Source organism: Phoca vitulina, unplaced genomic scaffold (assembly GCF_004348235.1).
Source record: "Phoca vitulina isolate PV1807 unplaced genomic scaffold, GSC_HSeal_1.0 scaffold20, whole genome shotgun sequence".
NCBI classification, from domain to species: Eukaryota; Metazoa; Chordata; class Mammalia; order Carnivora; family Phocidae; genus Phoca; species Phoca vitulina.
This window is the reverse complement of record NW_022589723.1, coordinates 13,164,800-13,302,428: the sequence shown is the minus strand read 5'-3', so window position 1 is coordinate 13,302,428 and position 137,629 is coordinate 13,164,800. Positions and strand designations below refer to the sequence as shown.

Sequence of the window (137,629 nt, the reverse complement as noted above, 5' to 3'; positions counted from 1 at the left end):
GGGGCTGTTATCGAGAACAGTGCCCAACCAATAAGCTGAGGTCTGCTGTGGGTCTGGTTCCTCAACAAATGCTTGTTGAGCACCTACTATGTGCCAGGCACAGGGTCAGGTGCAGGAGATAAGAAACCCCCACCACCACCCCAGTCTCATGGAGCAGAGTCTAATAAGAGAGTTAGTCAAATGTGCCTCTAATGAAGACAGAATTACAAAGTGAGACAGGAAGACAAGTAATTAGTAGACATGTCTAGGCCTGGGGTGGGATGGGTGCCATGGGGAAGAGTAGTTCTAGACTTTATCTAGAACTAATGAGGTAATGGAGTGGTGAAGAAAAGCATTCCATTTGGGGCGCCTGGGTGGCTCAGTCGTTAAGCGTCTGCCTTCAGCTCAGGTCATGATCCCAGGGTCCTGGGATCGAGCCCCTCATCGGGCTCCTTGCTCCGTGGGGAGCCTACTTCTCCCTCTCCCACTCCCCCTGCTTGTGTTCCCTCTCTCGCTGTGTCTCTCTGTCAAATAAATAAAATCTTTAAAAAAAAAAAAAAGAAAAAAAAAGAAAAGCATTCCATTTAACGCTATTGCACTTATAATAGCTGTGGTCCGAGCCCCAAACAATGCAAGTTCAGGGTGCCTACAGCTCAAAGTGGCTGAACTGAGGGTGTGGGGAAGGGTGGGCATGCAATCAGATTTCCAACCTGAAGAGTCCAAGGTATTTAAACAAGAGCCACTGGCACGCTTGGTCAGCCCCAAGCAGAGCACTCTAGTGGGTTCTAGGACCCCAGCTACACTCTACCTGTATGAAGACACTCGGGCTGTCCAAACGTTGCTGCCTTCATAGTACATTGGGAAGCAGAGATTGATGGACCCAAGTAGAGGGACTGAACCCTCAAGAACCTTTGCTAGCAAGGGGCTCTCTAAGATATGTGTAAGTGATCAGGAGCAGGGAGCGAGCAGTAAAATATCTAACAACACTTCTAACTAGTGATGGGTCTAGATCAGGGTCAGCAAACTACAGCCCACAAGCCAAAACCAGCCTGAGCCTATTTCTGTGCAGCCCTTTAGCTAAGAATGGTTTCTACATTTTTAAATGGTTTAAAAAAAAGGAAAAGACAACTAATATTTTGTGACATGTGAAAAGTATGTGAAATTCACATTTCAGTGTCCCTAAATAAAGTCTTATGGGAATATAGTCATACTCATTCATTTATTATTATCTATGGCTGCTTTCACAAGAGCAGAGTTGAGCAAACGCGGCCAGCAACAAGGTACTGCAGCAAAGCTGAAATTATTTATTATCTGGCCCTTTATAGAAGAAGTTTGCCAATCCCTGGGTTAGTCAAAAGAGCCTATAAATCTGACCATGTGGTCAGACAACTGACAAATGAGCTTCAGTGGGAACAAGTGCAAAGTAATGCACTTTGGGATAAAAATATCCAAACTATAAAATGAAGACAGGGCTCTGAGCTATGAGGCCACAACTCAGAACCTAAGCACAAGTGGGAGGACTAAGGGCAGCAACAGTAATACTAAGTGAATTTCCTGCCCTAGATGATAAAAATCAACACAATGGATAGAGTTGGTTATCTGAAGACTTTAACAGATGGGGGCCTGGGGAATGATTTCAGAAAGACTAAACTAAAATTCAACTGAGAAGAAAGCTTATGTTACTTTTCACTTTCATTTAAAAATTACATATAGATATTGACAAGGGAACAGAAAGCGAGCTGAGGACAAAGCAGAAGCTGACACCCCACAACCACGCCCCCCCCCAAATGGGATATATGTGACATTCCTCAGGCACTCCTGGCTTTCCTAAAGGAAAAACAAATAGTTAACTTACAGAGATCACAATCCTGCAAGACAAGAGTCTTCCTCAGTTTACAAATGTCTTAGCAATTTACAAGAACAAAGCATTTGTATCAATAACCTAGGTTCCGGAAGGAAATGTAGATACAATTAAATGTCCTTATAACCTGCAGCCCCTTGAACAGATATTTGAAGTGGGCAGAGTGTAATGTTCCTCCAAGAAGCTCCCAACTACCTTAATGCTAATGCCTTGCTAGAAGGGAAAAACAACCTTACCTTGACAATGGCAAGACCTCCCAGTACCTCGTAGGTCCTCTTTAGCATATGAAAGTTCTTTTGAAGATCTTCCTTTTCCTCAGCTCCCCCAATCCCATAGTATATAATCAGCCACGGCTCACAACCCCAGTGCAGTAGCTCTTTCTGCCCACGGGTCCTGTCCCCGTGCTTTAATAAACCACCTTTTCACACCAAAGAGGTCTCAAGAATTCTTTCTTGGCCATCAGCTCCGGACTCGCCCCAACAAACCTTGCCTATATTCCAAAACCACATCAGATATCAACAGTCTGTATGTAATCTAGGGGAAATTAGTAATGAAATATTAAAATGTATGCTGTGTATACAGGACTAATCTGGGATGGGCTATCATCTAGACTTTATTTTATTCAACTCTATAGTTCCAGTGCCTACGGTAGTGACTGGCATATGATAAACACTCAAATCATATTTGTGGAAGGCAGGAAGGCAGGAAAGGAAGAAAGAAGGGAAGGGGAGGAGGGAGGAGGGAAAGAAGGAGGAAAATTGGACAGAGTCTACAGGGTTTGAAAGCTGAACAGCGGTTAGCCAGACAAGAATGAGGAAGAACACCCCTGTAGGGAACCAGGAACACAAAAAGCCAGGAGAGGTCATGAGGCCTGTAAATAATGTCATTAAAACCCCCCAGTCACCTTTGTTCTAGCTGTAAGGTTACTTGGATTCTCAGATTCATTTGTCTTGTGAAGAGGGCATCACCAGGGCACTAAGAGAGTTGTAACCCCAGGAGAATTAGGTAATCAACCTCACAGTAACTTCATCAGTCTCTGGGGGCATCTGGTATACCCTGATTTCCCCAGCCTCATCCTCAGGCACAGTGTCCATACCTGCAAAGCTACAGAACTGATTTGGGACCTCGGTGGCTCGAACAGGGCATGGTGTCTTGGGGCCCCTACCTGGGTGTGGCTGGCCTCCCTCTTGGACACCTATGACCTCTTCCATTTCACTGTGACAGGAATCACATCCAGAGAATTCCCGAGAACACCCAGCCCAGTGTGCTGCAGAGCCCGAAAGGAACAAGGTATCTTTCCCGGGGAAGATACTCTCCCTGCCCAGCAATATCATGGTTACAGACATCTATTCTTGCTACAAGGTAAACTCATCCCAGGACACTGAAAAGTCCCAGGTCTCGGGACTACCCTCCATCCCAAGTAAACCAGGACAGTTGGTCACCTGCCAGATGGGTTCCCCATTTACAATGGCCTTCTTATCCTGTTGTTCCCCAGACTCCACCTGGGTCGGCTCCAGAGTTTCTGCTACCATAAACCCACTGTAAAGTCCACTTTTAGGTAACAGGCTTGAGCAATGGAAACCTGAGTCAGGTAAAAGGGCCCACAGGGACCACCAGGCTGAATGCAAACAGGCCCATCAGGCAATCCACCTCCAAATAGCCATAAGCCCTAGCTGACAAAGGGGCTGCTTACAACAGGGCACAGGTACCGAAAAAGGAGAATTCTATGTTCCCATACCTCCTCACCTTCCCCCCTTAACTACAGTTCCCCACCATAGCACCCCGGGGCAGACAGTCTCTCCTTTGCTGTCCTGCCCATTTGTCTTCAATAAATTTCTATCTCCTTTGTTCTGCCACGGGTGAATTCTTTCACTGCCCTCACCCAATTGGTCGCCTCCACCCAATTGGGTCACCCCACACTCACCCAATTGGGTCGCCCCACACCCACCACTCAACATTCAGAGGGGCTCCTCTGGGTCAGGGGAGGGGACAGCATGGGCTGGGTGGGTCACTGGGAACAGGATTAAGATCAGAGACCAGGTGACAGAGCAGAAGGGGTTCCCAAGGAAACTCAGTGATGTGGGAAACAAAGGCAGGAGGAAATGTAGATAAAATTAAATGTCCTTATAACCTGCAGCCCATTGACAAATAGTTGAGGCAGGCGGAGTACAAAGTTCCTCCAGGAAGCTCCCAGTTGTCTTCCTGTTAATGCCTTGCTACAGGGGGAAACAACCTAAGTTTGACAATAGCCAGGCCTCAGGTATCCTGCGAGTCTTCTTTAGCATATGAAAGTCCTTTTGGACACCTCCCTTACTTTTACTTCCCCCAATCCCAAAGTATATAATCACAATCCCAGGGCGCCAGTCAGCAGCCGCAGCTCTTTCTGCCGCGGGTCCCGTCCCTGTGCTTTAATAAAATCACTTCTTTTGCACCAAAGACGTCTCAAGAGTTTTTTCTTGGAAAAAAAAAGAATTCTTTCTTGGCCGTCGGCTCCAGACCTTAACTTACATTCCAACACTACATCATCGGCTGCTGGAGAGTTGGTCGGTAAGACTCCTGTCTTTCATCTGTGTCTATGTGTTTCTGTACATACAAGGAAGATTAGACAGTACCTACTATCAGGAAAAACCCTCATCATTTCCAGTGTTTGGAGGTGAGGAACACCTCGAAGGCTGCCTTAAACCCTATTTGTAAGTGAGCAGAATGTGAGTTAGTAAAATGTAAATCACAAAAAGGAGGGTCAACTTTGTGGGTCAGTATAAAACAGCTGTAATAATTACAGTAATTTATATCTCATTACCATGTGGCATAGTGATTAGGAGGCATTATTGTGTCATGTAAATCATACACCAAGATCTTTGTGATTAGGGTACTAAATTCTGCTCGCTCTCGTGTGCTGCCATAGTTTAAAACCATTAGAGAGAATGCCTTAGTCGTGGGTTTTTTTGCTTCAGGGAATACAGGGAGTTAAATAGCAGGTGAATTTGCTACATTTGATTCTGGGAGGACCCATATAATGATACTTAAAAAAAGAATTAATGCCATCTTTATTTATAAAGGAATTCTGGGAAAAACTCAAAACACTTTGCAGATTTTAATCTAATTAATCCTCACAATAACCCCAGGAGGGAGTTCTTATACAATGGCCTTCATTGTTTGAAGCCACCACTTGTTAGAGGCCACAGAAGAGTCACTTTTTCTGCAGTTGCTTCTCTGTCTTGGTTTAATTCATAAACATTAGAGTGTTCTTGGAAATAAGTCTTGTATAAATATCAACTGAGTATTAGTGTATTAATCATCTCCAATCAGTATGAGACAGATTAATCTCACCACTAAGGATTTCTTGGAAACTACACACCAGCTTCAAGAAATACAAACATTTGTTTGAGGGGAATTTAATGTTATGAATGAACTCTCTATGATTAAAATATTTTTGCATATAAATCCGTGTGAATTTAATTTACAGCGCTTCTGCTCTGAGTACAATGTTAGGTGCCCTGGACGCAAAAACAACTTAGGATACAAATGAAGTAATAGTAACAGTAATGTGTGTGGTTGTGATCTAGAGATCTAATGAAGTCAGAATATGCCCTTAACAAACCAAGGACTGGAGTTCAACTCTCCTGGGAAGGGACAGATACAAGTGGAGGATTTTTAACAATCAGCATTTGTCTGTACCCATGTTTTGCATTTTGGTTCAGACGGCGTGGTCTCTAATAAAGCTGTAAAGTAGGTAAGGGAATGTTTTCACATGCAAAATCTCATTGGATTCTTACAGTGTTCCTACGAAATAGGTAGGACAAACACTATTTTCCACTTTACAGACAGAAAATGAGTTCAGCAACAGTATGCTGCTAGGGGTCATAGCGAAAGGATGGCAAAATTAGAAGCCGAACGAGCTTCTCTTGTCTGTGATGAAGGATTCTCAAAGCATGTCCAAAGTCGCCCTTCCACCCTCACCTTCAAGCTCCCCGAGCCCAGCTGCCACCTCCAGACTGCAGGGCTGGTGTGCTTATACTCTAAACCCTTCCCAGCTCCTATTCCCTCTAATTTTAGCCAGACATGGTTAGAGAAATTCATCGGTACATTTACTTTAAAAACTAAGGGAAGATAAAAACAAAGGTGTGAAAACAATGAACTTGTTTAGTGTAGGTTTTGGCTCACAGGTTGGTTTGCCTGGCAGGATACATGGACTTGGCCCAGAGACCCTCTCCTTTATCTCCTCCCTGTCCAAGAAGGAAACTTGCCTGTCCTTGGGCAATTCTCTTAACTACTCTGTGTCCTTCTCCTCCCCTGGAAGAGGGGTTAAACTGAATTTCCAGCCTCTATGTTACCAGAGCAATCCATAAAAAGAAGAAATTATTACACTCTTTAGTTGTGTATCACATCACCAACCCTTGTCCATATGTAGCTGACAGCTTTCATCCCTTCCTGAAAAAGATAAGGGGGTCACATTCCAAAAACATTTTTTGGGAATCCTACAATCACCTATTTCAATGACGAAAGGAATTCTCAGGATGGGGAATATGCAACATTTGAGCCTGTCAATTAAGTGGCACCTTTTCCCATATTTCCATTTTTAAAAAAAATTTTTAAAGATTTTATTTATTTGAGAGAGAGAGAGATAGAGAGAGCAGAGCAGGAAGGAGGGGCAGAGAGAGAAGCAGGCTCCCCGCTGAACGGGGAGCCCAAGGCAGAGCTTGATCCCGGGACCCCGGGATCAGGACCTGAGCCGAAGGCACATGCTTAACCAACTGAGCCACCCAGGTGCCCCCCCATTTCCATTTTTAAAAACTTTTAACACTTTTTCCCCTTCCTTTCCAAGAAGGATTTCACAGCATGATGCTGAAGTCTCATGAGGTACTGGCAAATCTTTGGCGTATGGAATAGGAATTTCTTCTAGCACACTCAAGGAATCTACTTTTCTGTAGATCATTCCATTTGTGTGTGGAAACTGAGAGGATAATGTAGGCTAATGGCTGAGAGCATGAGTGGGGAGGAGAGGGAGAAGCAGGCTCCCTGGGATCATGACCGGAGCCGAAGGCAGACATAACCAACTGAGCCACCCAGGTGTCCCTCTACTTAAAAAATATTAATAGTTGGCATTGATGGAGTACTTACTATGTGCTAGGAGCTATATATGCTATGTTTTACATGCTTTACATACATGATCTCATTGAATCCTTACCATAGCCCTGGGAAGTGGGTACTCTCATCAAGCCCCTTTTATAGGTAAGAAAATTGAAGCCCAAATTGGTCAAATCGTTTGCCAGAGATTATAGGACTAAATGGTGAAACCAGGACACACACACAACACAGACTTCAAGACCCATGCTTTGAATAATTAACTTCCTCATAGTGATACTATAAGGATTAAGTGAGCTGATATAAATCAGGTCCCCTGCGGAGGTGCTAGGCACATAAAAAAGCCTCAAGTAAATGTTAGCTGTGGTATTATTTTCAGCATTGTCATTTGTTCCCAGAAATGTCTGTGCCAGAAGACAGGTTTTGACATAGGATATTGTGGGGCTATTCTAGTTGACCGCCAGAGATACGTGTCTTGTAAATGTCAGACATCTACCATTACCTAAACAATTTGTGTATTATGAGTTACCTGGTTAAGAGATGGGATAAATGGTTAGCAACTTTATCTATTTGCCTATGCAGAAAAGTTCTTCATACTGGAGAAGTATGAAGTCTCATAAAAGAATGGCATGCTGAGCAATAGCTAGCTGAATTGCAGGCAGTACCAGATTATAAATGGATTATGTTTCAAAAGTTCATTTGTCTATTGTTATAAATTCTGAATACATAGAAATACGGTTGCAAATGGTGGTTACATGCCAAGACTATTCACAGAAGTCTATTCGGCCCATTTTATTTATTTATTTTTTAAAGATTTTATTTATTAATTTGACAGAGAGGGAAACAGCGAGAGAGGGAACACAAGCAGGGGGAGTGGGAGAGGGAGAAGCAGGCTTCCTGCCAGGCAGGAGCCCTATGTGGGGCTCAATCCCAGGGTCCTGGGATCAGGGCCTGAGCCGAAGGCAGACACGTAATGACTGAGCCACCTCGGTGCCCCTATTCGGACCATTTTAAAGTTCAACGATAGAAATCATGCCACTAGCCCAAGGACAGGCCTAGGAACAAGGGCCCATGTGATAAAATAAAAACTGTATTTCCTGGTACAGAGGCAAGTTGAGATTGAGTGTATTAGTTATCTATTGCTTTGTAACAAATTATCCCCAAACTTACCATATTAAAACAATAAACATCATTATCTCACAGTCTCTGTGCGTCATCTGGGAGCAGCTTAGTTGGGTGGTTCTGTTCAGGATCTCTCCTGGGATTTCAGTCAACATCTCCTGGGCTACAATCATCTGAAGATTTAACTGGGGCTGGAGCATCTGCTTCCAATATGGCTAATTCACATGGCCGTTGGCAGGAGGTGTCCATCTCTCATCACATGGGCTTTTCTTCGGGCTGCTTGAGTTCCTCGTGACATGGTAACTCTGGCTTCCGCAGCACAAGTGATCCAAGAGAGAACAAGCAGGCAGCTGCAGTGCCTTTTATGACCTAGTCTTTTAAGTCATACACTGTCACTATTGTCATATTCTATTCATTGTAGGCCATATGGTATTCACTAAGAGAAGCTCACATTCAATGGGAGGGAGATTAAGCTCTACCTCTGCATGTGATGAGTATCAGAATTTGTGGACATACATTAAAATCACTATATAGTTTTTTGTTATCCTCCTATCACTCTGTCCAGATAGCCAGCGATATAAAATAGTAAAAAATTGGGATGCAGAACTGCAGCCCTTCCCAACAAAGCGTACCGTAAGTACCCAAAATAATCCATGTTCTGCCGCAACTTTTCTTGAAAACATCTATCCCCTTTCCTTGAATGGAATCCTATTTGAAGAATTTATACCAAAGAAAGAGCAATCACATTCCTGACATATTTGCTTTGTTCATTTGTATTTCTCATTAGCAGAATTTCGGGCAATATAACAAACTGAAATGAAAAACAACAAATAATTTACTCCTGAGTTGAATGGATTAAGATATTTGGGGTTAGGAGAGCAAGGTTCAGTAAGCACTCTCCCTTCAGCTGATAATGACCTGAGTGCTCTGGTTATTGAATACTCTAGGCAAGTCTGTCCTCCTCAGTCTTGGGAACCATGGGATCTCTGATCCAGGTTTCCTAACCTGACTGCCATGGCGGCAGCTCTGTAGGAATATGGTGCACATTCAAAAGTGAGGGATTGCTGGGGAATCCAAAAGCAGTTGATGCTCTGGCACCTGAGGCGTGCAAAATTCTAAAGTGCCATCTGAATCTTCAGAGGAAAATGACGTTCCATGTGACTTTCTCTTGTATATTTTGTGACTTGAAATTTGGTAACCCATGTAGACTATCGTCAAAATACAACATCCATTAACACAGGATAACTAGGAGTTTCACTACAATTCAACTCCCAAGTGTTAGCTCCCCTGACAGTGTTGCTGTTTTAAATCTTAAAATTTGAGTCTTAAACCCTTTTGAGAATATGATAAAAGCTAAGGGGCTTAACTCAAGAAAATACATATAAGGCACAGTATTTTGCACATGAGTTTAAGGCCTCCAGAAGCCCCTAAAACCCATCCAAGGAATCTCTTCAGACTTCAAGGGAGAAGGGGACTGGGGAGGCTTATTGCCATTCCATTTTACCATTACAACTTAGATCTAAATCAGAAGCTACTATTCAGAACTTAATTATTTTAAATTTGGGTAACAGAACCAAAGGCCAAAACGGAAACCCCTACTAGATTTTGTGCTTGGGTTTAGTCCATGTTATAAATGGAGGCTACAGGATCATGGCAGCGAACACACACAGGACAACAGTAAATACAAAGCAGGACTTAGAACTGCTGACGACCATAAGCAGCCTTGCCCTCTCGAAGTTGACCTGACGGTGCATCAAATTTTGCCAACTTGCCAGAGAAGCATCAACTCAAGGAAAGCAAGCTGCTGGGTTTCTCACTTAGCAAGAAGGCGCTAAAATGGTTTTCTGCCGCGGATCTGCAACCAAGATCCTGACCCAAGATTCCTGAGGCCCTCGTTGGGTGGAGCGAGCTCGGGCAGCAACGCCCGGGGCGGGCGGGACCGTTCGAATCTACCCGCTTGGTCCGCAGGCCCCGGCTCCATCCGCTCATGCCTCTCCGCTGGGGAGGCGGCAGGGCTGCGCCGGACACGCCGGCATCCCTGTGAGTGCCCCTCGGGCAGAGACAGGCGCGCGGGGCTCCGCAGCCGGCACTGGGGCGACGGGCGGGGGATGCGGCGCGCGCCCCTGCCCCGCCCCTCCCGGGCGCCGCAGCCCTGCGCAGCGGGCCTGCGTGTGCTCGTGCCGACCCCTCCTTCGCGCTCCTGGCCTGCGGCCGCTCCGGCGCACGCGCGCGGCCTCGCGCAGGGCGGGGAGAGGCGGCGGCCCCCGGCGCCCGGCCCCGAACCTGTCAGACCCGGGGAGCCGGCCTGGAGCTGCGGGCGCGGCAGGCGCGAGGACGGCCCCGCTCCCCGCGCGGCCCCGGCCCGAGCTGTGCGAGTCGGCCCCGCCGAGCCGGCCGGGGGCGGGGAGATGAGCGGCGGCCCCGCGGCAGCGCCCCAGGTAGACTCGCAGCCCCCTCGCGGAGCCCGGGCGCCTCCGGGCCGGCCTGGCGCCCCCGCCGCCCGGGGCTTCGGAACTTGTGGGCAGTGTTGGGGCGCCTTTAATTTATAACGTGTTAACGTGTTTCGTTTTGCACAGGATGGGGAGGGACGCGCGGCGGTGCCATCGGGAACTGGCGCTCCGGTGAAGTAGGAGCCGGCGCAGCCGCCGGCCGGCCGCCTGCACCGAGCCTTTCCGTGCCGCGGCGGCTCAGCCTCTGCCATGGCCGGATCCGGCGCGTGGAAGCGCCTCAAATCTCTGCTAAGGAAGGATGATGCGCCGCTGTTTTTAAATGACACCAGCGCCTTTGACTTCTCGGACGAGGTGGGGGACGAGGGGCTTTCTCGGTTTAACAAACTTCGAGTTGTGGTGGCCGATGATGGTTCTGAAATCCCAGAAAGGCCTATTAACGGGGCGCACCCGGCCCTGCAGGCCGACGACGATTCCTTACTGGACCAGGACTTAGCTTTGACCAACAGTCAGCTGAGTTTGAAGGTGGACCCCTGTGACAACTGCAGCAGACAGCGAGAGTTACTGAAGCAGAGAAAGGTGAAAACCAGATTGACCATTGCGGCCGTTCTTTACTTGCTTTTCATGATTGGAGAACTTGTAGGTGAGTTGTGTTGCCAACTCACTTTCCATTTACCTTGTCCCGAGGGTTGTTGTCAAGCTTTAGTTACACATGATTTGAGGTTTAAACTTTCTTTTCAGGAAGTTTGTTATTTATCAAGATACTGATCTCGTGATAGGAAAAGTCCACACGGTTCCAAAGTGCAGATCAACCCAAGTACGACATAAACTTTCAGAGAAAGCTTTGACTTTTTCTTCTCGTTCTCCAAACACTGTGACACATACTGTAAAGTTAAGTACATTAGCTTCATCGTATATCATGTAACTTCCTCTTTAAAAAATTCTGATAAAACACCAGGTTAGTTTTTGCATCATTTAAAATAGAAAGTGATCTAAACGTAGAATCATAAAATTTTACAATATTATATGACTTCCTGAACACCTGCTCTTCCTTCTTTTTCACACGTAAGGAATCTGAGGGCCCAGAGAGTGAAACAAGTTGTGAGGACACTTGGCTGGTTAGTGGAAGAGGCACATCTACAGTCCCAGGCTCCTTACTTTTTTCTCTACATTTGACTTAAGCGGTCTCTTCTTTGTTAGTATTTCCTTTTGTATTTATATCCAAGAGATTTGCAAAATTAAATACGACCTTTAAAGTTTTTCATTATACTAAGGATCTGAAAGGAACCAGAGGGCTCCCCCGGGGTTTATGAACTTGGTTTTTTATAGTATTTTTTAATATATTTTTTTTAAGATTTATTTATTTATTTGCTAGAGAGAGAGAGAGAGAGAGCGTGCACAAGCAGGGGGAGGGGCAGAGGCAGAGAGAGAAGCAGGCTCCCCGCTGAGCAAGGACTCATCCCAGGACCCTGAGATCATGACCCGAACGGAAGGCAGACGTTTAACGGACTGAGCCACCCAGGTGTCCCGTTTTATCACTTTTTGATAATTCAAGTAATACATTCTCACTATAAAATATATTCTTAGAGATTAATTTCACAGTCACATTAGTGTAACTGCTAACTTCTCTTAGTGACAGTTTACAAAGTGACATTAAAGCAGGGAGATAAATCTGCCATATTGTTTCTTAATAACCATTATGAGAACAGGTGGCAGTCCAGATTAAGATGCTGGCCAGAGGTTATATATAGGAAAATTATATACATTTCCTACCTCATTTTATACCTCTCCTCCCCAGTGCACACTTCAGCCATGCTGGCCTTCTTTGTCCCTATGACTCACAAAGCTCTTTCCTGTCCATAACGCCTTCAAACTGGCTGGTTCCTCTACCTCTGGCTTTCAAACTTTCTTGACCTCACTATAGAAAAAACTACACTTAACATTGTGACCTGGGTAGGCATGCATGCATACATATGTATGTTAAGTACACATACACACATATATGTGTGAATATATGTATAACTGAAACAAAAGTCTCCTTTCTTGTGATGCGTTCTAGTATTTTGTTTTTTCAATTATGGCCCGAGCCCACTTAATTGATTTCGTGTTCCACAGATCAGGGCCTGCCGTTGAAAAACACTGCTTAACCTGGAGTGCCTTTTCCCCAATCTTCTCTTGGCTGGTTTCTTGACATTCGTATCTTACCCCAAAAGATAACTCTGAGAGACCTTTTCTGACTGACTAAAGTAGATATCTCTCCTGTTCTCTCCCCAACTTTAAAAGCCCTCAGCATCTTGAGATTATCTTGTTTGTATATTCACTTGTTTAATATCTGTCTTCTTCCACTGAAGTATAAGCTGCATTCCCAGCATCTACAACAATGACTGGTACAGAATAGACATTCAATAAACTTCTGTTGAATTAATTTTTATTGTGATAGAGAATTATAAATGCTTAAGCTGTAAAGGAAGTAAAAGTGAAGTTGTGGCCAGGTAAGAAGGCATGGCCTCTACAGACTAAGATTCAATGACTTGCCCAAATTCACACAACTAGAATATCAAGTCAGTAGGACTTAGTGATTCTTTTTTTTTTTTTTAAGATTTATTTATTTATTTGAGAGAGTGCGTGCTCATGCACACACACGAGGCGGGGAGCAGAGGGAGAGGAAGAAAAGCAAGACTCCCCACTGAGCAGGAAGCCCTGCGTTTCACTTTGCAGCTCCATCCCAGGACCCTGGGATCATGACCTAAGCTGAAGGCAGACGCTTAACTGACTGAGCTACGCAGGCGCCCCAGACTTAGGAATTCTTGAAGTTAATATTTTGTATTTGAAGTTAAAATCATATTAATCACAATTTTCCCCCTTAAAATTAGAGTTTATTTTACCTAAGTAAAAATTATTAAGATAAAATTGTCCTGACATACCATTTTTGAAATCTCTTATTTGGTAAATGTTGTTTTGTGAAAGCCACAATAAGTATTTTACTTAAAATACTGACTTTATTTTCAAAGATAAAAATCTTATGTTAAATAATACAAAAATACTAATACTTAGGATAAGCATTAACAAATATTCAGGGACGCCTGGGTGGCTCAGATGGTTAAGCGTCTGCCTTCGGCTCAGGTCATGATCCCAGGGTCCTGGGATCGAGCCCCACATCGGGCTCCCTGCTCGGTGGGAAGCCTGCTTCTCCCTCTGCCTCTCTCTCTTTCTGTCTCTTATGAATAAATAAATAAATAAAATCTTTTAAAAAAAATATTCAGAATATTACATAGAATTAAATTGTATATAGTACAGCATTTATTAAAGTGTATCAAAAGCAGTTAGAAATAAAGCGTCTTGTGTAGAAAGTATGGAGTAATTTAAAAAATGAAGTAATTTAAAGATCTGAAAGAGAATCTTGGCTTTGCCACTAACTTGCTTTGAGACTTTAGATCATTCAGCAAGTATTTTTTGAGTACTTTTACAAAGCCTACTATCTGGGGCACCTGGGTGGCTCAGTTGGTTAAGCGACTGCCTTCGGCTCAGGTCATGATCCTGGGGTGCCAGGATCGAGCCCTGCATTGGGCTCCCTGCTCGGCGAGGAGTCTCCTTCTCCCTCTGACCCTCCCCGCTCTCATGCTCTCTCTCTCTGTCTCATTCTCTCTCTCAAATAAATAAACTCTTTAAAAAAAAAAATAAGTAAATAAAACCTACTATCTGAAGCACTTAGTCTAATGGAGGGCACAGATGTTAAACAAATAAATAAATTTAAAATCCACATGGCCTTAAGTGTTATGAAGCAAAAGAACAAGGTACTATAAGACATAGTAACCAGTGGGACATAGTTTATGTATGAGCCAGGTACAGTTAAACCAAAAAAAAAAAAAAAAAAGAGTTATTCAAGCAAAAGGAGTGGAGGAGTTTTCCAAGTGAAGAGAATAGCATGTACAAAGGTCCTAAAAACCTTCAATTCTTTAAAAGGACCTAAAAAGAAGGCAAGTTTCACTGGAATATAATAAGCAAGAGAGAAAGAGGCCAGAGGACCAATCAGGCCGGTTCTGATAGACCATATTATGAGTGTAGTTTTTAATTCTAAGTACAATGAAAAGCCAGTCAAGGCTTTTAAGTGGAGAGTAATATGATGGGATTTATGTTTTTAAAAGATTATTCTGGCCCTTATGTGGAGATGGATTGGAGGGTGTAAGAATGGAAGCAAGTAAACTATTGCAGAGGTCCAGAAAAGAAACAATTATGGCTTGGACTGGTGTGGATGGAGATTGAGAAATATTCTAGAGGTAACATTAACAAAATTGACTAATGGTTTAGATGTGGGGGTTGATTCTGAAGTTTCTCACCTAAGCAACTGAGTGTATGGAATTGTATGTCTTTTATTAGGCAGGGAGAAAATACAGAACAGGATTTAGGCCTGGGCTCAAGGGTTGTTTTAGACAATGTTCATTATCACATGTATGTAAAATAGCCAGTAAAGATGTCTAGATATGAGTCTATAGTTCAGAAGAGAGGTCAAGTCAAGGGATACAGTGTGTAGTGCTATTAGAATGGAAAAAACCACCTACAGAGTCTGTTTTGAGGAACTCCAACTTTAGACGTCATGCAAAAGACAAACAGGTATTTCAGAATCTAAGAAAATAGAGTATTTCCAAGTGGAAATAAATAAGTTAAAGCTGCTGAGAGGTCTAATGAGATGAGAACTAAACTATTCTTTGGATTTAGTAATAGTCATTGATTAACAACTGCATTTTTATTGGGAGTGAAAAAGCTTGAAGAATGAATGCAAACAGACTTCCCAGTAAAGATGGCAAATGAACTCATGTATCTAAATGTACTTTCTCCTGAAGCCTCTCAAACTGAAATAAAGGGATTTTTAAATGTATATATATGTATATAGCCATATATCCATCCACATGTGGGTCTGTGTGTGTCCACATAGATGGGGAAAACTGGAGACAAGATAATAACAACATAACTTTGGGAAACTAGAAAGGAGATAGATAAAAGAAATAACTGACTTAATAGACCCAAGAAAGCCACCTCCTAAGCAGCAGTTGGGGAAAGCCAAGAATCAACTCAGTTTACACTAATTCGTCAGAAACACCTAGAGAATTTATTAAAACACAAATTGCTGGGTGAGAGCTTCTAATTAAGTAGGTCTGGGATAGGGCCTGAGAATTTGCATTTCTTACAAAGTTCACAGGGGATCCTGATACTGGGGACCATACTGAGAACTACTGCTCTTCAGAATCCTAAGTAGGCCCAGAATTGGTTGCACCTGGTACCCCTAGAAGTGTGGGTCAAGAGGAAGACTAAAATAAGGACACTAGTTAAATAGATATAATAATTACATAGATAGTATCCACAGAAATAAGAGATATGTACCTACAAGAATAGACTGCTTTAAAAAAGAAATTCAAGGTAAAGAGCTTTTGAACAATAAAAACAAAAAAATTTTGAACTCCATAAAAAAGTTATTAGATGAACTAAGGTAATCTCTCAGAGTAGAGCAAAAAGATAGAAATAGATAATAGGAGAAAAAACATAAGAAAATTAGTGTATCAATCCAAACTCCAAATAATAGGAATTTGGGGAATAGAGAAAACAGAAAAAAAGAAATTGTCAACAATATAGTTTAAGAAATTTCCCCAGAAGTGTATACCTTTCCAGATAAAAAGAGTAAACAAAAACCCAGCAAATTGGGTGAAAATAAACCCATACCAAGGTACATGATTGTGAAATTTCAGAATACAGGGAGCACATTGTTATCTATTGCTTCAGGCAGCTGCAGTATTAAACAATTCCCTTGGATTGTTTTTTGACAAACATTCCTTAGGGTTTGCCTAAGGCAGATCCTAAGTCAAGTCAAAACAGCCTTGCTAGTGTGCTTTTCCCCAGGGAACTACCAGGCAGATCAAATAATGATAGTTTTTTGGGAATGGGGCTTGTAAGTTATCTCTAACCCTATTTTATTCCTTGCAGTGGCTGCCAGGCTGGTTTTCACTATGATTGTTGCCTGTTGGTTTTCAGGGCTACCATAGAGCGGGAGAGAGGGAGATGGGTCCAAGGCTACAGAATTTTCGATGTTCTTATAAAGATTCAGTTGTTTTCCTTGAATGAATACTATCTGTATCAGCCTTTGGTTAATTTCCAGAGTTCTAAAAAAAAAAAGCTGATTTGGACCATTTTTGCCCAGGTTCTCATTACTTTCATAGAGGAGATGATTTTCAGAGGTCCTTACTCTGCTATTTTTTTGCTGATGATTATCAACACATGGCTCTTTAAGTTTAGGTTAACTAAAATTAAATAAAATAAATCCCTCAGTTGCATTATCCATATCTCAAATGCTCAAAAGCTGCATGTGACTAGTAGCTACTCTACTGGACAGCACAGATAGAACATTTCCATCATCTCCGAGACTTCCTGGACAGTACAGCTTTAAGGTATTACCCTTATTTTATAGATAAGGAAACTGAGGCTCAAAAGTATTAAGTAACTTGCTGAGGGAGTCTCAGAGAGTCCAAAATCCTCTTAGCCACCAACTTGTATTTTTCTCAGTGATTTCCAGCTCTTTAATGTCAAGGGAATATTAAAAGTGGCATTTGTATAGAGCACACTGGAGTAAATGGATATGATTACAAGATCACCAGCTCAGTGACCTGCTGCTCTTGGCTCTGCACACTCATCCCAGAAAGAGGGGAACAACGGCTTCGCACACTTATATGTCATAATACCCTGAACATGAAGTTCATTGTAACAGTGATTCTCAAAGATACCAAGACCAGAAGCATCAACATCACCTTGGGAACATGTTAAAAATGGAAATTCTCAGGCCTCATCCAGCCCTCTGGAATTAGAAATTCTGGGAGTGGAGCAAACAATCTGTAGTTTAACAAATCTTCCAGGTGATTCTGATACACATAAAGGTTTGAATATTGTATATTATAAAGAGCTTATTCAATGAATGGTGCTAAGACAATTGGTTAACCATAATAGAACAACATACATACATATACACACACACACATACACGTATACAAAATTAATTTTATATATCATATATACATATAATGCCTGGAAAAATTTTATTCTAAATACCACCTTTAATCTCTCTGAGACACTGCTGTCTATACCCAAGGGAATCAGTTATCTTTATCCTTCATTTTGAACTAATTAATGTACATTTAAAAAATTTCTTCAGTTTAATTTTGTGGTCAAACCCTCTCAAACAAGTATCTATCTTCAGCTTTCTTGTAATATTTAGATACTGTGGTTATTAATTTCACTAATAGTAGGATTAGTAGGTTGAGTAAAAGCTGCAGTACTAAAACACAAAATTTCTATGTGTTAGAGCCCAGTTTAGTGGTTCTTAATTTTTTTTTTTTTTTTTAAGATTTTATTTATTTATTCGAGAGAGAGAGCATGAGCTCAAGCAGGGGAAGCAGCAGGGAGCCCGACAGCAGGGCTGGATCCCAGGACCCTGAGATCACGACCTGAGCCGAAGGCAGACGCTTAACCAGCTGAGCCACCCAGGCGCCCCAGTTCTTAATTTTTTTAAGGTCATTGACTCCTCAGAATCTGTTCATAGAAATGGACATTTTCACCACAAAAATACACACATATTTAATGTTTTGCATAAAATTTCAGGATATCTTGATTTAATTGTAACAGGATAAAGATTTAGTTCAAAGTTGATGTTTTGTAGGATGTTACATATTTTTGGTTTGCTTATGTTTATTATTTTAATTAACTTATTCCTTCTTCCCTCTCATCCTTACTCCAAGGTGGATACATTGCAAACAGCCTAGCAATCATGACAGATGCGCTTCATATGTTAACTGACCTAAGCGCTATCATACTGACCCTGCTTGCTTTGTGGCTATCTTCAAAATCACCAACCAAAAGATTCACCTTTGGATTCCATCGCTTAGGTAGGTAATTGGTAATTTCTTTTGGTTTATAAAATTTCATAGTAAAACCACAATGAATTATAACTAACCTCTGAGTAACTGAAATCTTTCTGTTGATAACCTATTTGAATAAAGCAAATGAAAATAGATGAACAAGTTTATTCAGATACATATAGTCCAGGATACATTCAGCCTAGTCAGCGATAAACAGTTTACACATATAAAATTATATGGTAATCATTAATCTTTAAATGTTGTTCCCTATTTCCTGAAGATGTTATCAGAAAAAAGTTTACCGTCAGTTTATTCAACCAGGCAAAACCACATGAGTTTAGGCTAGGCATGAGTTTAGGCATGAGTTTAGCTTCTTTCTCACACTTCAGGTATTCCAGCCAAAGCTGCTTAGCCCAGATCTTAAGCAATACTATAATATGTTTCACATATACTGTGTGGTTGACCTTCGTTGCTGCCATTGTATCATCATAATTCTGTAAATGCTGATAAAGATTCTTTGCTTGACCAAATTTTAGTCAGTCTCCTGAGCCTTCTCCCAAGCCCATCTGTGTACTTCCTTATAAAATTCTGTTATAGCAAGAAGCCTGCTAAGCCAGTTTAACAGAACCCCACCACTCTCAGTATCTGATGGGTTATCCCCTAGGTGATGTCTCATCGCACTGGCCTGTCTCTAGCAAAAATTCTCTTAAGTCAGTTTTGCCAGAATCTCCCTCACCCCTGATGTTTCCTCTTAGTAATTTTCCATTCACTGACTCCCACACTGCTCCTTGGCTCTAAATTCCCACTTGCCCATACAGTATTCACAGCTGAACCCAATCTCTCCCCGCCCCTCCGCCCCTCCGCCCAACGCAGAGTTCTATTGCAGTGGTCCTCTACCTTTCTTGGTAGCTTCCCCCCTTGAATAAAGTCTTCTTTACCATGTGTTGACAAGTGTCATTAAGTTTTTTTCTTTAACAGTATACACATATTTTTATTTTCCTATTTTGAACAAATATTTGAGAGGTTAAAATCATACATGGTTATCCATACAACTCTCTCTGTGTTACTGTGTTTTTAGATTTTTTTACTTATTTTAAAAATATGTATAAAACAATTATTTGAACTAGTATGTGAAATGCCATATGTCCAGATGTCATTTGCTTAGAATCCAGAAGCTGACATTTAGGTAGCTTTGGCACAACCTGTCTTAAAGAACCAGAATTAACAACTTGCAGTTTAATTTTGTAGAGACACTGACCTTGGCTAATATATCAGTCAGTTCTTCCCCTTCTTGCTTACTTTTTAGCTTCATCTTAACTCAGCATCTAGGTCTTCTAAAATTTAGTCACTGGGCCTTCTATGTAAAACTCCATTGTACCTGAAAGGCTATATCCCAAGTCGCTATCCAGATCATCGGGTTGGGAAATTCTCCGGCACCCCCACCCCTCAGCCCTGTCCACTGCTTGCTGTACCAGACAGCTAATGCCCTGAGGTGTGTCTGTGATTTGTTACCCACTGCACAGTGCACCCACTGGTTATCAACATATTATACAGTCATTTGTTACCTGATTGCCTTGGGCGTTTTAAACAACTTCAAGATTATTTTCAAACTTTAATTTCTTGTGATTTAAGAACACCTTCAATTTAAGATCTAACATTCAAACACAGCATTATGGAATGGGGTTTTTTTACCTTCTACCACTGTTTGAAAGAGTGCATTTCATTTTATCCTGCGGCTCTTAACCTTTTAGATTATAGACCCCTTGGAACGCTAATGAAAATAGTGGAATTCTCCTCTCAGAAACATGTAATAACAGAACATAGAAAGTCCTACATATAGTGAGAACCCATAATCATGGAAATTCTATTAGATATCAAAGAAATACTTTATCTAGTCACTTCATTTCTTCATAGACAGCAAGCACTGTGAAAAGGTGAGAGAAAATAGAACTGAATGTTCCTATTTATCTCTGCAAGTTTCTGTAGAAAGTCAAATATTCCTTTTTCCTTAAAAGTATAAAGTTCACAATTATGGACTAGATACAGCATTTGACTCCTCTCCCCTGAGAGTTCATTCAAATAAAAACAGCAGAGAGAAGCAAGTGATTGGGTCACCAATACTTTACCACCTTACCTTATGTGTTTCTCATACATGTTCATATCCCATTCCCTGCCGCCCTGTCTATGCAAAAGGCAGCATACTGTATACCCAGTTCTAGACCTGGAAGTGTGTGTCTGTGGACGATAGATAGTAGTAGTACCATTCCTTACATTTATTTCCTTTTTGTTTGCTTCTAACAGTTTATACATGCCTAATAGCATTTGTCACATTTTTATTAGCTATTTTTATGAAATTGTATCTTGTTCTAGACCATGAATGAAGTAGGGATGGAAACAGATAATATTAAACTCTGTGTGTCTGGCAGTAATAAGTGCAGTACACAAGATTATTAGCTGAACTGTTGCTTATTCAGGCTGAGTAAATAAGGACATGAAAACTGTGAAACAGATCATTTAGTATAGCTCATGAACCTCCAATCACTTGTGTTTGGGGTAAATTAAACCAGTTTCCAAACTAGGAATAGGGATATTTTTGAAATTTGGGGACTAAAATATTTGGGACTTGAAAATATTTATCTGTAATTCTGAAACTGTGATTATATTCACAAACTACACTATAAAAAGTTATTTGATTCATAACATAACGGGGTGGTACAGCCTGACTTCTCGGTCCCTTTGACTAAGTAAGAAATTAGTCAAAAGAGAGTTTCCCCCTGATGTCAGGCAGGAGCAGTCCTATTTGTTTTGGTACTTTCCGCTTTTAGAGTTTTGTGAATAAGTTGTCTTTGGTTCAGATCAGAGATCTGCAATTTTACCAGCTATATGACCTTTTAGAGATGATTTAATCTAAGTACAAGGGTTTGTTTTTGGTTTTTTTTTGTAAAATATGAATGATAACACTTGCATTGCAGAATTGTAAAGAATACATAAGGTGGTAAGGTCTAAGTACCTGACCTGGTAGATCTGGCCCAGAGTGAATTCCCAATAAAAGCTAGTTCCAATCTTCTTTTCCTTCCCTCTTCCACCTGCCAGTATATCATCCTGCCCACACTTCTCATATCTCTCAAATGCTCCACACCCCCAAATTACCTGTCTTCCCTCCCTGCTAATCAGAATTCTCTGAGCATAACTGTCTTAGCTAGGTAGTAGGAGAAAAAAAGTAAGGTGATTCACCCTGATGATTAAGCAGCAGTTTTTAGAGCTGCACTTTTTAACTCAGGTCTTTGGTAATATATTTTTTTTAAGATTTATTTATTCATTCCAGAGAAAGAAGGGGGGAGGGGCAGAAGGAGAGGGAATCTCAAGCAGATTCCCCACTGAGTGTGGAGCCCCACATGGGGCTCGATCTCTGCACCTGAGCCAAAATCCAGAGCCTGACACTTAAGCGACTGAGCCACCCAGGTACCCCTTTGGTAACATTTTTGGCAATGTAACTAAATTTATTTTAGCAAAAATCATTTAGTGAGGGTGAGAGAAAGATGTTTTTAGATTTGAGGGGAGGACCAAATAGCTGTCCCAGGAATCTGTTCCATTCTGGTGGTACATTTCTTTCCTTCATGTGAACTCACAGATTGTGTGAAGTCATTCAGGTTTTTCTTTTCTTTTCTTTACTACTTTACAGTGAGGTACAGTGGCAGTTCTTTTGTGGGAAAAGGGGGAGCAGGCTAAGAACCATATATGAGATATTTTTAAATGCTTGGATTCATTTGACTCTGGGTATGTCCTTTTATCCTGGAAGTTAATAAAACTTAGAACTCAGTGAAACACACTGTAGCAGAAATCCCACAGATCTTTAGGAAGAACAGCATTATCTCCCAAAGGGGAATTGCTATTCTCAAGAGAACAGTGCTATCCCCTTGCTTTCTACTTTTATCCTTCTCTGTGGATTATGAGCTTAATTGACTTTTATTTATAAGGCTTTTCTTCGAGTTCTTGGGCTGAAGAAGCTGCAAGGATAAGATTAAGATGGAGATTCTATCTTGTATCTTACCATGTAAAAGGACTTAGTAAGAGTTGTTTGTATTTGAAATAAAAAAGCGGGATTTACATTTTGGCAATGCAAATCATCGGCCTAGGTTAATGGCAAAGCGACAGTGCAGGAGGCTTGTAGCAGAGTGTAGTTCCACTCGGCAAAGACCTTGGCAAATGTGGCTAGATGATGGTTCTACTACGGTAGATTTGTGATTTGTTACGCACTGCGCAGTGCTAATTCTCTGTCGTTTGCTGTTTCATTCCCTGATGCTAAAGGAGCAGAAAGTATTCAGCTAAAAAATCTCTTTCCCTATACATGCAGCCAAAAAAAGAAAATCTCTTCTCCCTGGTTAGTGATTCATTTTAACAACGTCCTCCCACCCCTGACGAGGGCTATGCCGATTAATGATTCATATCTTAGGGAGAATTCATATCACCTGAACATGTGGAAGAGATTAGGTACCTCCTAGAAATTGGAGTTTTTGCTGAGGCAGAAGGAAGACATGAGTGAGATGGTCCAAGTTGGGCCAAAAGTCAGTTTGAGAGTGCTGGGCACCTTGGGTATGGGGTAGAGGGAGTGGTGAGAAGGCAGGAAACAGATTATTTAGAATAGGAACTGAAAGGATCCAAAGACTGCTTTGCAGTTTAGCATGGTATTCCAGTGGCAACAGTAGGCCACTGAAAAATGCTATGTGATGTCTTTAGCCTGAGTGCAGTAGGGTTGTCTGTGGTTTGAGTTGAAATACAAATACAAATTTGGAAATCCTAGGCAAATCCAGCACAGCTCACTGATTTTCCTTCTCTTTCCTTCCTGTCTTTTACTGAAGAAGGTAAAAAAGAGAAATAACATAAAAGGAAGTACAGGAGAGAATACTGTCTCCACTCTCCTTCCCTGTTCATTTTTTTAAACCTCTGAAACCTGTCTTTAGATGTTTGCTATAGTTTTTTGGGGCAATAGACTAGCGTTATGGAATTTAAAGGAAATATACTCATTATTGGCAACATAGCATTAGCAAAGTTAACAGTTATGATAGGCCAGTACATTTAGGCAGCACTCATGAAATAAAAAATATGCTTGGGTTGAGTGTGGTTTACATAATTGAAGCAAATTGTTATTCATTCACTGAATAGGTGCTCAATAGTTAACCTGTTGATTGAATGAGTAATAGTATAGGTTGGAGAGATAGGCAGTAAATATGTACACAAATACAACATAATTATAAGTTATATTAAATGCTAGGAAGCAAAAGAATAAGGTACTATAATGAAGAGTAACAGGAGGACAGAGAAGGACTCAGTGTTTTTCATATAAATCTTGAAAACTTCTAGTTTTGGAAATTTATAGATGTGTTAAAATATGCAATAAACATTTTTCACATTTTATAGTACTATCAAAACTTGACAGTCATCTGTATTTTCTCCCATTTGATATTTTTTCTTACCATTTATTAGCCATTCAAACCAAAACTGCTTATACTCTGTATGTGAAATTCAGGGTATATTTTGGCCTTAATAGATCATTGACCATAAACATTTGTTTATATTTCAACTGAATGAAAAGACCTAAGTGATGTTATAATAAAAAACACATATTCACTCATCTTATTCCCTCATCCAGTGTGACAGTTCAGTCAGATGAATGATTTAATTATTTGTGCGTAAAGTAGCAAAATATGTTGGAACTACTATGATAATAGATTTTCTAGAATTTCCATAAAAATCTCTTTCCCAAGAGTTTTTCATTTATGATAAATTTCCATTTATAGTCAAGTTTACCTAAAGTTCCTGGGGTAGTAACTTTCATGGAAATCTGGGGTTTCAATTGTGAAAGTTCTGGGTCTCCTTTCAAAAATGAAAAATCCATATGTCATGTACGCCTTTGTGTTGAAAAACTTTATTGACCGGAGACTAACCCAGAGCAAGAATGAGAAGACTGGAGAAGTCATAATTTGGTTGTTGATGGAAACCTTCCCTCTCTCTTAAATGTTGGGAGGAAAAAATCTTGCCTATGTTTATCTACATTCCATCATGTTAAAATATACTATGAAAGAGGCGCCTGGGTGCTCAGTTGGTTAAGTGTCCGACTCTTGATTTCAGCTCAGGTCACAATCTCAGGGCTGTGAGATCGAGCTCCGCATCAGGCTCTGCACTGGGTGTGGGTCCTCTCTCCCTCTGTCCCTCCCCGAACCCCCCCATCCCTCCCTCTCTTTAAAAAAAAAAAAAAACTATGAAAAAATTGCAAATGCTAATTCGTCCTATTCATGACATTTCACCAGTTGAATTTATTCACAGTGAAAGAGCTTTTATCAAAATAAATGATCGTATTACTACTACTAGGATTTTTAGCTATATAGTATTATCTGTGTTTTATACTTCTCAGTTATAAATCTCAGCCCTAAAAATCTTAAATTTTTTTTCTTTTTGCATTTATCAGTATTCTGTCTACAAGACATTTTGACAGGTGATTAGAATAAAAAATAAAAGTTGAATGTCTTTGCTTTTCACCAAGGGAATGAGACATGACACATTCTTCATTAATTGCTGGAAAAGGGATATCTTTGATAGCAGCATCCTAATATGTCGTTTAGCAGTTTCTAGGAATCAGCTGAATTCCATTACTCTTAACTGTGGGCAGACGCTGGGATCCCTTTTATGCCACTCACATGGGTGAAAACTGGTGTGGAAAAGTGAGTGTTCATCTGTAGGCTGCAGGAGCCTAGTGGGCCTTCTAAGTGTGGGAATCCTCCCTGCCAAGGATCTCTGTTCATGCTTTAGTTCGACTTTCATTTAACTTTATTTTGAAGTAAAATAAATTTTATTTCATTGGTTGTGCCTTGTATAAAAGGTGATTTTAAGTGTTTAGGAAAATTATCACTGGGATATGGAGTTGGCAGCTTTAGTGTGTGGTCTGCGCATGCACACACACACTCTTGCAGGACTCCCAATATGTCTGAAATATTGCATGGGATTATACTAAAATATTATTTATCTGAAATGCAAATTTAACTAGACATCCAGTATTTTATCTGGCGTACCTACTAGTGTAACTTACCACTTATCATCCAAACCAGGACACTTTTGAGAGTGAAGTGGGGCACTTTTAATAATTATGCCAGGACAGCAGACATAAATTGGGACTATCCCAGGAAAACTGTATTGTCAACCTAATTATAGGGGGTTTTGAAAGAATTTTTAATTATTGGTTTTAGATTCTCATAAGCAATCACAACTTTGTCATTAACTTGTATAGTTATGAATTTTTATAAGTAAAGAGTATTGCTTTATAATTTTATATTAACAATTTGATTAAGTCATCTTAAAAACTATATGGCCTAATTGGTAGCTTCAACCTTGACTACATGATAAAGTTCTATTTTTCGGGTGGGGTGTGTGGGGGGGAAGAGTTTGAGAAGAATTGGTATTTTTTAAGTAAATTTTACCCCCAGCGTAGGGCTCGAACTCACAACCCCCAGATCAAGAGTTGCATACTCTACTGTCTGAGCCAGCCAGTTGCCCCAGAATTGGTATATGTTAAATACCAATTTTATTTATTTTTTTTTTTAAGATTTTATTTATTTATTTGACAGAGAGAGACACAGTGAGAGAGGGAACACAAGCAGGGGGGAGTGGGAGAGGGAGAAGCAGGCTTCCCGTGGAGCAGGGAGCCTGATGTGGGACTCGATCCCAGGACCCTGGGACCATGACCTGAGCCGAAGGCGGACGCTTAACGACTGAGCCACCCAGGCGACCTTGTTAAATACCAATTTTAAAGAGAAAGTTCTCTTACTTTGTGAGTAAAATGAAGCACTGCTAGTACATGAGATTTACAGTTTAAAAATATTTTAGTTATTTTTTTAATACGTGTGTACTTTACCATCAGCAGTTATAATTTAAGACGAGAAATTCCATGCATTTTCTGTCTTGTATTTGGCTTAATTCTTCTCTTCTAACCAATCTACTTACTGTTTTTTTGGATTTAGTAAATAACCTATTATTCACATTTAGCTTACCCTTAATTGTATAGCCTTTTATCATCTCCCCTTGCTCAACCTAACTAACCTCATTCAGCAAATCCATCCATAAATATTTGCTACATGACAACCACTCTGCTGAATGTCACAGAAAATGTGATGTGGAATGGAGCTGGTCCTATCCTCAAGTTGCTGAGAGTCTGCACTTGATGTGGTAGTCTCTCCACAGCTTTGTGTATTTCAGAGTGTCTTTCTCGGTCTTCTTCAGCCGCATGTGTCTTTTGAAGTGTGATGATTAGTATGTCAGAAATAGGCGTACCATGGTTTTTTTTTGTTTTGTTTTCGTACCATGGTTTTGAATAGTGTCTTATGTTTTGAATACAAAAACCATGGTTTTGTATGTTGTGTTATCCCAACATTTGTTCTGCTAATGCACAGGATTTTATTGGAGTTTAGCTACATTACTGAGATGTGTTCAGGAAACAGCTTATAACTGCTAGATAACTTTCCTCTGTTGTAATTTATGCATCAGAATAAAAATGTATCAAAGTTCAATATATTTGAACTGCCTGGAACCTTTGAGCAATGACTTGACTCAGATAACAGTTTCCCAGATTGTTTTACCTTTAACAAGATCAGTGTCTGGTTTCTCTAAAGGAAAAGTTTTCTTTAAAAGTATTTTCTTGCTTTTATTAATTTGAGTGTCAATAGTTGTTTTGTATTATAATGTTAGTTATTTAAAAATGTAAGTACTTCCCATTGCCCTATTGTGTTATCTTGAAAAGATACAAGATTATCTCTACTGTATACTCACATGGTAAAAGTTCACATGATATAAAAGCATATATAGTGCAGTCGTCCCTGTCTCCCAGCCACCCACTTTCTTCATAACCAGTTTTTTTATCAGTATTTTGTATGTCCTTTCAAAGATTGCATGTACAGATATTATTTATGTATTCTCTTTTTTCTTCTCACAAATAGTAACATACCATACACAGTTTGCTTTTTTCACATTACATTGTATCTTGGAGATTACTCCTTATCAGAACATAAAAAGCTATATCCTTTTTTTAACAGCTGCATAGTATTCCGTGTTATAGGGCCCTTACTAATCACTTTTTTATTGATTTCACTTGTTTGCTATTATATACAGTGAATAACTTCATAACACACCTCATTTTGCATATGTGTAGCTCAGTTAACATGAATGTGTATATCATTCCAAGAAGAAGAATTTCTGGGTCAAAGTGCATTCATGAATACTTGCATGCCTTATTATTTTTCTTTAGCCTAAAAGTAATATGTGTTTGTGGTAAAACTTAAAACATTTCAAACATTACCAAAAAGAATAAAATGAAAACTAAGTTTCCCAAGCTCCTAGTCCCACTTCCCAGATGTAACACTTTCTTGTCTTTCTTGTGATTATCAATTTGCCTGATTTTTTTTTCTTTTTTTAACATAAATGGCTTTATGATATTCCACTATATGTATATATCATACTTTATCCATTAAGTTCCTCATTGGTGGACATTTAACAAATGCTCTCTCCAGATATTTTTTGATACTAGTGAAGTTACAGTGAAAAACCTTGTAGGTATATCTTTGCATGTATATCATGTGTTCTATTGAATAGATTCCTAGAATCAAGGAATACATGCATTTAAAATTTTGCTTCATTTTACTAACTGCTCTCCAAAAAGATAGTTCCACTTGATACTTCCACCAGTATATCCTTGCTAACTGTGGCTATCATCAAACTTTTTAATATTTACCAATTTAGTAAGGGATAAAAAACAATTATATTCTTATTTGAATTTCTTGTATTATGATTGATTTTGATAAATTGGTTGTTTCTGTTAATTTTCTGTGTATTAGTATTTGTGTCCTTTATCCATTTTTGTTATGCATTCTTCACTTTGTTATTGATTTGTAAGTGTACTTTTCTACTGGGAAATTAGTCTGTGATCATGTATGTTACAAATAATTTTTTTCAGTTTTTCATTTTTTACCATGTATCTGGTCTGTTAAATATACACAGTTTGACCTTAAAGAGATGAGGGGAAAGTGGGGAGTGGTGAGAATGAATTGGTGGAGAATCCAGAGCAAACTACTAAACACTTTTTAAATAAGGAAAATAACATGACAGAAATGATACAGTGTTTTCATCTCTTCAGAGGAAAGATATAAATAAAATATTGTACAATATTTAATTTGTATGAAGTGTAATAGTCATGCTACAGATATATTTGTTGTTTATATTTTTCCCTCCAGAGGTTTTATCAGCTATGATTAGTGTGCTGTTGGTGTATATACTTATGGGATTCCTCCTATATGAAGCTGTCCAAAGAACTATCCATATGAAATACGAAATAAATGGAGATATAATGCTCATCACTGCAGCAGTTGGAGTTGCTGTTAATGTAATGTAAGCTCTATTTAAAAAAAAAATTTAATAGCTTTATTTTTTAGAATAGTTACAGGTTCACAGCAAAATTGAGCAGAAGGTGCAGAGATTTCCCATATATCCGCTGCCTTCATACATGCATAGCTTCCCCCATTAAGAACATCTTCCATCAGAGTGGTACGTTTGTTACAGCTGATGAACCAGCATTAACACATTACCACACAGCATCCCTAGTTTACATCTGTATGTAATTCTCTTGGTGTTGTATATTCTATGGGTTTGGACAATTTTATAATGGCATGTACATACCATTATGGTATCATATGCTCTATATTATTTTCACATTAATATCTTTAAGTTCTGTGAACTTAGAGACTATTATACCATGCATTCAGTAATGTGCAGTGGTATTTTTATGTATTTTAAAATTATATGGCATACTAATTTTTCTTATGTTAATAAAACATTGATGGAATTATAAATTTCTCATTTGCTCAGTTATACTGAAATTTGACAAATAATTTGGAATTTAAGTGGGACAAAGTTTTTTTTTAACTTTTATATTAACAAGATTTTTTTTAAGCTATAAACTTTTTCCCTGAAAGCTATGAAATTTTTAGGTTATATACTTATTTGGACCAGTAGTCAGAAAACTTTTCTGTAAAGGTCCAGATAATAACTATTTTAGGCTTTGAGAGCCTGACAGTTTCTGTCACAACTGCTCAACTCTGCGGTTAGACAACAAAAGCAGCCACATTTAGTATGTAAACGGATGAGTACAGCTGTGTCCCAATAAAACTTTATTTACAAAAACAGGCAGTGGGCCACATACGGTTTACAGACCATGGTTTGCCAATCCCTGCCCTACTGGCTTCTATTTCCACTTAAAATAAAATCAAAGTCCTTACCATGGCCTTTTTAATAAGATCCTGTGTGCCTCTCTAACTCATACCTTAGCATTCTTGCTCAATCTATTTATTTATTTACTTAAAGATTTTATTTATTTATTTATTTGTCAGAGAGAGAGCGAACACAAGCAGGGGGAACAGCAGGCAGAGGGAGAAGCAGGCTCCCTGATGAGCAAGGAGCCCTACGTGGGGCTCCATCCCAGGACCGTGGGATCATGACCTGAGCCGAAGGCAGACGCTTAACTGAGCCACCCAGGCGTCCCTTCTTGCTCACTTTAGTCTCGCCACAACAACTGTCCTGCTTTTTTGAAACACATAGAGCACATTTTCATCTAAGGGCCTTTGCCCTGGTATTCCTGCTACCTAGCACACCCTTTCACCACCACATGCTGCTTCCTGACTTGATCCAGGTCTCCGCCCAGAAGGACTCTCAGGCCTTCTCTGACAGACTACACTGCCCCAGCACTCTCCATCCCCTCGCGGTGCTTTACTTCTCTTCAAACCATTTGCATTGCCTGGCAGTATATTATGTATTTCTTTGTTTACTTCTCTGCCTCTGTACTAGAACATAAGCTCCATGGGGATAGGGATATGTCTGTCTTATTCACTGTTTTGACCCCAATACCTAGAACAGTACCTGATATATAATAGGTGCTCATATATATATTAAATGAATGAGTTCCATGTTGCCTCATTAATGTCTGATTTGTAACAAATATTTTTATCAACAATACTAGGAAGAATAATAATGTTTTCTTTTATTTTTGACAGAATGGGGTTTCTGTTGAACCAGTCTGGTCACCACTCCCATTCCCACTCCCTGCCTTCAAATTCTCCTGCCACAGGTTCTGGCTGTCGGCACAACCATGGGCAGGACAGCCTGGCAGTGAGAGCTGCGTTTGTACATGCCTTGGGGGACTTGGTACAGAGTGTTGGTGTACTAATAGCTGCATACATCATAAGATTCAAGGTAATAGGATTGCTGGTTTTTCTATTTTAAAATATATTTAATTTCAATATTAAAAATATTAAGGTAATTGTCTTTTATCAATATACTAGATATCAAAGCCAGCCTTACTCATTTTGCATTTAGGTAGGCTTCATTGAGCCATCAGTATAGCTCTTTTGCTAGCACTAAACACGATAGTGTCATTTCACAGAGGTAACTTGTCTGTAGCTGGCTTCTAGACTGCCTTCACTAGAGAACTCAATTTTAAGCCATGTCACTGAACTGCTAGGTACCAGAATGTACACTGGACTAGAAATCCAGAGATTTGGGTTCTAGTCTTGGCTCTGCCATTAATGCTTTGATTCTGAGCAAGTCCCTCCTCTTTTATATGAGAGGCTTAGACCAAATATGTGGCTTCTAAAAGTCCTTCCAGCTCTCATATTCTATGGTTCTGGGTGGAAGATTTAGGGAAGGCACAGAGGAAAACAATAGAACAAATGATTAAACTTCTGGAATTAGGTCTTACAAGGAAAGGCAAAAAAAAAAAATTTTTTTTTTTTTTTTTTAACAATCTAGGAAAGACTGAAGGTGTTTCTCAATTGCAGTATCCAAAAATAAAGGTATTCTTCAGTCCTGGTATAGAAGGCTAAAGAACAGGGGCAGAGTATGGCTTGCTTTGCTTTACAGTCTGTTTTATGTTGGTCTGTATTTAATCACACAGTTTTGTTCTGTCACCTTTCAGCCAGAATACAAGATTGCTGATCCCATCTGTACATATGTATTTTCATTACTTGTGGCTTTTACAACATTTCGCATCATATGGGACACAATAGTTATAATACTAGAAGGTAAGATCTCACTATAATATCCCCATTGTGGGTTTATTACCTCCCTTAATCAGATTGACGGTGGGGGGCACTCTAGAGTAAGAGTCATGTCTTTCCTTTCTCTTTACTGATGCTCATTAGGCTATAGTTACACGACTTTATGTGTATGTAGCATATAAGAATTGATGTACTCTTCCCTCTGTTACCCATTTGATCCTTATAATAGCTAAGAAAAGTAGGTAAGGTGGACATTATCCCCATTTACCAACGAGGAAATTGAGCTTCAGAGGGGTAACATAACTTGCTTACTTAAGGTAATGCTGCTAATAAACTGTAGAGCTGGGACAAAAATACAACTCTTTTGATTCTTGATATAATTATGTTTAGTGGCTTATTAATTCCTTAATTCCCATTTAACTTGGTACTTTGTTATATTTTCAACATGCCTACTTACTGATATTATGTCTAAGTATGTAAGTTCTCAACAGCAGGTTCATCATCATTGGATGGTCCCCCCCCTTTTTTTTTTCCTTTTTTTGTGTATCCTAGCTTATTTGTTAAATGAAGTATTCAGGTTTGATATTTCTTTTAGCGAGAGTGAACATTTTAAAAATTATTAACCTCTTATACATATCTTGCTTTATGTGTGCATGGTTTATCTTAAAGTATTAAGATATTTTAAAGTGTCCATTTAAACTGAATTTGATAAAGCCATTTGGTTTCTTTGGGGAAAAAAAAAGTTCTATCAGTTATGTATAACTTTCTTCCCCAAAATAAACTTTACTTATAAATGATATATTCTGAACTAATAGGTGTACCAAGCCATTTGAATGTAGACTATATCAAAGAAGCCTTGATGAAAATAGAAGATGTATATTCCGTGGAAGATTTAAATATCTGGTCTCTTACTTCAGGAAAACCTACTGCCATCGTACACATACAGCTAAGTATGTTGCTGATAGCAAATGCTGGGGTTGATGGACTTTATCTTTAGAATTAAACATCTGTGCTTATAATTAAGTAGGAAGACTTTTCTGCTGGAAAGATTTGCTTTAAGGGAGGGGTCAGGCTTTTCAAAAGGTGTGTTGCAGATCAATAACAGCAGAGCAATAATTTTCGATCTCTAAGATGAGATCTTTCTGAGAGAGAGAGCAAGCGAGCACAACAGGGAGGGACAGAGGGAGAAGCAGGCTCCCCACTGAGCAGGGAGCCCAACACAGGACTCAATCCCAGGACCCCGGGATCATGGCCTGAGCCGAAGGCAGATGCTTAACTGACTAAGCCACCCAGGCGCCCCTAAGATGAGACATTACAAATTGATTTTTGCCTTCAGATTAAGGCATGAAGTATATTTACCATGCTTTTCCTACATAAGAAAAGCTAGACCTGTTTTTATTTCCTAAAGTCATTTCACAGATTGATGCTTTTTATTTATCAAAATAGTATGTATATGGGTTTATTAAAAAAAAAAACAGGCAAAAGACTTGTAATTGATGTCTAGTATTCTTTCTCTACCTGCGAGTGGACTGGAGGGATTGGAATAATGAGAAGCCATCCTGGCTTTGGAAACTGGCGTACTTCTCTAACAGAGTAGCCTCAAGAGGGAGAAATCAAACGAATAAGAATAGGTTCACTGTATATTGTTATTCCCCTGTGTCATTGTAACTGTGTACAATGAATAGTAATAGTATTTTCTTGACATTGCAGTTCCTGGAAGTTCATCTAAATGGGAGGAAGTACAGTCCAAAGCAAAGCATGTATTATTGAACACATTTGGCATGTATAAATGCACTGTTCAGCTTCAGAGTTACAGGCAAGAAGTGGACAGAACTTGTGCACATTGTCAGAGTTCCAGTCCTTAACTTGATACGTTTTGGGGACTACTGCCTTATTCATCCTGCAGTCACAGAGCTGAGGGCAGTAAATGCGCACATCTGCCTGAGGAAATGGACTCCCTACCAGCTGTGTCCACATCAAGCAGGGTCCCTCAGAACAGTCACTCCAGCCGGACAGCGCTAGTTTCTGTTTAATGGTAAGATGAGACTTCACCCTGATTGTCAGATGAAGGTGTTTCCAAAACACTATTCACAGAGTAGGATGTGACTCCACGGATACCTCAAAGAAGACAATCCAAGACCACACTGCATTAATTATGACAAAGTACATGTCTTAAAGGAAGCATCAAAAATTCAGTATTTGCATTTAAAAATCCTTTTTAAAGACCATTTTTTATCAAGCCAGTGCTGGAAAACTGAATTTTTTTTATTATGTAATCTTGACATCCGGCTTCTGGAATTTGACACCCAGCTCTCTTTTTACAGAAATTATTTCTCAGCAGATTTCAGAGAGTACTAGACATTATCCAGAGAGTGGAATAAGCATGTATTCCCACATTTCAGAAATGTTTTATTTCACAAATAACTTAATGTTATTATTATAGTTATACTTTATAAACCGTTTTTTCCAGATGTTACGGGGTTTTGCATCTCAGAGTTAACATTTTGGGTTATTTGTAATCTTAATCAGAACCAAATCTTTACATATTGTGATCACTGTCATTAGGATTATTTAGGAAGTATTTTCAATACTATTCTGAATGGCAGAAGTTCATCTTAAACTCAAGTTACAATACGATAATGTAAAACAAAATATAGGAGTAAGGATGGAGTGTGGAATGTCAGATTTAAGTCTTCCTGAAATCATTTTTATTGTTCATGGAATTATCTTTACTTAAGAATAGGAGGGGACTGCAAAATGTAAACAGTGGTCCTCTGTCCTTTCAAGAACTAGAGGTTTGCTTGGTACCTTGCTTCCGGCCTCCTTACCAGTTAGTCAGTTTGGGGCCTTTCAGGGTAAAACTCTGGAGGACTAAGGGTCAGTTTATAATGCCCATCTTTCACATGTGGATTAACCACATTCCTCCAGAGAGATTTTCTGTTTGATGATATGGGTTAGGGATTCTCCAGGGACTCCAGAAACCCTAAGATATAATTTTGAGGTTTTCCAATAGTACCACAGCAGAAATGCCCAAAGAGATAGGGAGAAGACATTACTCTGGAAAAAAAGAAAGAAAGAAAGAAAAGTCGAGGGTTTTTGACCTAGTGTTTGTGTTTTTCAAAGCACAGGAATAGGGATGGACATTCAGTCTGTGGTGTGGGGAGGCTAACCATGAAACTTTCCAAACCGAATGCAACCTAATTGGTAACAGTTGTGTTAAAGAGGCAGCTGTGAATATTCATGTTCCATTTTGCAACTGTTGGTTTTGAGATTATCTTTATGCACTTTAGGAGTCCATTTTCACAGGGACAGTTTCTTAACCAAGAATGGCTATGGTTCTTTGGGTTCGCAGAGACTCAAGAGTAGAGTACAGTGTACTGGACAGACAGGTTATGAATTGAAAGCCTACATAAACATGCAGATGACTTATAATATCAAAGAAGGATAGGAAACAGATTTCCTCTTTCTACCAAGTACCTCACTGTAAGTAAACTGAAGATAAAATCTGAATTTACCTGAAAGATGATTATGAGTTGATGGTATCCCCCAAAAAAGGGTTGATGAGGGTTAATGGTATTGAATAAAACCCAGTAAGTATTTACTGAATTGAATTGAAAATTAACTTTAGGGGATTCTTACTGTGGATCCATTTAAAATAATGATTTGGATTTTTCAAAAATTTGGATGGTATATCAACTGTTTAAACCAAAATTCTCATAAATATGGAAGGCAAATAAGAATAAATGAGAAGCATTTCAGTGGACATCTGGGCATTTATGGACTTTGGGGTGCCTAGCAAGAGAAAGGAAAAGAATATCCATTATATGCTAATGGATTTTCCCATATTTGTAGTTGTTTCCCATGTCCACGGAGCTTGTTTCTTGTAAACTTCCCTTTATCTTAAATAGGTATATCTTACTTTTCATATCAACCTATTTCTTGAAAAGATACTTGATAAAACAGTCTAAAATCCATTCGAGGATTGAAAAGGAGCCTTTTGTAAAATGCAGAAACACTGAAAACTTCTGTGAATCTTAATGACTGTGTTCTATTTAAAGTGAGGTACACATGAAGTTTCCTGTCTTTGTCTTTTGTAGCAAGGATTACAGATTTTGTACTTTACTGGGTCTGTGAAACTGAGAATTGATAGATTTCCCTTTTTGTAGCTTGACAAAACCCACAAAGGAGGGTGTGAATTTAGCAGGTATGACCAGGGGACCAGGGAGTGGTCTGCCTCTGATAAGGAGCCTTGGGTCTGGGTCTGTCCCTCACCTGCCGAGCTGCAACCCCAAGTTACACCCCTCAGCCAGCCCTCACAGGAAGAGTTCACCATCCTGTGACAAGCGGTGGCGAATTGTGGATAAACACCTAGCGTGGTTAATTTTGCACTGGGAGAACAGATCACAGCATAAAAACTAGGCAGTTTCTTCAGTGTGGTGTATTTTAATTAACATTTGCAAATAATCAGAGTTACTTGTGTACATAAAACCTGTGTTTCACAACTCTGGCCAGAGGGCAGGGTTTTGATTTTAGGGAAAGACCTATTTTTCATTAACGGTCATGCTGCCTTAGAAATCTAATGTGAGGAATACAGTCGAATAAGGCATCTCTCAGAGGGCTTTGAAATGCAGAACCACAAGCAAATGGAACTCCCACATACACTTTCCATTAGAGCTGTGCCTTGTGTAACGTGAGCCCAGGTTTTCGCAGCTTGCAGCTCCTATCAGTATTGTTTGCCAAATCACAGGATCTCTTATTTTACTGTTTTCTTTTCAGATTTTGGTACTTTATTTGCATTTTCTAAAATTAAGTTTCCTGCTCTTGAAAGTCTCAGTGTTCTGGTTCTGTCTCTTGAACTCAAGTGTCTTCACTGACAGTGTTTGTCTTTAGTAGAATTTTCCCAGAATAGACACAGGCCAGATTAGATACATGAGCTTCCCGTTCATTTTAATGTGAGGAAAACCATCTTTCAGAAACAAAGCACCACTTATAAATGTATTTCTAGGTGAGGAAGAATGTTTTTTTTTTTAACAGCTGCTTGTTCCTGATCCAAATTTCTCTGCACACGGAACTTTACAGAATAAGTATGATAGCAATAGACTACACTGTACAACCATGAGTGAAGATCGTTTCTAGTAAGACGCTGGGTTTTGTTTCTCAAACAACTACTCATTACTTTAGAAAAGATAGTCATTCACTTCTGAAACAAGCACAATTAGCTAAATTTCTTTTCTTTTTTATTATTTTTAGTAGGCTCCACGCTGAGCTTAAACCCACGACCCTGAGATCAAGACCTGAAGTGAGATCAAGAGTCGGTTGCTTAACCGACTGAGCCCCCCAGGCCCCCCTACATTTTCCTTTTATGAATTTATATAAATTGGTTCACCATAATGAATAGTGTGTTCTTACAGAATTTGAACCCCTTTGGAATAAGGTTTTAGGCAATTTTGCTGTTGACTCTAGCTTACATATAGTAAATTTAAAGTTATAGAATGTGTTAATAGATACAAGATTAGTTCATTTGGCTCAGTTTGTCTTGGAACCAAGCTTAGCTCATGAGCCAGCTGGGTATTAGTCACAAATGAGTAGTGACACCTTGCTATGTATGCTGTGTTGAGGGGGGACAAGTCAGACTTCCAAAGGATTTAAGTTTTATTTCTACCTACAGATCTGTCATGTGCATCTTGCCAGACAGGGCATCCGACTTGCAGCTCACCAATCAGGGATATTTTTTGTGATGTTGGTAGGAACCTGCAAATTAGAAGAAATTGTCGTGGGGGAGTTCCTCAGTATGGAATTGTGTATGTGCATGCAGGCCATCCTGTCATTGATTTCTCGCTTACAAAGGGTTCACGCTGTTCTTCTAATCATATTGTGAGGACCAACGAACATTTTCTGATTTTTGGTAAGACTGAAAAACATTTATGGAGACTTTCCCAATTAAATCTATGACAGTGTCAAAATAATGTAATTAAGTATATCCTGAAGTAACTGCAACACAAAAATGAAATGGCCAGTAGTATGTCAGCTTTGCACCTGGAAGATACTGTGTATTTGGAAAGCTTTTGCTTCTCTAAAAAAAATGTTATTAAGTAAGCCATATCCCGTTTAAGAAATTGTATATACTTTTCCATTTGCCCTTTCAGAAACCAGGTATTTTGCATATGATTGATCTTAGGAAGATTTTGAAGCTGGGGTTTGCCCATGTAATTTAAGATCAAAGTATAGTATATGTATATGTACCGTATTTGCAATTTTCAAATTGTAATTTCCTATACATTTATTAAAGTATTGTTTTGCTGTGTGGTTTATTAAAAAATGAAAATATACAACCCCCCCTTAAATCTCTGGGGTTTTTTTTTATTGATTAAATAATAGCAGTAGGCCTTAAAACATGATAATCTTTTTTTTTTATTTGCGAGAGAGAGAATGAGAGAGAGCATGAGAGGGAGGAGGGTCAGAGGGAGAAGCAGACTCTCTGCTGAGCAGGGAGCCTGATGCGGGACTCGATCCCGGGACTCCAGGATCATGACCTGAGCCGAAGGCAGTCGCTTAACCAACTGAGCCACCCAGGCGCCCAAAACATGATAATCTTAAAAAGCATGAGAAAGTGGATTATAACCTAATTAGTTTTATCAACTCAGATGGTAATGCCCTCTTAGATGTTTAAGAAATAAACCTGAAAAAAAAAAGATATTAAAAGAATCTGTAACTTTTTCTGTCTGTCACTTTTAATATCCCTGCAGCCGCAGCAACAGTGGCAGAAAGGGAAGAGCGAGGCTCCCGCTCAAGTAAGATTGGTGAGGGCCCTCGTGAAGTCTGGGCGTGATGACCTGCTGACCCTCCGGGCATGTAGACGAGGGGTTGGTCAGCACACACTGCTTCACCGGCCAAGTCTGGCCTACAGCCTGATTTGTGTGGCCCAAGGAGCTCAAAATGGTGTTTATGTTTTTTTAATGGTTAAAAAAAATCAGAAGAATAAGAATATGCTATGAAAATTAAGTTGAACTTTACATTTCAGTGTACAGTGTTCGTCAAGCACAGCCATACTCCTTTGACCGTGGATCGTCTGGCTGCTTTCATGCCGCAGTCGCAGGGAGTAGAGGAGTCGGGACACATACAAAGAGATTTGCTCTCCGACCATTTATAGGAAGAGTTTGCCTGCCCCTGGTGTACACTGTTGTACCCTTTCAGGCTATAACAGCATATATGGGTGCAGCAAACTTGTCCAGATCCTGTTGGAAGTTTGAGACGGGCCAATCTGAAGGTCACCTGAGCCACCAAAGGTTCTCTCCCTCCCTTTGTCTTTTTTATTTTCTATATCCTCCTTGGAGTTTGGGGCAGAAAGAGGAAGAGAGTGGCAAGATTTCAAATGTGCCATATGACCTAATGTACACTAGCAAAGCAGTTTTCTACCCCGAACACCAGGATCATTTAACAACACTTTTCAAGGGGCGCCTGGGTGGCTCAGTCGGTTAAGAGTCCAACTCTTGGTATCAGCTCAGGTCATGAGCTCAGGGTTGTGAGATCGAGCCCTGCATCGGGCTCCATGCTCAGCAGGAAGTCTGCTTGGGATTCTCTCCCTTTCCATCTGCCCCCACCCTGCATATGTGCACGCTCTCTCACTCTCTAAAAAAATGAATCAAAATACTTTTCAATATAAAGGTTTATTTACTTGATTTTTAAATTTTCACTTAAGTTGTGACAAAAAGGAAATTAAAATGTATAAATGTCAAGTATCTCAGGTAGTTTGTGCCAACTGGGAGCTCACAAGTGAAAAATAACCTTTTATCTGTTAAATAAGATGAAAATTGGGGGGTTCCTGGGTGGCTCAGTCGGTGAAGTGTCTGCCTTGGGCTCAGGTCATGATCTCAGGGCCCTGTGATCGAGCCCCCTGTTGGGCTCCCTGCTCAGCAGGGGGTCTGCTTTTCCCTCTCCTCCCCGCTTGTGCTCGCTCTCGCTATCTCTGTCGCTCTTTCTCAAATAAAATCTTTAGAAAAAGAAAAGATGAAAATTGGTTATTGGGCTTTTAAAATATGTTCTTTAAAATTTTCCAGTCACTTAGGGAAAGATACATCTATTTTTGAAAATAATGATACATAGTTTTAGATAAGTTATACTAGTGAGATGTTACATATTATTTGATTACTTACCTAGCTAGATCTATCTAAAATGTTGTGTCATTTTTTTTGGTCCACATCAGATGCTAAAATAAATTCTAAGTTGGGGTAATAGCCTTACAAACTCTTATTTATGTCAAACTTTCGTTTTTATTTATTAGAATAATGTTTGGTTATAATTCTTTTTTGTTTTGTTTTGTTTTGGTGGGCAGCAAAGGAAGGTTTATTGAGTGATAGCAAAGTGATAGTACAAAGCTCCCAAGGAGGGAGGGGACCCGAGAGGGTTGCCCGGTTATAATTCCAATTCCAACTATGATCTATTATAATTGCTGTAAGCTATGAAATAGCCTAAGCATAAGCAGGAAGTATGAAGCTTTATGACTAAATATCATCTCTACATAAATCATCTGTTTAAGATTAATTAGGAGGTTTAAAAATCCAGCCTCAGTGAGATATTACCAAAGATCTCATCATTTTCAAGCAGCATTCTGGGTTAAGGCTCTCCTGTGACTTTTACAGAACATGAACTATAAAGTCTGGCCTATGGGTATTACCCAATAAATATAAAGATACTTCGTAAGTTACCAAATAGCTTCCATGTCTCCTTTCCTGAACTTTTCAAAAATTCATTCTGGTTTGACTTTCAGATTCCTATTGTCAATGTTTTACTTGCCAGTTTCTGCATGTTGGTTTGTGGGGTTTGTTTGTTTGTTTTTTAACACTTCTGTTCTCTTTAACAGTTAAAAAATGCCATGGAAAAAGTGTGTGGGGGTTGGTTTTTCTACAAAATATATCGAGCTATTTCTTGGTAAGAAAGTAGGATTTTTTTTTTAGAAGATTTTATATATTTATTTATTTGACACAGAGAGAAAGAGAGAGAGAGCACAGGGGGAGCTGCAGGCAGAAGCAGAGGGAGAAGCAGACTCCCCACTGAGCAGGGAGCCCGATGTGGGGCTCAGTCCCAGGACCCTGGGGTCATGACCTGAGCCAAAGGCAGATGCTTAACCAACTGAGCCACCCAGGCGCCCTGGATTTTTTCTCTAATGGAAATTTTCAGAGACCCCATGAGTGCAAGGCCAACCCTACAGCAAGACAGACCACCTCTGTTCCCTTGACTTTCCTAGGATTGCAGATCTGACCCCACCCTCTGTTATCTTTCCTCTACTTCCTTCCCAGAGGAATCCTGCTGACAGCATGAATTATTACAGGGGTATTTCCCTTAGACAATGATTCTAGTCAGGGCTTGAAGAAGTGAGGTGAAGATTAGAGTTTCCTGGACTTCCATTCATTAAATCGTAGTCACCTGGGAAGGCTACGGACAAATCCTAGTTCCAACAGGCTCTTAATCACTTTACAGTTTGGCTGGAGTTTTCAGCATTATCTGAACACAAGCCCATTCCATCCTCTCTTTGCTTTTTTGTGTAAGAATGTTTTCCAAAGTCCAGCATTTTTTTTAAAGCTCTAAGACAAAGTATTATATAATTCACAGTGTTTTAGCCATTGATTCTGTATATAAATATATATATAAATATATATATAAGTATATATATATATATATCTGGTTTGAGAAGCATTCCCTAAGATACCATGATATTGAAATTGGGACATCTTAAAAAGTTGGTTCAATTGGTTAGAATTTTTTTTATAAGGTATATTGAGACTACTTCCAGATGCCATTCATTTTATAATCATTCAACCAAGAATTGATCTTTGAAGTCTTCACCTCCCTCCTACTGAACATGTTATAGACTAGAACACGAAATTCCTATGGATTTTTCAAATTAAACAGGAAATGAAACAATACTATGTTTTTGGAGAGCATCTTGGGTGATACCCTCACTCCTACAAATAGAAGATCAAACTCCCATTAGGGATGGCTTGAGAAACTGGCCAGTAGGATAAAATCCATCCTCTTGGTAAGGACCTACAAAATCCTTGTGATCTGGTGACAGCTCACTTCTCCACCGATAGTTCCATCCTTTCTACAACCACTACCCTACCCTCCATGCGTCAGCCTTACTCAACTACAGTCAACTTTTGGTTAATGGGGGAAATATTTGCTAACATTTTTTTGAGGCTTTACAGCATTTCAGACACTGTACTGTGCACTTGATTAGGTAATTCTCATGATGGAATTTTGATGAATATTATAATCATTTTACAAATGAAGAAACTGAGACCAGAGGAGTTAAGTACCTTGATGAAAGTTACGTAGGTAGAGTCATAATGCAGGAATAGAAGGTCACAGACAACTCTTAAATATAGTTATAACTAGTAAACAAGTGATACAAAAGGGATCCAGTGTAGACTAATGTAGTCAAAATCACAACCAAGTTTTAGATAATAGATGTATAAAAATAATGGAAGTATAATAGTTCAGGAACACTCAACTTTCTATAATTTATATGCATGCTTGGCAAAAAAAGCCAGAAGTTTACTCTATTTCTTAATTGAGTTCTTGTTTTTTGAGGCACCAGAATGGTACTAAATCAGGTCTCAGCACTTTGTTCTCACTAGCCTTTCCTCTCTTCATTCCTCAGCCCTCACAGCCGTGACTGGGGAGGGTTGCGACCCAAACCACAGGGGCTGGGCTCCTTCTGGCCTTCCCTCGATAGCCTGCCACTGCTTTGCTCCCAGGACAGTGCACTTCTGTGTCCGCACCTGGTCTTGTTTGTGAGGGGAGGGGCTGTTTCACATTACAGTCAACATACATTGGGACCTGCTGGTCACAGCCAGCCCCCAAATCTTAAGTCAATGCTTACATTGCTTGGGGAGAGGGAAAGGTGGTCAAATCAAGGAGAAGGGGTTGTGCCCACCACTGGACTATCACCGAGACAGGATTAAGACCAAGAAATAGCTCAGAAATTCTACACTGAGAATGTGAACCATGGGAAACAACAAAAACACAAGCCTCCAATAATTCACAGAAATTTCCAGGAAGTCAGTGAACTTCCCACAAGCCATGGAATTTTGGGTTAAAGCTGATCTCATCTGGGTTGGGAGTGGGTAAGATCTAGTAGATATCTTGGGTTAGTTTCCTGGACTTCCATTCATTAAATCGTAGTCACCTGGGAAGGCTACGGACAAATCAAATTCAGCTCGGTGAGCTTAATCACTGGGTGACCTTAGCAAGCACCTAGATAGCTAGCTCCAAATCAAACAGATGCTTTCTCTGTGAGCTCACACAGAGGTATGGACTCAGAGCAGGCTGTTTAGATTTCCATCCTGGCCCTCCCTTCCTAACAGTGAGATTTGGGGAAAACTTATCGAACTTCTCTGTGCCTCAGTGTCTCTGTCTGCAAAACAGTAATATTAACTGTCCCTACCTCATGTGACTTTTATGAGGATTAAATGAGCTAGATAGTGAAAGTGCAGAGAACACATCATTATTACTACAAGTTTATCCCTTCACAGATGCACTGCCTTGGGTGCCTGGGTGGCTCAGTCTGTTGAACGTCTGCCTTCGGCTCGGGTCATAATCCCAGGGTCCTGGGATCGAGTCCCACATTGGGCTCCTTGCCTCTGCCTCTCTGTCTCTCATAAGTAAATAAATAAAATCTCAAAAAAAAAAAAAAAATGCAATGCCTATTATTTTTTTTTTACTTGACTAACTGAGCAGCGCCGGTCTTGCAGCTCATAGAACAAGGCAAATTTTCTTAGCTTCTGCTCCTTTGCCCCTTCTTTATCTGGAAGATCATTTCCCCAAGTTCTTGACCTCACGAAACGCAGCTCATCCTTAAAGACTCTCGTCGGGCATCATCTCCTCCAGAAAGCCTTCCTTGCTCTCCCTATGTGAATTAGGTCTGTGCCCACCTCCCCCATTTGGTCCCTGTGGGAGCCACCGCTGTCTGATGACCCACAAGTCCCTTGGGGACGGACATAGGTCTTCTCTTTTTTTTTTTTTAATTTTTTATTTATTTGAGAGAGAGAGAATGAGAGAGAGCAAGCACATGAGAGGGGGGAGGGTCAGAGGGAGAAGCAGACTCCCTGCCGAGCAGGGAGCCTGATGCGGGACTCGATCCAGGGACTCCAGGATCATGACCTGAGCCGAAGGCAGTCGCTTAACCAACTGAGCCACCCAGGCGCCCTAGGTCTTCTCTTTGAATTTCCAGTGTTGGAGATGCAGGAGGCCTGTGTGAATGTTCCCACAGTTGGAAATACCACATCCACTAAATACCTATTTTTGCATGCAAATTTTTTTAAGGAGCCCTAAGAACCCCCATTGTCAATGCTGTAATCTCTTTCCCATAATGTAACAAACCCTAGCGTAAAACAGCTCCTCTGAAAAAAATGTTCCAGATTGGCCATCTCCCAATAACAAAGAATTGGTTTCTTTATTCTTAGGGTATGTATAATTACAGCACAGCTATTTAAGAATTTCTGGTTATTTTCTGTGTCTCTTTAAGATTACAATAGAAGCGAGACACTCTTCTGAAACACCCCAGACAATTACACAATTAACTGCAACTAAATTGCTGTTAACAGCTAGCAGTTATTAGCACTCACAGAACCTGATCATCTCCGGGAGCCCCGTGGGAGCCCCGAGCTAGCTCCTGTCAATTCCAGTCTTGATGGTGACAGCTTGTTCCTTTTACAAAGACGCTTTATTCTTAGAAGATGAACAGGAACTATTTTCAGCTTGAAATCGGGGAACAACTCACACTACTTTGAAAGTACTGATGGAGTTTAAATCGATCTTTATTCTCACTGTTAAAACGGATAACCAAGTATACACGAGTCCACTGGAGTAAGAGACAGAAGAAGGGACCCTGGTCTCAGCTTTGCTAGGTGTGTCTCATTGGACAAGTGACTCTGTTTTGCAGGGCTTCAGTCTGGCTGTCTGAATAGTAATAATATCAATAACAATAATAAAGCCCTGATTGAGTGCTTAGCACTGTATATGTCGGGCACCGGCTCTAAAAGCTTTTCGGGTATTCGGGAATCCTACCGAACAACCCTATGAGTTATTATCGCCCCGGTTTGGCTGATGAGGAAACGGAGACAAGGAGAGGTTAAGAAACTTGCCCAAGGTCAGCCAATAAGTGGCCGAGCTGGGATTCAAATCCAGGCAGGCTGGCTCCAGCATCCATGCTCTCCGCCTTTCTGGCGAGATGGGTGGGAGCGGGGACGACCTTCTGAATGAGCTAATGCAGTTTCGTGAGGCTCTCCGAGGGCCCGCGGTGGCTGCTCTCGGCCGCAGCAAGAACCTGCCTGCGTGCGCAGCTGGGGGGTGGGACGACTGTGACGAGGCCCACAGCAGGAACGTGCCTGCTTCATCAGTAAGTGCGCCACGGGATGGACAGGTTACCTGGACTCTGACCTCATCTCTGCCAGAACTGCCCGAGGCTGACCAACATTTTTTGCAAATAGAGACCCCAAGGGGCTATGCTCTTACTGCCTCCTCTCTTTGTACTTTGTTGGTGAGAAGTTAAGGAGAGGCGTGAGGGCAGGGAAAAGGTTTGGAGGCAGCCTGTGGGGGTTCAAATTCAGCTCGGTGAGCTTAATCACTGGGTGACCTTAGCAAGCACCTAGACCTCCCAGCTGTACAAGGTAACACCCTGGGTGTCACAGGCTTGCTTAGGGGTGAACTATTATGATGTCCATAAAATGTCTAGCACGATGCTTGCTGTTCAGTAAATTGTCCTCTCCTTCCCTGCTCCCTACTCCCTCCGTGAGAAATCGCGAGTGTCCCTCCTAGACATAGCTACTTAGTATAATTCAGGTAGACTCTCACACCAGGGATTCATGTAAGGATGGAAAGCAACTGTTACCTGAGATTTTATGTCAGGCCATTTCATACCCATCAGCCTCTTCTCACCGGGGTGGAAGTAACCCCGAGTTTACATTCCGGTTCCGTCAGTGTGAACTTGGGTAAATTACTTGACCTCTTTGCGCTCTGTTTTTTTCCTTGTTAAAGTGGGGGTCATAACATTAGCTGGTCTCAGGACTGTTGTGAGAACTCCGTGGGGTAATGACAGCACAGAGCGTCTGGCTCAGGCTAGGTGCTCACTGAACAGCAGCTGAAGCTGCCATTATTCCCATTTTGGTTTCCTGAGCTTCCCTGGCCTCACCAGAAGCTTTCCTGATGCCCTACAAACAACTTCAAAGTCACGACTTCAATACACAGTTGAGATGCAGGATCTGCTCCCCAAGTGAGTGAGTCGTAACCATGCCAGCACAGATCATGGCCTCTCACTGCACTGCACTTCCTTCCACCAAAATCCTGGGCGTGGGGCTGCTTCTGGCCAAAGCCTCCACAAGCAGAAAGTGTGAGTCACGAGCAGAAGGACCTAAAAATTCTTAGGAAGATTCTTGGCTTAATACACCCACACCCACTAAATCAGGACCTAAAAATAGTTTTTCTCTAGTGGGAAACATCAGCAGAGATGTGTCTATATGGTGTCACAGGGACAGAGTGCAGGCTCAGATTCTGGGGAGTTCCCATGAGCTGATCTCTCCCTGTAGGGCCCCCACCATGTCCCTAGGACAGGCGCAATTAGTCCTAGCACAGCACCTTCGTCCCTCCACCCCCCGCGCAGGCAATGTGCCCCACTACCTGAAACACCAAATTCACCAACTGCCCTGCTATTCTCCAAACACACCATCATCCCTGTACTTGCTTCTGATTCTCACAGGCTACATCAGTAGGAGAGGAAGAGGCTTCATCCTTCATCCTAACCCACACCCCACCTGGGGCCATCCCAACAGCCTAAGCAGACTTGAACTACTCTACTTTATAATCACACTGGATTCTTCCTCTCCCTCCTCAGTGGACTTCATACACCCATAACCCAGCCAAACAGAGTCCACTAGACGGTAAGCACCTCAAGGACAGGGTCCACCCCATCTTGCCCCATCCCATCCTTAGTGTCTAGCACAATGAGTGGCACAAAGTGGGTCTCAATAGATCTTCGCTGCACGAATGATGAATGAATAAATCCTCAGTTAGAGAAGCAGTGAAAGTCTCTCCCCAGTACAGAATCACGGGAGTAATAAATACCTTCTAGCACTGTGCTGCCCAATGTGGTAGCCACTAGCTACATTTGGCCATTTAAATTTTAATTACAATTAATTAAAATTAAATAACACTGTCAAGTTACACCTATGATATGCTCCAGCCATTCCATTCCTAGATACATACCTAAGAAAAATGAAAGCATATGTCCACACACAGACTCGTGTAATGATGTACATAGTAACTTTATTTGCACCAGCTCAAAACTGGAGAAAAGAAGCAAATGTCCATCTACAGATGAATGGATTAAAAAAACTGTAGTATATCCATACAACAGACTACTACTGAGTGATAAAAAGGAATGAACTATCGATACACACAACATGGAAGAATCGTTGAATAATTATGCCAAGCAAGTAAAGTTGACAAAAAATAAATATTGTATAATTCCACTTATATAAAATTCAAACTAATCTATACTGACTGAAAGCAGGTCAGCGGTTGCCTGGGGATGGACAGAACAGCATAAGGTGCTGCCTGGGTGGCTCAGTCAGTTAGACGTCTGCCTTCAGCTCAGCTCACGATCTCAGGGTCCTGGGATTGAGTCCTGCCTCAGGCTCACTGCTCAGCGGGGAGTCTGCTTCTCCCTCTCCCACTGCCCCTCCCCCTGCTTGTGCTCTCTCTCTCTTCTCTCAAATAAATGAATAAAATATTCAAAAAAAAAAAAAAAAAGACCAGCAAAGGGCGAGACGGAAGGATTACAAAGGCATGTGAGGGAACCCTGGGCTGAGAGATATGCTCATTGTCTCGACTGTGTGTTGATTGTTTCACAGGTATGGGTATCATTCACATACCAAATATTATTATTATTATTATTTTTTAAAGATTTATTTATTTGACAGAGAGAGACACAGTGAGAGAGGGAACACAAGCAGGGGGAGTGGGAGAGGGAGAAGCAGGCCTCCCGCCAAGCAGGGAGCCCGATGCGGGGCTCGATCCCAGGCCCTGGGACCATGACCTGAGCCGAAGGCAGACGCTTAACAACTGAGTCACCCAGGCGCCCAACATACCAAATATTATTAAACTGTACTTTTTAAATATGTGCAGGGTATTGTTTGTCAACTGTATCTCAGTTAAAATTGAGCGTTAAAAAACTTCAATAAAACTAAAAATTCAGTTCTGAAGTCACTTGAGCCACATTTCAAGCACTCAGTAGCTTTATGTGGCTTGTGGCTACCACACTGGACAGCAAAGATACAGAACATTCCCAGCAGTGCAGAAAGTATCAGATCCGCAAAGGCCTCAGAAGCCGTCTGCGCAAGCCTCCACCCGAGCATGAGTCTGTTGCAAAGTTCCCGGGCGGCCCCTGTGGCCTCCCCTGTGCCCGGGCCTCCCCACACCCCAGCCTGCTTAGCCCCTGGGCAGGGCTCCCCAAGCTCTGGGTCCCCGGCCTCCTGGCCTTCAACCCTCCCTCCCTGGGATTCCTACCCTCTCACCCCTTCGCCCTCAGTAGATATCGCAAATCTCTCAGCAAAGTAAACCTCCCTGGATCTGGCCCTGCCTACCTCCCTCCCTGCCTCGCAACCAAAGCCAGGCAAGCGAGCGTGGGGCGTCTGTCTCTGCTTCTCCTCCTACTCACCCAGGTTTATTAGACCTTGGATTTTACTGCCTCCTCTTGACCAAATCTCTCCCCCAGTGCTCTTCCCAGTGACACCACTCTTCCCAGTGACACCACCGGATGTATCTCAGCCTTTGAAGTTACTAGGTTTCAAGCTTTCTCTAATTTCAATACATAAACTGTCATAAGGTTCAAAAATTAAGGCCATATAGAAGCGACACGGCAAACCTCTCACTCTTCTGGTTCGCACTGTTCCCACTGTCCATCTCCCAATAAGAAACCACCTATCTTAGCTGCTGGGTGTCTTCTTCCAGAACTTACCCCTCCCCCAAACGCCCCATCGTCCCCCCGCCCCGCCCGCACTCCCCCTCCCCCCGCACCCCCCCTGCACCCCCTCAGTGCTCTCTTCATCCCGGAACTGCTCTCTCTCTGATCTTTCCTGCCCCTGAGAGTGCTTCCTCAGGCTTTTGCTTAGCTGACTTCTCACTGGATCTGCCAGCATTTTTCTTAAGGCTTTATTTTTTCCAGAGCAGTTTTAGGTTCACAGCAAAACTAAGTGGAAGGTACAAGTTTCCCATAGACGCTGCCGCTCCCCCCCCAACCCCAATGCACAACCAGTATCAGCATCCCCTGTCACGGTGGTTACAACTTGTTGCAATTGATGAGCCTCCGTTGACACATCGCTGTCATCCAAAGTCCATAGTTTATATGAGGCTTCCCTCTTTATGTTGGATCTTCTATGGGTTTGGACTGATTTATACTGACATGATCCTCCATTATCATATCATACAGCGTGGGGTCACTGCCACAGAAATCTTTTGTGCTCCACCTCTTCATCCAGCCCTCCTCCCTAACCCTCCTCAACCATGGATCCTCTTACTGTCTCCCTACTTTAGCCTTTTCCAGAATGTCGCACAAATGGAGTCCTACAGTGTGTAGACTTCTCAGACTGGTTTCTCTCATTGAGTAATGTGTACTTAAGTTTCCTCTATGTCTTCTCACGGCTTGAGAGCTCATTTCTTTTTAGCACCAAAGACATTCCTGTGTCTTGAGGTACCACAGTTTCTTTATCCATTCACCTACGGAAGGACCCTGTTTTAAAAATCTACTGTTGGAAGGCCTGAGGAAACATGTCCTTTGGGGCCATGCTGGGTTGCTCTAGGTTGCTCAGGAGGACAGTCTGGCAAAGCTTATGAAACAAGACATTAAAAGAGCTGTACCCTTTGACCAAATTATTCCACTTGTGGACATTTTCCCTACAGAAAGAGTTCAAAAGAAAAAAAAGTCAAAACAGAATGTTTGCCTAAGGCCAGAATTCTCAGGGGGAAAGGACTGGAAGGAACACCCCCCCCCCCCTCCGCCAGAGGGTAGAATCGGATTTGCCTGGGGATTGTTTTAGGGCCAACACCTACTTCCGTCCCGTCCTGAGCTTCTGCTGTCCCCTTTCCACACTCTGGCCTCGACGCTCCTGGTCAGGCACCACACACACACTTCCACTTTAAAATATTTACTTTTTAACTTTATAACTGAAGTGTTAAATATATTTTTAAGTGCTCCAATCAAAGATAAATTATCACAAAGTCAACACATCTCCTTTAGGCACGCAGGTGAAGAAACCTAACATTACCAACCCCAGAAGGCCTTCTCAAGCCAGGGCCCAGTCCTGGCTTCCATCTTCCATGCCGGAGGTCACCAATATCCTGATATCTAACAGTGTAAGCTGTTTTGTACCTTTATACACTTATTATCATAGAGTGTGCATTATTTTATGCCTCACTTCCTTTGAAGCCAGGTTTTTTTGTTTGCTTTTGTTGTTATTGTTTTGCTGTTAGGAATTCCATTGCATTACTATATTACAATTTATTTATCCAGCCTATTTTTCATGGACATTTGGGGTTTCCAGTTCTGGCTACTACCAATAATGCTGTTATAAACAATCCTGTACACCTTCCACGTCCATGTGCACACGTTGGTGTTGGGTGTATACCAAGGACTCGGGGCGCTATGTTCTAGGGTATGTCAACGTTCAACTTTTTTTAGATAATGTTGAAAATTTTTCCAAGTTGTGTCAGTTTGATTTTATCCAGCAGTAAGAGTACCTGTTGCCCCACGTTTTTGCCAATTCGGCATTGTTAGCCTTTCTGTTTTAATCATTCTGGAGGGTATGTGGTGGTAGTTCATTGTGGTTTTAATTTGCATCTCCCTGATGCAAAATGAGGTGAAATTTCTCCCCCTAGTGGGTAAAATCTGAATTACTTGGGAAATTTTTTTTGCTGTTTAAGTATTCAGTCTTCCACTATACTTGGGCCTTTCTCCACCTCTCTTCCTCCCCCAAGAGTCTAAGAATAAGAAGTTGACCATCTTTTATAAATTCATTGTCCACTGGATATCCTCTTTCATGAAGTGCCCCCTTAAAAGTCTCTTGCTCAATTTTCTTTTTTAAAGATATTTATTTATTTACTTGAGAGAGAGAGACAGAGACAGGGGGTGGGGGTGGGGAGCAGAGGGAGAGGGACAAGCAGACTCTATGCTGAGCACAGAGGCTGTTGTGGGGTTTGATCTCAGGACCCCGAGATCACTCTCTGAGAAGAAACCAAGAGTCTGATGCTTAAACAACCGAGGCACCCAGGTGCCCCTCTTGCTCATTTTTCTATTGCATTCTTTATATTAATTTTTAAGAGTTCTTTATGGATTCTGACACAAATCCTTTGTTAGTTACACCTGTTGTTGCATACACCTTTTCCACCTTTTAACTTTCAAATCAACTCATTTTCACCTGTATGAACGAACAGGAGGCTCAATGTAAGTTCAATTTGTCATACTCAGAAGTGACCAGTAGGTGACAATCTAGTCCCACATCTGAGCCTTCCACGGGCTATGCCCGAATTTCAGCTAAATCTCCCAAGGTATTTTACAAGTAAGCACAATTAAAGGGTGGGAAATCAAACTTTAAGCCATTATGCAGCTACATAGAATACAGATAGGACTGGGTTTCTTAAAGGGAACAACACATTAATCTTTTTTGCTCAGAATAAAGGAATAAAAAGGTCTTTACCAGAAGGCAGAAAAGCAGGGGTGAGGCTGTCCTCAGGCAGGGGGGCACCAAGCAGAATCCATGGGAATATCCTCTGAGAGTAACCTGCAGGCTGATAAAAAAACAAAAAGAGAATAAGTACCATGCATGGCATTGGGATACTGTTTCACTCTTTACAGAAGGCAGGTACCCACTAGCACGGGGTCTGAGAGGACAGCAGAACTGGGGTTGGTGAAGGGCTAGAGAGATTTTTCCACCTCCTCTCCCTTATTCCTTTTTTTTTTTTTTTTTCCATTAGTTATATCTTATGATTGCTGAAAACTGCCGTGATGGGTCTCAGAACCCTAGCTGGAAACCAGTCCATGCGCTGTGATGGAAATGGCATTTGAAGAGTGAACGAACATGTTTGAACTGTGAGGCCTCGTAAGTGATGAGCGGCCTGCCCACTCTGCCTCCACTCAGAGTGGATGCTCCCCTCAAGCAGCCCCACGCTCGGTCTTGGAGAGACCTTCCATCTTCCTTCTCCTCCTCAACCCCCCTCCCCAATGAATGAATAAGGGAATGAATGAATGTGAATGGGTGAATGACAAGGTCCTAGCCTTCCTGAGCTTAGAAAGCAGAGCATATAAACCCCACACTCAAAGGAAGACCCCAGAGAGAATGCAGAAGCCCTACAAGTAAGTAGAGGTAGCTCTTCTGAGAGGGAGCTAGGAGGGAGCCTGGTGTGACAGGTTGCCTTGTGATGAGCTGTGATTATGGACAAGGGAAAGGTACCTTTGGCTGAGGGAAAGACATCAACCAGGGACCGAGACATACTTGGGATGTGGTGGAAGGTGACCTCTTCCCTCCAGCCTTCCCAATGGTCATTGACGGGAACAAGGAGCATCAAGCTAGAGATTCAACTCATTTCCTGGGGTAGCCAAGACTAAGTTTTCACTGCTGTGTGTCATCACCCCTGATGTCACCAAGACCTAGCGCAAAGACTCACACATTTAGAATGTGTCCAATGGACTCATCAGTGCTTTTCATTCTCTCTGCTGAGAAGTGAGCCCAGGTTGAGTTAGCAGCCTTGAAGCTCTCTTCATTTCCCACGTCCAGTCAGACCCAGCACTACCCGCCTCGCATTGCAGCCCATAATAAACAAACAAAAGAGGCTCTATTCCCTTTTGTTTTCTTCATTGCTCAGAAAGCAGGCTTGCCCCATCATCCCCAATGTGGAAGTTCCAACCCTCACAAAATTTCACACCTTCAAAGACAAAGGGCATTGCGTCACTCAAACTTCCTAGCTCTGGGCTGTCAGGGTAGGTGTCCAGAGGCTGGGGTCTGGGTAAGCACAGGGCCCAGGGGTCCAGTACCAGGAAAGCACATGTTTGCAGGTGGGAGGGGGGCCCAGGCTCTGCTTCCTCTGGGTCTTACTCTAAACAGGGATGCTGAGGCTCGCTGCCCATCACCTGCCGCCCAGACTGACGGTGCCCACGGCCCCGATAGGGGAGGATGCCAGAGGAGATCCACACTGGTGGAAATGTCCTCCCCTAAAATTTGGGGTTTGGAGTCTCCCCCTTTTCTCCTGGCCCAGGGAGCCCTCAGTGGTTTGCTGGGGCCGGTCTGCTGTACTGCTTGCAAGAGCTAACTGTTAAATTTCCAGGAATTTGGCAGACCAGCTGTTAAACAGCCACTATTTTAAAAATTAAATGATAAAAACTTACAAGAAAATAAGCTATACTTTTAAAAAACAATGAAGACTCAAAACTGCTCATTTCCTACTTAATTACAGGTTGTAATTATACACGCTCTCGAGGCTGTCCACCTGCCGTGTCTGCACGGCGGGAGTGTTACGGGAAAGTGTAAACACTGCGTACTATGCACTGCACGCCTCGTCCCCTTCTGCACTCAGCCCTGTCATGTTCGTAGCCTGAAACTGGTCACAGCGGGAATAGTTACACCACTGAAATCAATCAATGCCACCCATCAGGGCTTTTTGCTCCATGTGCCCGTTAGACATCTACAGAGCTGGTGGCTTTCCCTGGCAGTAACAGTGGGGTGGTAATAATGAGGAGGGTGATGGGGGTGAGAGGAAGTCACAGGACCCCCTCAGTGCAGAGGTAGGAGCTGCTGGTGCTTCTCCAGCCCTCACTCACCCCTCAGCCCCCGCTCCTTAAGAGTTGGGTTTTTGTGGGGGGTTTTTTGACAGAGAGATAGAGAGCACAGGCAGGGAGAGCGGCAGGGAGACGGAGAAGCAGGCTCCCAGCCGAGCAGGGACTCTGAGGCAGGGCTGGATCCCAGGACCCCGGGATCATGACCTGAGCCATCCAGGTGTCCGTCATTCTGAATGTTTTTTTTTTTTAACATATTTTAAAATATTTTATTGAGAGAGAGAGAGAACATGAGCCGGGACAGATGGAGAGGGAGAAGCAGACTCCCCGCTGAGCAGGGAGCCCAATGAGGGGCTCGATCCCAGGACCCTGGGATCATGACCTGAGCAGAAGGCAGATGCTTAACGACTGAGCCACCCAGGCGCCCCCAGCCCCTTCCTTCAAAGTCCTTCTCTCTGGGGCATCTTAGCCCTCTGTTCCACATCTTGCCACACTCTTGTTCTTTCCAGAACCTGCTTTTGCTGCAGACACTCTAATTTCTATCTCCCCTCCCCCCCTTTTTTTTAAGTAAGTAGGCTCCTCACCCAGCATGGAGCTCAATGCTGGGCTTGAACTCATGACCCTGAGATCAAGAGCTGAGCCGAGATCAAGAGTTGAATGCTTAACTGACAGAGCCACCCAGGGGCCCAGGCCTCCCCCACCCACCAATTTCTGTCACGAACCGGATGTCCCACAGACACCCAAACTGAACCTAGTCCTCCAAACCTGCTGCTTCCCACAGGGTCCCACCTCAGGAAGAGGGAGCACTGAGCGTCAGCTGCCAAACCTAGGAGGCCTCCTTTGCTCAGCAGTCCTCACTGCCCAGGGAGGACCCCTCCCTCCCACCCCCCACACCCCTCTTCCTTCCCCAGCCCACCTCCCAGGCCTCTGACCGCTGCTCCCCAAACTTAAATGTCTTTTTCTTGCATGTGCCCTATGTTTTAAAAGATGCATATCACATTGCATTTATTAAATAGTAATACCACCCACCCTTAAAGTTGTACATACAACATCCAATCAGAATTTCATCCAGTAAACACCCACTGAGGAGTACTGTGTGCTGGGCACTGTGCTAGGCACAAGGGATGTGAAGGTGAATAGGGCCTGGCCCTGGGAGAGTCACATAAAGAGATCATAAATCATAACAATGCCTCGAGGTAAGGACAGTGATGGAGGGTTTGCACAGTGCTGCGGGACTTCGGTGGGTAAACCTGCCAAACCCCCCAGCCTGGGCATCCTGCTGGCCACCTCAGTCTCCCTCACTCCTAATGCCCAGGTGCTCCCCGGCCCCTAGAGCACATCTCCCTGAACTCTCAAGTCTGTGCAGTCCCCTCACCTCCACAGCCATGGCTGGATTTAGGTCACCAGCCTCTGCCACCTGGACTCTGACTCCAGCCATTCTCCAGACAAAGCCAAAAAGGGATTCCTAGAGCACAAAGCTGACCAAGTCATTCCCCTATTTAAAACCTTCAGTGGCGGGGCGCCTGGGTGGCTCAGTCCTTAAGCGCCTGCCTTCGGCTCAGGCCATGATCCCAGGGTCCTGGGATCAAGCCCCGCATCGGGCTCCCTGCTCCGCGGGAAGCCTGCTTCTGCCTCTCCCACTCCCCCTGCTTGTGTTCCTGCTCTCACTGTCTCTTTCTCTCTGTCAAGTAAATAAAATCTTAAAAAAAAAAATCATTACTCTTTAGGAAAAATAAAAGAAACCTTCAGTGGCTCACAGCTTCACAGCCCTTTCTGACTTGACCTCACATTAACATGAGAATCATTTCCCATTTACTTGTTCACTTAATACCAGTTTCACTGAACACTTGTTATGTGCTAGGCTTTGTGCAGAGCGCGGGAATTCTGCAGAGAAGATAACGCACACCATTCCCTCTCCTGCAGCTTGTGGTCTAGCAGGGGGGACAGAGAGTAAACAGAGATGTATACGGATAATTGAATGCAGTTGTTGGGAGTCAGCTGGCTGCTCACCACAATCAGCATCCCTGCCTTCTGCCTAGGCTGTTCCTTCTCCTGAAATGCCTCTCTCCTTCAGTTGGCCAATCTCTCTAGCTGTCCAGGTCTCAGCTCAGGGTCCTCTCCTCATGAGAGTCTTCCCTGAACCTTCCAGGTGCTTCCATGGGATCCTGCTCTCTCTCACTCCTGTGCAGAGTGAGCACAGGGCTCAGCGCTGTCAACTCTCATAAGTGCTGGCTGTGTGAATGCCTGCCAGGTCTTTTACATCCACACCTAAAAAAAGTGTTTGCATTTAAAAAAAGTAATATAATATTTATCTTAGTATCTATCATATATTCAGAAAAATGGTGGAGCTTCATGCTAGTAAAGGTATAAGGAAATATTTCTCAAAACAAGGATGTGTGTGAACCTGAGGACTTCACGGTGACTATGACTAAGCAGGAGGCAGGGCTGGTCCCCTGGGAGGCCCAGTGAGGTGCCCAGCCCCGCTTTCCTTAGGCTCACAGCCCAGGGGCCCTGCTGAACTTCCACTATCACCCACCACCCTCCCCCCTGGAGCCTGGTATCTGCCCCTGGGCTTAACCCCCTGAACTACACTATGTTGGGGGACCCACGGGCAGCTGGGAAAGGTGGGAACCCCCATGGGGGCTGGAGCAGCTGGACCCCAGCTGCATTCTAGCACTTTACCCTGGGCAGCCTCACCGAGGCGTGTGGACTCCGATCTGCTGGGCCTGGCCGGGAACTCCACTCCCCCACGTCCGGTCCGGGCTTTGGGGCTGAGGCCAGGTCTCCCAGCAGCACTGGTGAGCCTTGTCTCCCACCCACTCTCAAAAGCCTCTTACTCCCTCTGGAGGAGGCTTCGTTCTGTCTGAAAGCCCCCACCTGCAGCTGCTTAGCCTCCAAATCCCAAGCTGCTCCCCTGAGCTTCCTCTTCCCATGGAATCAGAGTTGGAAGATCACCTGGTGCACGCCCTATGTTTTACAGCTGATGAAGCTGAAGGGCATCAAGTGCCCAAGGTCCCAGAGCTGGTAAGGGCAGAGCTGTGTTTTAAAACAAACAGAAAGGGCAGCGTCCCGACTCCACAGCCAGCCCAGGGCCCCTTCCAAGAGGCCGCCCCGGCTTTTCCAGCTGGTCTGAACTTGACAGTTTGCCTCCACCAAATAGAAACTCTCAGGAATCATCACCGCCCCCACCCTACACCCTCTTGCACACCCACTCTCCTTCATCCTACCTTCTGACCCAGAAGTAGGGGCAAAGCTTGCTCTCACCCCGCAGGCCTCTCCCAGGCCGGGACACCCAGCGTCAGGACTCACTGGAGGAAGGAGCGGCTGCCAAGCGGCTTTACAGAAGGAAACTAGCACAGTGTGCTCTGTTTACCTCCCTGGCTCACAAACATGACTGGGCCCTCCCTGCCTGACAGGGTAAAGCTCCGTCCTCGGAGCCCAGCCCTCAAGCCTCTGCCATTCGGGCCACAACCTGCTCATCCTGCCTCATCTCCCACCACTCCCGACCCCAAGCTCTCTCCTCTCATAGCAAACCATCCTCAGACTGCACCACACCCTCCAGGCCTCTCTGGCTTTGTCGGTGCTGTTCCCTCTATCTTTAATGCCCTTCCCTGCATCTCCATAGAGCAAGCTCCTTCTCATTAGACCCAGCTTAAAGGTCATCTCCCATCCTCTGTGCAGACTCATCCCCCCCCCCCCCGCGCCGTGTGCTGGGAGTGCTTCTGTGCCATCTTTATAGCATAATAAAGAAGATACAAGCTCATGAATCTGTGTCCTCCCTAGACTCTCAACTCCTCAGTGACAGCACTTTTATCTTTATCTTCAAATTCTTAAAGCCTGGCACTTTTTTGAGTAGACACTCAAAAAAAAAAAAAAGGAATAAATGGCTAAACAAAATCAGTATATGGATCCTGGATTTATTCCAGAGCTAAATTTGGAAGCAGGTCTTAATGTTACACAAGAATCCCCTTCCAGCTCGTTGATTCAACACATATTTATTGAGGACTGTTATGTGCAAAGCACTGAACAAAGTACTAGAAACGTAAAAGCTGGAGTAGACTCAGGAATTTACAACTTGGGGGTACAGAGAGGCAAAGAAGAAGACTAGTTGGAAGGAAACGACTGACCTGCTGGTGTAAGCAGGTGAGTACATTTATTCCTATGTCAGCCCTATGACGTAGGCACTTTTATTATTATGCTCACTTTACAGATGAGGAGACTGAGGCTTTCACAAGTGGGGAGACTTGCAGTGGCATAACTGGTAAGTCATGGGGGCAGGATCTGAACCCCAAGACGACATGCCCAAACAGAAAGCTCTGGTATAAGTGTTTTATGTTCTTAATTCGTGAACTCCACATCATCTGCATACCGCAAGCACCTGGAGAGCTTTGAAGAGCATGGGGGTGCCCAGCCTGGTCCCACCGAGCGATTCTGATGTAATTGATGTGGGGTGCAGCCTGGGCGCCGGGGGTTCTGATGTGCAGCCAGGACTGGGAACCCCTGCTGAAATGAGGGAGTGCAGCGTCCAGTGTGTAAGGGGAGACCCACCTGCAGCCGAGGTGCTTCTGGTTGGGCCAGGGTCCTGTTCTCCAGACACGGAGCTTTCTTGTCCCCATGGGAGCGGCCCCAGACAGTGTAGGCAGGGCTGGCACCTCCTCCCTGGCACTCCCCCCGATGTCTCACCAGTTCTGACCTTCCTGTAGCATTAGAGTTGCCAAAGACAACTTACTGGGGAACTTCCATGGTTTCCATGCGGGGCGGGGGTTGGGGGGCGTTCTCCAGGCTGCCCGCCATCCAGCCTTCAGTATGAAGGAGCCAAGATCTCTGGGTCACAGCGAAGACAAATGATGGGGGCACCCGGGGTGGATGGCGTGTGGGCTGCAGGCCAGAGGGATGGAAACACCCCCCACACACACACGTCCCAGGAGAGTGGGGAGAGGGCTCCTGGGCCCACCGTCTAACGACTGTCAGACTCAGCAGCCGCTGCACCCCCTGCACTGGTAGGCTCCGAGGGACCATGAGGGTCCCCAGAGCTAGCGTTGCCAGGCCACGTGGCTGCAGACAGCAAGGCTGGGTTTTCCCTTCTCAAGCCCAGGCAGTGACTCAGGGAACAAATACCGAAAGCAGACAGTGACCTCGGCATCCTTGCCCAACGGGGAGTGTGACCTTGCCCCAGAACCCTCTTAGGGGCCCAGGGCCCAGTGGGATGGGAACTGGCAGCATGGTGTAGGCATATGGAGTCCACAGGATGCTGTCCCCCTTTGCTGGGTGCCCTGAGCCCCTTGTTCCTCACAGAGGTGCTGGGAGCACAATTTCATTTGATCTGCACCACACCACTTGAGGGGGGTGCAGCTTTTCAATGCAATGAGCTTGGGGCTTCCTGGATTCCCACAGTCCCTTGGGCAGCAGTGCTGGTCTCCTACCTGGAGGGTCCCGGGAGAACGGACTTAGACCGTCACCCAGATCTCTCCCGATGCCAAACTTCCTGCCTCTCGAGTTCTAAGTCAGGATTCACCACTGCTTGACCATAAGGAGCCATCACTTAGTGTCCGTCCTTCTAATCTTGGGGGCTAGGGTGTGCGTCATGGCCGCACCCCACCATGACCACACGGGAAATAGCTTTCTTTACAGGAGAACAACAGACTAAGGTACCAGGGCAGCCGCAGTCCGAGGTGGGTCTTACCCCAGCCCGTGCTTATTCTTGAGGGTAGAGACCCTGCTGCCTCTACCCTGTGTCCGCGCCCCCGTACTAGCCACCAACAGGACACAGCACGTGGCAGAGGCTCCTCAGGTGTTTTCTGAATGATGAAAGCCAGTGATGAATCTTTTTGCAAAGACTCATGCCATAACTGACCTTTGGCACACTTAGTCTTAGGCATTTTAAGTATTCATTTGTTCAACGAACACATACGATGAGCGCCTGCCGTGCATCAGGCACGCGTCAGCCGCTAGTGATCCAATGGCAAGCAAATAATAATAATAATAATAATAATAATAATGATAATAATAATAGCTCCTCACAGAGCTCCAATTTTGTGGGGGAAGAAATTAATTTCCCAAATCCACATAAAATGGCACTGAGATGAGGTTGCTGAAGGGCCACAGGGCCGTGGAAGTACAGGGCAGAGGGCCTGCTTAGGAGTCAGAGAAGCTTTGCACATTAATCCACCAACCATTATGGACCATGTTCCAGAGTTTGCTCAGCAAGACGCCAGGCACACCTTGGCTGCTTGAGTGATTTCCCCCCCACGGTCCTGAAGAACAGGAGGAAAACCCGAGTCTTCTGACTGCCCCGTCCTTACTCCATGCCACCTCAAGCTTTAAGTTTTCCTGTCAAGAGGAAAGAGGATTTTTGTTTTTTTATGCAAAGCAGCTTAAACTGAAACTGACCTCACCATGGGCGTGTGAGATAGTTTTCGGTGACCGAGGAGGAAATGAGCCAACTTTCCAGGAACCTCGGGACACACCCAGGTTGCCCAACAGTGCAGGGCAGTGCGGCCCAGACACCTCCCAGGCCCCTTCTCCAGCCGCAGGACCCTGAGGGGACACCCTCCTCAGGGCCACCTCCTCTAGAGCCAAAGCTCCACAGGGGGCCACCCAGACCAAAGCTTCGCCGGGGCAGTGCAGGGTGAGGACAAGGCCGGGCCTGGAGAAGTGACCCTCGGACCAGCCAGTCGAGGCTCAGAGACCAAACTGTGTGTCGTTGACCATCAGGAGTAGGCTGAGGACTCTGTTCCCTCCGATGCTTTGCCTCTGAGCCGCCCTCATGCCTCTTCAGGGCTCTTAGCTCGTGCTACTGATCCTACGGCCCTGGACGGGCGCTTGGCTTCTTTCTGGCTTCCTGCTCAGCTCGCTTTCTCTCTCCTGACTGGCTTCTCTCCATGTCTACTCCCTCAGTAACTTGGGGTGCCAGCGGCCCTATGCTGGTTTCTCAGTCTCGGCTTTTCTCCCCAGGCTGTGCGCCTCTGACCGGAACTCCTGTCTGGCTCTTCCTTTAAGCTCCGGAGAGGGTCTGACCAGCCTCGTGAGCCTTTGCAAGCCGGGCCTCCTGGGGTCTTTGAGAAGGCGGCTCGAAGGTCCAATCTCACCCCCTCTCATCATCTCTCCTTCCCGCCGATCAAATTGGTTTTCCTTTTGGATGTACAGACGGCTACTAGAGCCTCAAGTTCTTCCTGACTCCATGGCTGAGAACATAAACTCCGTGCTGTTTTTCAAGCTTTGTCCCTCCATGGAAACACCCTTTCTCTCCTAGCATGCTACGTACATATGCACCCTGGTTTTCAGGCCATGGTCTAAGCTAGGGATTTTTTAAAAAGATTTATTCATTCATTCATTCATTCATTCATTGCAGGGGGAGGGGCAGGGGAGAGAAAGAATCTCAAGCAGACTCCTCGCTGAGCGTGGAGCCCAACACAGGGCTCGATCTCATGCCCCTGAGATCACGACCTGAGCCAAAACCAAGAGTCGGAGACTTAGCCAACTACGCCACCCAGGTGCCCCTCAGCTATGGATTTTGGAGCCCCTTCATTGAAACTTCTTTGTTCTAGACCAGAGCTTCTCCAACTTTAGCTGTATATAATAACCTGAAGAGGTTCTGTGTTAAAACAGAATCCTGGGCCTCCCCCACCCCAAAAATTCAGACTGAGTCGGCCTGGGGCACGGTCCCAGGTGATGCTGTTGCTGCGGGTGGAACCGACTGCCTGGGGAGTGGGGGGGCTCGCACCTGCAGCCCTCACCCCGCGGCGAGGAATGCTCCCCGCTTACAACTGGAGGGAAGTAGAGCAATGAGGAAACGATGCAGGCGTGTAATATCACAGTGAAAACGTTTCTAAATATTAACCTACCCCACAGGCCTCCTCCTGAGATGAATCCCCCTTTGCAAAGCAAGGTTCTGAGAAGTTAGGAAACTTGCCCCAGTCACCCAGCTCTTGACCGGCGGAGCCTGGAGTCAGGTACTGACCTGTCCGCTTGCTCCTGGCTCACTGTGTCAGCTGGGAAGCGGCATTAACATACTATTTGATTGTCCCCCGAAGAACTGCTATCATCTGTCCTGATAAGGGTGGTCAGCTGTGTCATCTCTGCAGAGAAATGAAGATGTTCTCAAGTGCACAAGCATCTACCCACACGCCTGATAAAGCCACTGCTTCTCAGGTCAGGGTGCCAGACCAGGGCAGCCCGGCTGGGAGAGGCGTTCCCACCCCTGAGTCTTCCAGGCCAGGCCTGACCTGCTCTCCCGATAGCCACCGATGGCTCAGCACCGGGCAGAATCCCCCACTAGTTACGGAATGTTACAGGGAGCAGAGCTTCAACAGCATGCTCGACGTGTAGCGCCCAGACCAGCATCACCAGCCTCACCTGGGAACATGCTAGACACCCAGGTACTTGGGCCCCACCCCGATATACCAAGGCAGAAATTTGGGGCTTGGGGCCCAGCAATCCACATTTTAACATGCCTTCCAGGAGAGCCTGACGTAGAGCTGAGAACCACTGTTCTACTAGAGGATTAGGCAGGGTGCTGGGGAGGACTTCTCTGGTGCATGGCGGGTTCTGGGCTCCCTGGGCAAGCTCTCACAGACACCAGTGGCAGAGCGGCTGGTGAAGCACACGCTAACCCCGCTGTGAGGTCAGCTAACTTCTCTTGCTTCACCTGGTTACAGCCTTGCCCTGGAGAGAATTTACTGCCAGCATAGTCTTGTTGCTGTGGTAACTCTGGACCCAGCGGGGGCCCTTCCTCTCTGGGGGGTAATATTTGTGTCGCTTAGACACTAGGTAAACCCAGTGTCCGGACTCTGCTCCCAGGTCTCTGCACGTAGGGAAGCCTATTTGTTGTCACTGCAGGGACCGACTGAACTAGAAGCCCTGGTCCAAGTGATCTTGTTAGCATGTTTCTTACAATCTTCAGCAATGTCCAATTTCCTGTTTTCAGGAAAAAAAAGCAAATTAAATGTAATATATAGGGTAGGGGATTACTTCAGATGGTGGGAAAAAAATATGCCAACCTGTCTTATTTCTTGGGGCAAGATTGCAAGTAAATGTGGAGCAGATTCTTTTTTTTTTTTTTTTTTTGAAAGGGGGCAATAATTCGCATATCATAAAATTCACCCTTTTTAAGTGTACAGTTTGGTGGGGCGTTTTAAAAGATTTATTTATTTATTTTATATATCTAGAGAGAGAGACAGAGCAAACAGGTGGAGGGGCAGAGGGAGAAAGAGAGAGAGAATCTCGAGCAGACTCCCTGCTGAACGCGGAGCCCGATCCATAACCCTGAGATCAGGACCTGAGCCAAAATCAAGACACAGATGCTTTACCAACTGAGCCACCCAGGTGCCCCAGTTCGGTGGTTTTTAATTTAAAAAGTGCCACAAGAGGGTGGACCAGGGGGCGGTAACAAGATGGCGGCAGAGACGGTGGAGCTCCATCAGCTGAAGCTTGCTGAACTAAAACAGGAAGGTCTTGCTTGTGGTTTGGAGACCAAGGGAATAAAACAAGATCTCATCAATGGGCTCCAGGCATATCTTGAAGAGCATGCTGAAGAGGAAGCAAATGAAGATGTACTGGAGATAAAAACAGAGGAAGAAGAACCCTCTGAGAAAACCGTTGATGTGGCAGCAGAGAAGAAAGTGGTAAAAATTACTTCTGAGATACCACAGGCGGAGAGAATGCAGAAGAGAGCTGAATGATTCAATGTATCTGTGAGCTTGGAGAGTAAGAAAGCTGAGAGATTCGGGATTTCTTCAGTTCCATTCAAAGGCCTGTCATCTGATGCCAAGACTATGGTTAACCTGGATAAACTACAGAAAAGAGCTCAAAGATTTGGTTTGAATAATCTCCAGAAAGTCTAAAGATAATGAGAAGCTGAAAAAGAGGAGGGAGTGATTTGGGATTGTCAGAAGCTCAGCTGGAACGGGAACCACAGAGGATACACAGGCAAAGGACAGAGCACTGTGGGATTGCCTGATGGAAAGCTCTTCCTGCTTTCTGTTCTCCAGTGGTTTCCATCTCTCTGACTAGTCTTGGTCATATATATACCTAAATGCACAGTCACGTGCCTAGGTCCTGCGTTGCAGTGAGAGAGCATGGACCCTGGTACATCCAGAAACTTCAGCAGCAATTTGACTCATTGCTGTTCCAACAACTTTAAGGTGGTTGTTCTTGTGTTGTTGTTTTTTAATTATTATTTTGCTTGTTAATAAAAAAAATAGAAAATAAAGTAACAATATGTATATATAAATAAATAAATAAATAAGTAAATAAGTAAATAAATAAATAAAAGTGCCACAAGAGTACTTTCTGGGGTGATAGAAATGTTCAATAGCTTGTTTCGCATGATGCCTTCATGGATGTATATAATTATCAAAACTCTTCTAACTGAACCATTGAGACCTATTCATTTTATTATATCTAAACTATACCTTAATTTAAAAAATAATTCTAAAAGTAAATGTTGCTGGGACACCTGAGTGGCTCAGTCGGTTAAGCATCTGCCTTTGGCTCAGGTCATGATTCTGGGGTCCTGGGATCGAGCCCCACATCAGACTCCTTGCTCAGTGGGAAGCCTGCTTCTCCCTCTCCCTCTGCCTGCTGCTCCCCCTGCTTGTGTGCTCTCTCTCTCCCTCTGACAAATAAATAAAATCTTTTTTTTTTTTAAAGTAAATGGTGCCACTTCAAAAAAATCTGAAACTCTTAAAATCTGAGAAATGTTCAGTGGTTGACTCAATGAACTTGTCTCCAAATAAGAAGCAAACAACAGGTCACATTTGCCTGTGGTACAAATCCATTTCTCATTTATGTTGATAAGGAAAATTCAGATAAGCAACGCTATTATAAAATAAGTCAGGCTAACTTGCCTGAGGCAATGAAGTCTTAACAGACACCAAGGAATAGTATCAACTTCACGATTACACACAACTATGTAAAGGAAAAATCACATACATTTACTTGATGTAAATACAAAAAAGTGGACTTTAATTTTTTAAATAGTATGCCCACTCTCCAAATAAGTAGTACTTTATTATATATGTATTATAAGTCATGCCAAGGGAATGAGAAAGTTGGTTTTAGCATGTCTGCAAGAGTTTTAAATTGGTGGTTTTCCTTAATTTTATTCTAATTTTTATTTTAAAGCTAAGTAGTATGCACACGGGCAAATGATGGAATAAAACACCACCAAAACCAAACACAAAAGCTTTAGTTTCTAGAGAAAAATGGCATAATTACCTGAGGCAACTTTCTAAGCATGGGGAAAAAACATTTTAAGGGCCGATGACCAGAAAAACTAATTTGATTTCTGTAGCTCTCTTGGGTACATGCACTCAGCTTCACCTGCCTTCTTTTTTTTTTTTTTTTAAGATTTTATTTATTTATTTGACAGAGAGACACAGCGAGAGAGGGAACACCAGCAGGGGGAGTGGGAGAGGGAGAAGCAGGCTTCCTGCTGAGCAGGGAGCCCGATGTGGGGCTCGATCCCAGGACCCCGGGATCATGACCTGAGCTGAAGGCAGACGCTTAATGACTGAGCCACCCAGGTGCCCCTTCACCTGCCTTCTTGTTCAAACCACATTTCATCACTTTTGAGTGTGAAAATATATGTAATGTACTTGTGTGAATAGAGTGATTACTAAAATACACACATTTGTCTCTAAGGATGTGTCTTTATATTATGTAAATATAAATATTTTTGTTCGTATATGTTTTCTGGATGTGAGGTCATCCATGTGGGCATATACGTAGGGGTTTTATCTCTAGCTAGGTATTTATGTAGGAGAGAGGCAAGGTGAGATGTATTTATCTATGGGTGTGTTTGTGCTCTGACAATAGTTTATAATTGGGGCATTGTGTACCCAAGGTGGACCAGTCACTAGAGGTAGGGATGTGTGAATTTCAAACAGGCAATGTTCCCACTCACGGGAGAATATAATTTTATTTTTTATTTATTTTTTTAAAAACATTTTTATTTATTTATTTATTTGATAGAGAGAGCACACAAGCAGGGGGAGCAGCAGAGGGAGAGGGAGGATCCGACTTCCCGCCAAGCAGGGAGCCCGATGCGGGGCTCAATCCCAGGACCCTGGGATCATGACCTGAGCCAAAGGCACACGCTTAACGACTGAGCCACCCAGGTGCCGCGAGAATATAATTTTAAATATATTAAGACCCTTCTACTTTACAGAGATAAGAATTAAAAAAAAAAAAAGGGGGGGGAGCACTTTTTGAGCACTAGTGCTGTCCGTGTGAAACACCAGGCTGGTACTCTACTGTCCCACGTAATTTTCACAACTAACCTAAGCAGGTACAAATCAACCCAGCTCTATAGTTGAGGAATCTGAGGCTTGTCCAAAGCAACAGAAGGAAGTGGCAGAGCAGTCTGATTTCAGAGCCTGTCACTTCACTCTCTACCAGAAAGTCTCAACTGTGAGACAATCTTCCCAAGGGGGAAAAAAATGATGAACGAGTTATTTCATTAGCCCTCACACCAGTTTTCAGTCATATGGAATGTGATTTTAACTTTATTCAGAAAGCTTTCTGCACATCTTATTTTCACGTAAGAGAGAATTATAGATGTTTGCTTAAGGCTGAAGGCCATAAAGTTGAAAGGACTCTGGGCTTTAGTTGAATTGCAAACTGGAAAAATCTGACCCGGAAGAGCGCTCCCTCTCTGGGCTCCAGGACGCATCTCCGGGGTCTCCCGCCCTAACCGTTTCTCTCACCGTTTCTGGTCCCATCAGGGACCAGATCCTCCCCCTCTGTCCTCTGTTGGCCGCCTCATCCACGCCCTTGGTCTCACCGCCCCCTGAGCTCTCTCCAGCTCACGCCCCCTTGCAGTTCTCCAGAAGTAATCTACCTAGATAGCTCACAGGACTTTCAAGCGCACCAATTCCAAAGTCTAAGTCATTTTCTTCCTTATCTACCCCTCCCTGGAACATTCCACTTTTTTCCTCGTATATTCTCCACCTTTGCACCACCACCCACCCACTTACCCAGGTGAGAAACCGGGGCGTCATTTTGGACATCCTCCATCTACCTTCAATAAGCCTTGAGGTCTTCTCATCACCGATTCTCAAACGCATCCTCCTTTTTTCTATTCCCTCTGCCCTTGCCTTGGTTCGTTTCGACCCTCACTACCTGTCCCCTGGCCCACGCCCCGCGGCAGCTGGTCTCTGGCCGCCAACCAAAAAGCCCCTGCTAGTGTGCGTGTTCTACCCTGTTTGCTGCGGCCAACACTGCGGTCGGTAAACCGTGTTCCCTCCCGCCACAACATAAAACCCTTTTCTGGTCCCTTTGTGCCTGCAGGCTAACAGCGTCAGAGGCCCTGCACATTCCGTCTACCCCACTCTACACTCCGATGTTAAATTTCAGGTGTTAAACAACTTCGAGTTTCCAGAAGATACGCTATTTTAGCCCTCTATGCCCTGCTAAATATGCACTTTTACCTCTTTGAACTGCTGATTTCCAAGGACTGGTTTTTCAAGAATCCACCTCCTTTGGGAAGCTTTCTTTTGTACCTTGTGCTTGTTTCTTTCCTGGCCTTATTGTCACTCTACTGCTCTGCTTGTTCAGAGGTGTGTCTGCCTTTCCCAGGTCAGATTCTTCAAGCCGGCACAATGCCTACCACACAGTGAATGCTCAATAATGGTACAATTTAAATATTTAAACTATATGAAATTATTATTATATCTCAAATGTAAAAAATTCAAAGGCCACATCCAAGAGAATCTTATCCAGATCACACTCTGTTGGGATAGCCGTTCTACACAAGCTCCTTTGGAGTCGTGTTTATGACCACGTATTTGTCAAGTACCCAGTACTACAACCTAGCAACCAAATGCAACAAGGGAATCTTGGATTAGGTTCTGGACATAAAAATACAGCTATAAAGGTAATTACAATCAGAGAAAATGGAAATGGATTGTATGTTACGTGATATTGTTGAATTAATGTCAATCTTTTTAGTAATGATAATGGTATTACAGTCAGCTAGAATGTCCTTTCCCTAGGCATAAAAAACTTTATGAGGTCTGTACTTATTTTTTAGGAGTTCATTTTATTTTTATTTATTTTTGAGAGAGAGAGAGCGAGCATGCACACACAATGGGGGAGGCAGAAGGAGAGAGAGAGAGAGAGAATCTCAAGCAGGCTCCATGCTGTGCATGGAGCCCGACATGGGACTCGATCTCATGACCTGAGCCAAAATCAAGAGTTGGATGCTTAACCGACTGAGCGACCCAGGCGCCTCTCAAAGAATTCATTTTAAAGGAGCATAATAATATACAGAGAGATACAGCAAATGTGGCAAAATGTTCGATAAAAAGTATGAGTATTCTTTGTACTAATTTGCCAACTTCTCTGCATATCTGAAAATTTTCAAAATAAAACATTTGGGGCAAATGCTAAGAACACAACCAAAAATAAAATCAATAAATCTTTTGAAATTTAAGTATTAATATTGCTCTTGGGGTTTCTCCCGCCCAAATCTGCTGCCTGGTACCTTCCATTGCCATGCTCACCCCTTAAAGCCACTGCATTTCAACCCAGTCTGTGTTTTAGCTGCAAGGCACAGTTACCCCTCACAAAACTCTCCACAGCTCGCTCTCCTAGCTGGCCTTCACAAGGCTGTTCATTTTTATTCGCCTAAATGGCACCATATTGCACTTTAAAAACCTAAGCAAATAAAACTGTGCTTCCTAACTGGTACACGTAATACCTTGAGATCAACCACTGGAGCTTTTGATCTGGGAAAACTTGAGGTGATAAGGAATCACCGAGGTTGAAGGAGTAGTCTTGCTTTAATCCTCTCAGAGGATTAAAGTCTCTAGTAAGAGCTAGTTATTTTTTATTGCCAAGAAGGGCATAGGGCATAGAGCCCCATGAGCTCTCTCCAGCTCACGTTAAAATTAAAAATGCTCTTAAATTTCTATTATATTCAGACAGAAGTTTTTAAAAAGCATTTATCATCTTTATCTAAAAGAGTTGGGGCGCCTGGGTGGCTCAGTTGTTAAGTGGCTGCCTTCGGCTCAGGTCACGATCTCAGGGTCCTGGGATTGAGTCCCGCATCGGGCTCCCTGCTCAGCGGGAAGTTTGCTTCTCCCTCTCCCACTCCCCCTGCTTGTGTTCCCTCTCTCGCTGTCCCTCTCTCTCTCTGTCAAAAAAAAAAAAAAAAAATCTTAAGAGTTGATGAACTTAGGTATATACCTAAGAGAACTGAAAATATATGGCTCCACAAAAACTTGGACATGGCGATTCACAGCAATATTACTCATGTAACAGCCAAAAAGTGGAAACAGTCCAAATGTCCATCAACTGGATGGGTAAACAAAATGTGGTATATCCATACAGTGGAAAATTAGTCATAAAAAGGAACAAAATATGCATACATGGCACAACATGGATGAATCTTGAAAACATTACACTAATCAAAGGAGCTAGACACAAAGGTTATGTAATGTATGATTTCACTTATATGAAATGTCCAGAATGGGCAAATCCATAAAGACTAAGTTTATCAGAGTTTGCCTGGGGCTGAGAGCAGGGGGGGTCGGGAATGGGGGAATGACCCCAATGGGTATAGGGTTCTCTTTGGGGGAATGAAAATATTCTGGAGTCAGATGGTGGAGATGGTTGTAAAACTACTAAAAACCACTAAAGTGTGTATTTTACATTGATGAATACTATGGTATGTGAATTATATCTTAATTTTAAAAAAAAGTAATGGAAAGCAATTCCTACTTGGTCCCATTTTTAAGAACAGTCAAGGGGGAGCCCAAGGGCATGCTGGGTTTGGTTGCATCTTCAGTCTTCAAGTCACCATTGGCCAGAGTGAAGTGGCCCCATCCTACAGAGTGTGGGCAAAGCTCTCCATTCCCCCCTCCCCAGCCCTCGAGGGAGCACCTCTGTTAGCCTTGGCATCTGCAGGGCCCATTTCAGCATGCCCCACATTCCTACTCACCACCGTAATCCCAGCGCTTCCTTCCAAGACCAACTGTCACGCAATTCTCAGCCCCTATAGCTTCTTCATTTTCCTCATTGTGCTCACCATTTTTTATTCATCTCCCTCCAAAATTTGGTTTTATTCATTGCTTTATCTCATCGGCCCAAGAACGGTGCACAGCTAACACCAGGGACTCAATAAATTTCTGGTGAATGAGTACACTTGCAAGAAGAGTTTACACAGAAATTTGTACTGTGTATTATTTTAAAAATGAAGCTCCATGCTTCAAAATGTGTTTTTCTCCCATAAAAGGACTTTCTCCTCCATTTAAATATGTATTTTTAAGAAATCTCGCACACGTAGTATTTTATTATAGACAATTTAGTTTACAAATCTTTATACGCTTTAAAGAAAACAATCCGGCATCATAAACATAAAAATTTCAATATGCGAAATTAAATTTACAACGAGAAAATAAGCATGAACTTATTTTTGCATTATGTGGTTATTGCTACACTACCTTTATAATTCCTATCCGGAGTCCGAAAATGTAGTCAAGCCCTAAAAATGTAGCAGAAGCATTTCCGCACACTGGTATCCATAATCTAGTTTGTGCAGCAATGTTTCCACTAGATTCATAGAGTATTCTTTGGAAGAAAGAAGCAAGGGCTGGTCATTTGGTGGCCCTTTGGACTTTCTGCAACTCTTCAATGGGCTTCCACTGTTGGTTGATTGTTAGAAGCTTGGAAAAAAAAAAAAAAGAAGAAGAAGAAGGAAAACACAAATGTTTTTTAGGATCTGTCCTTCATCCTCATGTACCCTTTTGGGATTTGTCCACACTCCCCTTTGGAAAGAGCATCACCATAATATTTGTAGTCAAAGAACCATCTCTTCCCGTCTCTAAAAACATGCACAAAACAGTAATATGGGCTCTAAAGAGCCTTTGGGTTCCTGAGTGTTAATAGGATCAGAAAGAAAGGTCATATATATTTGCCCACTTTCACGTAACAGGTTCTAGATTTCTAAGTTTCCCACGGTTTTATGTGAACTATAAGTTCAAAAAGTGTGTCTGCCCCCAGTGAGTGGATGTATAATGCTCTAGCACAGGGGCTTGGCACATAGTAGGCTCTTAACCAAACTTCCTCATTGTAATTACTCAACAAAGATACAAATGATCTAAGTTATGCAATAAGGGAAAAGGGGCAGAGCTGTGGACAGTCCTTGACTTCCAAAAAACTCAAATTCAGAGATTCTCATTTATCCTCACAAGTTTTCTATTGCCCCAGGATATAAGAGATGTAGGTAGGTTGTTTTCTTTTTCTTTTTTTTTTTTTTTGCTATTTAAAAAAATTTTTTTTAATTGAATTCCAGTATCATTAACATACAAAGTTACATTAGTTTCAGGCATACAACAATTCCATACATTACTTGGTGCTCATGATTCAGCAACTCTATACATTACTCAGTACTTACAACAAGTTCACTCCTTAATCCCCATCACCTATTTCCCTCATCCCCCACCCAGTTCCCTCTGGTAACCACCAGTTTGTTCTCTATAGTTAAGAGTCTGTTTCTTGGTTTGCCTCTTTTTTTTCCTTTGCTCATTTGTTTTGTTTCTTAAATTCCACATGAGTGAAATCATATGGTATTTGTCTTGCTCTGACTTATTTTCCTTAGAGATGCAGGTAGTTTTAAAGATTCTAAATGTCCTTCATTAGGTCAAACTCTGCTATTTGAAAGTTTTGTTAAAAAAAAAAAAAAAAAATTCCTGACAGACCTAAGTAAGTAGTGTTAGTTCCAACAGACTAAATGTTTCTTACTTCCAAAATATTTAAAATGTTAAAAAATCTTTTCTATAGTCTTCAAAGAATGACTGACTATTTGCTGATTTTGCTGAAAGAAAAGGCCACTCCTGTTTCCCAGAGCTCCTGTTATTTATCCCAACAGACCTTATATTAACTTTAGATAAATAATAGATACAAGGAGATAATATATTACAGTAATGATGAAAGTTAATATTTGAGTAGGTACTCTGGGCCAGCCACTATGCTAAAGGGTTCTATGTATTTTACATTCTTTAATCCTCCTCACTCTGAGGTACAGCCCTATTACTGAGCCCGTTTTAGAGATTCTGAGAGCCTCAGAAAGGCCAGGTTGTCCCAAATCACCTGTGAATAATGGAACAAGGATTTGAACTAGACCTCCAGAACTCCATAGCACTCCCTTTACCACTACACTAAATGGCACTCTAAATGTGAAAGGTATTAAATCCATTTTGCTGACTAGGGCGCTTAAGTTCAGGCTAAATGTAAACCACTTTTTTTTTTTTTTTTAATATTTATTTTAGAGAGAGTACGAGCTGGGGAAGGGGCAGAGGGAGAGAAATTCAAGCAGACTCTCTGCTGAGCACAGAGCCCAGCATGGGGGCTTGATCTCATGACGTTGAGATCATGACCTGAGCGAAATAAAAAGTTGGACACTTAACCACTGAGCCACCCAGGCACCCCGTAAATCACTTTTAATGTAGTAATACCTTTCTAGGTACATTAGGATCCACAGTTTCCCAAGGTTCTGGATTTCTTTTCCGATCAATGCTAGAAATAAAAGCAAGCTGATTAAACACTAAAGTAAGTGAATTTAAACCTACTCTGACACTGGGTCTATAAACATGCTGGGACATCATGGGACAGATCCAGACTGATAAACAGGCATTCATCTATTAGTTCACTGACACTGATGGAAGGTTAGGGAAGGGAACCTCAGGATTTGGCTCAAACATTGAGGACCAATTAATTCCTCTGCCGGGTAGCAGCTCTGCATTCCCTTTGTTGGTCTGGATGGGAGAATGCTCCCATAAACTGAATAGAAATGGGGGTGGAAGTGACAGGATAAGAGCAAGCAAAATATATTCTTGCTCTGGTTTCTAGGACAGGCAGAGGGCTGGGCTTGAACCCTGTAGGTGGTGAACTGCACCGAGCGAGTCCCCTCTGCCAGAGCCTGGCTTTATCCCCCTCCTTTCCAGCCCTGCCCTGGACGAAGATCAGTTTCAAGTTTTTCTCTTCCTCATATTCCAGGACACATGGTATTTTATCTTCTTACAACCGTGGTATTTTATCTTCTTACCTAGAGCTGAGGTTAAGTTCACTGTAGACAACTGAATCTATAAACTCTACCGCATTAGGAAAGATCTTCCTAATAAATTGAAATTTTAAATTTTCATTAAAATAATGATTTAAGTTTGATGACAAATATCCCAAAAGATCATTTAAAAACTTTAAATTTCAAAACTTAAGTTAAAAAAATTAAACTTTGCTGCAGAAGTGGAAGAAGGCCAATGGATGAAAGGATATTTAGATACAAGGAACAAACTCACTTTATTAGTATCATAATTTAACAGTCTCCTGGTATCAGGAAGCTTTCTAGTCCCGACTCCAAGTTCACAATTTGACATTCTTACCCTGGGGGTGAAACTAGGAAACTGATACCATGCAGTTCATTACTGAGGTTAACCTAACACGGCTAAAAACATTTTTACAAATGATGCCTACTTACATCACATCACTTTTTTGAAGGGAATATACAGCAAAGGACGAAGCTCCACCCGCTGCTGCGGTCATCATCAGCACCAAAGGAATAAGCTAACAAAGAACAGGTTGAGGGTAAATATTCCGATGTTTCCAGGTGAAACATATGAAATATAACAGAATAGCTACATATCATTTTATATTTTCTTCAAAATATGCACCACCTTTTCATCTTTAAAAAGTAGTTATTCTAAGTCAAGAATTTCAATGGTCTTAAAAACTTACTTCCTTCTTTTTCCTCAGGAGTTGGAAAATGTTCATGATGACTTCACTGTAGAATGCCAAATCTAGAATTAAAAAAAAAAATCCAAGATATTGATCAAAACTTCAGCCACTAGGACCCAACCTGGTGAGGACCAACTGTCCAACGTACTCCCCAAGGCAGCCTCAGGCGGCTCACCTGGGAGGCGGGGCCGGGCGACAAGCGCGGACGATGCAAACGCCCAGAACCGAATTGGGGCCCGGCGTCCGCACTTATATACGGATCACAAACGATGGGCCGGGCCAAGGCACTCTGGTCACGCGGACCGGGCTGGGGGCGTGCGGGGCCTGACTCGCTTTCCCCGCTCAGAGCTGGGCTCCCGGGCGCCCCCTGCAGGACGTCCTGCCCGCGGACGCGACGCAGCCGAACGCGGGCACTGGCGCCCCCTGCCGCCGGGCGTGGTCCTTACCTGCCGCCCGGCGAGAGCTGAGGCTGGCCGTTGGCGCTCGAGACCAGGCCCAGCGCCTGCAAGGGGGTCGCCGCTGAGAACAAGCGGAGCTCCGATGGCCAAAGCCAGGGTGAAAACCGAGCCGTCTAAAAGGCGGTCCGGAAAAGGAGCTGCAGAGCCGGGGGCAGGGGGATGGTGGGGCTCCCAGGTGCAGGCGGGTAAATTAAAATCAATCCAATCACATTAAAAACTCCAAAATGTGATGCAGCGCACATATGGAGATAATTAAAATTAAATTGTAAAATTCATTTCAGAAGAACTCCATGGTGTCCTGATTTGTTCCACTAAAAGATTTTAATTTCCATTCTCCTCCTTCCCCCATTTCTTTAAATGGAAAAAATCAGGAGGTGAGGGAGAAGAAACAGAAACAGCTTTGGAAAGGTTTCCATCTCGGAGACGACACAGTCTTTGCCTTCGTCTTGAGGTCTCCTTTTAACTCGCCCCTGCACAGAGCATGCAGGAGGCTGCAAAGGCACGGAAATAACGCTAACTCTTCCATTAAACCAGGGCCATGTGTCAGACTCTGTGCCAGAATCTTCCTGGCGTTTTTGCAAGGTGAGCATGTTATTTAGGCTCAAAGATGTTCAAGTCAGGTAGCGGGCAAGTGGCGGAGATGTAATTAGAACCCAGGTCTGTCTGGCCCCAACACCGCTGTTCTTCCTGCACCACGCTCTTCGCTACTGCAATTAAGCCAAGAGCACTAGCTCGGTTATTTTAAAATAGTTATTTAAAAACAATTATTTTAAAACTGTTTGAAGTTCAAGCTATGAGTTAAGGTTAAAATGGATAAAAAAAAAAAAAAAAAAAAAGGTTAAAATGGAAACTTGTGGGATGAGGCTCAGGGCGGCTCATTCCGTTGAGCGTCTGCCTTCGGCTCAGGTCATGATTCCAGAGTCCTGGGATCAAGTTCTGCACTGGGCTCCCTGCTCAGCAGGGAGCCTGCTTCTCCGTCTACCTGAAGCTTCCCCTGCTTGTTCTCTCTGTCTCTCTGACAAATAAATAGATAAAAAATCTTAAAAACAAAACCAAAAAAAGGGAAACGTCTTCATGTCCTCTGGAAAGGACCAGTCCCAGATCTGTTTCAACCCATTTTAGTTCTAGGCATGGGCTTTGCAGGGAAACAGAGCTGAGTTCTGAACCTACCCTGCCACACTTTATCAGCTGAATGACTTCGAGGAAACTACTTAACCTTATGAGTCTCAGTTTATACATCTGTAAGATGGGGACAAACCTAGCATAGGAGGGGTTTAGAAAAAATGTTAGAATGTATGTAAAGTGAGTGGCATTCTGCCTTGCTTGTAGTAGGCATTCAATAAATAGTAATTATTATTTGCAAAGATTTGTTTTGTTTTATGTAAGGCAGATCATAAATGCAGCTTCACACCCACTTATTCGGTAAGCATTCTTTACTGTGTAACCTCAGAGCTGTAACTGGAGACATTTTTTGGTTGGTTAGGTTCATTAATCAGTACATCAAAGAAAACTCAACATTAATTCTCTGTGGTTTGTATTGTATAGAATCAAAGGAGCCTTTTAATGCTCCTTCTGCAGGATTTCTAAAACTACTTTTGTCAGAAGTTTCTTTAAAAGGCCTCATTTTTTTTAACAATCAAAGATAAGTGTTTCCAGGAAGGAAGGGAGGAAAAAAGGAAGGGAGAGAGAAGGGGAAGGAGGAAGGAAGAAAGACATTTTATAGGACTCTATCATGTCCCCTAGATTAAAATGAGTGTGTAGCCCTTGCCCACTGATGACTTTAAACTCAGAGCCCTGTTTTGCCAATGTCCGTTCTTTTCAAAATGCAGTACAGTTTTGTAGTAGTCTAGGCCTTAACCTGGAGACAGGGCACAGTAAATTTAAAAGATTAATAAGATAGGAGTCCCTTACTTCAAGATTCATACAATTTAGTGCCTGTAAATAACCCCAGGCATGATCTGGCACCAAAGACAGGTGATTAATTCTGACTAAGGGAGTTTGAGAAAACTTACAAAAGATAAGGGTATTTATTTGGGGGCAATTAGGGAAACCAAATGCAGACCAGACATGACAGAATATTAAAGAAGTGTTGTTCATTTTGTTAGGTGTGATAATGGTATTATATTTATGGAAAAAATACCCCCCCCCCCTTTTAGAGATTGTATATGGGAATATTTAAGGGGGAAATTTTTTTTTAAGTTAGCTCTAGGCCCAACGTGGGACTTGAATTCACAACCCCGAGATCAACAGTTGCATGCTTTTCCAGCTGAGCCAACCAGGTGCCCCTTAAGGAAGAAATATGATGACTGAGATTTACTTTAAAATACTTCTGCTAAAAAACAACAAACAAAACAACAACAAAAAATAAAAACAGAAAAAACAACTTTCTGCTAAAAAACAAAAGAAGTAAATGAAGCAAAATATTAATGATTATTCAGTCTAGGTGATAAGTATGTGGGAATTTGTTACAGTACTCTATTTTATGCTTGAAAATGTTCAGAATAAAATGTTTTAAAAATTCACAAATTATGTGTACAGATATAATGTGCCCATATAACCTTTAAGATCTGCTTATTTCTCCTTGCAGCAATGAAAATTAGACCCAGACAGCCACAATTTCCTTTCTTTAAGTTAATGCCCAAGTTTACTGACCTTGTGGGAGATGCAAGGTCAATATGTAGTTTGTTTTTTCCCAGGATTATTTGCAGGCACAGTTCCCACCCTTCAAACTCTGGCAAACTTTTTAAAGAACCCACTCAGGATACTCACCAGCATCACTCTCCTTGTCTGCTCCAAAGCCTATAATCCACTGGGGGAGCCTCCCCCATCCCACTCCAATTGCCAGTAACGCTAGAACCTTCTCTAGCTGCTGCCAGCCAGGCTTGCAGGGGCATCGAGCTATGGCTGTTTGGCTCCCACTCTAAGAATTTCATCTTAGATTTTAAAAAGCCCAGCTCAATCTTTATAAGAAAAATATTCTTTAAAATACTATTTTTGGGGCAACCCTCTCAGATCCCCTCCCTCTTTGGGAGCTTTGTACTATTACTCAATAAACTTTGCTTTGCTGCCCACCACTAAATAATAAAATAAAATAAAATAAAATACTATTTTTTGTTGAAATTCTTTCTGCCCAGCCTTCAGTGACTACCTAGTTACCAGGTTTAGCAAAAACTGGATTTGTTAAATTTTGGAATGTCTGGGGGTGCACTATATTGCTTATGGCTGCTAATGTGGCCCAGAAAGGAGTTTGCGCACAGTGAATAGGGAAAGCTGTTCGCACTTCTCAGGTGCTTAGCAGCTGAAGTGTTCTTTTGTCACTGATTAAGAACACCGGTTTCACAAGTTGCCCAGAGCATCTCTAAATCCCATTAAAACTGAGCCAAAGATATCCTTGATCTGACTACATTATTTATTGTTTTTCAATGAGAGGAGACACATGGTTTTTGTTCTCGGGGGGCTTCCAAAGTTTTGTTGAGAAGTTATCATTACATCATTGAACACTACATCAAAAACTGATGATGTACATACAGTGGCTAACTGAACATGATAAAAAAAAAGAAGTTATCATTACAATTTAAAAAGACATTTTCAGCCTCTAAACAAAGGGTACTAAATTTCCAGTCTAAGCACTAGAAAATTTTTCTGGGGAAAAACAACGGGTCCACAGCCAGAGTCTGAGTTAAAGGGTTCAGGCCAGCGTGCTGCAGGACTAGGGATGGTGAAGCCCTAATGGCCGCCTTGTCCTATAAGATCAATAATTGATAGAAAACATGAATAAAAATTGTCAGAATTCTAATCAGGTTTCTAGGTGTTTTCCCTACTATTCAAAAAGGGTCAGTTTGTTAGAAAAATTTTAATTGAATTATATTTTATCCCTATAAGTAAGACAGGTCTTTTCTTTAATTATCACCCAAATAGGGGCGCCTGGGTGGCTCAGTTGGTTAAGCGACTGCCTTCGGCTCAGGTCATGATCCTGGAGTCCCGGGATCGAGTCCCGCATCGGCCTCCCTGCTCAGCGGGGAGTCTGCTTCTCCCTCTGACCCTCCTCCCTCTCATGCTCTCTGTCTCTCATTCTCTCTCTCTCAAATAAATAAATAAAATCTTAGAAAAAAAAAAAAATTATCACCCAAATAGGTTTTGCTTAATCAACAGCCCTCCCATCCAAGTACTAACCAGGCCCAACCCTGCTTAGCTTCCGAGATCAGACAAGATCGGGTGCGTTCAGGGTGGTAATGATGCAATGTATGGTGATTAACATAACATAATAAAACATAAAAAATAAACAAAAAAAAATCAACAGCCCTGGCTCCAGTCAGAAATAGGAAACTTTCCAACAACCGTGTAATATTTATAATTCCATATATGTTGTGCACTATGCTCTCATAGTACCCCGCGCTTCTTTTGAAGCACGTCTCTTAGTTGTATGTAATTCACCACGATTTGTCTGAGGTCTGTGCTCCCAGGTGACCTGTAGGGCACTTTGTCTCCTCCATTTACAGCCCCGCACCTAGTATGGCGCCTCCCGAGTGAAGAAAGGCTCAGTAAGATGCTTACCAGACTTGGTTAGGTGAGAAAAACAAGTCAAGAGCTACATAGTGCCATGCATTTTTGGTTTTTAGAAAATGATCTATACATGCATAAGGGACTAAAAGATGATATACCTAAGTATTTTCTTTGTGTTTATCTGTATTTTCTAACATTTTAATTACTTTTGTTTTAAAAGGAAATAAAAACATACATATAATCTTTCTCCTTAAAAGTTGCTTATAATTACAAAAGGAAAAATAATAGCTATATGTAGAGGAATTGGACAATCCTGTGAAGAAGTGATCAAAATTAGTATCATCGATATGTGTAGCCTCGTGTGTCCCCAGCAGTCATCTCTGAGAACATGGCACTTATGTAGCGCTCCCCTGGTCATGCAGAACCTGAATCCATCATGATGCAAAATCAGACAAACACAAATCAGAAGCCAGTCGTTCTATAAAATAGTTGGGTCTGTACTCTTTATTTTTTTTAATTTAAATTCTATTAACCTATAATGTATTATTTGTTTCAGGGGTACAGACCTGTGATTCATCAGTCTTACATAATACCCAGTGCTCATTACAGCACATACCCTCCCCGGTGTCCATCACCCAGCCCCACCCCCCTCCCCTCCAGAAACCCTTAGTTTGTTTCCTAAGATTAAGAGTCTCTTATGGTTTGTCTCCTTCTCTGATTTTATCTTGTTTCATTTTTTCTTCTCTTCCCTTATGATCCTCTGCCTTGTTTCTTAAATTCCACTATCAGTGAGATCATGTAATTGTCTTTCTCTGATTAACTTATTTCATTTAGCATAATACCCTCCAGTTCCATCCACATCAATATAAATGGTTAAGTATTCATCCTTTCTAATGGCTGAGTAATATTTCATTGTTTATGTACCATATCTTCTTTATCCATTCGTCTGTCAATGGACATCTGGGCTCTTTCCATAGTTTGGCTATTGTGGACATTTGGTCTGTCCTCTTTAAAAAATGTCAAGTTCAAGACTGAGGAACAATTTCAAATCTAAAGACACATGAGAACTAAATGCAATGTATGATCCCAGACTGGATCCCATAAACTGGACAAAAATTGCTGTTGGGACAATAGATGAAACTCATTGGATAGATTAAAATATTCTACCAATATTAAACTTCCTGAGTTTAATGTACCATGGTTATATAAGAAAATAACCACCTTTATAAGAAATATATATTGAAGGGGTGCCTGGCTGGCTCAGTTAGTGGAGCATGCAACTCTTTTTCTTGGGGTCTGAGTTCAAGCCCCACAATGGATGTAGAGATTACTTAAAAATAAAATCTCAAGGAAAAAAGAAAAGAAATAAACCCTGAAGTATTGAGGGGTAGAGGGGCATGATGCATAAAATCTATTCTTAAATAGTTCTGAAAAATACTGTGTGTGTATATATATGTGTGTGTGTGTATGTATATATAAAAAAGGAGAGAGAAAGCAAATATGGCAAAAGGTTAAAAATTGGTGATTCTGGTTTAAGAGCACGTAAGAGTTCTTTGTATTATTCTTGCAACTTTTCTGTAAGTATGAAATTGTTTCAAAATACAGTTAAAAAAAGCAATCAACCCAAAACAAACAAAAGCAACCACCATTCCCACTATAAAAATCAACATACAGGGGTGCCTGGCTGGATCAGTTGGTAGAATATGTACTCTTGATCTTGGGGTAATAAATTTGAGCTCCGCATTGGGTGTAGAGATTACTTAAAAATAAAATCTTTAAAAAAAAAAAAAATCAGGGGCGCCTGGGTGGCTCAGACCGTTAAGTGTCTGCCTTTGGCTCGGGTCATGATCCCAGGGTCCTGGGATGGAGCCCTGCATTGGGCTCCCTGCTCAGCGGGAAGTTGGCTTCTCCCTCCGCCTGCCGCTCCCCCTGCTTGTGCCCTCTCTCTGACAGAGTCTTTAAAAAAAAGTCAACATACACATACTTTCTTCCCAAATTATAGTATTTTAATATACTTTTTAGAAATAAGATGAACTTTAGCTTATCAGGTACAAAGTTTTTTATTTACACGCAATAACGCACACAAACTCTAAAAGTGCGAAGCTGCAAACTATAGGGCAAATTTACACTTAAATTAATCCTTGGTCAGGGATGTAACATAGTTTTTAAATATCCTCTAAGTTAGAAAATCCTTGTTTCTGAAATAAGTTCTCATATAAAGTCAAGTCCTTGGGACTTAAGGACGGCTTTATAGTCTTCAGTGATTTTAGAAAGTGCTCTTGTTTCACGGTGGTTGCTTCTAGTCCATTTTCTTGCAGAGCCAGCAAGGCAGCCTATAAGAGACAAACAACAGGAAATAATTAATATGCTCATTTTTTTTTTTTTTACAAATTATGGTAACACTTTATTTAAAGAAATTTTTTTTGAAGATTTTCTTTATTTAATTTGAGAGAGAGAGCACAAACGGGGAGGAGGGGCTGAGGCAGAGGGAGAAGCAGACACCCTGCTGAGCAGGGATCCCAACATGGGGCTCCATCCCAGGACCCTGAGATTATGACCTGAGCCGAAGGCAGAGGCTTAACTGACTGAGCCACCCAGGCGCCCCCACAATTTATGGTAATACTTCAAAATCTGAGGGTAAAAACCTCAGTCCCACTTCTTAGAATTCCAATATTCATGACATTAAAAATATTAAAAAGTTAAATAAGATGATTAAAAGTTGTCTTAACAGACCATAATTTCTTCTACGTTAAATTCTAGCCTTAAGTGGGAAAAAAGAAAAAGCAAGTTGCAGCAAAATATATAAACTGTGAGCCCATTTACATATTTAAAGATGAGAGACTATCTTCCTGGTTTCACAGTAGGGAGTTTTTAAACAGGACACAGCACTGATCATAAAGGAAAAGATCAAACACATACTCTATGACACAGCAATTCTCTTTGTAGGTATATACATATATAAAACAGACATACCTACACGTATGTACTAAAAGACACGTGCAAGATTGTTCATAGCAGCATAATTTTTTTTTAAAGATTTTATTTATTTGAGAGAGAGAAAATGAGAGAGAGAGAGCACATGAGAGTGGGGGAGGGTCAGAGGGAGAAGCAGACTCCCCGATGAGCAAGGAACCTGATGTGGGACTTGATCCTGGGACTCCAATATCATGACCTGAGCCGAAGGCAGTCGCTTAACCAACTGAGCCACCCAGGCCCCCCATAGCAGCATAATTTATAACAAAAAAGTAGTAACCCAAATGTTCAAAAAAATGGATGAATAAATGCAGTATATTCATAAACCAGAATATTACAAAGCGATGGAAATGCACAAACTACCACTATACGCAAAACCACAGATGAATTTCACAAACATAATCTTGAGTTAAAAAAGCAAACATAAAAGCATATATGGTCCTATTTATATAAAGTTCAAAAGCAGACAAAACTAATCTCCAGTGCTAGAAGTCAGGAGTGTGGTTCCCTTTTGGGAGGGAGACTGGGAAAGCCCCAAGAGAAGCTTCCAGGGCATTGATAATGTTCTCTCTCTAGTTATACAAGTGTGTTCATTTTATGTTAATTTAATGAACTATATCCTAATGATCTGTGCATTTTTCTGAATAGTACATTTAATAAAAGTTTATGGGAAGGGAAACACCTATGATGGCTTCTTTTGCTCTCAAAATAAAGTCTAAATCCCTTAAAGTGGCTTACAAGGACCTGTGTGATCTGGCCACTGTCCAGCTCTTCAATGTCATGTTATCTCTCACTCCAGTCATCCACATATTTTGTTCCCTCCGCCTCAACACCACCCCCGCTTCCCTCCCTTAGCGTTGTCAACTCTCTCATCATCCTTCCAATTTCACTTTACACATGCCCTCTCTCAGAAAGCCTTCTCTGGTGCCCCCAAGTCTGGGTCGATGTCCTTCCCAGGTGCTCCCACAACACCCTAAACTTCCTGATTAACCACATATTTTCAATTGCCAATGCAGTATTACAATTTGCCTCTCCGCAACCTGCCACAAACCTGTAAGCTCAGGGAGGGGAGGGAAGGGGAGAGAGGGGTCATAGCTGTCTGTTTCACCTTACACAGTGCTTGCCACATAGGAATCTTTTAGTAAATGCTGCCAAGTGAATGAAGATCTAATTAACTTACTTCTTTGCAAAGGTTTCCAAGATCAGCACCAGAGAAAAAACAGGTTTCTGCTGCTAGGTTTTCTAAGGAAACATCAGGCTCCATTGGCATGTTTTTTGTACAGACTTTCAAAATAGAAAGCCTGCCCTGGAAAAAAAATTAAAAACAGTATGTTTATAATCTTATAACATTTACATCTGACACCAAGCTATATTAAGATATCTTAAGTTAGTGTTTCCTGTCATACTACAGAGGAAGTGTATGTATTTATTTAATAATCAAACAGTAAGAATCACTTCTGAAGAGGTAAGAAAGAATAACTCATCAATGGCTCATATGATAAAGGTAAAAATAATGACATGATAAACTTTTAATACTTTTATAGTAATTTTTAAAATAGTCAACTATAGCTAAATTTCTTTAAGAGACATGATGAGTCCCTGTTCTGGGTACAAATAGTGTTATCAGACATGGTTTAAGAAGCAGAAACACGGGCGCCTGGGTGGCTCAGTTGGTTAAGCGACTGCCTTTGGCTCAGGTCATGATCCTGGAGTCCCAGGATCGAGTCCCACAGCGGGCTCCCTGCTTGGCAGGGAGTCTGCTTCTCCCTCTGACTCTCCCCCCTCTCATGGGCTCTCTCTCTCTCATTCTGTCTCTCAAATAAATAAATAAAATCTTAAAAAAAAAAAGCAAAAACATGAATTATCTAGACACAATTTAAAAATAGACATTTAAATTTTTTTTTTTTAAGGAAGGAAGGAAAAAATTCATTCTTTGTTTTTAACCATTCCCTGCTGGTGGCTGTGGATGTTAAGGGCAAAGAATTACTGATTCTTTGACTATGGATACACTGTGTAATCTCTCTAATCTCAGACTTTCCCACTGTAAAATAAGGATACTGATGCAAATTATCTCCAAAATGCTTTTAACACTTTAGGATTCCTCCATTCTAGTTGTAAAATAACAAACTTGGTATTTTGAGTCTGCCACAACAATGAAATAAGGTAGAACTACTTTACTTATATGCTTATGTTTCTCTGAAAATAGGCCTAGAGTACCCAGCAAAAGCAGATCAAAATTATGATTTTTATGAAGGGCCACCAGGCAAGGGAAGACTGCAGAACCCGGTATAAGACATGTACCACATACATATATATCTAGTTTGGGATTCAATTCTGCTAGGCTCCTTAGAGCTCAGACATTGATGTGTTAAGAATCCACACACAGACTAAACATGTACAATGATTACCTTTTCATCTGGAGGTGGAATATAAATAATCTTATCTAATCTTCCAGGTCGTAACAAGGCATCATCTAATACATCAGGTCTATTTGTTGCAGCAACAATCATGACATTTCTGTTAAAAACTTCTTGAAACTCTAACTGAGGGAAAACACCAACACAAAGTAATGTCAGTAAACTGTTAATTGTTAAAATTTTAAGAAATTATAAATCAGACGGTCCATTTATTTTTAAATAAGCATATCCTTTTCTTGGGACTGGAATGCTTATATCTCCTATCCAGACCACCTTCTTGATATCAACATATGCTAAAACAAATTATTAATCAAAGAACTACTTTGTGTGTGGTGAAGGGACTGGCCAATCCTGAGGGACATCTCTCTAGGAGATATAGAACCAATGGAAAACCTTATACCACAGCAAAGAATATCTACTGAATGCACGTGAGCCCCAAAGAATGATTATAACCTAAGTGGATGATTTGAAAAGACAAAGCATGTGACTAACAGGTGGAGATGTATGGCTATGAATCACTGGCTCTCATGTCCTGCAAGAGAGAGATTTACTTTGCTTTTTATTTATTTTTCTTTCTAGAGGCAGAAATATGACAACATAAGCTGCAGATATATAAATCCTAGATAAAGATAAGAAATACAGAAAAGCAGCCAGAGCAACACCTTACACACACTAAGCATTCAAAATTGTTTGTTGAACTCCCAACAAACAAAAGTCCAGGACCAGATGGCTTCTAGGTGAATTCTACCAAACATTTAAAAAAGAGTTAAAACCTATTCTCAACCTATCCCAAAAAATAGAAGAGGAAGGAAAACTTCCAAAATCATTCTATGAGGCCAGCAGTACCCCGATACCAAAACCAGATAAAAATACCACGAAAAAAGAGAACTAAAGGCCAGTATCTCTGATGAACGTTAGATGCAAAAATCCTCAACAAAATACTAGCAAACTAAATTTAACAATACATTAAAAAAATCATTCACCATGATCAAATGGGATTTATTCCTAGGATGCAAGGGTGGTTCAATACTAACAGATCAATCAACATGATACATCAATAAGAGAAAGAACAAGAACCATATGATCATTTCAACAGATGCAGGAAAAGCATTTGACAAAGTACAACATCCATTCATGATAAAAACTCTCAACAAAGTAAGTTTAGAGGGAACATACCTCAGCATAATAGAAGCCATATAAAAAAACCCCACAGCTAACATCATAGTCAATGGTAAAAAAACTGAGAGCTTTTTCCCCTAAGGTCAGGAACAAGACAAGGATGTCCACCCCACCACTTTTATTCAACATAGTACTGGAACTCCTAGCCACAGCAATCAGACAAAAAAAAGAAATAAAGACATCCAAAACAGCAAGGAAGAAGTCAAACTTCCACTATTTGCAGATTAGATGATACTCTATACAGAAAACCCTAGACTCCACCAAAAAACTACCAGAACTGAGAAATAAGTTCAGTAAGGTCACAAGATACAAAATCAATGTACAGAAATCTGTTGCATTTCTATACATTAATAATGAAGCAGCAGAAAGAGAAATTAAGAAAATAATCCCACTTACAATTATACCAAAAATAATAAAATACCTAGGAATAAACTTAACCAAGGAGGTGAAAGACCTGTATTGTGAAATTATAAAACAGTGATGAAAGAAACTGAAGATGATACAAATAGACAGTCCATGCTCATGGATTTGAAGAACAAATACTGTTAACATGCCCATACTACCCAAAGCAATCTATAGATTTAACGCAATCCATATAAAAATACCAATAGCCTTTCTCACAGAACTAGAACAAACAATCCTAAAATTTGTATGGAACCACAAAAGACCCCAAATAGCCAAAGCAACCTTGAAAAAGAAAAACAAAGCTGGAGGCATCACAATTCCAGATTTCAAGTTATATTACAAAGCTGTAGTCATCAAACAGTGTGGTACTGGCACAAAAATAGACACATAGATCAACAGAACAAAACAGAAAGCCCAGAAATAAGGCCAGAAATCAGCCCACGATTATACGGCCAACAAATCTTTGACAAAGGAGGTAAGAATATGCAGTGAGAAAAAGGCTCTTCAACAAATGGTGTTGGGAAAACCGGACAGCAACATGCAAAAGAATGAAACTGGACCACTTTCTTGCTTTTTAAAAAAAAGATTTATTTATTTATTTGAGAGAGAGAGAGGAAGAGAGAAAGAGAGCATGTGAGCGGGGAGAGAGGCAGAGGGAAAGGGAGAAGGAAAGAATCTTAAGCAGAGCTCGGAGTCCAACGCAGGGCTCAATCTCAAGACCCGGACACCATGACCTGAGTCAAAATCAAGAGTTGGATGCCTAACTGACTGAGCCACCCAGGCACCCTGAAACTGGACCATTTTCTTAAACCATACACAAAAATAAACTCAAAATGGATTAAGGACCTCAATGTGAGACCTGAAACCATAAAAATCCTTGAAGAGAGCACAGGTAGTAATTTCTCTGACACCAGCCATAACAACATCTTTCTTGTCTCCTGATGCAAGGGAAATAAAAGTGAAAATAAACTATTGGGACTACATCAAAATAAAAAGCTTCTGCACAACAAAGGAAATAATCAACAAAACAAAAGACAACCTACTGTATGGGAGAAGATATTTACAAATGACATATCCAATAAAGGATTAGTACCCAAAATATATAAATAACTTATATAACACACACACAAATAATCCAATTTAAAAATGGACAAAAGACATGAAAAGACCATCTCTCTAAAGACATACAGATGGCTAACAGATACATGAAAAGAAGCTCAATATCACTCATCATCAGGGAAATGCAAATCAAAACCACAATGAGATATCACCTCACACCTGTCAGAATAGCTAAAATCAAAAACACAAGGAACAACAAGTGTTGTAGAGAAAAAGGAACCCTTGTGCACTGCTGGTGGAAATGCAAACTGGTGCAGCCACTGTGGAAAACAGTATGGAGGTTTCTCAAAAAATTAAAAACAGAACTACCCCATGATCCAGTAATCACACTACTGGGTATTTACCCAGACTATGAAAACACTAATTCAAAGGGATATATGCATCCCCATGTTTACTACAGCATTATTTATAATAGCCAAATTATGGAAGCAGCCCAAGTGTCCATCAATAAAGAAGATGTGGTGTATACATACACACACACACACACACACATACACACACACACACACAGGAATATTATTCAACCATAAAAAAGAATGAAGTCCTGCCATTTGCAACAACATGGATGGCTCTAGAGAGTATAGTATTATGCTAAGCGAAATAAGCCAGTCAGAGAAAGACAAATACCATATGATCTAACTCATGTGGAATTTAAGAAACAAAACAAACAAAGGAAAAAAAAGAGAGACAAACCAAAAAAGACTCTTAACTATAGAGAATAAACAGAGGGGAGGGGAGGTGGTGGGGGATGGGGGAAATAGGTGATGGGGATTAAAGAGTACACTTATCTCGATGAGCACTGAGTAATATACGGAATTGCGGAATCACTGTATTGTACACCTGAAACTAATATAATACTGTATGTTAACTACACTGGAATTGAAAAAAAAAATTTCTTTTAAATTGAACTGAATAATCAGAGTGGTTCCCCAGTAATGTGATCTCTCAAAGTAGTGAGTTCCTATATCTGCAAGTATTTTAGCAGAGGCTGACTAAATACTGGTCAGATACTGTAGAAGGAATTCCTGCATTATGAGAAAATTTCATTAGAATACCTCATGGGTCCCTTCAAATTCTAGTGTCATATGTTCTTAAGGAGCTGTAAGACTCTCCTTCCATGGAATGATTTTTTCAAATGGGAAACAAGGTTAAAAACAATGAAAGAATAAAAGAAAAATTATCCATTGGATAACTTAAGGATATCAAACTCTATTTAGAAAGAGACTCAGAAAGGGAGGAAGGGACTTCCACAGGTCATTTTCATTTCATTATAACTAAGGAAACCCATTACTCAAGAAAATTGCAAGTTTTAAATTACTAAGATCATTAGTAATAACAATGTTTTGTTTTGTTTCATATAAAAATTTTTAGAAAGGGATGAACACTGGTTCTTCAGGATATAAAAATAAGAATAAACTCCCTTTTCTATTAGCAATATGTAAAGTTATGTTTCTAAATCTTAGGAAAAATAAAATTCACATTCATATATATTTAAGATAACTTATTACAAAATTTACCTCCTTCCTAGCCAAATCACAATTTTTAGCAGGTCTGTAGAAATCCAAACAGAGTCAAACTGAAATTATATAATTTGTTCTATGAGATGCATCCAGCATAGGAAAAGCTAGTGTATATGCACTGTATTTAATGCTGGCCTGGGTTTTTGGTATATTCTGGCTAATAAATACCTCTTCATTTTTTTTCAGCTCCTTGTATTTACCCTGTTGATCTGATTTACTTCCTCTTCTCTCTATAGTCTTCAGTCCCACACCATCTAATTCATTTAGAAGAACAGAAAGAACACGTTCTTGAACATTACATTCTGTTTTGCTGATGGATCGAGAGCCCAAGATTGAATCAATCTCATCCAAAAACACAATTGCTGGAGTATTTGCTCTTGCTTGTCGAAATACCTTTGTTGAGGAAAATGAAATTATTGAAAAGCCACACATTATTTAATATTCCAATGAATATATGCTTTCTGCATTACTACTTATAATTTTTAAAATATAAAAAGAGAAAGATGCTAAATGTCTAAGAATTGGGGAATGAATAAATAGAACAAGAAACAACTCAGTATTACATACAGGTTAAAAATCGTATTTTCAAAAAATACTTAATACTATGGAGTTTTAAAAGTGATAATGATTAAAAAATCATGATAAAGACATAATCTACCCTCAATCTTAAAAGAAAAACAAAAAAAATAAAGCAAATTCACCAAAATGTTAACAGCAGGTAGAGAGATTACAAATGATTTCTTTGTGATGATTTCCTACATTTTCTAAATTTTCTATAAATAAATCTATATAACTTTTCTAACTAATAAAAAGGCCAGTAATATTTTTAATAACTAAGGTTTATCCTTAAAGCAGGCCATGAAAATTCTAAAGGACACTTAACTACATGGGGAAAATAAACAAACCTGAGACAAGACTTTTTCTGAGTCTCCAACAAAAGGAGAAAAGAGATCAGCACCGCTCACGGAAACGAAAGAACAATGACAGCCTGTGGCCAGCGCCCTCACCAGGGTGGTTTTAGCACATCCAGGGGGACCATACAGGAGAACCCCCTTTGGTTGTGTCAGGCCCATCCGGACAAATTCCCGAGGGAATTTTAGAGGCCACTCGATACTCTGTAGGTACACAAAAAGAGACAGTTATTTTAGTGTAATGATAAAGCATCAAATAATTCAGTAAATTCATTTGTCCACTCAATAATTCTTAGGTATCTGTTATAAGCTGGAAATGCAGTTCATTTTCCATGCACCAACCAGTGATCTTATAACCTAAGTCAGATCATATCATTTCCTGCTTAAAATCCTTCAATGAGGGGCGCCTGGGTGGCTCAGTTGGTTAAGCGACTGCCTTCAGCTCAGGTCATGATCCTGGAGTCCCGGGATCAAGTCCCACATCGGGCTCCCTGCTCAGCAGGGAGTCTGCTTCTCCCTCTGACCCTCCCCCCTCTCATGCTCTCTGTATCTCATTCTCTCTCTCAAATAAATAAATAAAATCTTTAAAAAAAAAAAAAATCCTTCAATGACCTCCCATCAGAATTAGAATAAAATCCAAATCCTTCCTGCCAGTCATTACAAGGCTTTACATAGCCTATTTCCCAAACACCCATTCTGTTCCCATCTTAGGGCCTTTATTTGCTATTCCCTCTCTATCTGAACACTCCTTCAAGTTCTCTATGTGGCCATGCCTCATCATTCAGTCTCAGCTCAAATGTCATTTTCTTGGAGAGGTCTTCCCTAACCACTCTAAAGCAGAACATCCACCCGCACCCCCCTAGCCACTCTACGCTACTGCCCATCTTTTACTTTGGGAGCACTTACTCATTCACTATCTGAAACTATTTTTCCATGTTGATTTTGTCATTCTGCTCCTGCTAGAATGTAAATAAAGTTGACCTCTAAATAGCCATACATAGGGCGCCTGGGTGGCTCAGTTGGTTAGGCGACTGCCTTCGGCTCAGGTCATGATCCTGGAGTCCCTGGATCGAGTCCCGCATCGGGCTCCCTGCTCGGCAGGGAGTCTGCTTCTCCCTCTGACCCTCCCCCCTCTCATGTGCTCTCTCTCATTCTCTCTCTCTCAAATAAATAAATAAAATCTTTAAAAAAAAAAAAAAAATAGCCATACATAGAATGACACCTTCACAAAGTCGGCACTCCACAAATGTTAACTAAATAGTAAACAAGTCCCCTTTACCTCTGAGGTAGGTGATTTTATTATCATCATAATTTTACAGATGCAGAAGCTCAGGCTTACAAAAGTTAAGTAACTTGCCCAGGTCTTATTTTTAGTGAGGCAAGCAGAACTGAGACTGACCCCAGGCAGTGTAGATCAAGAAGTACAAACTCTTAACTACTGATGTATTGCCTTTCTATAAAAGATAAGATCCCTGTACCAAGGGAACCCAGATTTTAGTTGGGGAGACAGACTTGTAAACTAACAATGAGGCTAGCAAAAGGCATTCCACAGAGAAGGAACAGTACACGCAGAGACACATGAAACTCTAATTCATCTCACCAGTAAGTCCAGAACAGAGGGGGAGAATAGGGGAAGCAAGGAACAAGAGAGTTGAAGTGGAAGGAGTCAGACTGTGCTGCACCTTGAAAGTTTTAGTCAACATTGAGGAAGCAGTATGGGGAATGGACTGGGAAGAAATAAAACCAGAGGAGGGAGACCAGTTAGAAGTCTCTTGGAATGACTCAGACTACAAAAATAGTAAAGCCTGATGTGTCACAAGCAGTGGCAATGGTGTCAAAGGGATGGACTTGAAACATAAAATGTAACTCTTTTTTTTTTTTCTTTTAAAGATTTTATTTGTTTATTTGAGACAGAATGAAATGGAGAGAGAGCATGAGAGGGGGGAGGGTCAGAGGGAGAAGCAGACTCCCTGCTGAGCAGGGAGCCTGATGCGGGACTCGATCCTGGGACTCCAGGATCATGACCTGAGCCGAAGGCAGTCGCTTAACCAACTGCGCCACCCAGGTGCCCCTAAAATGTAACTCTTTTATGCAGGGACTATGTTCTAAATCCAGAGGGGAAGTTACACATACATATGACAGGACCCAGGCATTTAGAAGATGGGTTTCTTTTTTTTTTTTTTTTTTTTTAAGCTTTTATTTATTTGAGAGAGAGAGAGCATGAGCGGGGAGGGGAAAGAGCAGAGGGAGAGGGAGAAAAAATCTGAAGCAGACTCTGCACTGAGCACAGAGTCCAACATCGGGCTCGATCCCATGACCCTGAGACCATGACCTGAGCTGAAACGAAGAATCAGACGCTCAACCAACTGAGCCACCCACTCACCCCTAGAAGACGGGTTTCTGACTTATCACATGGGTGGCTGGCTGTATTCACAGAGGTAGGGAATCCAGGTATGGTGGTGGGACTCCTTAGCTGAGTTTTGGACATGCTGAGTTTGAGATCCCTGTAAGTTACCTGGTAGGCAAGCAGCTAAGCAATGCTGATGATCAAAAGAACTATCTGCACTGGATATAAAGATTTTCGAGTTAACAGTTTTCAGGGGACAGTTGAAGCCCTGGATATTGAGATCATGGACTCACAGAATGCAACCAGAGGCCTCCCAGGAACTTGGAGCACTAACATTTAAGGTATGGGGAAGGAATGTTCAGAAAGGCAGGAAAGCTTACCATCTCCAAGCTAAAGAAAGAGTGTTTGCAAGAGGAAGGTGTAGCTAATCTCTCATGTACTTCATGAAGAGTAAATGAGACAATGCATGTAAAAAATTAGGGAATATCATAAATGCACTGATCCACGGACACAAGGATTCTACGATTCAATGCATAAATAGCTTCTAGTTAAGATGAATAAATTATAGTGATACTTATAAATCAGTCTTTTGTATGTGCAGTTAGAGAAACCTAGTTCTTTATGGCAGGATCACCTGAAGGTAAATTAGCAAAATTAACTTCTGAAACTGAAATGCAAGTGAGAGCCTCTGGAAAGCTGTGTCCCTCAGCATCCACAGTGAGAACCAGTAGGCCCCCAGGCCATACTGTGTATTATAATTTTGTGCTTTTACCAGTCTCAGGGCAAACTCAGGCCTACAAACTAAAAATCTGTATTTTACCACCCACAAACTAAGAACCATTTTTACATTTTTAAATGCTTGGAAAAAAAAAAAATCAAAAGAATATATTGTGACATGTGAAAATTACATGATTTCAGTGTCCATAAATAAAGTTACCAGAACACAAGTAATGATTACGAATTATCTACGGCTGCCTCCGTGCCATGAAGACAGAGCTGAGTGGTTGCAACAGAGACTGGATGGCCCACAAAGCCTAAAATATTTACTCTCCAGCTCTCTACAGAAAAGTCTGCTGATCCCATTCAATATGATAAAGTCTTTAAAGCAAAAACAAACAAAAGAAAGGTGAGGTAGGAAAGTATGAAAAATGGTATTTGATGCCTACAGAAGACCAGTTAAACCAGGACGTTCGGCTGGCATGACTGATGGCAGCCAAGATAGTCTCAGCAACTGCGATTTGTCTTCATCACAAAAGTGGCACACTTAAACCCTACCATTCTACTGGCGTAAGCAAACTCTCTCGATCACCTGTTTTAACTTCAGTTTGACATCTTCGAGGCCACCAATCTGCTCCCAGCCAACGGGCTTGATGTCCATCAGTCCAACGATACTTCGAAATGATGAGGGTTGAATCTTTTTAAAAGCTTCAAGGAAGTCCGCTTCATCAACAGCCGGGTTGTCCTTGTTCTGAAGAAATATGCCCCCAAAAACAAAATCAGGACCAAAAATTACGTGGGCCTTTTTTGTGGTATAGGAGCACAATTATTTCTTTTCTTTCTTTTTTTTTTTTAAAAACCTTCTTTTGAATTTATAAATCTATTTTATTATAAAAAATCTTTCATACACAAGGCAAAAGAATTAAATGTCTCCTCCCCCAGCTCTCTCCACTGTGCATCTCTAGAGGATGGCAACCGTTTCCTATGTACCCCAGCAGTATGTTTCACGACAGTCCGGATATATACATGCTTTCAAACAGATACATAAGTGGGACCCTATTGTACCAATTAACCTGCATTTTTTACTTATATTAGAAATCTTCTCTTACCAATTAATACAGTTCAACCTCACTCTTTTTGACAACTGCAAAAGACACCATTGTATAAGGGTACCATAATTTAACTGCATCCTTCTGTTGAACATTAGATTGTTTCCAGTCTTTTGTTATTACAGCTGAATCATGTTTGTGCACATGTTCAAGTATTATATATAATATTTCCTCCAAGTAGAATGCACATTTACGATTGTGACAGGTATTACCACACTGCCCTCAAAGCTGCACTGCTAATATAAAGCTCTTCTTCCCATACCTCTCCAGCACTGGGCATTACCAAACTTTTAAATTTCTGCCAGTGTGACAAAGGAAATGGTACTCACTATTGTGTTAATTTCTTCAATCAACAGTGAGGTAGAGGGAATATGGAATTAGAAAATCAGCTTTTTTACAATCACATATAGTAAAGACTGATCAGGGCAAGAATCATCCATGGATGCAAAACAAGGGGAGGGGAAGTGTGACAAGGAACGTGATCTCAAAGGGCATCCTCATAGATTTCTTATTAGTTGCAAAGGGAAAAATAGCAGCTATACCATGGAGAAACTGGACAAAACCCTGACTGGTTGATCATATCAATCACCAATTAGGGACATCACCAATGAGGGGCAGGGAGACATCCTGTCCTTTCACATGTGATACCTTAAGAAGGACACACCATCACTTATGGAGTATTCCAAACCAGCATATGTAACCTGAATCTATGAAAAAATATTAGACAAACCCAAATTTAGAGACATTTTATAAAATCACTGACCTGCATCCTTAAAAACTGTCAGTGTAAAATATCTCATTAAAAAAAAAAAAAAAAAAAAAAGCTGGGGCGCCTGGGTGGCTCAGTCGGTTAAGCGGCTGCCTTTGACTCAGGTCATGATCCCAGGGTCCTGGGATCGAGTCCCACTTTGGGCTCCCTGCTCCATGGGGAGCCTGCTTCTCCCTCTGCCTCTCTCTCTCTCTCTCTCTCTCATGAATAAATAAAATCTTAAAAAAAAAAAAAAAGCTGGGGCGACTGGGTGGCATAGTCAGTTAAGCTTCCAACTCTTGGTTTCGGCTCAGGTCATGATCTCAGGGTTGTGAGATCAAGCCGTGTCAGGTTCTATGCTCGGCAGGAGCCTGCTTAGGATTCTCTCTCCCCCTCTGCATTCCGCCCCACATACTTTCTCTCCCTCTTTAAAAAAAAAAAGAAAAAAATTGGGGCGCCTGGGTGGCTCAGTTGGTTGAGCGACTGCCTTCAGCTCAGGTCATGATCCTGGAGTCCCGGGATCGAGTCCCACATTGGGCTCCCTGCTCAGCAGGGAGTCTGCTTCTCCCTCTGACCCTCCCCCTCTCATGTGCTCTCTCTCTCTCTCTCTCTCATTCTCTCTCTCAAATAAATAAATAAAATCTTAAAAAAAAATAAAAAATAAAAAAATTAAAAAAAGGCTAAGGGAGAATTGTAGATTAAAAGAAACTAAAAACCAAACACAATGAACTAGATCTTGTACTGGAGGGGAAAAAAATGCTAAAAAGACCGAGACAACTACCAAAATCAGAGTATGGCCTGTAGATCTGATGATGTTTTGTATCTGTGTTAAATTTCCTGAGTATAATGATTATACATAACCACGCTGTGGTCTCATATGGGGACATACTTTTTCTTAGGAAATGGATAATGAATGGGTTATGATGTATGCAACCCATCCTCAACTGATTCAGAAAAAGTAAGTAATATGTGTATACATATACATTTAGAGACAGAGAAAGAGAGAATGATAAAGCTGATTTGGGAAAATGTTAAAAATTGATGAATTTGGATGGAGGGTTTAGCAGGATTTCTCTATTTTGCAACTCTCCCTAAACTTTTTAATTATTTCAAAATGAAGAGTTAAAAAAAAAAAGATTAATTTTTTTAAAATTTATTTATTTATTGTTCACTTTGGCAGCACATATAACTAAGATTTATTTATTTATTTTAGAGAGAGAGTGAGACAGAGTGCATGTAGGAGAGGGAGAGAGAATCTCAAGCAGACTCTGCACTGAGCACACCCGAGGAGGGGCTTGATCTCACAACCCTGAGATTAGAACCTGAGCCAATACCAAGAGTTGGACGGTAAACCGACTCTGCTACCCAGGCACCCCTGAAAGACACTAATTTTTAAAGAAAGTAAAGTTGAGGATTTTCATGTTTACTGGCTACTTGTAATCCTTTTACTGTCTACTACCTGTTCTTATTTTATTACCCACTTTCTCTTGGATTGTTGGTCTTATTGATTTGTTAGAATTCTATCTATATCAAGGTAATTGGTCCTTTTGTCATAGGCCAAAAGTATTTTTCCCAGTCTGTCTCTTGTCTTGTCTTTGTTTATGTATTGTTTTGCCATCCCCAAATGGTCAAATTAATAAATCATTTCCTTTTTGACCATTAGGTTTTATGTTATGCTTAGAAAGGCTGTGTTTGGGGTGCCGCAGTTGGTTAAGCATAGGGCTCTTAATTTTGGCTCAGGTCTTGAAATCAGGTTGTGAGATCCAGCCCCGCCTTGGGCTCCAAGCTCAGCATGGAGTCTGCTTAAGACTCTCTCTAAAATAAATAAATAAATCTTCAAAAAAAAAAAGGTCATCTTCACTTTAAGATTATATTTTAGAGAATCTTTCTTGTAATTTCCTTGATCATTCTAGTGAAGCAGATGTTTTGTTAAAAACTGCTTATATTTATAATATCTATTATATTTGAGATTTACCCTCATATCAAATTCTTTAACACATTCCTTGTCTGCCCTGGTAGCAGCAGCAAGCCCCTCATCTGCCTGAGGGGCAAAGAAGAAAAAGATGAAGCCAGTACCTTCCCAGATTCCTGTCCCTTCTTCCTTCCACTTCCCTTGGTTGTTTATGAACTCAGTCATCACTTGTAAATATGGCTGGGCAGGCCCCTCCTGAAGTAGCAGCTGGCTGGTCCACCTAAGCCAGGGTGCTTAAGGTCAAACCTGGAACCTCAAAGCAGAGGGAATCCTACATGTAAATCTCCCTTCCCAGCCCCTGGTACTCTCCTCCTCCCTTCATAAGGCATAGAGTCTCACACCTCTACGCATGAGAAGTGTTATTCAATGTTCAAGCAGCTTTGGTTCTAAACCCAGAAGAGAACTTACAAGTTCACATAACAACTTCCCCACCTTCAGTGTACGTGTAAAAATAAATGGAAATGAGGAAGGATGTAAATTATGTAGGTAAAAAGATTTTCAAAACTTTGGATGATAAATCATCTTTTTATAATTTAAACAAACTCAAATTGATTTTTAGAAATTACAAGATCAAAGGACAATCAAAGGGTGGTGCAGTCAGTTATAATAGTTACAACAGAGATTGAAAACTTCATCTCAGAATCCTCAGGGTACTGAAATTAATTTTTTTCTGAAGGGGTTTAGGGATTAAGGATTACTTATTACATATAAGGTGAAGAGATGTTCCAATGCATAGTGTTGAAAACTATTATATTTAAGCTAACAACCTAAATATTTCTAAGAAAGGTAGTCATGAATTAAAGATTTCAATATCAAAGACAAATTTAAAGATTTTATTTATTTTTTTGAGAGAGAGAGACAGAGATAGCGACAGAGATAGCAAGAAAGAGCAAGAGCAGGGAGGAGAGGGAGAAGCATGGGGAGCCCGATACGGGACTCGATTCCAGGATGCCGAGATCATGACCTGAGCTGAAGGCAGACACTTAACCGACTGAGCCACCCAGGCGCCCCTCAAAGATAAATTTAAATAAAAATTCCAGGTGCCCAATCTTCTCCTGGGTTAGAAAAGGTTATCTTCCCCACAAAATATTTATTTATTAACAAGAAAGGAAAAAACAGATGCAATGAGAACACAGTATTTCTGTGATCCTCCTGCCCAAAATGCAAAGCTGAATCAAATCATGAGGAAACATCAGTCAAACCCAAACTAAGGAATAGTCTACAGAATAAATGACCTGTAGTCTTAAAAAATTAGCCATATCCCTGGGTGGCTCAGTCGGTTAAACAACCAACTCTTGGTTTCAGCTCAGGTCATGATCTCAGGGTTGTGGGATCCAGCCCCACATTGGGCTCCACGCTTAGCACAGAGTCTGCTTGTCCCTCTCCTTCTGCTCCTCCCCCAGCTCGCACACACTCTCTCCCACTCTCTTTCTCTCAAATAAATAAATAAAATCTTTAAAAAAAATTAAAAATTAAAATTAAAAAGGTAGCCATAAAAGAAAGATTAAAGAATGGTTCTAGATTAAAGAATACTGGGGAGCCTGGGTGGTGCAGTCAGTTAAGCATCTGACTCTTGGGTTTCAGCTCAGGTCATGATCTCAGGGTCCTGGATTGAGCCCTGTGTCGGACTCCAAGGAATCTGCTTGAGCTTCTCTCTCTCCTTCTCCCTCTGCCCCTCCTGCTCATGCTATCTCTCTCTCTCTCTCTCTCAAAAATAAATAAATAAAACCTTGAAAAAACAAAAACAAAAACAAAACACTAAAAAATGATGAGAGCTAGATGCAATGTGCAATCTTGGATTACTATTTTCTTTTTTCCTTTTAAAATTTCTGCTATAAAGGAAATTACAGGATAGTGAAATTTGGATAAGGTCTACAGATATTAGGTAAAAAGTCTGTCAGTATTAATTTCCTCATCTTGATAACTGTACTGTGGTTAAAGTCTTTGTTTTTAGAAAATATACACATAAGATTTTAAGGTTAATGGGCCATCATAACTGCAGTATATTCTCAAATGTTTCACGTTATACATATATATATATATATATATATATACACGGAGAGATATATCTATATGTAAATATATATAAAAACACAGATGAAGAGAAAAAGATAAAGTAAAACTGGTAAAATGCTACATTTGGAGAATCTGGGTAAAGTATATACAGAAATTCTTTGTACTATTTTTGCAACTTTTCTCTTAAGTCTGAAATTGCTTCAAAATAAAGAAAAATTAAAAAGAAATATGTTTGACTCTTCTGGGGCCACACTGTCTTTTTCCTGGCTGCTCTGGGCTTTGGCACTAGGGAGTTACTATGGGAACGAGGGAACATGCCCTAGTAGACCTGGAAGACTCAGCCCTCTATCCCCACGTTCAGTCATATGCTAGTCCCAGGGAGATGAGATGTAAAAATATACGTAAGAAACAGCGGTGGAAGGTATTTAAAGTTCCAAGAAAATGTACTTACCACTTGTTTAATCCCTAAATTAGTTTGTTACAGTAATGAAAAGATCAACACACAGGGTCACACATCAATACTTCCTACCTTCTCACTATGAAGGAGAGCATGCAGGGCAGCCTCCCTACAAAGTGCAGTCAGGTCCGCACCAACATAGCCAACTGTCATTTCTGCAAGGAGGCTCAAATCGACTTGACTGGAGATGGGCATCTTTGAGGTAATCACTTGGAGTATTGCCTCTCTTTGTTTAAGTGTGGGAGTCCCAATGACAACCTATATGCAAAGCAAAAAAAAAAAAAAATTAAAGTTTCCACACTTTAAAATATTATGTAATATTTTTATCCTCTCAAATGTGTATAACTTAGTGAACAAATTTGGAAGCAGAACTATGTACTCTTAAGCATACCACAAATTCTGAATATATTAAAATCCTAATTTTCCAGAGGAGTAACAATGGCTAGATAGTTGCACAATGAAAATTACATATAGATCTTCCTCAACTTAAGATGGGTTACATCCCAAAAAATTCATCGTTAAGTTGGAATTACAGTAAGTGGATAATGCATTTAATATACCTAACCTACTAAATATCACAGCTTAGCCTTGCCACCTTAAATGTGCTCAGAGCATTTACATTAGCCTATGGTTGGTCAAAATCATCTAGCACAAAGCCTATTTTATAATAGTTTTGAATATTTCATAAAATTTATTAAATACTGTATTGAAAGTGAAAAACAGAATGTTTGTATGGGTATAAAATGGTGGTCAATATGTTGATTATTTACCCTCATTATCTCGTGGCTGTCAGCAGCATAAGAGAGCATCTTACTGCATATCGCTAGCCTGGCAAAAGATCAAAATTAAAAATTCGAAATATATTTTCTACTGAATGCGTATGGCTTTCAGACCATCATAAAGTTGAAAAACCATTAAGTTGAATCATTTTAAATTGGGGGCCCTGTGTAATTGATTTAACAACATTTTGTTATTTTTTTGAACCTACCAAGTTCTGCGAGCCAGGGATGCAACAGTAAACCAGATAGTCTAGATCCCTGCCCTCAAGGATTTCATTCAGGAGACAAGTACCAGATAGTGCAAAAAAGAAATCTGCTCAAGTTCCGCACAGATTAAGCTAACAGTGTGCAATTATTATCCATCTCTTTAGAATCCTAACACAAAGTTCAAACATCACTTAAATTAATCACTATTCAAACTATTTAATCAAGAATCAATTTGGGACTAAAGTTTATAAAATAGAGGGCAGCTTTGAATACTCAATCTTCCCAGCGACTCAGGGAGCAATTGTGGGTAATTTCTCACTTGTGGGACAGGATGCTGGTGTCCTCACAAGGAATGAATAAATTCAGAATAGTTAATGTCTGCTTTGATTTAGTTCTTTCCGTCCTTCTTCCTTTTTATTTCAATAAACTTATTTCTTGAGGCTATCCTACTTTAAATTCTTATTCCAAATCCACAAGAGTTTAATTACGATGCTTACAGCTGACCTAGTTCCCTTAAAAACTAACGTCACTAATTGTACTCATCTTCAGGACCTGCACAACAAAATTAATGCCTAAAGGCCACCTTGCTTATCGGAACAATTTGACTCTGGGCTTAAAACAGGTCCTGGCTCACAGATCGCAGAAGGGCAGAGACCGTGTTCTCTGCATTACAAAAAGCCCCACTCCAGCCCGACTGCCAAACCTAAGTGGCAAAACCCTCGGGGCAGCCAACCAATGCCAGAAGAGGCCTTGGTTCCAGGGACAAGGGGCTGAGAGCCCGGGCCTATTTACCTCTCGGTCAAATCTCCCCGGTCGGCGCAGCGCTGGGTCTAGAGCGTCTGGCCGGTTGGTGGACGCCACAACCACCACCTCGCGGTCCCCACTGATGCCGTCCAGCAGGGTCAACACCTGGGCCACCACGCGGCTCTCGGCGGCTCGGTGTGGGCCGCCCCGACGGGGACACAGCGCGTCCACCTCGTCCAGGAAGAGGAGGGTGGGTCTGCGGCTGGCCAGCTCCCGCGCGCGCTCGAAGACCTGCCTCACGTTCTCCTCGGTCTCCCCGGGCCGCGCGCCCTGGAGCGCGGGAGCGCTCACTGCCAGCAGCTCCGCGCCCGCTTCCCGGGCCACGGCCCGCACTAGCTGAGTCTTGCCCACGCCGGGGGGGCCAGCCAGGAGCACCCCGCGAGGCAGTGCTAGCCCCAGGGCCGCCAAGGTGCGGGGGTAGCGGAGCGGGAGGCGGAGGAGCTCCCGCAGCGAGTCGGCCGCCTCCGAAAGGCCCCCCAAGGGCACCTCGGCCTGCGGCTCCGCTTCGGATGGAGGCACCCCGCTGAGACTGATGCGGGTGCGAGGGGTGACCAGCCCGGCCGGGTCCGGGCTGGGCGCCCCGCTGACGATGTGCAGCGCGGCCACGGGGCCGGGGGCCCCCGGTGGAGCGGCCACCACGTGGCCCCGGGAGACCGGTCGGTTCCTCAGAAGCTCCTGCGCCGCCTCCAGCACCGCCGCTGGATTCAGGGCACCGGGTGCGCCCGCCCGCTCCCGCAACACCGGCCACACGGTGAGGAGCCGCAGGGAGGGGCAGGACACCAGGCGGAGGCTGCGTAAACTGAGACTCCCCCGGAACCCCGAAGCCCCCACAGCCGTCCCGGGGCTCGCACACTGCGGATCCAGTTGCACAAAGCCGTCTGCTCCATCCCGTCGCAGCCAGGCGGCGCAGAGACAGGAGCCGCCGTCGGGCAGAGAGATCTTCACCGCCGAGCCCAAGTGTGCGCCCAAGGCGCGGAAGGCGGCCGGGCCCAGGCGACAGCGCTGCGTGCCCCGGTCCCTAGCGTCTAAGGGTAGCACCTTTAAGAGCGGCTCTTCGGGAAAGGAACCTGAGTCCGGAGCCATTGCACACACACAAGCCCAAGCCGAGGCAAGTGGGGCAGGAATTCCACCCGGGCGGGAAAAGCAGGTACACCGCACTCCCCGGCCGGAAGCAGGTGACGCGCATGCGCCAGGGATGACTCAGTTGCTAGCCCAGGAGTGGAGGCTGAAAGGGCCAATCGGGAAGTTAGATGATGCTCTGGCTGTTGGTGGTGTGGTGTCGGATTTGACGAAACCCAGTGGCCCATTCCAGGGCTGTATGGAAAAGGCCTTAGTTACGGGTGTCTGGGAGGCCTCATAAACGAGCTTCAGGAGGTCATTAAGCATATACATAGGTGATTTAGAGAGTCCCCCGCATAGCGTACTCTCCCTGGCTCTCAGACGTGAGCATCACCACCAGTGCTTTGTGAACGAACCTCAGGTGTCTCTGTGGGCACAATATTTTGGAGTGCTGTGGTGCTAATATCTAAGGTGACTTGGAGTAGCTAAGAAATACAGCCTTGGTGCCTCCCACGGATCTGGGTTCTAACGTGTTCAGAAGGTCCGGGCATGCCTTTCCTATAGCAAAGCGCCAACATTGCCAAGAGAAAAGCACAGTGTATCATTTTCAATCCCTGAGAGAGAGAAGAGAAAGAAGGAAAACCAGGCCATCTGACATTTGGTGGCACACAAATATATTCTGCTCAGATTCTTTACTCCTGTAGGGGCCACTAGCAGGCAGGCCAAACTGTACCACAATGGCATATTGTTTTGAAATTAAGCTACGTGGAGAACAGCTCGTTCAAGGGCACTCAGACTCTCCACTGTCCCCCGAAAGCAAGAAAGAAACTCCCATGTGAAAGGTACCATCTCTGTACTAAGAAGTAAGAAGACATCCTTATCACCAGAGATAGGAACTTTAAAGCTGAGACAGCTATAGAAACAAACCTTGTGCCTTTTTTACTAATCTACTACCTCGGCCCAAATTCCACTTTGAATTCCTTACTAATTAAAGCTCCCAAACATCTATTTTATTTTATCCTGTCAATTCCTCACAGATTTATTGTCTTTTTGTCTAAAAAGCGTAAAAACTGCCTGCCTTGGTCATTTCTTTGGTCTCAATTTCATTATTGGGCCTCTGAGCACATAATAATAAAACTTTGGGGGTTTTCCCATTAATCTGCCTTGTGTAAATTTCTTACTCCAGCTGAGAGACCTTGAAGGGCAGAGAGAGACTTTTTCCTTCCCTACACTTCTCTGCATGTTCTTTGACAACAACTTAATCATAACCTCTTCTGTTCATCTGATAAGTGCTTATTGCCTATTTGGTGCACAGCAGTATGAAGGCCTGTATCAGAGGCGATGCCTGTCGACATTATTAAGACTACTGCCTGCTATTCCCTTTCCGCCTTTCTTCTCCCTTCCCCACAGGGGATTACACTTTTTTTTAACTTAAAAAAAATTTGTAAGTTTATTTTAATTCCAGTATAGTTAACATACAGTGTTATATTAGTTTCAGGTGTTCAATATAGTTATTCAACAATTCTATACATTACTCAGTGCTCATCATGATAAATGTACTCTTAATCCCCTTCATCAATGTCACCCATCCCCCCATACCTCCCCTCTGGTAACCATCTGTTTGTTCTCTATAGTTAAGAGTCTGTATTTTGGGTTCTCTCTTTTTTTGTTGTTCACATATGAGTGAAATCATATGGTATTTGTCTTTCTGTGGCTGTTTTTATTTTGCTTAGCATCATACTCTTTAGCTCCATCCATGTTGTTGCAAATGGCAGGATTTTAATCTTTTTTATGGCTGAATAATATTCCATTGTGTATATATACCATATCTTCTTTATCCATTCATCTGTCGATGAACACTTGGGCTGCTTCCATAATTTGTCTGTTGAAAATAATGTTGCATTATTTACAATACTTCATATATCCTTTCAAATTAGTGTTTTCATATTCTTTGGGTAAATACCCAGTAGTATGATTACTGGATCATAGGGTAGTTTTATTTTTAATTTTTTTGAGGAACCTTCATACTGCTTTCCACAGTGGCTGCACCAGTTTGCATTCCCACCAGGAGTGCACAAGGGTTCCTTTTTCTTCTCATCCTTGTTAATACTTGTAGTTTCTTGTGGTTTTGATTTTAGCCATTCTGACAGGTCTGAGGTGATAGCTCATTGTGGTTTTGATTTGCATTTCCCTGATGATGAGTGATATTGAGCATCTTTTCATGTGTCCATCTGTAGGTCTTCTTTGGAGAAATGTCTGTTCATGTCTTTTGCCCATTTTTTAATTGGATTTTTTGGGGGTTTTTTTTGGTGTTGAGTTGTGTAAGTTCTTTACATATTTGGGATACGTTTATTGGATACGTTACTAGCAAATAGCTTCTCCCATTCAGTAGGTTGTCTTTTAGTTTTGTTGATTATTTACTTTGCTGTGCAGAAGCTTTTTATTTTGAGGTAGTCCCAATAGTTTATTTTTGCTTTTATTTCCCTTGCCTCAGGAGACAAGAAAGATGTTGTTATGGCAGGTGTCAGAGAAATTACTACCTGTGCTCTCTTAAGGGATTTTTATGGTTTCAGGTCTCACATTTAAGTCCTTAATCCATTCTGAGTTTGTTTTTGTGTATGGTTTAAGAAAGCGGTCCAGTTTTCACAACACCATTTGTTGAAGAGACTTTTTCCCATTGCATATTCTTGCCTCCTTTGTCAAAGATTAATTGACCATATAATTGTAAATTTGTTTCTGGGCTTTCTATTCTGTTCTGTTGATCTATGTGTCTATTTTTGTGCCTGTACCATACTGTTTTGATTACTACAGCTTTGTAATATAGCTTGAAATCTGGAATTGTGATGCCTCCAGCTTTGTTTTTCTTTTCTTTTTCTTTTTTTTAAGACTTTATTTATTTATTTGAGAGAGAGCATGAGAGAGAGAGAGAGAGAGAGAGATCACTAGTAGGGGGGAGGGGTAGAGGGAGAAGCAGACTCCCCACTGAGCAGGGAACCCGGTGTGGGACTCGATCCCAGGACTCTGGGATCATGACCTGAGCTGAAGGCAGATGCTTAACCGAATGAGCCACCCAGGCACCCTTTTGTTTTTCTTTTTTAAGGTTGCTTTGGCTACTCAGGGTCTTTTGTGGTTCCATACAAATTTTAGGATTGTTTGTTCTAGTTCTGTGAAAAAATGCTGTTGGTATTTTGATAGGAATTGCGTTAAATCTGTAGATTGCTTTGGGTAGTATAGACATTTTAACAATATTTGTTCTAGAGGCTTACTCTTCCTCTGTATCAGCTGGAATACATTTCCTATCCTATTTAATTCTGCTCAGCAAAAGGAGTTCCAGACCTTCAAAGTCAAGAAAATATGCCTTGTTTTTATCTTATGCACATCTCTCTACCTCTATTTTTCCCACTTCACTGCAACCCAAATTTATGTGATTACAAAATTGAGATTGCAGACAGAGTGCTTAAGTCACTTGGGGGCTGGTGGATTTCTTTCTGCTTATGCAAATAATCTATTGTGGAGTCTATAGCAATGTCTTCTCAATAGAAAGTATTGTGAGATCTGGGATCTTAAGACCAATGCCAGTTCCCCTTGCTCTGCTCAAACCTCAGGGCAGACACTATGCCTGACCGCTGGATTCCACATTCCCTTAATCTGGTTTCTGCTGTATGTTTCCAGCTCAGAGCTGGAACATCTTAAAAGGAAACAGGAAATAGCATAGTAAGGGGAGGTTCTGACCTGGGTAAGTCACCCATTACATACCATTTTGTTCTTTCTCTCAATCTTATTTCCTTCTGTTCTCTTTGGAGAACAAAGACTCCAAACTCAGACTTTTCAAGAAAAGTTTTGTATTTTCTAAAATAAAAAGCCAGTATTTTTACTAGCCCCTGAAGGTGTGAATAAAATGTTCATCAAGTTATTCTATCATACTGCCTGTACCTCACAGATGTTCTTTTATTCTGGTCCCAAGAAGCTTTGAGGATCAAAAAAAGGGGGGCATGGCAGAAAGAAGACTTAATGAGGACATGATAACTGCCTTAAATATGTGAAGGATTATAATGTAAAAGAGTTGGTAGATTTATGTATATCTACAGTGCAGAACTAGCCAGGAAGTGAAAGGTTAATGGAATAAACATAAGAGTCTCTCTTCATATTTTGAGTATGGTTATGTGGAAGAGGTAGGAGAATTTTTATAAGATATAGCTAAGGAGCATAACCAAAGTCAACATAAATAAAGTTAAATCAATCTTAGAGTTTTCTGCATTTGATGCGAAGGAAACTACATGATGCTTTGGGCTCCCTGACCCTGTAGGACCCATATACCCAGGAAATATTTACTTCACCCTCTCTCTAAAAGGTCCAGTTCTCACCTTAGCTTGCAAACAAAAGCAACCAGGAATCCTGTTTCTGGGCCTTCGGCCCTTATCCACACACTCTTAGCAGAACTATAACTAGCTTTTCCAGTCAGCCCGTGAAATCCACTGAGTCCATTTAGGTCAAACCATTTGCAACACTATTATTTCAACTATCTTACTGGCCACATTTATTCTACCAATGATAAATGACAATAGTCTTTTAATGATCAATGACATAGACTTCTCCTTGTGGAAAACCATTCTAATAGTTGTGTGGTTCTTTTGCTTATTTGTTTTTAAAGATTTATTGTATTTACTTATTTTAGAGAGAGAGAATGTGTGAGGGGGAAGGGGCAGAGGGAGAGAATCTCAAGCAGACTCCACACTGAGTGTGGAGCCTGATGTGGGGCTCGATCCCACGACCCCAAGATCATGACCCCAGCCGAAACCAAGAGTCAGCCGCTCGACTGACTGAGCCACCCAGGCTCCCCTGCTTATTTGCTTTTAATATGACCCCAAATTTGGTGATTCTATGAACTGGAGTACCAATTAAAGTGCCAAAAGGTTGGACCACTAGAGGGAGTCCAAAACCAAATAAGCCAGAAGGCTACAGGAGTGTTGATACTGAAGTATTCTCATCTGCGGCTTCTATTAGATTTCCCAAGAGTCACACCCAGGTGTGTGAAACGGTCTGTTGTCTATACAGTTACTTATTTTCACATAATTTCTAAATGCCTCAGTCCATGTAGAACTCACTTTCCAAGTTATAATTTAATTGCTGTGTTAAATATCAAAATGACACTCTCCCCAATCCAAATTTACTGGTGGATCAAAATCCAAACAAAATGAATTTATCTTGTGATAGCCTAGAAATAATTTTAGCTCTGAGCTGTTTCAAATAGGCTTGCTAAACAAAATCTTTTGTGAGATTTTTGCATTTAACAAATAGTTCCTCTACATTTTAGTTACTTCATTCAAGGTTACAATCTCTCTAATATTAAACTATAAGCATTCTTCATTAGCCAGAAGTCTAAAATTCAAAAGAAATAATTGGAACCTGTTTATTTTTTAGAATAATGACTGTACATTATTTCTGTGTCTTCAGCATCAATAATGTTACATATTAAATAATATTTCAGGATGTGAAACATACCATAATTGTAAAAAATTTAAAGAAAATGGTTAAGTTAGTAGTATGAGTCATGAATGCTAATCTTTCTTATGTTTCCATTTTCATGTTATGAACATGTTATGTTCAACCCTAATATATTTGAACAGTAGTAATGAATATAAGTTGTAAAAATAAGTGTAGAGAATCATTTAACCACACTTGAAAATGCATGATTTGCAAATGCTTTCATCTCAACACGTTCATGCAGATATATCAAATGACTCATTTCCACAGATACTTAATATGCCCAACAGTTTCTTATTTTAAAGCATATAGTGAAAATCCTCTAAAATAGGACATCGTTAAAATTATTCTTTGGGGTGCCTGGGTGGCTCAGTCGTTAAGCATCTGCCTTAGGCTCAGGTCATGATCCCGGAGTCTTGGGATCGAGCCCCCCACATCGGGCTCCTTGCTTGGTGATCCTCTTTCTCCCTCTCCCTCTGTCTGCTGCTCCCCCTGCTTGTGCTCTCTCTCTCTTTCAAATAAGTAAGATCTTAAAAAAAGAAATCTTGGCTGGATTACAAATGATCTGCAGACTATGGTTCACAGAACAGCATTCGTAAAGTCTATTCTTGCAAATTTTCCAGAAACTACTTGTTTCATCATTTTTGAGAAGTTAAGTCTTTAAGATAATTATCCTCAATGATGTTGGTTCAAACTATTCAACTAATGAAAGTAATACTATCCATGTATTTATTAAACAAATATTTATGGAACATCTACTTTGTGCTATGTACTGTCCCAGGGGCTTAGTGTATGGTGGTTAAAAAAAAAATAGTAATTCTTGCCTTCATGAAATGTATAGCTTAGTGGGGAAGTCAGACACGAGAGGATTCAATAAGTGAATAAACCAGATAATTAAAAGCGATGAAAATTGCTTTAAAAAATAAAACAGAAAAGGGCTACTTTACACAGGGAAGCAGGGAAGGCCTCTCTGAGGAAGCGACATTTAAGATGAAACCTGAAGGATGAGAAGGAGCCAGGCAGAAGAACTGGGGCTGGGAGGTGGGGTGTGCTAGTTAGAGGAAAGGCTGTGCCAATGCCCCGGGGTTGGGGGGTGGGGGTGGGGGGCATGATTGCTATGTTGGAGAAATTAAAAGGAGGCGTGTGTGTTGTTTTGTTTTTGTTTTTTGTCTTTTACCATATCTTTGGTACTTATATTCCATTTATTTCTAAATAGATGGATACTTTATTACTCTTACACTTTTCCTCTAGCTGGATACTTCATTCCTATTTCAAGTATACAGTATATACTACTATACAGTAAGTTATGTAAGGATAGAAACTAACTTTAAAATCTCTATCTAGGGGCTCCTGGGTGGCTCAGTCAGTTAAGAGTCTGCCTTCAGCTCAGGTTCTAATCCCAGGGTCCTGGGATGGAGCCCTGTGTCAGGCTCCCTGCTCAGTGGGGAGCCTGCTTCTCCCTCTCTTCCCTGCTTGTGCTCTCTGTCGCTATCTCTGTCTCAAATAAATAAATAAAATCTCTGAAAAAATAAAAAATAAAATGTCTATCTATGGTACACTTTACAGGGATCTGGTAGTGTGCTGGAATATATCTGTGCTCAACAAATACTTGATGAATGGAATTTGATTGAAATTAGAGAATAGAGGCTGGTGACTCATGATATATGGGTTAGATTTTTTTCTATCCAGACACATCAGACTCTAGTCAGGGCAGATGCAGGTAGATCTCAAGGGTAATCTTCAAGAAGGATGTCCCTGTACCTGACTGAGGCTATCCTTCCTGCCACTTCATCTCTCCCTCTTTTGATATTTTTAAAATTTCAGTTAAACCAATCATTATAAGAATCTGTTAAAATTCAGGACTGTTGCCATAATCATTACTAATGTTCAAATACTGTATTTTGAGGGTGACCATAATGTGCAATTGGAAGCCAGTGTGCTGCTAACTTATCTAAACATCCATCTTCCCTTTTCGCTTCCTACTATCAATAGAAATAGAAAGAGAAATCCATATGACTTTTATCCAATTATTATAGCAGCCTCCTAACTAAACTCCATCACTCCAGTCTCTCCTCACATTGCCACTATATTAATCTAGTCAGGACACTACTAATCTTTGACTAGCTTGGGGGTTATATCTATCTTCATAAATCCTAGATCTTTCACTCTCAAACTTGTCTGAGAGTGGACCCAATTTTACGTAAGATCTGATCTTAGAGCCTGAGCCAGAAAGAAGCCCAGTATACCGGAATAGGGAAGAACTATCTGAAAATGTTTTATTCATACTGACTTCAAGGAAAGTTGACAGACTTTGAACTTCATTTTAAAATTCTATTTTAGAGGCACCTGAGGGGCTCAGTCGGCCAAGCACCTGACTCTTGATTTCTGCTCAGGTCATGATCTCGGGGGGTCGTGAGATAGAGCCCTGCCTCAGGCTCCGCACTCAGTGCAGAGTCTGCTTGGGATTCTCTCCCTCTCTCCTTTTCCTTCTCTCTTCCCCCTCTGCTCCTCCCCACCCCACCCCCTGCCCTGCTCGCATGTTCTCTCTCACTTCCACTCTCAAGTAAATCAATGAATCTTTTTTGAAAAAGAAAAATCTATTTTAGATCACTTTAAAGTTGATGACTTGGGGTGCCAAGGTGGCTCCATCAATTGGGCATCTGCCTTCAGCTCAGGGTCCTGGGATTGAGCCCTGGGATCCCTGCTCAGTGGGGAGCCTGCTTCTCCCTCTCCCTCTGCTGCTCCCCCTGCTTGTGCTCTCTCTGTGTCAAATAAATAAATAAAATATTTAAAAAAATAAAATAATAATAATAAAGTTGATGACTTCCCTTGATCCATTCCCTTCTCCAGGATAAGTGTTTCTGCTGTGGGTTTCCTCAATAGCCTGTGCATGCTTCTTAGAGTGATCATCATATGGTATCATAGCTCTGGTCTCCTTGTCTGTCTAAACTCCGTAAGGACAAAAGATAGTCTTGCTCTTCTCTGGATGCTCTGTGCCTACCACAGAGCCTGAAGAATTTATCTGTAAAATAAAGATCTGCTGAATGAATAATAAGTAGTAGCAAGGCTAGATTGGTAATACAGGACTCAGTTGTGGAAAGCTTTGAATACCATTTCATTTGTTCATTTTGTGTGCCAGGCAATGTCCTAAGAAATGGGCAGGAATAATACCCAAAGCACTACAAGGCAGGAGAGGACAGAGTTAATGGTATTCCCTCCTGCAAATAAATTCTTTACTCCAGTCCATTCATCTATAAATGCTCAATACAAATCTAACTTCCTCCTCCATACCGTGGTTCAAATTGCTCTTGTCTTAGTCTGAGGTTCTATAGCAGTACCCATACATTTATGCATCCAGCTGCATTCTGTTTGTGTTGTTAGGCAATTATTTATGAAACTTTGGATTCTCTCTCCAGTGAGATCTTCAAGTGATTTGAGATTTGTACCACTCTTTTCTAATATTTTATAATTTTTGCTCCCCACCCCCAACACTGAGCAAAATGCTAGTTGCTTAATAATTAAATATATCTGTTCTTTCAATCACTAGAGATTTGGTTTGAATTTAGCAGAATGAACTTGAAGAATCTCAGAAAATCTGGTTTGAGTATTACATGTGAGATCTATTAGATGTGAGAACTCTAGTCTATCTAATGAATCCTAGAGCTTCCACACTCTCAAACTTGTCTAGGAATTAATCCAGGATCTGGTCTTGGGTAATGAGCCAGAAAAAAGGCCAGGCTACAGAAAGAGGGAAGACCCTATCTGAAAATGGTTTATTCATAGTGATTCACAGATACATACTTCACTTAAGTTTCCTCCAGTGCTCTGCTACACCCCATCCAAAAATAGAATAAAAGATTTCATTTCTATTTTCCAAGCCACCAAGATCAGGCTGAGGAGAAGGAATCATCCTCGCTGCACCATGATATCTCCTTGATTGGCAAGAGTACAAGCCCTGAGAGAGGAGAGAGAGACAGAGAGAATATCTCATAATCCTTAGGCCTCAAAATGGGAGGACTGACTCCAGAGGAAATTGATCCACTGGGTTCCAAAGTAGCAAAACTGCAGATAAAGGGAAGAAGATACACATTCAGAATCCTCTCAAGCAGATAGGGAAATTTCTTTAGAATAATCACATTGTTCACATTATCCTTGGTACTGAATACTTCATTTGTCCTTAAAATGAGGGTCACTGTTTCCTTCCTACATGCAAAAATGTGTAGGAGTGGCCATGAATGCCTAGGCATTTTTCAAAGTTTTCTTTGGGCAACTTCTTTCCCTGTTGTTCTGCTACTCCCAGACCTTCAGACTTTCTGACTTCAAGTAAACTCAATATGCTTCATTACTGTGAAAAAGTGTCTGACCTGCTTTGCTCCCATTGGGCTGAATTCAAGGCAAACATACTACCTCCAGACAGAATTCATCGAGTTTTCCTCTGGCTTTCTTCAGCATGTAACTTGTACCCCGTTTAGCACATGGCTTCATTCTGCCTTGAATGAGCTAGTTGTCTTCCTAACTATCTTCCCTCTATTCCCCTTCTGATTTTGAGAGTTGACATAGTGTGTTAGTGATTCTGAAGCTTTCATTGTACCTTCCCCAACAGGGGCTACTGGCTTGCTGCTGGGTGATCTTGAGCAATCCATTTAGCCTTTCTGAGCTCAATCGTTTAATCCGTAAAATGGATTAATGTGAAGATTAAGTGACATGCAATTATAATAACTAATTATTATTGCCTATCTCTTAAAGTCGTCATGAGATAATTTATGGAAATTTCTTTTGAAAAGTAGAAAGCTCCGTTGCTGTATAATATAAGGCTCTACTCAATAGTAATAGTTATACTTACAGAGTACCAGGCATAGTTCTAAGTGCTCGTTTAATCCTCCCACTAACCTTGGCAGGTTAGAATTTTTATTTTAATTTACAGATGAAGGAATTTAGACACATAAAGGTTCAGTAACTTCTCCAAGGTCACAGAGCTAGGATGTGGCAGAGCTAGGATTCAAAACTAGGCCATCTGGCTGGCTCCAAAGTTCCCACTCTGAATTACTACACTATGCTATGCTACAATCACATTTGGGTTTGCAAACTAGGTTCACTAGTTACTTAATAGTTATGGACCTTAAGCAAAGCTTAAAATTCTAAACCTACTTTTTACCATTTGTAAAATAGATAAAAAAGTAATTCCTACCTCAGAATCATTTACTCAATGATATTTATTGAGCTCCTACTGTTGGCTATATGCTGGGCATACTGCAAGATCATGATGATTAAATTCACATAAAACATTTGGCATATTGCCAGGCTCATATTAAGTGGTCAATGTTAATTACTATTTCAATTAATTATAATAAGCCAATAACTTCTCTGATACCTATTTCCTATTACTTGGCTAGAGATTATGTTTTTGTCACCATATAGCCATTCTCTATTGGTCCCCTAATTCTATTTGAAACATTTTTTGTGGCACTGTTATATAGGATATTGTCTTGCTATCACAGCAAAAACAAAGCAAAACAAAACACAGTGCAAGTATCTCTCAGGGCTAAATAGAGAAAGTGCTTTAAATGGCTACCTTCTGATACATAGCTAAGGCCAGGCAAGGCATGCAAAATATGCTTACTATGAAGGAATATGAGGTATGTTTGGTGAATGCGGAGATATGAAGATGATCAAATATAATGCTTTCAGAAAATGTATGATGAGGTCACCTTAGGGAATGAAATAGCCCCATATTATATCTCCAGTGACATGTTAAGAGCCCAGCAACACTCTTTGGACTCTAGACTGAAATGGATGGCCTGCTGGGTTCTCCTGCATTGTGCTTTGGTGCTCACAGGGTCCATCCTATGCTCGCCTTAGCCACATTCGGTGAGACTCAGCAGTATTTGCTAGATTGCATAAGGGACTTTACCTCCCAAATTGCTGATAATCAAATGATATATATGAAGTCACTTTGAAGTACTATACACACACATACGTGTGCAAATAGTAAAGAATTGTATACAAGAGTGTTATAGTCATGTACAGAGAATACTTAATGTAGGAAGCAGATGTGGAAAGTACTATCTTCCCCATTTCTGAAATTGCTCTCAACATCTTTTTTTTCAACATCTTTTTCTTTCCTAATGTGACCAAGCTTGCCTTCCTGTCCCATTTCAGTTCCTAGTAATAATGATCATGATAGCTAATTTGTAGTGAGTGGTGTTGTAAGTGCTTACGTGTACAGATCTTCTTCAGCTTATGATGGGGTCACATCTGATACACCGCTGTAAGTTGAAAATGTCATAAGTAGAAAATGAATTTTAGATACCTAACCTACCAGACATCATCACTTAGACTTCAACGTGAGAACACTTACATTAGCCTACAGTTGGGCAAAATCATCTAACACAAAGCCTATTTTTATAAAGTGTTGAATATCTCATGGAATTTACTGAATACCATACGGAAAGTGACATACAGAAGAATGGTTGTGAGTGTGTGGGTTGTCTACCCTCGTGACTGTGTGGTTGACGGAGCTGGGGCTCCCTGCTGCTGCCTGGAATCACGGGAGAGAATTCTACCACATATCACTATCCTGGGAAAAGATCGAAATTCAAAATTCGAAGTGTGGTTTCTACGGAACGCATCTTGCTTTCATACCATCCACCATCACAATGTTGGAAAATCCTAAGTCCAAACATCCTAAGCTGGGGACCACCTGTATTCATTTAATCATAACAACTCTGTGAGTTATATATTAGGATTAGGCCTATTACATTCAGGAAAGTTGAGATACCAAGGGGGTTCAGTAGCTTCGCAAGGTCCCGCAGCTGGTAAGTGGTAGAGTCGGGCTTCGGACCTGGACGTGTGGCTCAGAGCTCGTGCTCCTTACTGCTAGGGCTCACTTCCTCCCGCTCTGCCACTGTGCCTGCCACTGTCTTAGACGCCCGTTTCCCAAGCCGGAATTCTTCAGGCAGAAGTTTTCCTCTTTACCATTTACAATCAGGCCCGTGAAACCGGAGTTTTTTTTTTTTTTCCCCTAAAATCAACTCTAATATAACATTTGTTATGGTAAATTCAGAATCTTATCAACTGGTAATTATTAATGCTATAAACTTTTATTTTTACTCATTATCTGGCGAAAAGGGGCATTTAGCAATAACTCTGTATAATATTAACTAAAGACTGGCTAGCTCACAACCACAAATACATCTTCTCAAGAAATGAGGTCAAAACCTCAGCGATTTTTCCTCTGATGATTACGTGATGTATGATAACGTTCCGGCTGCTACTTTGCTCAAAGGTTAGGCACAAAGTCGGCAGAATCAGCTTTATTAATGGCATTGGGATTAAACAGGGAGAAGCACTGTTTTGAAATGCATGCAAAGTATCTTTCTGAGATAGCAGAATGAAGTGGTGAAAAACCAGGACTTCAAAGAAACCTTGAGATTAACTAGTGAGGCCTGGAGAAGTTAAGTGACTTGTCCAAGTAGTTAGTTATCCAAGTGGTTAACGGTTGAGCAGGGGCTAGAAGTCAGGTCTCCAGGTCAGCCTGCATTTCCTCAGCACTGCACTTCCAACTAGAACTACCTCAGACAGTGTGTTGTATGTCACACACACAACAACGTGAAAGACTTCTCACAGTCAAGAAACCCTTCGTGAGTTGCCCTAATGAGGACTCTACACTCAAGAATCACAAATTCTTTGTATACTTAAATAAATAGATTTTGTATGTCATATCAGCTTCATTTGAAAGCAGCTGAGGGTTTGGTTGCTGTGGCTTAGAACTTGAAGGACAGACAAACCTACTTCCTGTTTGTGAGAAAACAATAGAAGCAATCATATAAAATGTATGTGAGTGCTTTACTAAAACCCTCAAGTGCAACTGTAGGGTAAGAAGCCTCAAGTTCTAGAAGTGGAACTTCTTTCCATAAAACTGATCTCTACATTAAACTAACTTATTATCTTTTTGATGTAGTCTGGGTACTTCTTTTCAACATCAAAGGAACCACAGAGTTGAGGAAATGTTTACTTCAAAAGCAGTTTTCTTTTTTTTTTTTTTAAATTTTATTTTATTTTTTTACTTATTTGAGAGAGAGAATGAGATAGAGAGAGCATGAGATGGGGGAGGGTCAGAAGGAGAAGCAGACTCCCTGCTGAGCAGGGAGCCCGATGTGGGACTCTATCTTGGGACTCCAGGATCATGACCTGAGCCGAAGCCAGTCGCTTAACCAACTGAGCCACCCAGGCGCCCCAAAAGCAGTTTTCTTAAGAAACAATTCTTTCCTTCCTTTGGCTTATATTAGAAGATATCCAGATAACTGAAGTTTATTCCTTTAATCACCAGAAGTTTTTTATTTTTTTATTTTTATTGATTTTTAAGATTTTATTTATTTATTTGAGAGAGCATGAAAGCGAGAGAGATCACAGAGCTCCAGAGAGGGAGAAGCAGACTCGCTGCCAAGAGGAGAGCCCAATGTGGGGTTTGATCCCAGGACCCTGGGATCATGACCTGAGCCAAAGGCAGACGCTTAACTGACTGAACCACCCAGGCGTCCCAAAAGTTTTTCTTAATATACGAATTTGTCCCATTCTTATGGCTGCCTTTCTAAAAGTAAAGTGAAAGCATATGCTTTCACTTTCTTGAACAAAATATCCTGAAACACAATTCAACCTTTTTACAAAAGTTGATCATGATACTGAAATTCACAACAACGGTGGTGGTTGAACTTGATGACCTCTACAGTTTCTTTCAACTCAAGTTACTAAGTATAAGACAATATTAATGAACCTATGTTCCCAAATAACCAAAGACTTCTTGTTTTCAACCTAAGGTTTTACGTCAGGGTGTAATAGTTGCAACCTTACTTCTAGATCAGAGATAAGCAACAGCTGTTCACACAAAAGCATTCAGGATTGCACATACAAATCACTCAGGGAGGGTGTTAAAAGGAAGATTGATTCAGGCCTGAGATTCTACATTTCTTTTTTTTGTTTTGTTTTAAGATTTGTTTATTTGAGAGAGAGAGGGCGGGGTGCGAGGGAGGAGGGACAGAGGGAGACGAGCAGACTCTCCACTGATCTCAGGGCCCGATCTCACAACCCTGAGATCATGACTCTGAGATCATGACCTGAGCTGAAATCAAAAGTCGGACGCGGGGTGTCTAGGTGGCTCAGTTGGTTAAGTGTCTGCCTTTGGCTCAGGTCATGATGCCAGGGTCCTGGGATCGAGCCCCACATGGGGCTCCCTGTTCAGCCAGGAGCCTTCTCCCTCTCCCTCTGCCTCTTCCCCTGCTTGTGCTTGCTCTCTCTCTCTGTGTCAAATAAATAAAATCTTTAAAAGAAAAAGAAGAGTCGGACGCTTAACCACCTGAGCCATCCAGGCGCCCTAGACATTCTACATTTCTAACAACCTCTCATGTGATACCGATGCTTCTGGTCCATAGAGAAGCAAGGACTCAGGGAACCCCACATGGCAAACTTTGTAGTCTGGTTCTTGACAGGGCTTTATGAGGTCAGGGAGCTCCTGGGACAGGGCAAAGCTTTCCTCTAGCGCTGCAAAGAACTTTGAATAGATATGGATTATTCACAAAGTACAGTCAAAGCTTTATAGTAGAAGGAGGAGCTAAAATGAACATTTTTATTAGGCAATTAATCCCACAAACATTTATTAAGCGGCAATCAATGTGCTGGGTATAAGGGTGTAGAGCTTGCCCTCCAGAGGTCTGAGTCTGGTGGAAGAGACAGATCTGTCTGTAAACAAGCTGTTAGAGCCATGTGGTAAGCACTGTAAAGGAGGCAGGATCGCGGTGAGCCGCGCGCAGGGAGGAACCGCTTCTCTCTGCCCGTGCAGGCTAGAGAAGCCGCGGGACCTAGCAATGAGGAAGACCATGACACATTACTACATGATCTACCCAGAGCCAGCGAGGAATCGGTCCTAGATGTTAACTGGCTGTGTATGAAAATTTGGGATTACTGGATTTTCCCAGCCATAAATTGGCTGCCGCATCAGAAATTTGGTTGCCACAGAGCTGGGCCAGAAATGCACAAGTGTCTCTACGTTGCAGATGCACTCTCTTGGGAATGCAGGTGGCTACGCATGAAATCTGTCCCCTGAGGTGCCTTCATTGCTGTCACATGAACATAACTTTCTAGAAAAGGCCATGTGTTGGCTGTCATATTCTGTCATTTCTAAATCAGGCCTTCATAAAAAATTCATGCTTCTGACAGCACTCTATTTCCATCTCACAGCTGAATACCTGTGGCTCAGGCCTTGCAAGGCTGTCCGAGTACAGGTTTCCCCCATCATCTGAAAGTACAGCGTCCCCATGAAACATTTTCAAAAGGCGAAATGGTGTAAAGCAAAGAAGCAATTACCTTTCCCTAAATGGGAAAATCCTTTTCAGATTTCTTTCTGTTAATGAAAACAGGTACTAATGTAGTAGATCTTTTGTGAAAGCAAAGTGGTATCATGCGAACCTTGGGATAGTGGGGGAAGCCTGTATATAGTTGGGCTTTTAAATTCTGAACAGCATGGTTGAAACAGAAATTTAGGGTTCCGAAGCAAAAGTTCAAAATTTGTTCCTACTTTGACCCTACACCTGCAAATTCTGAATTTTCTACCTCGGCAGACCTTTCTTTAGTGAGGAAAACATGACTGTGGGCCACGTTTTGCCACTTAAATGGTCTTGAGGGGTGTGGATGAGTGTTTTCTGCTGGGATGTTGCCCAAGCCCAGTAGGACTACTGCAGCCGGGTACAGAAAATTGGCAAAAATGAGTTCTCTTTTTCCCAGGGCCCAAGTGGAAAAGTGCCTTTTGCTGGGAGCCATAATTCTGGAAAATTCTTTATCAGCCACAAGTGAGACAGATAGGAGTGAAATAACAAGTACAGACCTGATAGAGACAGGCAAAGTGCACGACAGACAGAAGTGCCTTCCCACACTAATCTCCCCGTCCTGCCAGATCCCTGCGGTTACACATGAGAGGAGCCAGGTGGCTGTGGGAGGTTTTCTCCCAGAACAGTGTCTACAGTTTCCTTGGGGCAGAGCCGCAAGGGAAAACATTTGTGACAATAAGACAGTTCTTTCTGAGTATACACAGAACCCTTTGCTTCTTAAAAAAAAAAAAAAATTGGCATTTGTTTTTTTTTTCTGATTATAAAGTAATAATGGCTTATACAGAAAACTGCACAAGTTGCAGAGAAGTATTAAGAAGAATATAAAGAATACCCATTATATCTCTGTCCAAAGATGGCTACCATTTAGTGAGTTTCTTTCCAGGATTTCATATGCATAGATATTCAACATGGTTAAGAGAATACTATATGGACAATCTCATATTCTATTCTTTTTCTCTTAATGTTATGTCATAAGAATTGTCCTAGGTTATTAAAACTCTTTGTAGGGGCACTTGGGTGGCTCAGTTGGTTAAGTGTCTGCCTTCAGCTCAGGTCATGATCTCAGGGTCCTGGGATTGAGCCCCATGACAAGCTCCCTGCTCAATGGGGAGCCTGCTTCTCTCTCTGACCCTCCTCCCTGCTTGTGCCCCCTCTCTCTGTGTCTCAAATAAATAAAATCTTAAAAAAAAAACTCTTTGTAAACATTCTTCTTAGTGGCTGCATCTTTAATCCTATGATGAAATTTATGTATTCTAAGCCCTAAATGTATTCATCATTTAAGAATATTCATTAAGAAAAATGTGCTTAATCACTTAAGAGCCAAATGGTGACTGTGTTGCAATTTCTTTTTTTTCTTTTAAGATTTTATTTATTTATTTATTTGACAGAGAGAGACACAGCGAGAGAGGGAACACAAGCAGGGAGAGTGGGAGAAGCGGGCTTCCTGCTGGGGCTCGATCCCAGGACCCTGGGATCATGACCTGAGCCGAAGGCAGACGCTCAACGACTGAGTCACCCAGGTGCCCCGTGTTGCAATTTCTTTAATCATTCTCTAGTTGTTAATCATTCAATCTGTTTCTTATTTCATAGTGTTTTCTTTTGTTTTGGGTTTTGTTTTGTTTTGAGGATACAGGCCAGAAATGAAAATCGGGAGTCAGACTGAAGAAGAGGGTTGAAAAATACTGGGAGAGGAATTTGGGCTGAAAGCATGAGATAAGGGGGAGGGTCCAGTGACAGCTGTCTTCCCCCCACTGAAGCATCCAAAGCATATTTTCTGCAAAACCAGGAACTGTTGGTGGGCAAAGGAATCTTCATGCCTCTGATGCTATGTAACATAGTGATGGTGATTCATTAACATCATTTCTGGAATTGGCCAATATGCATTCCTCCCTCTTAGGCGCCAGCATGCTGTGGCCACCCTTGGCCAGTGCTGCCAGTGCTACTGGCTGTTGGGTTAGGAAAGGGAAATGCCAACTGAGGGGGAAAGGTAAGGCACAGTTTTTTTCAGCAGGGTGAGTGCAGCTATTTAAGCCCCTGCTAAAAGTCTGAAGGTTGGACTCAAGTAGGGATGAATAAGTAGCCTATTGCCAGGACAATCCCAACAGGATAGAGCCTTCTGGAGCATCTTCCCCTTCCCGATGTTTTCCCTTCCTTGACTGCAGAGCAGGAGGCAACAGCTACGCTTGCGCTCAAACACCTTCTCTTGCCTCCTTAGACTTATCATGAAAGCATTGAAGCCATTTCTGCACTTGTTTAGAGGACTCTTCCTATGCTCTGGCTGACCTACAGATGTTTAATTTGTCAAAGACTCATTACCACACAATCTTTATAGGTACAGTGTTATCCTAAGAAGGGCAATTATCTGATAAATAGCTCCCAGAAGAATTACTCAGAGATATCCTGAAGCATAAATGGCAGCATGTGGTACCTGAACCTTGCAGAAGAGTATCTAATATTGGAAGTAGTTGTATAACCTGTGTTGTGGAATAGATACTCCCTGAGAATTGTGAGAAAGCCAAGAGGTATGGAAGTTAAGGGCACAGGCTTCAAAGTCTGAGAGGCCTGGGCTTGAATTAGGGTCTGTCAGAAACTGGACAGTTGTTTGACAGACTTTGGCTCAGTTTTTTCACCTACATGAGATTATTACTTAAGAATACCTCCTCGTAGATGAGTCAATGAGATAACATAGATGAAACTCTTATCTGGCACATGGTAAGCACTCAGTAAATAGTAGCTATGATGGTTAAGTAGAGTGAAGGTGATTATAAAATTAATTAAAGTCAACAAATCTTAATTGAGCACAATTAGGGGCACAGCAGTATGAGAGACCCCCCCCATATACATATACTTTATCTTCTATGTAAACTGAGTTTCTCTATACGGGTTCATTTATATTACAGTAACTTTACCTTTTTCAAAACAGTAGATCTGTTGCATTATCTACTAACTTCTAAGCAAGTCTCAAATGCTCCTCCAAAGGATAGTAATATTGGTGATAATGTCTCTTTTAAGCCCACTGTTTAATTTTTTAGGAGTAAGCTGTATTTACTACTTATTTATCTACTCTAAAAATGAAATTTCCTCTCATTTAGCTGTAATGTTATCTTTTATAATTTTTTAAAAGATAAAAGGGTGTTTTTAACCCCAGTCTTATACAATGTATTTATTCATTTATTTGTTTGTTTGTTTATTTTTAAGACTTTATTTGTCAGAGAGAGAGGGAGAGAGCACAAGCAGGGGGAGGGGCAGAGGCAGAGGGAGAAGCAGGCTCCCCATTGAGCAAGGAGCCTGAGGCAGGGCTCGATCCCAGGACCCTGGGATCATGACCTGAGCAGAAGGCAGATGCTTAACCGACTGAGCCACCCAGGTGTCCCTCATACAATGTATTTAAAGAAGTATTTCTCTTTGTATTTGTAAGCAACTATTAATTTTGCCTCATTTGAAGGAAGGATGTTAGTTCCTGTAAATGGGCATCAGCTCCTCCCTAAATAAAGGTATTTCAGTTCTAAGACAGGTGTTCCAAAGGTGTACAAATGGCCAATAAGCACATAAAAAGATTATCAACATCATTAGTCATTAGGAAAATACAAATCAAGCCCACAATGAGATACTACATCACACCCACTAGGATGCACATAATCAAAAAGGTGGACACATAAGTGTTGGTGAGGAGAAACTGGAACCCTTGCTATATTGCTGCTAGGAATGCAAAACTGGTGCAGCTGCTTCGGAAAGCGGTTTGTCAGTTCCTCAGAATGTTAAACATGGAGTTATCATATGTTGCAGCAATATCCACAAGACATGAAAACCTACATCTATATGAAAATTTGTACATGAATAACAGTATTATTCATAATAGCCAAAACAATACAAATGTCCATCAACTGATGAATAGATAAACAAAATGTGGTATATCTATATAAGGGAATATGACTTGGCCTTAAAAAAGAATGAAGTACTGATACATGCTACAATGGATGAAACTTAAAAATATTATTCTAGGCAAAAGAAGCCAGACACAAAAGACCACATATTGTATGGTTCCACGTATATCAAATGCCCAGAATAGGCAAATCAACAGATTAAAAAGTAGATTAGTGTTTGCCAGGGGTTGGGAGGGGGAAGAAGGAGAAGTGTTTGCTAATGCGGACAGGATTTCTTGTTGGAACAATGAAAATGTACTGGAGTTAGCAGTGATAGATGCACAACTCTGGGAATATATGAAAAACACTGACCTTGTACTCTTTAAAAGAGTGAACTTTATGCTCTGTGAATTATATCTCAACAAAGCTGTTATTTTTTTTTTTTTTTAAGACTGGGGTGAAGGGCGCCTGGGTAGCTCAGTCGGTTAAGTGTCTGCCTTCAGCTCAGGTCATGATCCCAGTGTCCTGGGATAGAGTCCCGCATCGGGCTCCCTGCTCAGTGGGGAGCCTGCTTCTCCCACTCCTCCTCCCTATCCCTCCTGCTCGTGTTCTCTCTCTCTCTCTACCAAATAAATAGATAAATAAATAAAAGACTGGGGTGAGACTGGAACAGATGCAGTTGTTTTTCCATTAATAAAAGTTGCCTGCCATATACTCATGGTATCAAGACATGACCAGATAGCGATGACCTTTGCCTTTTAGTTTAAGTTAGTTAGGACCTAAAAGTGAATAGTGTTTACTTCTTTTAAGTTCCAGAAGGCTATCAGAAGACGGAAGTAAAAGAAATAAGAAGATTCTTTTGGAGCAGACTGGATGTTTCTTCTTCACTATTCTTAAAGCCAGATGGGTTTGAGTGCTGACTTAAGCTGAGATTATTTTAAATACTTGGGAAAAAGCTGGATTTAACTTAGTAGGTGCTACTGTTTTGCAATTGTTGTCTGATATAAGAATCCATTTCTGAGACATGCTGACAAGTAATGACCCAGATGTTGACAATAAAAGTCCTAAAAGGGTCTGTAAGAGGACTGTGCAGAAGCTGCCTTCATTAGATTCTGCAATTCAGTGGATATGGAGGACTAAATTAGGGGAAGGAGGCAAAGATGTCTAGAGAGTTTCAAGCCTAAATGATTAGAAAAGGATAGAACTCTTTATAGGAGCAAGGGCTGGTGTGAGTTCCACTGGAGGCAGACTGAGTTTGAGGTGCTGAGAAAATCCCAGGGTAGAAACAGCATTTTTAGAGCTGGAAGCAACCACAGAGATTATCTAGTAACCAGTGCCTTTAATTTCAGATGAGAAATCCCAGGCTAAGTGAAGAGGAGCGACTTGCCCCATGTATAGCAGCAAATTGGTATCAGAGCTCCTAGGCTAACATTCTGACCTGCAGGTACTTGACAATGTAGGTCAGGTACCCAGGACGGAAAGTGGTGCTAGAACTACTGGAAATCATCTGAATCGTGGGGAGATTAAAGTTATGTGAGAGGATTTCCAGAGACATAAAGATGTTGAAATTAAAGACTGCAAGATAGACAGCAAAGACCGAGGTCCGGTTATTCAACTCCGGGCTCCCAGAGCAGCACCTCCTTCACTGAGATTGATCGAGGACCTGTGTTGTGACAGGCACTGTGCTCAGGATACAGTGGCAGATAAAACAGGCTCCCTGCCCTTTTGGAGCCAATAGCCCGGCAAGAGACAAACAGAGAAGTAGGCAATTCCAGAGCAGTATGATAGGTACTGAGCATTAGGAGAACACAGTATTGTGGGAGCAAGCCAGTCCCATAGAATTTCAGGTCCAGAAACCAGATTTCATCAGTTTATCCAGAACTGACTAGGCAGGCAGGAAAAGGAGAACATTAAGAAGGGGAAGATACTTAGAGAGCAGGGACTGAGCTCCACCTACCAAACTCACCAGACTCTGAAGGATAAGCTAGGATACTGATGTAGAAGTCTACAGTGCGGGCTCCCCCTCTCCAGCTCTATCTTTCACTTGTGCTCGGCCTGAAGTGTGAAACCTTTCCCCATGTCAAGCTTTCCAGAAATGACAAGGTTGCTTAGTGAACTCAGAAGCCGGGGGAGGTGAATATTCTAGAAGGATATTCCATCAAAACCCATGAAATTATTCTTGTCCTCAATAGGTATCACATTTTCAGGGACCAAAATATTCTGATTCCATCCTTAGCTGGAGCTGGATGACTACAGTCTGACAAACTGTGCACTCTGGCTTCCTTTTTAAAAACTCCATTTTGACAATCATACCTCTGTAAATGCAGTCTTTTAAATATTTATTTGCTTAATAGGCAATTCATTCAAATGTTCAAAATTTAAAAGTACAATAGGGTATGCAGCAAAAAATCTCCCTCTTGCCCCTGTCCTACAGTCACCCAGGTCCTTGCCCCAGCCAAAACTTCTGTTATCACTGTCTTGTATATCCTTGCAGAGACAATTTATTAATGTAATCCAAATCCTACCTTTTTTTTTTAACTTAAAAAAAAGTGGGTTTTTTTTGGGGGGGAGCACCTGGGTGTTTCAGTTGCTTGAGCATCTGGCTCTTTATTTCGGCTCAGGTCATGATCTCAGGGTCGTGAGATGGAGACCTGCTGTCGGGTTCCACACTAGGCATGGAGCCTGCTTAAGATTCTCTCTCTCCCTCTCCCCCCCCACCCCTCCCCTCTCTAAAAAAAGTTTTTTAAGTAATCTCTATATCTAGTTTGGGGCTCAAACTCACAACCCCAAGATCAAGAGTCACATACTCTACTGACTGAGGCAGACAGGCGTCCCCAAATAATACTTTTTAAAAATTGCATCTTTATTTAATTACATTCTAGTCATGAGAATATACAGTAGTCACTCTGTTTGAACTTGAATAATAACATCTTTTTCTGATTTAATTTGAGAGATATCCTGTCCCCTAAACTATAAGTACAAATGTCTCTTAGAACGGGTGACTTCTGAAGATAGCTGATTTCATCCCATGTGTGTGTTACTAGTTTCACAGAGTATCTGTATCTCTTCTTTTTTTTTTAAAGATTTTATTTTATTTATTTGTCAGAGAGAGAGAGAGAACGCACAAGCAGGGCGAGCAGCAGGCAGAGGGAGAAGCAGGCTCCCCGCTGAGCAAGGACTGGATCCCAGGACCCCAGGATCATGACCCAAGCCTAAGGCAGATGCTCAACCAACTGAGCCACCCAGGCGTCCCGAGTATCTGTATCTCTTAAGTTCTAGGAACACATTACTATTGCTTCCTGTGCAGAGATTCTGATGTCAACCATGACAGTGAAATAACGAATTCTTACAATAGGCTCTTTTGTTGTTCATTGGTGTTGACCCAAAGACTTTACTAGCTTTTTGGGTTTTTTAATCTCAGGACACATATCACAAACTCTGTACTTTGTTGGGTGGAACCAGGTAGAGTTGAGCATGTCCCCAAAGCAACAGTGATGAGGGAGAAATCAGAAAGTGGAATAATTTGCCATGCTTCTGATGAATTTTCTATTCCTTGTGCTTTTACCCCCACATGACCCTAAATTATGCCCCTAGATTAACCTACAAAAGTATACTACTATTAGACATGAATAGTAGTGAATAATAATGGTTATGCATAACCATTAATTATGAGACCACCAAGATGCTAAAATTATTGGTTTGATCAAAGTTATTGGTGTTACACTAACCTATTGCCAGTGAGGGAGAACAAGGCAAGAGTCACAGTCTATTCCTCTTCTTCTGAAAAAGAGCAGCACAAACACCAAGGAGTTGCCAGGTTTTACTGTCGACACTTTGCAGAGTTGGACAGACAGTATAAGACAAACCAGGGAAGGCTTGTGCTTCCAACTGATGAAGTCAATCTAAAAATTGTTACAGAATTTTTTTCAAGAACAATACATATAGCTTTTGGCTTTCAACTCGGAGGAAGCAAAGGTGCAACTGTCTTCGGTCGTCCCGAATCCGGGTTCATCCGACACCAGCCACCTCGGCCATGCCGCCTAAGTTCAACCCCAGCAAGATCAAAGTCGTGTACCTGAGGTGCACCGCTGGCAAAGTCGGTGCCACGTCTGCCCTGGCCCCGAAGATTGGCCCGCTGGGTCTGTCTCCAAAAAAGGTTGGTGATGACATCGCCACGGCAACCGGTGATTGGAAGGGTCTAAGGATTACGGTGAAACTGACCATTCAGAACAGACAGGCCCAGATTGAAGTGGTACCTTCTGCCTCTGCCCTGATTATCAAAGCCCTCAAGGAACGACCAAGAGACAGAAAGAAGCAGAAAAACATTAAGCACAGTGGAAATATTACTTTTGATGATATTGTCAATATTGCCCGACAGATGCGACACCGATCTTTAGCCAGAGAACTCTCTCGAACCATTAAAGAGATCCTGGGGACTGCCCAGTCAGCGACTGTAATGTTGATGGCCACCACCCTCATACATCATAGATGACATCAACAGTGGCGTGGTGGAATGCCCAGCTAGTTAACTACAGAGGAAAATATTTCAATAAAGGATCATTTGACAACCAAAAAAAAAAAAAAAAAAACAAAAACATATATCCATACACAAGAAAGAAAAAGGGATTGAGGAAAGTGCTTTGATTTGCTTTTATAGCAGGACTGGTTTGGGTGGCTCTATCCACCCTGCATTCCAGAAGATAAGGGTATGTTCTATGGCTATAATATGAGCCTTTCTTTATGTAAAATTTAATGACACCCTGGCCTCATTATTTCCAGGCACTTCCAATTCTTATATCTGGAAAATTAAAAGTGTCTTTAATGAATGATATGAGGGTGTCCTCAGATCTCAGACAGACATGGTACAGAATAATGTCAATACCATTTGTTAGGTGTACTTACTGTATTCTTAAATTCCTTTATTGAGGAGGAGTAGACCACCCTAAGTACATTAGAAAATTAGACCTTAGAGGTGGCTGCATTTAATTCTTGGGAGAGGTACTTTATAAATTCTGAGAAATGTTAGCCAAAGCCTTCACTAAACCCAGATGCCTTCATTAGAAAGGAGGAGGAATTTGATTCCCAGTCACAAAGCAAGTTAGTAGCAGAGCTAAGATATGGACCTAGACTTACTCCTTTCACCCTATTATCACATTTGGAGGCCTCCTTATTGTTAGAGCTGGTAAAATATTACCTCATATTCATATAGCTCCTAGTGCCACACCACATTCTGCATGTACAATCTCTCCCTTTGGCCCCCCAACGACCCTGTGTGCTAGGGACAATAAATGCAAGTGTTCTCTCTTTGAGGATAAGAAGGTTGCAACTCAAGAAGACACATAGTAGTCTATAATAGAGCCAAGACTAACACCCAGTTCTCCCAATTCCCTCTCCAGGGCTCTTTCTACCATGCCATCCTGCTTGTCTGGTGCCTTCTATCAGTGAACTTTGGAAAACAAGTTTGAGACACCAGAATTAAAACGTCAGCTCATTAAAAATAATTACATATTTTGTAGGTACAAAATGAAATATTCAAATCTCTCTGTTCCCTTTCCTCCGAGGTATTTAAACGTTAAACTGAGTTCTCTAGTTTTGCACTGGTCGGGTACTACTTTTCTAACAAATGCACCCTAATCAAATTGAAATAAAATTTCAAATACATGACATGGCAGGGAAGATGAGTCTGTAGTCGCCCCTTATTCCTGGCCCACTTCTGTCTCTATTGGCATGATTGAGTTTCTCAAGCCAGGACACATGGCCAACGACTATCTGAAACGTCTAGTATTCCCCCAAACACCTAACAGGCTTGTGGGTGGAAAGTGCAGCACCCCGGGGGAGAGAGAACCTGAATTCCAGACTTAGGTTTCCCCAGTCTCAAACCCGGTGTTGCCTGAAGAAGCCGCTTAAACTTTAGTTGGTTTCGTTCACTGCAAAATGAGGGGACTGAGTCAGTGCATACCGACGAATTTACCCCTGTGATTGTGCTTACGCCTTCCCTCTGTCATCCAACAGTGCACATTTCCCGTACCATTAAGCTTGCTCCGTCAGAAGTCGCGTGCTCCTCCCTCCCCTGAAGCACTGGTGCCTCCTGCGGCGGACGGGGGCTGGGCTTGGTAGCCGAGGCCAGTCGGCGGACCCACAAGCTAAAAAAAGGCAAACACCGGAGGCTGGACCCGGCGCCACCCGCAGTCCCCTAACGGTTGCTAATTCGGGGCGGCGGGGCGCGCCGGCCTGCGCTCCCCCGGCCCCGCCACCTGTTCCCAGCAGCCAATGGGGCGCGCGGGGGGCGGCGGGGCGGGGCGAGACTACAAAAGGCCGGGGGCCGCGCGCCGCGATACCCCCTGCTGGCGCGCTCTCGGGAGGCTCGGACGGACGCGGCCGAGCACCGGGAACATTCCGCTCGTGGACAAGCCGGGCGCGGGGCGATGCTGCGGGTGCGGTGTCTGCGCGGCGGGAGCCGCGGCGCCGAGGCGGTGCACTACATCGGCTCTCGGGTGCGTGCCCCGCCCGCCTCGGCCGGCGGCCGCGTGCGTCCCCCTCGCCTTCCCTGGCTTTCCCCAGGCCGCATTGCATGACAGTGTCCCTCTGGTTCTCTTTGGAAGCTCAGCTTCAAGAGCCTTTGCTGGCTGCCGGGAGCTCGGCGGTGTCCCGGAGGAAGCGGGAGGTGCATTGGGACCACACCCCTTGGGTACAGGAGCTCTCTGCGCGTCTCGGGCCTCGGTGGCCGTCACTGCAGGGGGCGCCGCCCTCCCAGTCGGACCCCGATTCGCTCCAAGAGGCTTCCGGCCCGGGGTGAGGGTGTGGGGGCGACGAGTGACACTTCTTAATACAAGGATGGAATTATTGGGGTTCGGCGCAGGGGGTGGGCGTAGAGTTGGGGAGCCTTCGGGGAAATGCGTGTGGTTCGGATGGACAGGAGAGGAGGCAAAGTGGGAATCTGGGACGGAGAGGGAGCAGGCAGGCCTACTCCAAGAGTAACATGGAGTCCTGAGTCGAGAGAGGAGTTGGAGCGAGTTCAGGCCGTACCCAGACTTTCGGCCGTGTTCCCTACCCCCCCCCCCGGCCCCTCCCCCGCTTGCCGGGTTTGTAAGCGTGCGCCTGCAGACCCTCCTTAGCTCCTGGGACAGGAATAGCAGGGCAGTTTGGCTCCCTCCTGGCAACTGCTTCCAGAACAGCTGTCACTCTCCCTCTTGCTTTGGTCCCCACCCTGGCTCCCCTCCTGCCTCCTTCGTAAGGCATTTAACAGAGTAGGAGAGAGATTTGGGCGCGGGGGTGCGGTGTGGGGTGTGGGTGGTGTTTGAGGTTTGCCCCATGGGTGAGGGACTCTCCCTATTGTAGATTTTATAGGTCCTGGATTTTCAAAGGGCTGTTTTGAAGTCCTCTTTCCCTGCTGTTTAAAGTTGGGTTAATTCTGTCTTGGCTAGGATACTATGGACCATCGTGAATTGGAGCTGATGGCACTTGGTCACTCTCAGAACTGAAGTGCCAAAGAGTGGGAAGTGTGTGTTAGCACTGCAGAATTTTTAGTTTGAAGCTGATTATTCTGAAAGATAAGGTTCTTCACATATGCTTCTACATTTTAATTTGGACAAAAAAAAAAGTCTAATATTGGTGACTTTTAATACTGAAGGGGGAAAGGAGGCTTCTTCCTCCAGCTGGACTTGGCAGGCAGATATGGAGCAGCTTTCTGTGGTTTTCTAGGAACGGGGGATCCATCATCTACGGAAGGGTTGCTTAAAGCTTGATTAAAACTTAATTGCAGTAAACCATTCTGAGATATAAATGGGGGTGGTCACTGGGGATAAAATCCTCTGAGGGGCTTTAGAAAGTTATGCCAATTAACAAATAAACAGATAATTTATAAAAAACAAGAAGGCAAAACTATAGCCCCACTGCCCACCTATATGGTAACTAACATCTTGATTTACATTCTCCTGAAGGATTTTAAATGTCTACGTTATGCTGGGTTTCATTCTACCTCCTCTTCCCCGAAAGTACTGTATAGGACTATGCAGTAATCTTTTCTTTGTTCTTGGAAGCTTGGAAGAACCTTAACAGGATGGGTGCAGCGAACTTTCCAGAGCACCCAGGCAGCTACTGCTTCCTCCCGGAATTCCTGTGTAGCTGATGATAAGGCCACTGATCCTCTGCCCAAGGACTGCCCCGTCTCCTCTTACAACGAATGGGACCCCTTAGAGGAAGTGATAGTGGGCAGAGCAGAAAATGCCTGTGTTCCACCGTTTACCGTGGAGGTGAAGGTAAAGTAAGGGAATTCACATGTCTGAAGGGGGTTCACGCCTCACCTTCTGCAGGCTGGCTTCTGCTCCCACTGTCCTCTATAACTGCTTTCACTGTAGCTTACTCCAGACCTCTGAAATCCAGGGGTGATTTTAATTATCTTACCTGAAATTTCTGTGGAGTTTTATTTTTTTTTAAAGATTTTATTTATTTATTTGACAGAGTGAGAGAGCGTGCACAAGCAGGGGAAGCTGCAGAGAGGGAGAAGCAGGCTCCCCACTGAGCAGGGAGCCCGAGGTGGGGCTCTATCTCAGGACCCCAGGATCATGACCTGAGCTGAAGGCAGACGCTTAACCCACTGAGCCACCCAGGCGTCCCTGGTGTTTCATACTATTTACACAAATAACTCCTTCCTCCAGATTCTGACAGACCTCATCTGGGGATGTTAGTTCTTTCACTATTGTTCACGTCTTCCTTCACTGTAATGTTAGGGTTTAGCAGAATTTCACTTTGGCCCTCTTCTCTTAGCTCATCGGGTCCCACCTCCACTCTGGTCCAGATCTTTCTCCAGATCAACATGTTAAACTCCTTGCTGGGTATTGCCGTGGGACCTCAAGCCTGGCACATCTTGAGTTTAGCTGTCAGCCACTCTGCTATACTGGACCCTTCTTCAGTCCTTCCTTTCCAATTTTGGCATTCCTATTTACTAGAGCTGAAACATCAAGGAGTCATCTTTGATTTCTCCTTCAGTCACATCCTCCACATCCATCCTCCAAGATCTAACAAGTCCTTTATCAAAAGCAACCTTGCCTCCATCCCTCTGCTGCTGCCTTAGGTCAGGATCGTATCCACTGCCTGGACTATCACAGCTTACCCTCATTTGTTCTTCTCTCCAAACCACCTTCTAGCTTCTGTGAGAGTGCTTTTTTAATTTTTTAATTTTATTTTTTAAAAAATATTTTATTTATTTATTTGACAGAGAGAGAGACAGCGAGAGAGGGAACACAAGCAGGGGGGAGTGGGAGAGGGAGATGCAGGTTTCCTGCAGAGCAGGGAGCTGGACACGGACACGGGGCTCAATCCCAGGACCCTGGGACCATGACCGGAGCCAAAGGCGGACAGCTTGACGACTGAGCCACCCAGGTGCCACGAGAGTGCTTTTTTTTAAAACCAAAATTGGATCACGTTGCTCATCCTGCTCCTATCATTCCTCTATTTCCCAATCTTCTACATGTCCCCTCCCCCCGCCACCACCTCAGATAAAGTTCTCACGGTATTTCAAGATCATTCACAATCTGGCTCTTGTCTGCCTTTCCAGAACTCCCCATTTCAATCACTAGTTCATCTTAGAGGTGTGTTAGTATGGCTGGTTAGCAGCTGTCCATTCCTATTTGGGTCCCTCTCAACTCTACAGTTTCACCTTGGTTTTCAGCAGACTTTATAAGATAACCCTCTAAGCAGCCAAACCAGACCATTCACTGTTCCCCAAACAACCCTCATGTCTGTGCTCCCACTCAGGACTCCTTCCACCTATGTTTCTGTACCTCTCTTGTCTGTAGTTTAAACCTACCCTCTTACTACCACAGAGGTCTGATGGTCCCTTCCCCAAAACCTTCCAGGGTTTCCCTGGCAACAAGTAATATCTCTCTTCTAAAAACTCCTAGTGTTATCTTTCATACTCCTAAGGCCGGGCCTCAGTGGATTGGTGTTCAGGTTCAGAGAGAAGTGTCATCCACATTGCAGACACAGCCTGAGCTTCCATTAATAATGGGTTAGAAATATATCTTCGTTGTACTTAAATTCTTCCAGAATATTTACATTGTTATTTATAACATGGATTAAGGAAATAAGTTCTGTTACATCATTGCCATCATCATCAGAAATGCTGCCTGCCTTGTACCCAGGCTCCAGAGGTGTCAGCACAAAAGACCTTGCTTTCTGTTCAGAGAGAGAAGATCTTCGTCTAGAAACAAAGACTAAAGCTAAGTATCTTATGCCAACCACCTGGCCGTTGAACTGAATGCCAGAAGAGTAAAGGAAAAAGCAATGACCGAATGCGGGAGAGTTAGGAAGTCTTCTTGAAGAAAATGACTCTTTAATTAGACCTCGAAGGCAGGGTAATAGAAAAAGTCGTAACTTCTAACTGTTCTGAAACTACCTCTGGTTCTGATATTTGACGTTTGATGAACATATTAATTTATGTATCGTCCACGTGTTTTATTTTATTTTTTTTTTCCTTTTTAAAGATTTTATTTATTTATTCATGAGAGACAGAGAGAGAGAGAGACAGAGGCAGAGTTTGGAGAAGCAGGCTCCCCGCGGAGCAGGGAGCCCTATGCGGGGCTCTATCCCAGGACCCTGGGATCATGACCTGAGCCGAAGGCAGACGCTTAACCGACTGAGCCAGCCAGGCGTCCCTCGTCCACATGTTTTAAAAAGACATGATCTTTTTTAAGTCTTTTCTTGAAAAGAAGTCCCATCCCTAACCATTTTAATTGGGTGGAATTCAATTTCAAATTCAAGCAATAGCTTATCCTTTTCCTTGTCTATAAAATTGTTGACTTGTGTACTATGTAATCTTATGGAAACCGACATGATTCTCAGACACGATTTTGAGTTCTCTGTCATTTGTAGAAAGTGTACCAGGCTGAAGTCAGGAGACCAGGACTGAATTATGTATTTGATTAGGAAGCTTGAGGCTAGTCTTGGCTAAGTAGCTCTTTGACCTTGTGCAAGATTCCACAAATTTCTGGGCCTCAATAAAGTGAAGATATTAAGAGGTTTGCTATCTACCTAACAAGATTAAAGATGAAGGTGAAAGGTTATATGCTAAGTATTTCAAGGGACAGAACCACACTTCGTTACTGTTGTATGGATCTAGATTCACATTACAAAAGTACATTGGGAGTGCAATGATTGTAGATATTACTAGTATTAGCAGTATTGATTTCATTCATTTTTCTGGTTATTTCTGCTTTATGCCACATGCTAAACTAGGTAATGAGGGAGAGAAAAGTAAAGGCATGCATGGCCCCCAGAAGGCAAGGCCTTACTGATAGAGAAAAATGATACAGATGTATTAATCAGCTTGGGAACAATGAAAGATAAAATAATGTATTAAACTGCTTATGGGCAATTAGAGCGTAAGTTTGGTTGGAAGATATAAAGGCTAGAGGAATTTTATGGGAGTAAGGACTGTAGTTGTCAGGAAGCAGTTTTTAAAAGCTATGTAGCTTTTTATTCTGTAAAACGTAATGAATACTTTCACCAAATATGTGCTTTTTGTTTTGCTTTTATCTTTAAAATAAAGCTCTTAAGAAAGGACCTTTTGTAAGATACAAAGTCACCCAAGGTTAATGTACTATACGCTTTAAGCTGGATAAATAAGAAGTTTCTATTGATATTTCATAGCCTTCCAAAGACAGTATTTAAAATTCATTTGGCAGCCCCCCCCCCCACCCCAAGGGGTTTTAAGCTCTGAAAGACTATAAAGTTTCTAGGAGTGCAGCCACCTCTCTGCAAGAGATTATTAAAAACATCATATGCTAAGCATTTAATGTAGTGTTTTTTATCTTGCAGACACTTGGTAAATAATTGCTAACTCATTTAGCAGGGTTACAAAGGAAGTGTAAATAATTCCTAACTATGTCTTGGAAAATGTAATGTGCCTTGATCATTTGGACTTTGTTCAACCTTAGCCAGACAGGATATGAGTTACACAAGAAAATTCACACTTGTTCAAATAGCTTTTTTTTCCCCCAGGAAAGTTTAGTTCATATTTACCAAGGCGAGCTTCATTCTGCATAGTTACACAGAATACTTTGGAATGTGTCTGGCAAGACAGCATGGCTGTGCATCTGCTGGAACCAGTTTTAAAGTTTCAAAGGCTTCTTGTCCTTTAGCGGACTGTAAGCGATGTGCCTGGCATGAGAAGGAGGAAGCGATGAATGGAGGAGTAGTACCACGATGTGTCTGAGAGGAATATAAAGACTCATTATTATCCTCTCCTCCTGGGGGCTGCTGCTGGATTTCCTAGGGGTAGAAAACAGTGGAATGCTTTTGTTTTTAAAAAGAGTAGATCTTAAAAACTACGTAAATTAATACTGATAATTTGATACTGATGATATTTGTCACAGGCCAGAAATTGAGCCTGTTGTTTTCCTGTAGATCTTCAAAAGTAAAGCAACTAACCAATAATGTTGAAAGGGACCAGCAAACTTATTTCTGCCAGATAATAAACATTTCAGGCTTTGCAGACCCTAAGTCTCTGTCACAACCACTCACCTCTCAACTCTGCCACTGTAGTGCAAAAGCAACTACAGACAGTATGTAAATGAATGTGTCTGTGTTCCCAAAAACTTGTATTTAGTTAAAAAAAAAAAAAAAAATCTGGCCGTGGACTTTAGTTTGCCAACCCGTTTTAGAGCCTCACTGGCATCCTCCATGTTTGTTAAAGACGTGTTTTTCAGATTCTTGTTCCTTCACCAGCAGGCTCAGCTCCAGCCTTTTACTGGTGTGAACCTAGGTACTGAACTAACAAGAGGCAGGTCTGCCTCCGTATATTTGAATTTATCAGACTGAGGTGGAAATGGAAGTAGAGACAGAAAACCTGGAAAAGACATCGTCTTTGACATTCCTGGGCTAGACATCTAGACACACTCTCTCTCATTACCCAGTTCCCTTCTTCATAGCCCTTAACCACTATCTGAAATTGTCTGATTTGTGATGGAAACCTTATCTGACATGATCGGGACTGGTAGTCAGTTAATCGATGATATGAGGAAGTATTTTTTTTTAAATACCTGCTTTAAATATTTTTTAAACTTAAAATATATAGATGTATATCACTTTGCCAGTCTTTTGATGAAAGTCCAAGGTTTTTTCCTAGCGTTTGGATCTTCTGATTGGAATTCTGCCTCATCTATCTTGATAAATTACATCCATATATATAGTCTACATTTCCCAATGTATTTCTGTAAATTGAGAACTTAGGCACATGTAAAACAATCTGAATGAAGAATCCTTCTACATTTTTATATTTTTGAAAACCAATATTTTACAGTTGTTCTGCCTGCCCTATTTCAACAGTCATTTTTGGCAAATTGAGCCTTTTTAAAGCATTTAATTGGTTTTCATTCAGTTGTCTTTTAAAATGCATATCACCCTTGGACACTTTCTAAATGTTAAGCTTTTTTTCAGCTGCCAAAAGTGTGTGAATTCACTTATTGGATCACTTCCTTCGATGACAAAAGGACTTGAAGTGGTATGAGAACTTGGAAAGACTGGGGAGGGGAGGCATGTCTGCAGGGAAGGCGAGGAAGTACCAGAGGCAGACTTGCCCTGCTGCATAATTTTGCCAAGTGCTAATTCTGTTGAATGAGAAAATCAATAATGGATTTTTAAGAGCAACAAAGAATGTTTGAGAATATGTCCCTAATTTTAAGGGGGCAGTGTCCTATTTTCCTACAGAGTATCTTGTGGTGCTGTTTTCTAGACAGAATTCTGGGATGCATGGGGAGGTAGCACATGGTTTTATCTAAGTACAGATGTGCTTTTATCCTCTTACGCTCTTTTGTTTGTTCTCTTATTTGATTTTGTTGAGACTATCTAACAGAGTACCTATGTCCTGTTTTGTCTATGAAGCTTTGTCTATGAAGGACCAGTAAAAACTGGTCCAAAAAGACTCCAAGCCCATCTGAGGGCAGACATGTTGTGAACGGCAAGGCAGAAGACCCCAGGCAAAGGGAGCAAAAGGTCTCAAAACATCAAGAAAATTTAGAATTCTTCATTCAACAAATAATTGAGTGTCTTCTCAGAGAGGCAGTATGCTCGGTGCTGGGGATCAACACTAGACAAGACATAGTCTTAGTCTCATTTCCATTAAATTATACAAATCAGGAGCACCTGGGTGGCTCAGTCAGTTAAGCGGTTAAGTGTCTGCCTTCAGCTCAGGTCATGATCCCAGGGTCCTGGGATCAAGTCCTGCATCGGGTTCCCTGCTCATCGGGAGTCTGCTTCTCCCTCTCCTCCCTGCTCGTGAGCTCTCTCTCTCTTTCTCTCTCTCCAATAAATAAAAAAAAGAAAGAAAAAAGAAAAAAGAAGTTATACAAATCATTGTTCACTGCCTAGGACCTTATCATGAGTTGTATTTTTCTCCAATTAAGTATTTCGCTGACTTTCTCCTGCTTCTAGGCCAACACATATGAAAAGTACTGGTCATTTTACCAGAAGCACGGAGGCCATTATTTTCCCAAAGATCATTTGAAAAAGGCTGTTGCTGACATTGAAGAGATGTGCAATATTTTAAAAATGGAAGGAGTAACAGTGAGGAGACCTGACCCCATTGACTGGTCGTTGAAGTATAAAACTCCTGATTTTGAGTCTACGGGTAAGTGATGTTGGATACCTAAACTGCTAGTGTCTTAATTTTTAATATCTTTCTTAATGTGTAAGGAGAAAGTTCAAATAATCTATCAGATTCCTTTCTTTTAATAATCCTTCAAAACTTTAAAGATTACTTAGGAACAGATTGGTTCTTTTTGATATGATTAAGATGTCCGTATTCTAAACTCCATTGTAAATCAGAATCTTCTTGAAAGAAGCAGTTTTTCTAAACCTTATGATCATTTCCTTTCATAAAACGGTGGATTCTATGTCATTTTCCTCAAGTATAGAAGTTAAGAGGGGAACAGAAACATTCCCATTCTAGTTTTAACTGACATTGCTACAAGATTGTTCTTGTGCCTGAATTCAGTGTTCTAATTTACAGTTCTGGAAATGATCCTTGGCCCAATTTTTATCTTGTGCTACTGATATTCCCTGAGGAACTCTGTTTCTATGTAGCAAGAAAGGAGCTTACAAAACATGAAAACTTGGTGGTTCTAGATCTCTTTGAACAAGGACCTTATTGCTTCATTTCTTTTCTTCCTCTTTCTTTCTTTCTTCCTTTCTTCCTTTCCTTTCCTTTCCTTCTTTCCTTTCCTTTCCTTTCCCCTTCCTTCCTTCCCTCCTTCCCTCCCTCCTTCCTTCCTTCTCTTTGCCATCCCCACACAGAATACTCATGCTAATAATCTAGTATGTATCACTCCATCTTTTTCCATTTGCATATAAATGTATGCATACACATTCCTATAGGTTTTCTGCAATTTTTTTAACCAAAACCTGGGATCCTATTATATAGACTCTTCTGTCTTGGAAATTAGCATTACTGAGGTTGTTGTGGAACTTTTTGGTCTGACAGGTTTATATGGTGCGATGCCTCGAGACATCCTGATCGTTGTGGGAAATGAGATTATCGAGGCTCCCATGGCATGGCGTGCCCGCTTCTTCGAGTACCGTGCATACCGGTCAATTATCAAAGACTACTTCCACCGTGGCGCCAAGTGGACAACGGCTCCCAAGCCAACAATGGGTGATAAGCTTTATGACCAGGTAAGACCCTAATTATAGGTGAGCTTATTAGTAATTTTTCTCAATAATCCAGAGAATGACATAGAGATTCTCTGATACCTTGTACTTAGTATGCATTTGAGAAACTGAGAACATCACCTTCATTCAAAAAAATAAAAAATGATTGTTTTATGATGAAAATAAGAGTAAATGATATTTGTGATAATAAGAGTAATAGTAATAGCTAACACTTACCTGGTGCTTACCATGTGCTAGGTCTTGAGCTAAGTGCTTTTATACATCGTCAGTCCTGCTTATTCTTCACAAAACCCTCTGAGGGAGGAGTATCAATGTTCCCTTACTGGGAGGAAAACTTTCCTAAAGGCACATAGCTATTCATTGGTAGAAACAGAAAAGTCACTCAACTGAACTCCATTCTTTTCTTCTAGAGAAACAATGTGGTCTACAGGCTAAATTCACAGTAAAAGGAAGTATATATTCCTTCTTAGGTCACTTATTATTTAATCATTTATAGAAAGAATCAAAAGATCAAAATTTCTTCTAGGGGTTGAAAGACAGAAATAAGTAATGAATTCATTCCACCACACCAAATCAATTTTGGCAAGGGATGCATGGCATCTCATTTTATGGTATGAGTTAGGCTCAGGACCAAATTCCTTTTCTAAAAGAACAGAATGACTTCATCCTGTTGACTTTCAGTATTGTAGCTAGCTACATAAATCAATGTATGGGTCATGAATATTTTCAGAATTATTACTATCGCTGTACCATTTCCTTCCAAGTATCAAGAAATTGCTGTCATGCCTAGTTTTTGTTTTTTGTTTTTTGTTGTCAGTTTATTTTGATTTAGTTAGCATGGGCCTACATCTTCCCCATGCATGTTTTAGTCTAAAACGGGGTAGTACTATTTTGGGAAATGATGATGTTGAATTAATTCTCTTAGTAATGAATGCCCCATAAGTAATTTCCTTTGTATGTATTCATTCTTGTTCCAATTAGAATTACCCTATCCATTCTGTAGAAGACAGACACAGATTGGCTGCTCAGGGAAAATTTGTGACGACTGAGTTCGAGCCATGCTTTGATGCTGCTGACTTCATTAGAGCTGGGAGAGATATTTTTGCACAGAGAAGCCAGGTCAATAAAAGTTGCCTCTTACATGTATCATATGACCTCACTGATATGAGGAATTCTTAATCTCAGGAAACAAACTGAGGGTTGCTGGAGTGGGGGGTGGGGTGGGAGGGATGGGGTGACTGGGTGATGGACACTGGGGAGGGTATGTGTTCTGGTAAGCGCTGTGAACTGTGCAAGACTGTTGAATCTCAGATCTGTACCTCTGAAACAAATAATGCAATATATGTTAAGAAAGAAAAAAAGAAGAAGAAGAATGTAGCAGGAGGGGAAGAATGAAGGGGGGGAAATCGGAGGGGGAGAAGAACCATGAGAGACAATGGACTGAAAAACAAACTGAGGGTTCTAGAGGGGAGGGGGTTGGGAGGATGGGTTAGCCTGGTGATG

At 41.9% G+C, this 137,629-nt stretch overlaps 5 protein-coding genes and 1 pseudogene across 11 annotated transcripts in view; 4 read left to right on the top strand and 2 right to left on the bottom strand.

The window, feature by feature from the left end:
* Window positions 1-10,342: 10,342 nt before the first annotated feature.
* SLC30A4 (solute carrier family 30 member 4) lies at window positions 10,343-34,723 on the top strand. 2 transcript variants are annotated; one of them, XM_032417567.1, is made up of 8 exons: window positions 10,343-10,485; window positions 10,624-11,137; window positions 18,273-18,419; window positions 28,667-28,820; window positions 30,479-30,677; window positions 31,399-31,504; window positions 32,296-32,430; window positions 33,191-34,723. In XM_032417567.1, exons 2-8 carry the CDS (start codon window positions 10,747-10,749, stop codon window positions 33,343-33,345), a joined length of 1,287 nt encoding a protein of 428 aa, XP_032273458.1. In that variant the 5' UTR covers window positions 10,343-10,485; window positions 10,624-10,746; the 3' UTR covers window positions 33,346-34,723. The 2 variants fall into 2 exon arrangements, with proteins under 2 accessions (XP_032273458.1, XP_032273459.1); XM_032417568.1 differs by lacking the exon at window positions 10,343-10,485 and having other exon boundaries at window positions 10,529-11,137.
* A 27,969-nt stretch (window positions 34,724-62,692) lies between these two features.
* Window positions 62,693-66,698, top strand: LOC116640511 (annotated as a pseudogene).
* A 2,876-nt stretch (window positions 66,699-69,574) lies between these two features.
* Window positions 69,575-73,240, bottom strand: CUNH15orf48 (chromosome unknown C15orf48 homolog). Its single transcript, XM_032417943.1, has 5 exons — window positions 73,210-73,240; window positions 73,035-73,096; window positions 72,778-72,863; window positions 71,759-71,819; window positions 69,575-69,967 (listed from the first exon to the last, which is right to left on the bottom strand). Exons 2-5 carry the CDS (start codon window positions 73,068-73,070, stop codon window positions 69,899-69,901), a joined length of 252 nt encoding a protein of 83 aa, XP_032273834.1. The 5' UTR covers window positions 73,071-73,096; window positions 73,210-73,240; the 3' UTR covers window positions 69,575-69,898.
* A 6,717-nt stretch (window positions 73,241-79,957) lies between these two features.
* SPATA5L1 (spermatogenesis associated 5 like 1) lies at window positions 79,958-101,602 on the bottom strand. 5 transcript variants are annotated; one of them, XM_032417811.1, is made up of 8 exons: window positions 99,664-101,602; window positions 97,958-98,143; window positions 92,176-92,334; window positions 88,514-88,723; window positions 87,809-88,001; window positions 83,377-83,507; window positions 82,149-82,274; window positions 79,958-80,328 (listed from the first exon to the last, which is right to left on the bottom strand). In XM_032417811.1, the coding sequence occupies exons 1-8, from the start codon at window positions 100,756-100,758 to the stop codon at window positions 80,161-80,163; spliced, it is 2,268 nt and encodes a 755-aa protein (XP_032273702.1). In that variant the 5' UTR covers window positions 100,759-101,602; the 3' UTR covers window positions 79,958-80,160. The 5 variants fall into 5 exon arrangements, 3 of the variants coding, with proteins under 3 accessions (XP_032273702.1, XP_032273701.1, XP_032273704.1); XM_032417810.1 differs by having other exon boundaries at window positions 79,992-80,328; window positions 83,377-83,511; window positions 87,777-88,001; XM_032417813.1 differs by lacking the exon at window positions 83,377-83,507 and having other exon boundaries at window positions 79,992-80,328; window positions 87,777-88,001.
* A 22,891-nt stretch (window positions 101,603-124,493) lies between these two features.
* On the top strand, window positions 124,494-124,967 carry LOC116640687 (60S ribosomal protein L12-like). Its single transcript, XM_032417839.1, has one exon. The coding sequence runs from the start codon at window positions 124,494-124,496 to the stop codon at window positions 124,950-124,952; it is 459 nt and encodes a 152-aa protein (XP_032273730.1). The 3' UTR covers window positions 124,953-124,967.
* A 1,804-nt stretch (window positions 124,968-126,771) lies between these two features.
* GATM (glycine amidinotransferase) overlaps window positions 126,772-137,629 on the top strand; it is a 17,045-nt gene continuing 6,187 nt past the window's right edge. Inside the window, exons 1-5 of one of the 2 annotated variants that reach the window (XM_032417403.1) lie at window positions 126,772-126,954; window positions 128,500-128,718; window positions 134,891-135,086; window positions 135,939-136,129; window positions 137,108-137,245. In XM_032417403.1, the coding sequence (XP_032273294.1) occupies window positions 126,886-126,954; window positions 128,500-128,718; window positions 134,891-135,086; window positions 135,939-136,129; window positions 137,108-137,245 (813 nt within the window). In that variant the 5' untranslated portion in view covers window positions 126,772-126,885. The remainder of the gene's footprint in view (window positions 126,955-128,499; window positions 128,719-134,890; window positions 135,087-135,938; window positions 136,130-137,107; window positions 137,246-137,629) is intronic. The other variant, XM_032417402.1, reaches the window with a different exon arrangement.

What these genes read in the sequence shown, in the direction of transcription:
- SLC30A4 (XM_032417567.1), top strand. Translation starts at nt 10,747, where the DNA reads ATGGCCGGATCCGGCGCGTGGAAGCGCCTCAAATCTCTGCTAAGGAAG. An exon ending in GGAGTTGCTGTTAATGTAAT is followed by an intron (nt 28,821 to 30,478) that starts GTAAGCTCTATT and finishes TATTTTTGACAG; the next exon opens with AATGGGGTTTCTGTTGAACC. An exon ending in CATACATCATAAGATTCAAG is followed by an intron (nt 30,678 to 31,398) that starts GTAATAGGATTG and finishes GTCACCTTTCAG; the next exon opens with CCAGAATACAAGATTGCTGA.
- CUNH15orf48 (XM_032417943.1), bottom strand. Translation starts at nt 73,070, where the DNA reads ATGAACATTTTCCAACTCCTGAGGAAAAAGAAGGAA. An exon ending in TCCTGAGGAAAAAGAAGGAA is followed by an intron (nt 72,864 to 73,034) that starts GTAAGTTTTTAA and finishes GTTCTTTGTTAG; the next exon opens with CTTATTCCTTTGGTGCTGAT. An exon ending in CTTCAAAAAAGTGATGTGAT is followed by an intron (nt 71,820 to 72,777) that starts GTAAGTAGGCAT and finishes TTTTATTTCTAG; the next exon opens with CATTGATCGGAAAAGAAATC.
- SPATA5L1 (XM_032417810.1), bottom strand. Translation starts at nt 100,758, where the DNA reads ATGGCTCCGGACTCAGGTTCCTTTCCCGAAGAGCCGCTCTTAAAGGTG. An exon ending in AGCTGAAAAAAAATGAAGAG is followed by an intron (nt 83,512 to 87,776) that starts GTATTTATTAGC and finishes GTTTTCCCTCAG; the next exon opens with TTAGAGTTTCAAGAAGTTTT. An exon ending in TTGGAAACCTTTGCAAAGAA is followed by an intron (nt 80,329 to 82,148) that starts GTAAGTTAATTA and finishes TGTCTCTTATAG; the next exon opens with GCTGCCTTGCTGGCTCTGCA.
- LOC116640687 (XM_032417839.1), top strand. Translation starts at nt 124,494, where the DNA reads ATGCCGCCTAAGTTCAACCCCAGCAAGATCAAAGTCGTGTACCTGAGG.